The sequence below is a fragment of the Malus sylvestris genome, chromosome 15 (genome assembly GCF_916048215.2).
Source record: "Malus sylvestris chromosome 15, drMalSylv7.2, whole genome shotgun sequence".
In the NCBI taxonomy this organism is placed as follows: Eukaryota; Viridiplantae; Streptophyta; class Magnoliopsida; order Rosales; family Rosaceae; genus Malus; species Malus sylvestris.
Window position 1 is genome coordinate 19,244,991 of NC_062274.1, and position 137,672 is coordinate 19,382,662.

General features: G+C 39.4%; 18 protein-coding genes, 1 long non-coding RNA gene and 1 pseudogene across 25 annotated transcripts; 9 read left to right on the plus strand and 11 right to left on the minus strand.

Moving 5' to 3' along the window:
- Positions 1–10,062: 10,062 nt before the first annotated feature.
- Positions 10,063–11,698, plus strand: LOC126605829 (putative F-box protein At1g65770). Its single transcript, XM_050273278.1, has one exon. The coding sequence runs from the start codon at positions 10,212–10,214 to the stop codon at positions 11,487–11,489; it is 1,278 nt and encodes a 425-aa protein (XP_050129235.1). The 5' UTR covers positions 10,063–10,211; the 3' UTR covers positions 11,490–11,698.
- Positions 11,699–12,145: 447 nt separating this feature from the next.
- Positions 12,146–13,445, minus strand: LOC126601099 (uncharacterized). The gene is made up of 3 exons (XM_050267767.1): positions 13,172–13,445; positions 12,577–12,841; positions 12,146–12,483 (listed from the first exon to the last, which is right to left on the minus strand). The coding sequence occupies exons 1-3, from the start codon at positions 13,293–13,295 to the stop codon at positions 12,264–12,266; spliced, it is 609 nt and encodes a 202-aa protein (XP_050123724.1). The 5' UTR covers positions 13,296–13,445; the 3' UTR covers positions 12,146–12,263.
- A 2,036-nt stretch (positions 13,446–15,481) lies between these two features.
- LOC126602767 (thiol-disulfide oxidoreductase LTO1-like) lies at positions 15,482–20,769 on the minus strand. The gene is made up of 7 exons (XM_050269642.1): positions 20,364–20,769; positions 18,772–19,075; positions 18,566–18,680; positions 17,772–17,854; positions 16,202–16,369; positions 15,851–15,988; positions 15,482–15,709 (listed from the first exon to the last, which is right to left on the minus strand). Exons 1-7 carry the CDS (start codon positions 20,681–20,683, stop codon positions 15,629–15,631), a joined length of 1,209 nt encoding a protein of 402 aa, XP_050125599.1. The 5' UTR covers positions 20,684–20,769; the 3' UTR covers positions 15,482–15,628.
- A 3,121-nt stretch (positions 20,770–23,890) lies between these two features.
- Positions 23,891–27,104, plus strand: LOC126605736 (thiosulfate sulfurtransferase 16, chloroplastic-like). The gene is made up of 6 exons (XM_050273174.1): positions 23,891–24,176; positions 24,459–24,569; positions 24,684–24,757; positions 25,885–25,955; positions 26,069–26,122; positions 26,716–27,104. The coding sequence occupies exons 1-6, from the start codon at positions 24,016–24,018 to the stop codon at positions 26,788–26,790; spliced, it is 546 nt and encodes a 181-aa protein (XP_050129131.1). The 5' UTR covers positions 23,891–24,015; the 3' UTR covers positions 26,791–27,104.
- Positions 27,105–27,532: 428 nt separating this feature from the next.
- LOC126604556 (protein IQ-DOMAIN 20-like) lies at positions 27,533–28,413 on the plus strand. The gene is made up of 2 exons (XM_050271849.1): positions 27,533–27,895; positions 27,995–28,413. The coding sequence occupies exons 1-2, from the start codon at positions 27,641–27,643 to the stop codon at positions 28,157–28,159; spliced, it is 420 nt and encodes a 139-aa protein (XP_050127806.1). The 5' UTR covers positions 27,533–27,640; the 3' UTR covers positions 28,160–28,413.
- On the minus strand, positions 28,353–34,197 carry LOC126604555 (serine/threonine-protein kinase STY17-like). 3 transcript variants are annotated; one of them, XM_050271845.1, is made up of 16 exons: positions 33,753–34,182; positions 33,332–33,446; positions 32,916–33,016; positions 32,669–32,788; positions 32,106–32,160; positions 31,148–31,258; positions 31,012–31,062; positions 30,594–30,769; positions 30,412–30,519; positions 30,248–30,321; positions 29,745–29,920; positions 29,476–29,571; positions 29,173–29,253; positions 28,990–29,043; positions 28,774–28,908; positions 28,353–28,696 (listed from the first exon to the last, which is right to left on the minus strand). In XM_050271845.1, exons 1-16 carry the CDS (start codon positions 33,947–33,949, stop codon positions 28,625–28,627), a joined length of 1,722 nt encoding a protein of 573 aa, XP_050127802.1. In that variant the 5' UTR covers positions 33,950–34,182; the 3' UTR covers positions 28,353–28,624. The 3 variants fall into 3 exon arrangements, with proteins under 3 accessions (XP_050127802.1, XP_050127803.1, XP_050127805.1); XM_050271846.1 differs by lacking the exon at positions 31,148–31,258 and having other exon boundaries at positions 33,753–34,183; XM_050271848.1 differs by lacking the exons at positions 28,353–28,696; positions 28,774–28,908; positions 28,990–29,043 and having other exon boundaries at positions 29,173–29,279; positions 33,753–34,197.
- Positions 34,198–44,707: 10,510 nt separating this feature from the next.
- On the plus strand, positions 44,708–47,736 carry LOC126602769 (ammonium transporter 2 member 3-like; annotated as a pseudogene).
- A 238-nt stretch (positions 47,737–47,974) lies between these two features.
- On the minus strand, positions 47,975–50,633 carry LOC126603228 (bifunctional nuclease 2-like). Its single transcript, XM_050270007.1, has 9 exons — positions 50,297–50,633; positions 49,829–50,041; positions 49,680–49,732; positions 49,544–49,600; positions 49,131–49,196; positions 48,968–49,039; positions 48,702–48,811; positions 48,528–48,619; positions 47,975–48,376 (listed from the first exon to the last, which is right to left on the minus strand). The coding sequence occupies exons 1-9, from the start codon at positions 50,553–50,555 to the stop codon at positions 48,324–48,326; spliced, it is 975 nt and encodes a 324-aa protein (XP_050125964.1). The 5' UTR covers positions 50,556–50,633; the 3' UTR covers positions 47,975–48,323.
- Positions 50,634–51,374: 741 nt separating this feature from the next.
- LOC126603227 (ankyrin repeat domain-containing protein, chloroplastic) lies at positions 51,375–53,920 on the minus strand. Its single transcript, XM_050270006.1, has 7 exons — positions 53,052–53,920; positions 52,744–52,820; positions 52,518–52,616; positions 52,320–52,418; positions 52,129–52,227; positions 51,935–52,033; positions 51,375–51,741 (listed from the first exon to the last, which is right to left on the minus strand). The coding sequence occupies exons 1-7, from the start codon at positions 53,764–53,766 to the stop codon at positions 51,643–51,645; spliced, it is 1,287 nt and encodes a 428-aa protein (XP_050125963.1). The 5' UTR covers positions 53,767–53,920; the 3' UTR covers positions 51,375–51,642.
- Positions 53,921–55,619: 1,699 nt separating this feature from the next.
- LOC126603229 (serine/arginine-rich splicing factor SR45a-like) lies at positions 55,620–58,804 on the minus strand. Of its 2 annotated transcripts, none has more exons than XM_050270008.1 (8): positions 58,669–58,804; positions 58,556–58,575; positions 57,481–57,612; positions 57,328–57,357; positions 57,075–57,174; positions 56,814–56,963; positions 56,148–56,217; positions 55,620–56,054 (listed from the first exon to the last, which is right to left on the minus strand). In XM_050270008.1, exons 1-8 carry the CDS (start codon positions 58,669–58,671, stop codon positions 55,819–55,821), a joined length of 741 nt encoding a protein of 246 aa, XP_050125965.1. In that variant the 5' UTR covers positions 58,672–58,804; the 3' UTR covers positions 55,620–55,818. The 2 variants fall into 2 exon arrangements, with proteins under 2 accessions (XP_050125965.1, XP_050125966.1); XM_050270009.1 differs by having other exon boundaries at positions 57,334–57,357; positions 58,669–58,803.
- Positions 58,805–62,350: 3,546 nt separating this feature from the next.
- LOC126604450 (phospholipase D delta-like) lies at positions 62,351–80,344 on the minus strand. Its single transcript, XM_050271703.1, has 10 exons — positions 79,216–80,344; positions 72,887–73,003; positions 72,392–72,586; positions 71,916–72,218; positions 71,701–71,769; positions 71,447–71,594; positions 70,859–71,007; positions 63,674–63,826; positions 63,208–63,408; positions 62,351–62,911 (listed from the first exon to the last, which is right to left on the minus strand). Exons 1-10 carry the CDS (start codon positions 80,149–80,151, stop codon positions 62,615–62,617), a joined length of 2,568 nt encoding a protein of 855 aa, XP_050127660.1. The 5' UTR covers positions 80,152–80,344; the 3' UTR covers positions 62,351–62,614.
- Positions 80,345–86,227: 5,883 nt separating this feature from the next.
- Positions 86,228–86,686, minus strand: LOC126602770 (uncharacterized protein At1g76070-like). Its single transcript, XM_050269643.1, has one exon. The coding sequence runs from the start codon at positions 86,684–86,686 to the stop codon at positions 86,228–86,230; it is 459 nt and encodes a 152-aa protein (XP_050125600.1).
- Positions 86,687–87,802: 1,116 nt separating this feature from the next.
- On the minus strand, positions 87,803–96,287 carry LOC126604448 (DNA-directed RNA polymerase II subunit RPB1-like). Of its 2 annotated transcripts, XM_050271701.1 has the most exons (16): positions 95,980–96,287; positions 95,573–95,836; positions 94,928–95,227; positions 94,687–94,845; positions 94,379–94,540; positions 94,018–94,238; positions 93,760–93,901; positions 93,339–93,674; positions 92,955–93,241; positions 92,510–92,768; positions 89,966–92,430; positions 89,369–89,923; positions 89,098–89,169; positions 88,896–88,949; positions 88,709–88,780; positions 87,803–88,176 (listed from the first exon to the last, which is right to left on the minus strand). In XM_050271701.1, exons 1-15 carry the CDS (start codon positions 96,061–96,063, stop codon positions 88,720–88,722), a joined length of 5,421 nt encoding a protein of 1,806 aa, XP_050127658.1. In that variant the 5' UTR covers positions 96,064–96,287; the 3' UTR covers positions 87,803–88,176; positions 88,709–88,719. The 2 variants fall into 2 exon arrangements, with proteins under 2 accessions (XP_050127658.1, XP_050127657.1); XM_050271700.1 differs by having other exon boundaries at positions 89,369–92,430.
- A 1,033-nt stretch (positions 96,288–97,320) lies between these two features.
- On the plus strand, positions 97,321–98,157 carry LOC126602771 (uncharacterized). Its single transcript, XM_050269644.1, has 2 exons — positions 97,321–97,862; positions 98,003–98,157. The coding sequence occupies exons 1-2, from the start codon at positions 97,559–97,561 to the stop codon at positions 98,155–98,157; spliced, it is 459 nt and encodes a 152-aa protein (XP_050125601.1). The 5' UTR covers positions 97,321–97,558.
- Positions 98,158–101,450: 3,293 nt separating this feature from the next.
- LOC126604455 (uncharacterized) lies at positions 101,451–102,462 on the plus strand. Its single transcript, XM_050271708.1, has 3 exons — positions 101,451–101,754; positions 101,892–102,007; positions 102,092–102,462. The coding sequence occupies exons 1-3, from the start codon at positions 101,545–101,547 to the stop codon at positions 102,237–102,239; spliced, it is 474 nt and encodes a 157-aa protein (XP_050127665.1). The 5' UTR covers positions 101,451–101,544; the 3' UTR covers positions 102,240–102,462.
- A 1,830-nt stretch (positions 102,463–104,292) lies between these two features.
- Positions 104,293–108,372, minus strand: LOC126604456 (uncharacterized). Of its 3 annotated transcripts, XR_007616614.1 has the most exons (6): positions 108,261–108,372; positions 107,965–108,041; positions 106,113–107,095; positions 105,866–106,018; positions 105,347–105,413; positions 104,293–104,472 (listed from the first exon to the last, which is right to left on the minus strand). It is a non-coding gene; the product is annotated as an uncharacterized LOC126604456 (long non-coding RNA). The 3 variants fall into 3 exon arrangements; XR_007616613.1 differs by having other exon boundaries at positions 105,866–107,095; XR_007616615.1 differs by having other exon boundaries at positions 105,347–105,428; positions 105,866–107,095.
- Positions 108,373–112,609: 4,237 nt separating this feature from the next.
- On the plus strand, positions 112,610–115,209 carry LOC126604453 (probable prolyl 4-hydroxylase 10). The gene is made up of 8 exons (XM_050271705.1): positions 112,610–113,054; positions 113,142–113,223; positions 113,503–113,600; positions 113,734–113,831; positions 114,027–114,156; positions 114,252–114,439; positions 114,683–114,771; positions 114,979–115,209. The coding sequence occupies exons 1-7, from the start codon at positions 112,849–112,851 to the stop codon at positions 114,754–114,756; spliced, it is 876 nt and encodes a 291-aa protein (XP_050127662.1). The 5' UTR covers positions 112,610–112,848; the 3' UTR covers positions 114,757–114,771; positions 114,979–115,209.
- A 541-nt stretch (positions 115,210–115,750) lies between these two features.
- On the plus strand, positions 115,751–117,584 carry LOC126604452 (F-box protein At2g17036-like). The gene has a single exon (XM_050271704.1). The coding sequence runs from the start codon at positions 115,982–115,984 to the stop codon at positions 117,221–117,223; it is 1,242 nt and encodes a 413-aa protein (XP_050127661.1). The 5' UTR covers positions 115,751–115,981; the 3' UTR covers positions 117,224–117,584.
- Positions 117,585–117,645: 61 nt separating this feature from the next.
- On the minus strand, positions 117,646–123,341 carry LOC126604449 (aconitate hydratase 1-like). Its single transcript, XM_050271702.1, has 20 exons — positions 123,124–123,341; positions 122,906–123,010; positions 122,547–122,707; positions 122,360–122,452; positions 122,013–122,198; positions 121,756–121,917; positions 121,432–121,576; positions 121,167–121,309; positions 121,035–121,091; positions 120,858–120,937; positions 120,695–120,770; positions 120,352–120,537; positions 119,904–119,971; positions 119,704–119,822; positions 119,492–119,613; positions 119,248–119,346; positions 118,662–119,141; positions 118,418–118,516; positions 118,077–118,319; positions 117,646–117,983 (listed from the first exon to the last, which is right to left on the minus strand). Exons 1-20 carry the CDS (start codon positions 123,125–123,127, stop codon positions 117,915–117,917), a joined length of 2,697 nt encoding a protein of 898 aa, XP_050127659.1. The 5' UTR covers positions 123,128–123,341; the 3' UTR covers positions 117,646–117,914.
- An 11,706-nt stretch (positions 123,342–135,047) lies between these two features.
- On the plus strand, positions 135,048–136,941 carry LOC126604454 (NEP1-interacting protein-like 1). Its single transcript, XM_050271706.1, has 5 exons — positions 135,048–135,330; positions 135,842–136,020; positions 136,168–136,251; positions 136,365–136,532; positions 136,636–136,941. Exons 1-5 carry the CDS (start codon positions 135,171–135,173, stop codon positions 136,756–136,758), a joined length of 714 nt encoding a protein of 237 aa, XP_050127663.1. The 5' UTR covers positions 135,048–135,170; the 3' UTR covers positions 136,759–136,941.
- The last annotated feature ends 731 nt before the right edge of the window (positions 136,942–137,672 follow it).

Below are 137,672 nucleotides of genomic sequence, written 5' to 3' on the forward strand. Positions count from 1 at the left end.
CTAGAATTTCGGCACTTGATCGCATCAGTGGTCGAGACCGAACTTCCATCTTCAAAAGGCTTGAGACGCCAACACCACAAAGATCTGTCTTTGAAAGGTTATCAAAACCCAAGAAACAAAGCGGCACAGCTAGATCTCCTCCGCAACGGTCGGCTTTGGACAGACTTGAAGAAACTAAGAAGCCTTCTAGAAATAAGAAGACAACGCCAAAGGGAGAAAAGCTCCACAGTTTAGCAGGAAAAGACGATGTTCAAAGGTTGATTCCTTTAAGGATGATGCGCTAAGCAACTTTGGAAGTCGACACAAAAGGACCACTGAAGGTAAGGAGGTGCACCATCATCTACACCGGCCAATCTTCACGGCAACAAACCCAAGAGAACCGCACTGAAGAGTAGGCCCAAGAAGACAAAGAAGACGAAATCTCGGAAGAAGACGTCACTTCCGGCTCTGTCAACTTAAAATCTTCATCTCAATCGCTGGGGGCATGCTCCAAAACCATGCCAGTCAAGCTAAGTGAAGTTGAAGGATGGACTCATGTCACTCCAAAGAAACTGCACAAGAAGCATATGTCTTCTCCACAAGTGCACCAATCGGAAAGGGGGCAAAGCAGCTTTCGCCAACCTCCAAAGCGATGTGAAAGTGTTGAAGATAAGGAAATTTCGACACAAAGATCGACCATGCGCAATCTCTTCTTCCTCAGAAAATTATTCAGCTACTCGGTCAAGGCTCATTGCTATAAAGATTGCGATGAACGCCTCTCCAGGCAGCAACTATCTCTTCCACAAGTTCACCAATGGGAAAGGGGGCAAAGCAGCTCCTGTCAACCTCCAGAACAATGTGAAAGTGTTGGAGATAATGAAACTCTGACACAAAGATCATCCATCCCCATCACGATGCATGACATCTTCCCAGAAGACTTCTTCAACTACTTAGTCAAGGCTCCTTGCTATGAAGATTGAGAGGAACGACTCTCCCGGATCGCTTGACGAACCAACAAAGCTCTTCGACTACACGAGTTTAAACTACACGACACCACGCTCCTAGTTTGCACGAGCATAAAAGGCAACACCAAAGCTCTTAGTCTGCACGAGCATAAAAGGCAACACCAAAACGCTCCTGGTTTACACGAGCATAAAAGGCAACACCAACGCTCCTGGCCCGCAAAAGCATAAACTGTGTACGACAAAATCATCATCAAAATCACCATTAAAACCATCCCAAAAAAATATCCATCGCTCATTTGAACTACGTTATGACTTGATCTTTTCATTGGAAGGGTACGTAGGCATCTCGAACATTCAACTTCGAGTTCAGTCACATCAAAATAAAGAATAAGAATTTTTTTATGTTATTACAATTTCTTTGTACAAAATTAAATTACAGTTTCTTCGAAAAAAAAATGAATACATATGTTATTATGTATTTACAAAAAAAAAAAAAAAAAAGAAATAATATATATGTATGAGTGTCTCGGCCCAGCAGTAACAAAAGGTTCAAGCCACAAGCCGCAAGCCCAATTTGGTTCTTCATATGAGAAGAAGCCCAAACCAAGACCTCTTCAAAGCTGCGGATACGATCACCGGTGCTAGCCCGAGTCCGAGCCCACAGTGAAAATGGAAGTTTTTTCAGAGGTTGTTGCCGGCAATTCCGTCGGAAACTTCAACGCCGCAATCTCCTACAGAGTTCCTCTGTCCAATCCCTGGCTCTCTGATAACTCCCGTGGCCTATACTCGACTCCAAGCTGGTCCAACCCAAAGCTTCCTCGAGTCCTACAAGCCATTGCGTGTTCAACAGCCTCAACTCGCCGTTCGATCCGCGGACCCGACCCGAAATGGAGAGAAGCACTCCGGTGAGGAAACCCTACACACCCATTGTCGATCTGCTAACCTAGTCCGAGACTTCACTCATCTTCATCTCCAGTCAGTGCGGCGGACTCTCTCCTCCTCACCAACCTCAGCGCCGACGCCATATACGACACCTGCCGCAAGTCCCTCGTCACCATAAAGCTCCTCCCTTTCCGTCTGCTATTTTCTCCCGATTTGACTCGGTCACGAAGCTCGCACTTTGATACGATCTCAAATCGATCAGCCTGGAACGCCACCGAGAATCTCTACTCCTACTTCGTTCGGTTCCTGAAGGCCACAACAATTTCCTCTTCTTCTTTGAGACCACTATGCTTGCCTTTGAAAATCAACGCGGCGCCTCTCTGCGAGCTTAACATGCTCAAGAACCTTACTGGGTCTGAAATGGCTAGAGCTCTCGGTGGCTTCAATACACATGCCAGCGACATCGTCTCTGCAATCTACATCGCCGCCTACCAAAACCCAGCTCAGAATATGGAGAGATCTCATTGCACTACAATGATGGAACCCATCAACGGTAGATAAGACCGTCACGTGTCTGTCACCATACCTTCCATTGAGGTTGGTACGGTTGGGGGTGGGACACAGCTTGAATCGTTGTTAGCTTCCTTGAACCTGCTCGGAGTGAAGGGTGCTAACAGAGAGGCATCAGGATCTCAGCCATCAGCGCCGCCATCGAAGCCATCGGCTCTGGTAGCTCCACTAGGTGGTCGGGACTTACGCCAGCTCACTCGTCCTCCTCTACGAGCCTCATTTTCTTTCACCAACAAACCCAACAGCTTCCACCACAATTCGACCTCCCCATTTCTTCCACCTGCCGTGAGGTCCGCGAGCTCGACCGCGAGTCTGTACAGTACGAGACCAAACTCCAAATGCTCAAGGTCATCAGATCCATCCTCGACTCCAACGGCAACAGCAAAGTCTCCGACATCAAGGTTCTCAGCCTTCACGTCCTCCTCGTCTGCCTTGCCCCGAGCTTAACCATGCTTGAGGTACTGGACATCATGTGCCTCCTTGCTCCGCTCCCTGCAAATTCCTCTACCCATCACCCAAATTTATACATAAGAAATATATAAAAAAAAAATGAATGGTGGATCAGCACCACCGAAAACAAAGAAAAAAAAAGTACAATAATAATGTAAAAGAGTGATGGTGCATCTGGCACCATGTGCAAAAAAAAAAAAAGGAAAAGAAAGGAAAATATATAAAAAAAAATGGATGGTGCATCTGGCACCATGTGCAAAAAAGATAAAAAATAAAAAAAATGAAAAAAAAAGAAGAAAAACAAATGCATTAAGAGAAATAAAAGTCCATTTTATTTATTTTTTCTGGAAATTTTACATAAATTTGCATTATACATACCTAAAAAAAAGTCAAATCAAATTTACAAGAGAGGATCTTCAAGGATGATCAGGTGGCGCCTCATCACTCGACGGAACTCCAGGAAGAAGAGGAGCCAGAGGTTGATCATCTGGAGCTTCATTACGCGGTACAGCCCTAGAAGACGAAGACAACTGTTTTTGGAACAAACCCACAAACCTTTAATGATCAAGTAAAATCTGACCATCAGATTCCTGCATCTGGTCAATCTTCCTCTTCATGTTTGTAGCATAGTTATGTGCGAGCCTGTGCAACTGTTTATTCTCATGCTTGAGCCCTCTAATCTCATGTTTGAGACTCATCACTTCAGCCACCAATGATTCAACTTGACGGGTTCGAGCAAATAGACGTTGGGCCATATTAGACACAGAACCTGCACACTGCACACTGAGAGCCAGAGAATCCTTAACAACCAACTTATCAGACCGTTTAGAAAGTAGTCTATTATCTTTGGGAGTGACAAGGTTCCTGGCTACCACTGCAGCGGTCATATCATTCTTCATCATCGAATCCCCAACGGTAAGAGGACCAGTAGGGGATATAAAGATGGGCGCCCTATGTTGTCTGGAGAAGGCGGGACTGCCTTTTCACCAAGGTTCAAGTCAAAACGACGGTCGGAGGGTCCAGACATTTTCAAAAGTGTTGAAGAAAGAAGAGGTCAGATAAATCAAGATCTTAGAAGTGCGAGAAGGGAGTTTCTACAAGCGAAAATTCAAGTGTTCTTTGAAATGAACTGTGTGCCTTTATAAAAATGAGCACTCGACGGGATTTCAGAGATCAAAGAGGCGAGCTCAGAATTCGAAAAGGTCAATTCAAAAAATCAAAGAGGTGCTAGCTTTCTCAAAAGCTGAGCTTGCTCAGAAACCACGGGTCAATCTTCCTTTCCAGACTTGTCCGCACTTGTCACATGCAACCTCTGCACTCGACGGAGCTCAGAAATTGAAAAGGCCAATTTAAAAATCGAAGAGGCAAGCTCAGAAGTCGGAGAGGCATCTTGCTTTTCCAAACGCGTCAGCACCCGTCACACGTAAACTTAGTTTTGCAGAAATCACGGGCAATTTGTCGAAGCGCCGATCCCAGATATCGAAGAAGTGCCAGTCTTTTTCAGCCTCGTCAACACCTGTCACGTGCACACTCAGCTTAGCGGAAATTATGGACAATTTGTCAAAGATTTCTGATGAAGAAGAAAGCACGTGAAGCCATACTGATCAATCACTTAAAGGTTGCCGACACGAGTGAAAGAATAGTACCTCTACAGGTACTAAAGAACTTCCTATAACTGTCCACCTTCACCCTCCATAGCAAGGCAGACATACATAACCTTTCTTCATCTCCGAGAATGCCTTCCCAACGAAGCCTCTCGAGTCACTCAGTGTTCCTTATTCCTTGGGGTACCTCTGCAAACAAATGACACTAAAGCAAAAGTATCTTATATCACCAGGGTAGAAAGCAAGAGTATCTCATATCATGTTTTCTCCCTGTCATTTCCTTTGTCTTTGTTCTTACCTGCAAAGACAAGGATAAAGAAAGCAATATGCCGGAACCTCCACTCAAACTCAGGTAAGGAATTGACTACCTGGAACCTTTGCCTAGTTGCTTACCTGGCATTGTTCTCGAGTACCCGTCTTCAGCTGTTGATGTACTTCCAAAGAAGATGCCACATTTGCCTGGAGAACAGATAAGGCAAGTGAAAATGATATCTTGCAACATGTGGAGACAACATGTAGAAGAAATAAGCAGAGAAGAATGCAGCATGCACAGTTAACTCAGCAGAAGGAGTCTGAGTTGAGGAACTCAAGAAGCTGCCACATTTGCCTGGAGAACAAATAAGGAAATGCAGCATGCACAATTAACTCAGCAGAAGGAGTCCAAGTTGAAAAAAAATTAGAGAGAAGAAGGGGTCTGAGTTGAATCGAAGAGCTCGAGAAGCTTCAACAACATATTGACAGCACCATTGCCGAAGAACAAAGCCTCGCTATGCAACGTTGTTAAATCGCCACCACTTCTTCGAAAGCAAGAGTATTTCATATCATGCTTTCTCCCTGTCCTTTTCTTTGTCCTTGTTCTTACCTACGGGACAAGGAGAAAGAAAGCAATCAGCCAGCACTTAGTGTCAATCTTCCGATCTGGAACCGACTGCTTGGAACCCTTCCATGATTGCTTACCTAGCACTGCTCTCGAGTACTCGTCTTCCACTGCTGTTGTACTTCCAAAGAAGTTGCCATATCTACCTGGAGAACAGATAAGGCAAGTGAAAATGATACCTTGCAGCATGTGGAGACAACGTGCAGAAGAAACAAGCAGAGAAGAATGCAGCCTGCACAGTCAACTCAGCAGAAGGAGTCTGAGCTGAGGAACTCGAGACGATGCCACATTCTGCCAGAAGAATAGATAAGGCAAGGGAAAATGATACATTGAAGCATGTGGAGACAAGCACAACAAAGCACGTGTCGATTCATCCACTACTTCTTCAAAATTAAAAGTATCTCATATCATCAGGGTTGCAATCACTCTGGATGGATGACTCGTTTTGACCCTCAAATTCTTGGGTCGACTCGCTAGGCGTTGTGGGCTGCACGTGCCAATTCACCACCCTTGAATCAAATCCTTAAAGATCAAGTCACCAACTGGAAGAAGAGTCCATCAATCTTGAAGATCATACTGTTGACCAAACTGCTCAGGTGTGAATTAGAAAGATTGAACAAAGCAACAAGTCATCACCTTCACCTCGTGCCTGTTTGCCATGTGTTCGAGTCAACCTTCAAGAATCAAGCCTCAACGGCCCTTGAAGAAGCTTCCTGCCAAATTCAAGATCAAGCCTCGACGGCCCTTGAGGAAATCACAAGTCCGATTCAAGATCAAGCGTCCACCACCCTTGAATCAAATCCAGTTCAAGAATAAGCTGTGGAAAGTTAACAATTGGAGGAATCCAGAAAATACTCCAACCCAGTTCAAGATCAAAGCTGTGGAAAGTCAACAAGCGCAAAAACAAATACGTGCCAATTCATCCACTACCAAAGCCAAAGATCATCTACCACATGAAGCTCCATTTCAACCTTCAAGATCAAGCCTCGACGGCCCTTGAAGAAATTTCAAACAAAGTTCAAGAACAAGCCTCAACGGCCCTTGAAGAAACTTTCAGCCCAATTCAAGATCAAGCCTCAACGGCCCTTGAAGAAATCTTCAGCCCAATTCAAGATCAAGCCTCGATGGCCCTTGGATCGACATCTACATTAAAGGACTTCAAAACGCATCTTCTACACGTGACAAGCACATGTATATGGCGTGCCTTGAAGTGGGGGCATTTGTAGACATCGAAATTTCAGTGAAATAAATGTTGATCAATAATTAAAATTTCAACGTTCACGTGTCACATAAATTTTACACATAACAGGTGACTCGACGAAAAATCGAGAATCATCAGAAAAGTCATCAAACAGGACACGTGTCAACACCTGGCAGAAACGATTTATTTCATTTAAATAATATATTCAAAATTAGGCTTTGGAAAATTCTATAAAAAGAAGCCATTTCATTCATTTTAGGGGGGAATTCAGAACAAAGGGAATTGATAATCAATTCATAATCCATTCACCTCACACCAAAACCTTGAAGCTTTGAAACTTCAAAGCTCCCAAGCAAATCCCGAAGGATCAAGAAAGCTCTCTTCGTTCTTCGTCAACCCAACCTTCAAGATCAAGCCCCAACGACCATTTGAAGGAACTTCCACCAATTCAAGATCAAGCCCCGACGGCCCTTGAAGAAAGCGTTTATCGTTCATCATTCATCATTCGTTCATCCTAAGATCAAGCCCCAACTGCTCTTTGGATCAACAACATCAACAAATCCACACATCCAACCGTTCTTCAAGATAAAGCCCAAAAGCCCTTGAAGATCCATTCGTCAATTGTTCATCAAGATCAATCCCCAAATGCCCTTGAAGATCCGTTCATCAACAGTTCTTCAAGATCAAGCCCAAAAGCCCTTAAAGATCCATCCATCAACTGTTCATCAAGATCAAGCCCCAAAGGCCCTTGAAGATCCGTTCATCAACAGTTCTTCAAGATCAAGCCTAAAAGCCCTTGAAGATCCATCCATCAACTGTTCATCAAGATCAAGCCTCAAAAGCCCCTTGAAGATCCGTTCATCAACAGTTCTTCAAGATCAAGCCCAAAAGCCCTTGAAGATCCATCCATCAACTGTTCATTAAGATCAAGCCTCAAAAGCCCCTTGAAGATCCGTTCATCAATAGTTCTTCAAGAACAAGCCCAAAACCCCTTGAAGATCCGTTCATCCATTAACCTTTCAAGATCAAGCCCAAAAGGGCCCTTGAAGAAACTTCCAACCGTTCATCCAAGATCAAGCCTCAACGGCCCTTGGTTCAGCATCACAATCCACAAATCAACACCTTACAGAGATCAAATCAGAGGATCAAGTTATAAAGAGATTGTAACCCCTAAATCATTAATATAAATATTATTTTGTACATGTTTGTTCTTGTCTCGTTCGTTTCAGGAATTTCCGTGTTTACATATTCAGTCACGGACTTAAAGTCCTAGAAGCGAAGATGTTGCCAGTCGTGTCTTGCTTCAGGCAATGAGATGTCTTTCTGGTGATCGAAACGGTCGGCCAAAGCAAGCTAGAGGGTGCGTGGGTCCTCTTCAGCGAAATATTCAGTCTACAGTGCATCATGGATATGCCTTCGAATGAAAATCATTGTAGTAGCCTTCTGAGCTTCGTCAACAGGTTTGTTGGCGATATGTGTCTTGATGGTGGCTCTAATGCCCTTTGCAGTTAGATGGAGCTTCACATCTTGAACCTACTTCAGATAGTTTCTTCCATAGACTTCTAGAGCGGAGAAATCAAGCTTGTTCAAGTTCAACATGTCCCTAAAACGGAGGGGGAAAAACGTGATTAGTCATATGGAAGCCATAGACATATATCGTAGAACATACAAGTTCTATAGACATTTATTGGTTTAATTTATACAACTACAGGTTTCATGTGGTATGTTTTGAATGAAAACTTCAAGTTTCAAAGGCATTAAATTTGAAACTACATGTTCAATTTAGTTTTATGAACAATTAGTTCATAATGAGAGGTTCCTGCAAGAAGAATGCAATATACAAATTTGAATATACTGGATTTGAGGTTCTTCAAGAACTTAAGTGTGAGAGCTTCGTTACTACGAAAGTATGTTACAGTTCAAAGTATAAAAATAAATTATTTAATCGTTAATGTCCAAAAGTGATCTTCAGGTCAATAATTTTGGATTCATTATCAGACTAATAGACTGCAGAACACTTTTAATTAATTCAATAAATTGGGTCATACGGGGTATATTGTAGAAGCTAAATAATATTAAAATAATATTATCGGGTTGAAAATATGGCATAGCCCAAAGAAGAGCTAGGTGCCGTGAGCAAAAGGGCTAGGGTTGGCTACTAAAAACAGCCCTTAGGGTAGCTGCAGGCCATGGGTCCAGGGGGTAAGCCTAAAGGCTTACGGGAGTTGAAGAAAAACCCCAGCCATAGCTGGGTTTCATGTCTGGGCCGATGGGGCACGGTTCAGGTCCAGCGAAAGCTGGCTTGTGGGTTTGGGTGTGTGAGGGCTAAGCCTAGCCTTGTGGGCTAGTTGGTGTGGGTCATGGGAAAAATCCCAGCCAACTGGGTTGGATTGGATGGCTGTAGGCCGGGGCAACACAAGGCCCAACAAGCACATGAGTTTGCTGGCGGGCGGGCCAAGACAGCATGATTGGACTCGGGCCTTCAGGCTTTGTCGAGGTTGATTCCAGGTCGAGGTCTAGTTGTTGCTTGCACAGTGATGGTGTGGTGGTGCATCGCACCATGTCCAATTCCCCCTTTGTTTTCGAAATCCCTTAGGGTTTAGGAAACCCTAAATTTGCTTCTAATTTAATTTTATATATTGACTCACATATTCCACATAACAATTTAATTGTGCGATGCATGAAACATATATATATATATATATATATATATATATATATATATATATATCGTAAGGAAAAATATAAACAGGGAGGGGTTCATCCATCATGGGGAATATTTTCATGCTTCGTGAACGTTTCAAATATCTTCTTTTATTTTAAGCATACCTGATTAGCAAAAAACGAATATAAGCCTTTGAATTTGGTGGATGATAGCCTCTTCCTTCGATGCGTCAATTCCTCAGCTTCTGGCAAGTGCGTGCTGATAACGTGTTGTATGCCTATTTGATTGAATGATCTAGGGTTGAGAGAGAGAGAGAGAGGGGGCCGGCCATAATTAGAGAGAAGAGAGTGATTTAATTGTGAGATGTGTTTGATTCACCTCATTGTGCCTTTATTTATAACAGTAGGATAGGTAAAAACATATGCCTTTAGGATTACAACATTTAATAGGTAATCAACTCCTAATAGGAATATAAGATACATTATCATATTTACTAAGATTTTCACAATCACATTCATATTCTAAATATGACTGTAACATAATCAACTATTTAAAGGAGTGAAAATAAAATAACAATAATAAAGTAAAAATTAAATAAATCTGACAAACTCACCTAATCATTGTTATATAGGTTGATCCTCCATTCGCCCAAGTCAATCAAGATGGAGACGAAGGAGTGGTCGGATCTTCCAAAGTAGCTATGGTCGGCAATCAGTAACATAATTAACTATTTAAAAAGTGAAAATAAAATAACAATAATAAAGTAAAAATTAAATAAATCTGACAAACTCACCCAATCATTGTTAAATAGGTCATTCGTCCAAGTCAATCAAGATGGAGACGAAGAAGGAGTGGTTGGATCTTCCAAATGAGTTATGGTCGGCAATCGATAACATAATCAAGTATTTAAAGGAGTGAAAATAAATTAACAATAATAAAGTAAAAATTAAATAAATCTGACAAACTCACCCAATCATTGTTAAATAGGTTGATCCTCCATTCGCCCACGTCAATCAAGATGGAGACGCAGTGGTCGGATCTTCCAAAGGAGCTATGGTCGGCAATCGGAAATCGCCTCGACAACCGCCTCGACGTTCTCCGATTTCGCAGCGTCTGCAATACATGGCGCTCCTCCGTCTCCCCTTTTCAACAACCCGTTACCCTTCCTCTGCCCCTCAGCTTCTCTTCCCCTCCAGCCGCCGAGGATGGCGGAGCTCTGCAGACTCAACCCAAAGCCCTGCTCCTTCAAATCAAAGTCTATCGGATGGAATCGCTTGTCGGCGAAAAACCCAATTCGTCAAAACCCTGGGTGGTGAAGTTTGAGGAGTCGAGTTCCGGGAACCTGCGATTGCTGCATCCAATCAGTAATAAGCCACTCAGGTTTTCGCCTGCATCTAACTCTTTAAAGGAATTCAATTTGTTGGACTTTAAGATGGTCGAATTGCGAAAATCGTACAGTCTGCAGTTCAGGAATAGTCTCAATGTTGTTACGGCTTGTGTGAACAAAGTGGTAGTCATGGATGCAAAGAAGTTGAATGATTGTGGTATTTTTATGATTTGCAATGGCGGAAAGTTGGGTTTCTTGAGATTCGGGGATGAGAAATGGACCCATGTGGATGAACAAAACTCACATTATGATGATCTTATTGTGTATAAGGGTCAATGCTATGTTGTTGATAGATGGGGAACAGTTTCATGGGTCAATTCGGATTTGAATGTGATCCAATTTTCGCCTCCGTTATGTGGGTTTGGCGGGCGGAAGCATTTGGTTGAGTCCCTTGGCGATCTCTTCGTTGTTGATCGGTACCTTGACAAGTGTGAAATGGAAAGGTTACCAGAGCACAATGTTGAGAATGAAAATGTTAGTGTTTTTGGCCCTAATTTTCAAGCTCCTCCTCCTCCTTTCGCCGCTTCTGTTGACGGCAAGGCTGTTGATTTTAAAGTTTATAGGCTGGATCAAGAATGGGGTATGTGGGTTCAAATGAAAAACTTGGGAGATCAAGTGTTTATTTTGAGCAATGATGGGTCTTTCGCCGTCTCCACCAGAGACGTTGGTAGAGTGAAGGGAAATTGCATTTTATTCACTGATCAAAAGCTTCCTCATTTACACGGAATTGGGGGATCAAAAAGGCCTAACACTCGCGTGTTCATGCTAAAGGGTGACAGCATCATTCTGGACGGACATGCTTTGTCCGCCTTTAACAAAATGCTCCATCCACCATCCAGTTGGCTCCGCCCTGTTCTTGGTTTCCGTCGGCATCGGCTTGCTGACTGGGATAATGCTGACAGCGAGTGAAGACACACTTTCTGCATCTCTCGGAGGCGGAATATCCACTTTCTCATGAAGAGTGATTTGTAGAATCATCTGCTATGAACTAGTGTAAAATCATCAATCTAGTTTATCCGATGTTATTGTGGATGTATATATGCAGATTATGCAATCCGTTTCTTTGTTGAACTCAAATCTTTACATGTAATTGGTAATGTAATGCGTTTCTTGAATCAGATTCCCCTCCTCACCCACCCCCTTCCACTCTCTCTCGCTTGAACTCGTTGTCATCCTTAACACGCATTAGAAACCATAAAAATTGGTGAAAGAGTTTCGATTGAAGACCGTAATTTTTGGAACTTATCATTTCTAGGTTTTTGTTCTTGAGTTAATAAGAGTCTTATTGTTGGATAAAACTGAATCGAAATGAAGAACACAAAACTTAAATTTCTTGAAACATACGACTTAAATTTCTTGAAACATACGTAATTTCGCACGCTCTCCTTCAACCTTGGTTTCTTTAATTTCGTGACTTCCTTTTGAAATCGTAGCACAAAGGTTGTAAACTACAAACATTCACGACAAAACTCCTTTGATTTTATAAGATTTGCGTGATGATCGATGGACCAATTTGGTTTTAGTTGTTAATTTTTCAATTTTATTATAATTTAACAGACCAAAAATTTCAATTTTTGGATTTATATATATTATCTAAATACAACCACATATATCCTAATCAAACACTAAATTGTAAAAAAGCGAGAAGAACTAAAAAAATAACTTCTCAATTATTACGACTAGCTAAGAGATGCATCTCATGGAGTACGTCGACACAGGCGAATCAACCGCGGGCGCATCGTACACCCTCGGATGATCGCTCTCCAATCCGTAGTCCATCATCGGACGGTGCTCCAAGTCCTCATCATGATCGTACACGAAATCAGGCACCTCAATCTCGCTCCTCCTCACGTGCTCCCACAAATAATCGAGCCTGCTCACGTACCTCAGCTTTCCGTATACCCTGCGCCGCACCACAAGCGCACGTTAGTACAAATGACAGGAAAAATGCTTGCATGCGCCTTTTCCGTTCCAAGTAAATCAATCAATTATTTACCCGTCGGTGAAAAAGAAGCGGCCGAAGGTGGCGAAAAAGAGGCGGGCCTGGAGGCCGGGGTGGAGGAAATACACGGCTTCGAGATTCCGGCGGACGCCGATCGGGATGGCGTCGTAGATTGATCGGACGGCTGAGATTCCGGGGAAGTTCTCGCACCTTTGAGCTCCAGTGTGCACGTACAGCACAGCGAACGGCTTTTTCTCGATCTCTGGGAATATTCTCTCCTCCAAATACTTCCGCAGAGCATCAACGCTCACAATTCGAGCTAAATAATACAAAAAATAAAAAAATAAAAATCAGATAAAAACTAAAATAAATTGAGGATAAATTGTTGATCACGAAGAATGATTAAGAATCTGTTTGGGAATAATCTTTTGAAGTGCTAAAAGCGCTTTGAAATTGACAGAAAACGTTATAGGTCACAAAAGCACTTTCTGGAGAAGCACTGGCTTCTTCAGAAAGCACTTCCAGGATCGCTTGAACTTTTGATAAAAAAAAAAGTCAAAAGTATTTTTAATAAAATCAATTCTAGCACAAGCGCTCTGAAAGAGAAGTGCTTTCTACAAAAAGCAATCTCAGAAGATCCCTAAAATACCTGGAAAGAATTTGCCGATGATGCGAAGGACGGTGCGGCCGCGTTTGTCACGTCCCCTGATCCTGAAGATGTCGAGCTTCTCGATGAGTTCCTGCTGCTCGGAATCGGAGATTTGAGTATGCATTTCTTTCTGTTTACTTTGGATGGCGAGAAAGTGAGGGGAATTGTGATAGAATTTTGAAGCGGGAAGGGAGGATGAGGGGGTCAATGGCGTTGGATGAGAGAGAATTATGTAGCCGACGACAAGCGGTATTATTTCGTGACTGGCTCAGGACTTAAGGGGGCCAATGGAATATTCGGACGGATCTTCCGTTATTGGAGGTATTTGGGTGTCTGATTGCTGAGTTGGCGTTCTGTTGATTAAATTAGGGTTTGGATAGGATGATGGGCAGTTTTAGTGGAGGGTGGGTCCAAAGATCGAAAGAGGTGAGGAGAAAATGTCCTTCGAAGGGTTGAACTAGTAAGAGTGTTTATGGCATGGGCATGTGTTCAAGGCTTAATCTACTTGGCTAATTAAAGAAAAAAAATGCTAATTGGGCAATTGGGATTGTGATATGGCATGCGTGGAGGTTAATTTTAATGGTTGATGCATATGAGGCTTGTAATCATTAATAATCAGATAAAATAAAATTTAATTTGGTGCTACGCGATATTAATGTTGGACACTTTTAGGCCCATCCGAATGTGTCAGCCTAAAAAGAAACCACGAAGAGCCCAAGGCAAAGTCAAAGACCATGGGAGACCAAGAAGCCCAAGGTCCAAAGGGCTTGGAATGGAACACGTCCGACTGCTGAAGGGCTTGTCGAACAGTGATTAACCGACCGACATGGGTATACGAAAGGCTTGTCGACCGTCGAGAGCACGTGGGTAGACTAACAGCTTTATGACATAAATCTCTAAGGGAAGGTCTACTCAAACACCAATCAAGCCACTTAGCGACCCAAATTCAACTGCAGGGACCTAGGATTGAAACAAAAAGTGAGTCGCAATGCGCTTGGAGAGGTTGAGTTCGACAATCGAGGTAGATCGGAGGCTCAATTCGCTTTACAATGTGAATGTGTGTTATCTTAACTGGACACTCATCACTTCGTCGTCAAATGTCTAGATGGCAGATGACAAGATGTTAGTAAGCTAGTCTATGTAGGCAGCGCATTGAATGCCAAGTAGGAAAGACCCAAGGCTGAGGGGTTCACTAATGGCCTGTATAAAGGGGTAAAAACCTCCAACAAGGGGGTTAGACCAAAAAGGAGAGAGAGAATTGATGTATTAGTTGAGTGTTGTTTTTTAGTCTTGCAGTTAATAGAATTTGTGCAATGCAGTGGATGTAATCCAATTTTTAGAGGTGAACCACTTGCATCTATGTGTCCATTTCATTACAATCCACATCCCAAGCCCACCAAAGCTTTAGTATGTAGTTTGTTAACTTGCAAATTTTGAGCGTTAACACGCGAATAAGACACATGCAAGTAATTATTGATGCATGCGAGACATTTCAACATTAATAATCATGATGAAAGAATGCTTAATTGACAATTTGAGTAGCATTAACATCAATATGACAAGCAACAGACTAGTCGTTGATGCATCTAACAGTCAAGATCAATTTACACGTGTAAAAGTGACCATAACATTTGTTTAGTAACTCAAATTTTTTTTTACAGAGGTTTGGTAGCTTCCGAAGCATACATGATCTCATCCAATGGGATTTCTCTCTTTCTATTTGTTCATTGACTGATAAAAGTTAAAAGTTAACTCAACATTTTGGAAAGGAGCAGGATTCTCTCACCTCTTAATTTCTTTCTCCTTCTATCCCTTCTTATTTAAACAGTTAAAATTAAACCACGTCAATATCTTATATTGATTTTTTTTATTTTTGTATAAAGGTAAAGAAAAAAAGGAAAGTTCGAGGGAGGGATAAAAGGAGAGAGGATTAGGAAGGAAGAGAACCTAATCTTTTTTAGAAAGTCCATGCCATAGCTCTTTGTCCGATTAGGTTTAGCTTTTAGCTGGTAGTGTTGTACTGCCCTACATGTGTTGTTGTGATCCTATCGTTCGTATTAAACTGGGCTTGATTTTATGGCCCATTTTCAATACCAAGCCCACTTTCAAATTAGGCGGCCCAAAGATGGCATGTCTCATCTAACCCTACTCTGTTATTGTCGAGAATTTCTGCTCTGCCACCCGGTGTATACACTCGGTGTGACACAAGATCTTTCCGTTCTTTGGGGGGAGTTTCGGTAAGCATATAGAACGGTAGGAGACAGCTAATTTTGGGGAAGAATATATTTGAAGAGTCTTGAAACTTGCAAATTAGAAAAAACCAGCTTCTTTGGTCTACTAATCATAATCAATACAGGCAACAATTGTACAAGATATATACGATCGGGGTATGTAAATAATACCAGAATTTTTCTATCATCTTTACGTGTGATGCCACGCAAAACGCCATGGCTGAATCTACGGAGGCTGACTGAAGTCTTTCAAATCAAACCCAGATTCCTGCGCAAGCTCCGTCAACTCTTTTTCTCCACTCAAAACCTGTAAGAAGCGCCAAACTTTATGAGAACCAAGTAAATCTTCATAGATGGGATGAGTATTGCAATTACAGCACGGTTCGCATGACAGTTTATATTTGAGGATGACCGAAAGTATGGAGTGATCTATGATGGTATTTCTCACCTGCCCATTAATCACCCATGTAGGAAAACCTTCAATTTCGACATCAAAGCATTCCTTTTGCATTATAGTTCCTTTCCTAAATCCACCAGGGAAGCACTCTACATAATTCAACAGCTTCGCTGCCTCACTTCCAAACATCTACACGATGCACAAAGCAAACAGGATACATTAAAAGTCCTAACACATAGAAGATAACGCTTTATTTTTCAAAATGTTTATCATGAAGTATGGAATGATTATTATGGATAACATTATTCTTCCGAAGAACCTTGGGAGAAATCTGAAAGAGATGATAGAAAGAAAAGCTTCATGAGTGAATCAAATTTAATTAGAACTTTAAGATCTAAGTACCTGTTTTTGTTCAACACAGTGTGAACACCAGAAAGCCCCATACATTTTGGCACCGATAGCGCTCAGATGCTTTGCAATAGATAGAGCAAAAGGACTTGATGGTGTTGTTATCTCAGTTGAAAAATATGGAAGATTGATGATATGAGTAGATTTTATATTATATATTTTACCCTAATCTTAGTATATTTTGGTTAATATTTTGGAAGAATTTTGAACTTTGAATTGTATTTTCAATATAGAACTTTCGACTTCCTCTGGAGCAAAACATGACCAAATGGACGAATTTTGAAGTAATTCCAGTTGGAGGACGTTCGTGAGTCACTTAGCTTGATCGTATCAAAATTTGGGATTTTTCCACCAAGCGGTTATTTTCTGGCGATAAAATAAAGGAGCGATACGCGGTGCTGGAAAATGACGTTTCTCGGATTAAATTGTGTTTTTGGAGCCCAAGATGACCTCGGATGGGTTCGTGGCCTTCTGGAAAAGTGTTCAAAATATTCCAAACATTAGATCCAGCAATATTGGGCCAGTTTTGGAGCAGCTTATGGGTCCAAAACGTGACTGTTCAGATTTTAGATGAATTTTACCATTTAATTAAGGATTATGTTTCCTATTTTATTTAATTATTATTTTTAGTTTCCTAGTGGAAATAAAGGATCTGTTTTTAGGGTTTGTGTTGGGGGGGGGGGGGCTTAGCAAATATATTGCTTGGCCGTCTATAGTTTTTTTTTGGACCCTTCCTTTTATGCAACTTTGGAGACAGAGAGAATTGCTAGGATTTTGGAGATTTTCTACTTGAGGGTGTTTTCAATCATTTTCTTAATAATATTTTCTATAATTTCAATTATGAATATGTGTAACTAATTCATTTTGCTAGGGCGAAACCTTGAGCCTTAGTATGAATATGTGATTTTTATTTAATTGCTTATGATTGATTGCATTCATACTTTGAATTGTTAATTACCGAGATAAAAACTATCTAATTGTCTTAATGCCTGATCACCATTAGGATCTTTAAAAAAATAATTTGATGCAATTTTGGTCGGAAGGTTCCTTGAAATTGACGCTGGCTTCTTGTGATTAATAATTGTAATTTCACTTAGGATGAACACCACGTCTTAAGAGTTGCATAGTTTTTCAAAGGGTTTTCATAAAGCATAATGAGTCTTTCATGTTCAGATTTGATCCAAACGTCCAAACGGGTTGCAAGTTTGATATACGTTCTATATTGGAGGTTCCAAGTAGAATATAAATTAGGAAAACCTAACCTTCAAAGTGGCATGTATAGATCATTAAGTAATTGGTAAAAGTTCATAGAATTGCTAGGTGATAGTGGAACCTAGTGCTTTCTTAATTTGATTTCTCCCAAAACTGTTTTCTTTTCCCTGTAGTTTTAATATTGTAGAGTGTCTTATTTTTATTAATTAAATTCGTTTTTAATTTAAGTAGGTTATAAAATCAATCATCTCAATTTCTACTTTACAATAATTAATTGGAATTTGGTTTGTTTCGAATTATTTAATAACCCTGTGGAGAACGACCTTGCGAGATCCGTTTATACTACAACAACCTTGTGATTCTTGCAAGTATAATAGGAGTTTTTTAGCCCGTTCACATGTGTAGTAAAATCCCTATCAATCAATTTCAGACGGGCTGTTAACATAAAAAATGTAACAAGGAAATATATGAGGACAATAAGCACAGAAAACTGATAAAAAAGGTAACCAGCAGGCAGAATCTACCAAGAAGAAATTTGTGAGCATTCCAATTCGTTAAATATTGACTAGGCAATTCATATCGAGCAAAAAACTATGGGAAAGGCTTTGGGATTTAAAGATAAAGGTGATAAGGTCAATACACAGAAAACAGATATTAATTTCATCTACATAAATAGTCAAGTTGGCAACATCTTTAGACTCAACACAATAGACTACACAGTGAAAGAATGATCTATTCATATTTCATATCAATGACCATTGAATTCCCATTACGGTGAATTCCTTAAACAAAAAGTAACAAAGGTGAAGAAAATAGAATATAAAGGAAACCACAGCTACCTTGATGCTGTGAGCATCAAACCTACCATACATTATTTATGATTTACTCTTTACTGTTATGAAAATCATAGTAACACTTAAGTTTATCCGTCTCCAATGTTTCCTACCACTCTGACTGCCGTTCATATTAACATATATTTCTATTTCCTCCTCTATCAAATTAGTTATACAGGCAGCCTCATAATACAAGAAGATTGAGCTTCAAAGCAGAATACAAGTTCCGTTAATCACCCATGAATGGCTTGACAAACTAACACATCCATGAAACGAAAAGCAAAAGAATAAAAATATGAGTTAGGTTAATCACCTTGAGGGGGCACAGGTGGAAGAGCACTAAATGACCTGTTGAAAGTCACAACCACCAAGCTTGCTATACAAAACAGCAAACCCACTTCCTTCGGTACTTTTTCCAACCCAAAATCCTAAATTTCAATAAACCCAAATGCTAAATCACTGCCATTAACATCAAATCAAAGAGAACAGAAAAGAACAACATCCAAAAGCTCACCTTTAAAGTAATGAAAACAAGGTGAAAGAGAGCAAAGCGGATAACAAGCAATACGAGCAAGAAGCTCCTGAAAACTTTGTGCCAAGAATGTACAAAAAGCAAGCGCTAGCCGCTGCCATGGAAGTTGAAGTCCCAAGCAATACTAAGCGAGCATTCGATTCATCAATTCCAAAAGGCAACTTCTTTGCAGTCAAAAGCTGCACACCCAGAGTAGCAACTAACCCATAAGCAACTATTCCGATAAGCGGAAGAGGAACACCTGGGAAAGCAAAAGGGATTTTTATCAAACACCTTGCGTGCAATGCAATTCATTTCCAATCCACAAAAACCCAATCGAAATTTTCACTTTTTCTTGTTTTGGGCAAGGTCTTAAATGCCGATATTATCGGTTTTTCGCGTTATTAATATTTTAATGGTTATCCAATTAGTTTTCGTCAAAATATCGCGATATTTTCGATAATATCGCTGCAAAAAAAACTCAACCTACAAAACCCGGCAACCAAAAATGGCGTCGGTGGCAGGAGCAGCAGCAGCGCTAGCTTCTCTCTCTTCTTCCCTCTTCTCCAAACCCTTCATCTCTCTCATCCCCATCCGCACACTCCCCCGCCTCACCTGCTCCCTCGCCACTTCCTCCTCTTCTCAGAAGTTCAACATCACATTCGCGCCACCAAAGCCCAAGCCCAAACCTGACTCCACCGAGCTCGACCCGGATGCCCTCGCCGGCATGCTCGTCATCCCCTGGATCGTTCGCGGCGAGGACGGCAACCTCAAGCTCCAGTCTCACCCTCCCGCGCGGGTAGGGTGGATGTGGACGGGGCGGAGCTGGCTGATTTCGGTGACGACGGTGACGAAGCCGGAGGGGGAAGAAGAGGAGGGGAGACGGCGGATGGAAAAGGAGTAGGAGGAAACGAAGAGGGTTTTGCAGGGCCTTGATGCGGTGGCGGAGATGGCGAAGAGGGAGAGGGTGAAGAGAGCGATGAGGAGAAGGAAGGTTCGTTGACTCGTTGACGCCATTGATTTACCGGCACAGAGGAAAAGGGAGAGCCTCTCGTTCTTTCAAGTTTCAATTGGCAATTTAGGGATTTTGAACAAGTCTCTGGCCCCAAATTACCTTACTTTTATTGCCCTCAACCAGTCCAAATAATTACATCATATTAAAATTTGTTTAATTTTTTTTCAGTTACATCATAGGAACTCTATGTGATACTAAGTCACTCATGTATTTTATCATGCAATGTATAAAGTATAAAATATTGTAATAATTCAATATATATAAATGATTATGGTGTGTTTAAACTTCTTTCATTAATTACTACATACTTTTTACATTCACAATGTTTGTCAACTCGTTATATAATCAACTTAAATCAGTTAAATCCATCATGCAATGCATTTCCTTCCAATTTTTTGTGATAAACTAATAGATAATTAACTAAATAAACATCATGCAAAGTTTCAATAAAAATTTCCAAGTTTTTCTTACAATTTCTGTGGTTTTTATTCAATTTTTATCGATATCGATAATATCCTGATATTTTCATCGATATTTCCGTGTTTTTGAACTACCGATATTTCCGATATCATCGATATTTTATACCTTGGGCAGAATGCATTGGAATTTGTGAGCTTAAGATAAGTCAAGTACGTCGTCTCGAGAAACCCAATGCCTCTGAGCCCTGCGTAGAGTTTGTAGGTCAAGTCACTCGAAGAAGACGGAGTCAACGACGCCGTTTCGAATTCCGAGTCGTTGGCGTTTTGATTTGGTTCTGTAGACGAGCATGTTATGGGAAGAAGCAGAGATCTCTGACCCCAATTCAGAGATTTATGGAGGAGCGGGAATCTTCCGTGGGTCGACGGAGACCGGCGCAACGACGAGAACGGAGGAGATGTTGGGCTCGCGAACGCCAAAGTCGCCATTTCTGCTCTCACATTCCACCTGAAAAATCAACAGAGATTCGCGGTGATTAATATGGGCTGGCTGGGCCCAAGTAACTTCTCTATGGCCCAACCCAAATTTCCCAACGGTCTATTTTGGCTGGTGATGAAACGGTTTTGGGGTTTACTGTTTATATTTATGGGAAGCCTTTAGTCCCAAATTAAAATATAAAAGAAAGAAATTAGTCGTTAGATCCACATCACATCAAACTTTAATGATTCAAACAGTCTATTTTTCAAAATCATGTTATTTTCATCATAGAAGAAGATTTCTCGAGATAATAAGGAACAAAGGTACGGAATTACTATTTGTACGTTTGTCTATCTCTATCTCTCACTAATTAACCTAATTACGTGATGAGAGAATAAAGAGAATGAATACAGTGTTGGCTATCCAAGAATCTCCTCACCACAGAATTTACATTTTAAAAATGCTTTTTGTAGACAATCAAAACATGTGAACTATCTAGTTAGGCAAAAGAAAATGATAACTAAATACTTCTATTTAATTATGATCATCATATTGAATAAATCCAATAAAAAAACGGAGATAATTAAATAAGAGTGTATGTGATTCTCATGCTTCTTATGATATTGAAATTTGTACGTAAAATGTTACGGATTCATAAAACGTATATTGCCACACTGTGAATAAGTTCGTCTATCAGCCACCTCTTAGTTTTATAATATCTCTCTTTCCAATGTTACAAGAAGTCATAGATGTGTATTCTTAGATTTTTATACAAAATTTTAATAGTCAATCAATTTAAAACTTTTATAATGCACCAGATTATAGTGGATGCCTGAATTTACATACTTGAATTTCGAAAGTCAAAATTTAGTCTTTAAAATGCCAGTGCACCAAATTTGCAAATTAAGAGCAGCTACTAGACTGGGCTCCAGGGGATCCGGACATCCCCACCAGGCCCGAATCACCTGGCCCAGTGCGTAGATGGTATGACATCAAGATGACATCAGCCATGATTAATAATACCAAAAAAAAAAAAATCTAACTCATTTTTCTACAAATACTCAACCATGTTCGTCCACCTTACACCACATTTCAATATTCTCAATTACTTTCAACCAATCTTTTATTATTATTTGAAATTACAAATATAATTATCCTTTATTATTTTATAAAAAAATTAATAATAATATTTTAATACCAATAGTCTAGGTTATTCAGTTTAAGTGTAAAAATGCACTTGAGCAGTTAGTGTTTACTTTAGGGTAGGGATGGGTAACGGTTATGGCGGGCAGGTAACCACGGTTATTTACTTATAATCGTTTAAGCTCTTACCCGCATAACCGTTTACCCGTTGGGTATTTACATAAACGGGTATACCCATACCCATAGCCGTTTATAAACGGTTAATCATACCCATAACCGCATACCCGTTTATTCGTTTTTAACCCGTTTACTCTTTTTTTACCTGTCTACGTTTTTTTAACAACTTGAAAATTAAAAAGAAATTTGTCATAATTTTCTTTTTCTAACAATTAAATACCGTTATAAGTATATTTAACATGTATTTTTGTATTAACGGCAATATTATTTATGAATATATGTGATGTCTCCCAATTATTTGAAGGTCAATCTATTACAAAAATCATGCATGGTTGTAGGTTAATTAATATTCTTGTGTATATATATATATGTGTGTGTGTGTGTGTATGTCTGTATGTAAGTACCCAATTTTAGCCAAGAATGCAAAGTTGAAACATTGTAAGTCCTTGTGTGTGTGTGTATGTATGTATGTCTGTATGTAAGTACCCAATTTTAGCCAAGAATGCAAAGTTGAAACATTGTAAGTCCTTGAACCCCAATTAGCCCCCCGCCTTACTCTTCTTCAATTTTTCCCATGCAATCCAAGGCATTCCAACATTTTTTATTTCCCCTCCACCAGAATCTCACTATGTCCCGCTCCATCTCTTTGCACGTACTCACTGGAAGCTTAAAACAAGACATCGCATAGCTTGGCATAGCCATTGCAACTGCCTTAATTAACACCTCCTTACCCGCTTGCGACAAATATTGCTCTGCCCATCCATTAAACCGTGCATCCATACCCTTCCGAACTTCTTCGAACACCAAATGCTTGGAATGCCCAAAATCCGCAAGCAATCCCAAGTACTTCCCAAAACCATCCCTATCTTGAGTATTAGTACATTGCCCAATTGTCTTCCTTTGCCATGTAGAACAATTAGCTCCAAAAAAATAAGGAGCTTTTCTCCCGATTAATAAATTGCCCGGAACCATCCACATAACAATCAAACACCTCTAGTACTCTCCGAATCCTGTACTCTCGACAAAAAATCACCGAATCATCCGCAAAAAATAGATGTGAGATAGACACACCCCCCAGGGCAACCTGCATACCGTGGAGCACTCCAATTTCTTCGGGATACTAAACTTAGCTAGAAACTTTTTTTTTCTTAGGTTTACATATATTAAAATAAACGGTTAAATGGGTACCCGTTTATAACCACGGGTAATACCCATAACCGTCTATTTAAATTTCACGGGTAAACGGTTATACCCATAACCGTTTATTTATTTAAACGGTGATCCATAACCGTAACCGTGAAATTTAAATGAGCGGGTAACCGCAATTATCCATAACCAATGGGTATTTGCCCATCCCTACTTTAGGGAAACTTTTAGGGGTGGACTTGCCTATAGCCTAGGGGGACTTTTAGGGGTAGAGTTGCTCTAAATGATGTGTCACTGATAAGAAATAAGCACGTTAATCAACACTTGATAATCCAATCATCAACTTCCATATCATTTAGTTTAAAAAAACCTGGTTTACAAATTTAGTCTAACATTAGCTGGGAATAATCTCAAGGGTAATGCTAGGGTAACCAAAATTATAAACCAAATTTGGAAATCAAATGATATGTCACTAATAGGAAATAAACACATTAATCAACGCTTAAGTAATAATTCAATCATCGATAACCACATCATTTAGTTTAAAAGATTTGATCTCTCTAGTATTATCCTAATAACTCCCAAAACACAGAATCTTGTCAGCAGTCTCATCCACCACCAGGTGTACATACATGTAAAAACGAGCAAAGGTTGAAACTTATCCATGCAAAAGTATGTGTGCCTCATTTTTGAGTCTATCTGAATACCAAAACAACAGCTAAGACTTCAATAATTAGAAATATGATGGCGATTTCTCTGACATGACACCCCCATTAATCCTCCCTCACAACCATTTTCCAAAATTGCTCTGATAAAACTGCAAAGCTGCATTGCAATCTGCAAATCTCAGATACCAAAAACCTAAATAATTAGAAATATGATGGCGGTTTCGTCTATGTCATCCTCCTCTTGCTTTACTAGCTCTGCTGCAATTCGATATCCTTCACTTCTTTCTCACAAAAATCTCATCCACAAATCTTCATTTTCTCTAAACGGGAAGAGACTTGGCACTGGATTCCAAAACAACTTCAACTTCTGGTAAGTAGAAGAAAAAAAAAACCCAACAAAACTAGAAAAATAAAATTATTTTTAATTATGTAAGTATAATATTGTTAGGTAACAAATTTCAGACTTGTGCTTTCTCGCACCCCTCGCCTTTTGTTAATGTCTCTTGATTCTTCTTTGATTATTCGATCCAAATGCGAGAAAAAAATGGATGGCGCGAGTGCATGGGGAGAAAAATGGGAGTAGGAAAATCATTACTTCCAGATTGTTATTGTGGTTTTTCACTAACTGGATCTTATTTGGTAACTGGGAAAGTGTTAAAGTTTCTCAGAAGAGGAATTTGGAGGCCGTTGGAGTTCCAACTTCGGTGCCAGTTCGTGTGGCTCACGAGCTTCTTCAAGCTGGACACAAATATTTGGATGTCAGGTAACTTCTCTGTTTTCTTTTTAAGCCTATTTAATTTTTTTGTATTAAGTTAAGCACTTTGTTAATCTTTGATTAACATTTTGTTTAACTGTTCTTTTTTTTATTTTTGTGTAGGACTCCTGGGGAGTTTAGTGCAGGGCATGCACCTGGGGCTGTTAACATCCCTTACTTGTACAAAGTTGGCTCAGGTTCAGTATTTTCTCCACTCTCCACCCCTTTTTCCTCCACTATTTTGTTAAATTATTTTTCAGAATTATAATCACCAAAAAGAGTGGCTCAAGAACCACATTTTATTAAACAACTGCAGAAAAATTAATTAATTAACATTGTTTTTTCTTGCCCTAGTTGAGTAACATTGAAAATTTGCAATCTTCGTTGCAAAAAAAAAAAAAAAAAAAAAGAAAAAAAAAAAAAGGAATCTGAATTGTGCTTTGGAATCCTTTAGACCGTCATATATGACTGTTGCATCCATAACATTTACATCTAGCCGTAATTTTAACAATGTATTTAGTAGAAAAATTCACAGTTTTTGTGTCTTTTTTACAATGTATTAAAAGCGTGAGGCGTGGGCGAGGCGTTCGAGGGATAGCTTCGCCTCACGGGACATAAATTTTTTAATATATACACTGAGCGTACACATATATTACATTAAAAAAAATTATTAATCAATAATCACCTTGAGCACACACATATATTATAAATACATATACACACATATATATACATATATTATATTATATATATATATATATTATATAATAGAGGATGAAAAGCACAATGAGCACACATATAACAATGCACGTAGACAACACACACATCCATTATATAAAAAAATAAAAATCAGAAGAAAAGGCAGAGAGATGATAGTGCAAGGAAGAGGTATGAGGCAGTTAAAACCCTACCTAAACTTTGGGTTTGGGAGTAAAAAGAAAAAAAAAAAAAAAAAACTCCCCTGAGGTGTGCCTAGGCAGCTCCAGTGACACCTTATGTTGCCTTCCGCCCACTCCCTCAAAACAGAGGCGGCAACCCTCAAGCCTAGCCTCACAGGGTGCCTAGGCAAGCCCTGAGGCGAGCCTTTTAAAACATTGCTTTTTTATTATAGTTTGAAATTGAACCATAGGGGTCATCTCCCATATTTAGGCAAAAATTTTGGTCCTACTAGAAATTGTAGTGACATTATGGTGAGAAAAGTTTATTTTTATTTTTCGAACTCGAACGATCAGGGAATTCGAATAAAGATGTTGTTTGACAAGGTTTGGCATGTTTTGTGTTATAATGGTATAGTAAAACATTTTGGCAATGTTGTTCTATGCAGGGATGTCAAAGAACCCAGAATTTCTAAAAGAAGTGTCATCACGTTTCAGAAAACATGATGAGATTATAGTTGTGAGTCCAATTACTCAAAATGTTTTACTCCTAATTTCTTCTTCTTTTTTCTTTCAATAGTTTTTTTGTAAATTTCTGTCGTGGTTAAGCTTTGATCTTATGCCTTTCCACAGGGATGCCAGCTTGGGAAAAGGTCGATGATGGCTGCAACTGATCTTGTAGCCGCTGTAAGCACATTACCCTTACTTACCTTTCACTGCTTTTTTACTTTATCTCTAAGTAAGTGGTTGATGAAGATGAAAAATGTGCATCGCATTTTGGTTGAACGTCATTGTCAAATAGGTTGCATAACTTGTATTGCCGATTAAAATTCCGAAAAGAATTTATCCAAAGCCAGAATGTGTGTTTTAGACATGTTTTGTTTCAGTAATCGGTACTTAACGTTAGTAAGAAACACTTCGAGGATCCAATTATAGAAAGAGAAAGAAAAACTCTTACCTATCAATTATTAACGTCGGTGAAATAATAGTGTAGTGAAATAACAGCTCGATCCAATTGTTAATGTTGGTGAAAAAATAGCTCAAGAATAAAGTTAGAAGACAAAATCCCTCAACTAACAATTAAACTAATGATCGGTGCAATCTTTGTTCGGGCAACCAGGTCCTTTTCCTTATTCAGAACGGTGCTTCAAGTGTTTTTGGCTAATTAAGGGAGTTACAAGGGACTTATCTGCGAAGAGTCCCCTTGGAATTGGTATCCTTGCAATCAAAGAATTGATAAAAACTGACCAGAGCTTTGTTCTTTGATCTTCTTTTTGCAGGGTTTCACTGGCATTACAGATATAGCTGGTGGGTATGCTGTTTGGACACAGACTGGACTTCCAACAGAGATATGAAATGTGATTGTTTCTTGCCAAAGGGAGAGAGAGAGAGAGAGAGAGAGAGAGAGAGAGAGAGGACTTTGGAACCAAAGGTTATGGTGCAGGAAAAATAAAAACTCAGATAAAGTGGCAGTAGAGCCCTGCGGAAGCATAGAAACTTGGTTCCAAAGAATATTATTGTAAAAAAGTGGCAACAGGAAAAAATCATGTAAAAGCAAAATTAGTAAATAAATTAAGCTATCACAACCACAAAGTTGGCATCCAATATTATAGTCGCTTACTAATCGACGCTCTATTAAATTGAAACTATTTTAGTTCTTGACTTTTAAGAGCGTTGTTTGTTATAATTTATATTTAAATTATTCTAATTCTTGACTTTTAGTTTTACCTATTTATATTGCATATGAAATAAAAAAATATATACTCATGTCACGTTAAAATCAATAATCTAACAAAAAAAAAAGCGGAAACTGTTTGTTGTTCATCTGATTCTCATCCTCTTAATCCTTCACTATTTATGATTTCCCCCTGTTTCGTTTAAGTAAACATGTCATAAAACTCGAACCAATCAATCTCGAAGCTTGAAAAACCGACATGTCGTTTTCTAATTGAAAAAAGATGGAGGTTGTATTTTAGTAGTTTTCAACCTATTATTTATGTGTGAGACTCTGGGTTGGTTTGAGACTTCAGCGTAGGATTCATCCCACCACGTTCTCCGTCTCAGACAAGCAGAAATCATCTCTCTCTCAACATGGTGGCCACATCTCCTTCCTTTACGTCACCGTTTCAATTTGCTTTTAAGTGGAAAATGCCCCAACAGAACTCTCATACTTGTTAGATATCACACGCAAAACTATACAAGAACATGGGAACTACTCGCAAGTGGTTCAGAACAATCCGAAGAAAGTTAGTCGGATCATCCAACAGAGATATCGTCGTCGTCCACACCAACACCACCCCGAGCACTCACGATGAATCAGCCCGGTACGAAAAAATCGACGGCATTGCTTCGTCATCATCGTCGTTCGTTGCTTCGTCACCTTCGGCATTCGAAAGGAGAATTTTCACCAAGGAAGACATTGCAGCCATCAGACTCCAAGCCTTTTTCAGGGGACACCTTGTACATTACCCCAACTTGTTCTTTTTTTTTTTTTTTTTTTATATACGCCAAGTTTTGCTTTGATGGATGATAATTGTGATGATTTGAACAATTTGACAGGCCAGGCAAGCGTTTCGAGCACTGAGGAGCCTGGTGAAGCTGCAGGCGTTGGTTCGTGGGGTGTGTGTGCGGAAACAGGCACGTATAGCTCTGTATTGCATGCACTCGATGGTCCGGTTGCAGGTCAAGGTTCGTGCACGGCAGCTCCTCAGCGGGGTCTACTGACGGCAGATCCGTCGCAAGTTAACCAGTGTTTGCTGAACAAGTCTAGTGATGTATGATTTTAAGAATTTGTAACAACGATTTGGTAAGTGAATTTCCTAGTAAATGGATGTGTAATTTTAAGTTCAAACTCTCCGGCTAACCGGAAAGATAATTCACCCGGAAAGTTCCTGCAGTTCAATGTCAATAAATAATATTTCAATGTCAAACAACAAATATAATACCATACCATATGGGTAGTTAACATTATCTGTCAACGACAGGCTCATTAATATTTACCGTTAACCAGCCGGCCGGACTGAACCAGTAGATGCAAATTCAAGTCTCTGAAGAGAAGACCACTAGGAAAACACAAACAAACTACAATAGAACAACTGTGTGCTTGGAAAAATCTGTACAATGCAAAAAGTATGTGCAATGAAAATGGTCATGTGCAAGATCAGATTTCTCTCATCAACTGTTCTCTTCTCAGTGATTGCCCCATCTAAGTGCCGAGAAAAAACCACCAGATCTGCGTCGATCTTCTCCCTCATTTCCAACCTGTGTTGAGATTATAGGATTTAATCATTTGAATATGTTTAACGGCCCACAAGCTTTATGGTTGGGCAAGAAAGTACCTCTTTGGCCAAATTCTGTAGGATTTCTACAATATCGGAGAAGGGGGGCCTTTGAGTCGGGTCTTGTTGCCAGCATCTCTCAAGCAGTTCGGCGAATCTTGGGTGAGTGGTCTTGGGAATTGTAGGTCGTAGGCTCTGAATGCCGTGCCAAATAAAAGTTAATCCATAAGAATATCATGTGGTAGAGTTATGCCAAATTAGAAATTGGGTAAGTACCTTTTGCACCACACCTACTGCTGCTTGTAATGGTGTCAAGGATGAGTAGGGGAGCTGGTAAATACACCATAAAGATGACCGTGAGTTTTGAAATTAATGCCATCATCAACTGACGCGCTGAATAGCAAAGGCAGAAGCAAGCATAGCAACATAAACTTCTTGCAAAGTTAAGTAAGCACTTACTTGTCCAGTTAGAAGCTCCCACAGAACTATTCCAAAACTGAAAACATCTGCCTTGTGATCATATGGTTTGTGTTCGATGACCTTCACAAGACCATGGTAAAAAGAAGCTGAGAGATAGGTTATGTTAAATGAAGTCAGCACAAACTACCAACTTAATTATTGTTGAACCTGATGATAGCAGGCCAAAAAAGCCCCATGATAGCTCTAACTACCCTTGAGTTGAACCCCATGAATATTTAAAATATGAATTGTATCACTTCAAACAAAGTAGGATTTAAAGTAGATGTCCAAGGAGATTACTACCTCAGGAGCCATCCAGCGGTATGTACCAGTTTCAGCTGTCATCACTCCAGATTGAGTCTGCACTCTGGCAACCCCAAAATCAGCAACCTTAACAACCTGCACAGGAAGGATATACGATTCCAAACATTAAAAATCCGCAAACATGTTAAGAAAGAATAGTTAATTGAGAAACAAAATTTTGTTTGAATTTTGATCTATATAAATGCAAAGGGAAAACATATGTGGCTGACAAATGAATTTTTGATTGAATAGTCATGAATTCCACTTACTTCATGTTCATCCATAAGAAGATTGGCAGTCTTAAGATCCCTGTGGATTATATTATTTTGGTGCAAATAGTTCATTCCCTTGGAAACGTCAATTGCTACTTTGAGTAGAGATGGAAGCTTAAACACACCCTTGTGCTTATGCAGAAAATCGTACACACTTCCTTTGGACATAAACTCTGATAAGCAGGAACATGAGCATCAAAAGGTGGTCATCAGTGAATTCAAAATGCACTATATTTCACAAAATAAAAATTCATAACTGTTGACAATCAATGACACTATTTTCTTCTAGTTGTAACCAATTAGACATGGTATAACAAGGATGAAAGTATGGCAGCCATCCATAGCAAAAACGACTACTCAAGAAATAAGATAGATGCACCCATGAGAATCATTAATATATATATACACACACAACATTATACATACATACATATATGTATACATACATACATATATATATATATGTGTGTGTGTGTGTGTGTGTACAATCTAAGATATACCTGTCACAATGCATAGGTTTGGAGGTCGTGTACATGCACCGATAAATTGCACAACATTCTTGTGCCGAATCTTCCTGCCAAATCTCATGATATCAAGAAGCTTACAAAGCTGCACTGAAAATGACAACTGCCATCAACAAGTATAAGCAGGTATATGAGTGAACCTCAATATGTAAACTTCCTGTGAAAAATCCCTCAGCATCTCTGCATTGACACGCTCAGGTTTGAGAACTTTTATGGCAACTTCCTGAGTACAATATGTGCCTCTGTACCTGAAAGAAGTTGGAAACAGCATGTCAAATGAGAACCTGCATAAAATACAACACAGATTCAAAATGTAACTTACAGATCACCGAAAGACCCAGATCCAACTTTGTTCTCAAATTTCAGCTGCCTTGTATCAATCTCCCAGACATCTGTTCCATCAGTTGGTATTTCTATGCTACTGGGGAAGGATTCATTCCTTGTTTGATTGTCCTCACCAATAGCAGCGATTGGATGTTGTTTTGACCAAGATTGATCCTAAAATACGAAATCACAGTAAATTGTGTGATCAGATGGGAGCAATGAACCCAAATTTTCTGCATGATGGTAGGTGGTTTCCAGTTTTCATGAGACAAAAACATAGATTCACCAGATTTTAAGAAACCAGCCCAAGTATTCCCATACCACACTAGTCTGAGTCTATTCAAAGAATGAGACATTTTAAATTTTGTTCTACAAGATACAGCCATAAAATTAAGCAAGTCAAGGAGAAAACTTACCTTAAATTTTGAAATTTCCTTTTCTAGCACACTTTTGAGCTCCTCGGTTTCCTAAGTTTTACATGCAAGAACATTTTGTTCAATGAACAAGAAGCATGTGAATCAAATATCCATGAAGAAACATACAAACTCGTACCTCATATTTCCACCCATCAACCACAAAAACATCAAGAGAAAATCCATCAACAGTGGAGAAAGCATGAGCTTCTTGAATATTCAGTCCAATATCAGCAAGTAATGAAGTTAACTGGAAAATTAATCACTAATATGTATCATTTAGTAAGTGAGTAGGCCAAAAACTCACAGAAAGATAACACAAAATTTGCCATAGAAGTGTTGAATCTTAAGACAATACACAATTTAATGTTAACAACCTAGAAACTGCTCCACCAAGCATATCTCATGAAAAAAGATGAGTAACTCTTGACCTACAGAATTCCAAAATTTAATAGCTACAGGGTTAAAAATACAGAAATCAAGACTTGAGCCCCACTAGTCAGGTCATCCTATTACAGGATAATCTTCTAACAAAATAAAAAGCCTTTCTATAAAAGTAAACAAAGATCGATATGAATTGTCTCTAGAAATAATCTCAGTTGAAGCACAAATTGCCAGTTGCAGACAATGGCAATTGATAAAAGAATGTTAATTTCAGAATCCATCCATCAGTAACCAGTCACAGCGGAGACAGGATGAGTATGAAAACAAAGAATATGTTACTGCTTAAGATATTCTTTAAAACATGGAACAAGGTTGAGATAAATATTACGTCAAGCTTGATCTAAAATGTGGAAGGTACAAAATGTGTAACAACAGCCACCTAATAGGATAAACGGTTTCTGTATCTAAACAGAGTTTTCATTGTATGTCTAGTCCATCCAAAGGATCCAACTGTAATGCATTGGTTCCAAGTCAGGTACGAAATAAATATATAAATTATAAGGGACATTCTGAAACGAAAGTTCAAACATACCAAAATGTCCATAGATATGAACGAACCTATGAACAGAATCAGATGTGCACAGCATTGAATAAAAGTTGGTAGAAATAAAAGGTCAATGGCATGCATGTGGATATATACAGATGAGGACTACCTGACTAAGAAGTTTGGGCTTGTCAACTGTTGAAAACGTGATCTCATGCATAGGCCTACACAATTAACAACAATAATTAACAGTGACATTTACAAACAGCCAACGCAATAAATTACTACCAATATTGTGTCTGTATCCATGTTAAACAACATCAAACACTTTACTTTGTCATATAGAAGCATCTTGAGTGTAAGCCTAAAGTATGTAGCCCCAGACTTCACAAGTATAAAACACTATAAACTACGAAAAGTCGACAACCAGATGGAGAGAGAAAAACCCGGAACAAACTAAACTGTAAAAGAAGTATATAGCATAGAATATTTGTAACATAATGTTAACTAAAATTCCTATTGAGCGTCAAACATATTCCACGGCACATGGGAAACTTCTCAGATTTATCATGAAGTTAAGTGGAGAAACCTTATCTCTTTCTGTCTCTATGTATTTTCATAATTTGAAAGAGCAACAAAGTAGCAGACACCTTATCACCTCTACAAAATTAAGAAATCCGTTTCTCCGTGGATGAGTAACTACTTAAGATTGGGTTCAATGTCATTTCTTACCGCGAAAAGACTGGTGTTGCACTCATGGCACTACCTCCATCTTCAACATGGTATCTATTGGCTTGAAGTGCAAGTGCGTCAAGAGTAGGAGATGAACCAAAGGTGGGAGGTGCATGAATCCTGTTGACCGACAATTCTATGATTAGCACATATAAGAGTAAAGTACAAAATGCAGAGTGAGGTAATTGAATGAAAACAAGGATGGAGAATACAAGTAACTGATATAAAACTATACAATGTGACATACCCTTGTCTATTAGAATAATTGAAAGTGCTTTGTGCATCTTCTTTCATCGAAGAATCTGAATGGACAGAATCAACAGAATTTCCATTGAAGACAGGACAAACCTGCATAAAAAAAAACGATTTTCATGATTAGCAAGTAGTCATCATGCATCATAGCCTAAGGTAATTACTTTGATTTTAATAGGTACTTCTAAGTCTTCAACTCAAGACTAGATAACTATATTCAAGCAAGAAAAGTTGGTCGAACGGTTTCCACTAGAAAAGAATGCGGACCACAGTCAAACCATTATACATACACGCATAATGCAAGGATAAGGAGATGCATGAAGCTACACACAAAGACGGATGGCATTAGGCATCAACAGAGTTACAGCTAGCTAATATTCAAATTATTCCAAGAAAGGCATAGGTGTTCACCTGCACAGAGCGAACTTCAAAGGCGGGTTGGTTAGCAGGGTCTTCTGCAAATTGCAGCAATCTCTTATGTGTTATAACATCTTCTGCCCTCTCCACATTCACATCCAATGCATAACTACATAGAACCAGCAACAACAATTACACAATTATACAAACTTAACTTCCAAGACTTCAAGATTAATAAACCGCGCCAATTCGGTCTCTTTTTCTCCTATTATCACTATTTCCAGCAATACGAATTGAAAAATCTAAAAATATGAAACAAGTAATCATCTGATATTTTATATAGATTCCAACTTTTTATTTTCTTTAAACTTCCCATACTTTCTCAACAATCAAACAAGCAATGCCAAACCCCAAAAAGCTAATTACCGAACATACAAATCGAAATTACAAAATTCTAGGGTTAAGAGAGGAGTACCGAGCAGGTAACCGATTGAAGTGAAGCCAAAGCTGATCATCAAATCCAGGAAGATTAGCCTCCTCAAAATTATAATCTTGTATTCGTCGGAGCACCTCGTTGTACACTTCCAACTTTTGGCGGTGGTGGCGGGGCTGCGCCTGCGACGACAGAGCCGCTCTGCTGCCGCAGCTCTCCACGTCTTCGTCTATAGCCATTGGAGAAGCTCGGGGGAAAAGCTTGCGAGAAGTGAATCAAATCAGGCTGTGGAATTATAGATTAGAGGAGAGGAATATGCAGGGGAAGAGTGAGACGGAGATTTTATAGAGAGGAGAGAGGAGAGAGGGGAGAGGAGAGAGGGGAGAGAGAGCTTGAACTGGAAAAAGGAAAAGAGTGATAACGAGAGATTCGTTCTGGCTTTCTACTGCAGTTGGATACATCCAACTGTTTCGGTCATGGCATTTAGACTTTAGCGACTGGGATCCACCACCTTCTGACTCATCGGCGACTTATCTGTCACTGCCGGTCTGCCACTAGGTATTTAGTACTAAATATATGATTATGGATTTCATTTAGAATTGTGGTATCACTTCTTCATTAGCACCCCACAAATTATTAACTAAATTCTGTACTAAACACATTCCACACTTACTTTTTAAAAGAAAAATTGTCTTAATACACCCATATTAACTTCCTAAAATACCCTCATACTCCACTCACCCATAAATATGAAAAATAAAAATAAAAAATTTCTCTAAGACGCCGCAACCTGCAGAACTGCCACAACCCTTGTTTCCACGACTCTGCTTCAAAACTGTAGTAGTGGATATAAGTACATATCTATGATCATTCATATATAAGAGTAAAAGTCCTAGGAAAAGTCCGGCCCCATAAATCTGGCATGAATACATTTTATCTTTCTCTAATGAGCAGATATTTTGCATTGGATGTGGCAAAACATTTACCCGATCAAACTTTCAATTGTTAATATTTACATGGTAGTAATTGGTAATCCTAGCACCAAGTTTAGTGTTTCGTGTCAAACTGGAATCAGTTATAGTTATTAAAAAAAAAAAAAAAAAAGTCTGAGAGTAAAGTTAATTTGAGAGCTCCAAGAAAAATATTTTTGGGGTGTAAGTTTAATCTCACGTTGGATTTGTGGGTTTTATTAAGAAATCAAAGCCTTACATTTTAGGCCTAAATAGTCATTTCATTATAACATTTTATTAATTCAGTATTAAAATTTTAAATGGGGTGTAATCAACAATTTATGAGGTGTCAATAAAAAAAACCCTTACGGTATTGTTTGGGACCAAAAATATTGGTTTGGGCCGAATTTAGAATTGTTCTTGGCCCAGAGGCTGTGTTTAGGAGTCGTTGGGGGTTATCCAGCTCATGGGCCGCGTAGTAAAGGCTGGCCGTATCCCATTGGGAATCTATGGGATGTGGGTGAGTCCTATTACGGGAAGGAGTTTCGACATGATAAGGATGTTGGAGTTTGAGATTGAATGCGGCCTGATAACGAGTTGAGTTCAAAATCCTAGTAGGAGTAGGACTGACCGAGATAAGGTTGGATTGGGGAAAGAAGTTCTAATCCGAGAATGATTGTGATTCAATGCAAGTTGGCTACTATAAATAGAAGAGGAAGAACATCGATAAACCCCCATCCAATTTAACACACAAACTGCCCTGTGTAAACTTTCGCTCTACGCGAAACCTTTCAACAACCTTGAGATTTTTATTTTCTTTTTCACCAACACATCTTCAGTTTGGATAAACAGCACTGTGAAGGCAACCAGTGAACATCTTCAGTTTGGATAAACAGCATTGTTGCTGTAAAATCAATCGACCGTGAAGCACCTTCAGTTTGGATAAACAGCACTGCGACAGGGCCGACTGGTTATTTATCCAAGTCTCGATCGAGAGGGATTTTCGAATCCTTATTGGCAAAGGTCATCTCATTAGCTTTCTCGGTGAAGTGAGGTGTTACAAGTTACTACATTCGGCACATTGAAAGCATAATTTGATATTGAACTTCGCAAAACTAGCAGCCTTGTCTTCAGGCTCTAGAACCAAAAGGCCGAGACGTGTTTCTTCCTCGGCCGCAGTCGCAAGATCAAGAAGTCAGCCACGCGCTTAACGCAACATGAACTCATTTTACTCACCGGCCGAGCTCGGCTGTCGAGTTGGCATGCCCCGCACACAAGCGAATGACATAGTTAACTTATTAGTTACTCGGCCTACGAGCCACGTAGGCTTGGTAGTTTTTAGGGTCAACATTTTGGCATGCCCAGTGGGACCTGGTGCTAAAAGTACGAAGTTTATGACCATCAAGACACGATCAGTAAAAAAGAAAACAACCATGGGAAAATCAGCGACCGATCTGCCGATTCAAAGTCCTGGACAAGAGGTGTCACATGCGCGAAATCCTATCGTTGTTGTGACCCCTGAGGCTGCAAGTGTGACACACTGAGAAAATGAAGTGTGCCTCGGTACCCAGCCTCGAAACACATAAGTACCCAACCGAACCACATGCGTTTTCATTGAAGGAATAGTGGATGACTGTGATGATGACGGTGGTGAAGGCTTTGACCCTCCAACTAGGTCGTTTCTTCGAAGACGACTTGATGAGCAATCTCAACAAGTTGAACTGACAGTTGGTCAAAAAATGAACAATTTGCTCGAAGTGATAAGAAGCAATGGTGAGACCCACACCAGATTGCTCGAACCATTAGTTAGCAAAGTCTTCAAATGATGACCTATTGATCAAGCTCGGCAACTTCCACTTAAAGGTAATCCGCTACAGGCCGAAGTGGTGTCTACTCGGCCCAAAACGATTGACTTAGAAAAAAATAGAGGATCAAGTATTAGGTCAAATGGATTCGACTAGAAAATGGAAACAGCATCCGTCGATATGATCGAGGTCCAACGGATGGTCGATTTGGCCATGAAAAAAGGGCCGAAGTTCCCGAAATTCATCCACCCATATCCAACTTATGTGGGAAAGTTCGAATATCCTAAAGGTTTCAATATTCCAAATTTCAGCCTTTTTGCTGAAGAATCGTCTTTATCCTCGTTAGATCATGTGGCCCGTTTCACTACGTAATACGGAGATGTCAATAGTGATTTCCATAAGCTACGATTGTTTAACTTTTTGTTGACAGGCTCAGCATTCGCATGGTCCTACCGAATTCCATCCAAAGTTGGGAAGAGCTGGTCGAGAAGTTTCACAAACAATTCTATCAGTCGGGGATGGAAATGTCAGTTTTTTCATTGGCTAGGATGGCTCAAGTTTCTGATGAGTCGCCAATGGATTATCTTACAAGGTTTAAATCGGCCAGGAATTGGTGTCGAGTACCTTTGCCCGAAGTTAAATTTGTTAGGCTTGCTCTGAACAAGCTCGACGTGGAGTACAAAAAGAAATTCCTAGGGGCAACCTTTTAAGATATGTATGAATTAGCCCAACATGTCGAGCAATATGATTATCTGCTCTGAGAGGAAAATATCTCAAAGTCCCAATCTTGAGGAACAATTTACAAAAATCCCACAGTCAGCTACGCATCGGTCGAAGGCGAAGAATCCCAATACGTCAGTGTGGACGCGGCCGAGATAGTCATAGACAAACCATATGTTTGCAAGGCATTGACTTAAATTAATTCCAAGGATGCCAAAACACGCTCGACCATTGAGGAAACAACTAAAACATCGAAGGTTTACACTTTTGATATCACAAAGGCCGAGGTAATTTTTGACCAATTGTTGTCGGCAAAGATTATTAAACTTCGACCATGACATAACATTCCCAAGGCTGAAGAGCATAAAGGGAAGACATATTGCAAGTATCATAACTCGACTAAGCACGCCACGAACAATTGTGTCGTATTCCGTGATGATATCCAGAACTGGATTGACAAAGGCAAGCTCAAGTTTCCCTAGAAACGAATGACGCTGATCCATTCCCTTCGGTAACAGTTAGCATGGTGGACGCCCGTCTGCCCAAGAGCAAAGGGAAAGGGAATGCCGAGTTTGTCCCAACACAACACGTCCCAAAGAAAAACTCCCAGCCACGACTCAAGATTAACCTATTTTCCAATGAACCACCCACCGAGTTTTTGGGACCAGCCGTAGTCGAATCCATGTCAGATTCCAGTGCAGAAGACAGTGACGGGCCGATAGTTTTATGCAGCAATTGTAGGGCACGTGTCGTACTAATTGAACCCAAGAAGAAACCTCCTCAAACTCAGACTCCAACATCACGGCAACCATCTACGACCTCGGCGACACTTCTAAGGAAACTTAGTGAAGGCCAACGCCATCAAGTGTTCGATAGGCTTGGCCCCTAGAAACCAACGGATGGCTCTACATCGGTCAGACGGCGTCTTGATTTTGGCGCGCCGTTTTATAATGAGGATTATTATTCACGTAATTCCAGTAGCTCAAGCTCATTAGTAAATCCAAAAACTTTCAGGTCGCCTGAACCACGCGACCAACGTTAGTACAATTACAATTCTCCCACCGGCATGTATATTGCGCTATCCAAATCCTAGAAATGTCGACATCAACGTATAGACTGCATGGCTCAACGGCAGGCGGCCCAGACTGTTTCGACCACTAAATGGCTGCCGAAAAATGCGGTAGGGAGCACAGATGACCGGCCAACCCCAAAAACCAAAAGCCAACTTTACACGTTACCTCTGAAATAGCCGCTAATAAGAGTTCAGCAGAATCTACACCCTTCATTCCTCGGCAAATCCTTGGAATACATGAAAGAGATTCACAAGAAACACTCTGCCAACGATTTGTATGGTTCACCCAAGGCGTGTCAATAAGCTCTCGACCTGGCACTAACTTGCCCCGATGTTGAATAAATCATCCAAAAAACCACTGATCCAACGATGAAAGCTAGATTCCAGCACATATGAGAGGCTAAGGTTCTTGGCTTCTGGGTTGACCCATGCACGGATATTGATATAGCCGAACTCCCATTTTCTCTCGAAAACCTTCAACATCTACGATATCACTTTGAAATCTTCTTAGCCGTATCCTTATTCGATCTAACGACCGATGAGAAAGATCGGGTGGCACGTTTGGACGCCTACCTAGACACAAGGGACCCTCGGATCACCTATGAGGAATGAGCTAGTAAGGCACTGCAGGGGCAAAATCAGACACCAGATGCAAGTGAGCCCGACTACAACAGTTAAAAGGAAATAAGGTCGGATTACATGGCACAAGAGCAAGAACGTGTTAAGACACCTAATAATCAGGCCGAGAATGTTCTAACAAATGATGTTACAGTCCTTGATAACCTGGAAGATAACGACCATGATCCAATGGGCGCTTTAGTCTTTGAGAACATGGAAATTAGTATGGTCCATGTTCTACCTGCTGAATTTCAGCCAACTACACACCAGCCAAATTTCTTGGATGAAGATGTATTGGCGGATGAAGCAACACAAGTTAATTTCATCATGAACATCGAAGAAGAGCAAACAAATAACGACGACAAACTTAAAACAACCCTGGCCATGTTGTTTCCCCACTCATCCTCAGTTAATCTTTAACATTTAAAGTCGTTGTATGTCACAACCCACTTTGAAGGTTACCCAATCTCTAAAATTTTCGTCGACTGCGGGGCGACAGTCAATATCATGCCCTTAACTGTTATGAAAGCATTATGACGAACTCATCCCCTCAGGGATAACCATGAGCAGCTTCGTCGGTGATAAATCTCAAACAAAAGGAGTGTTCCCTTTAAAGGTAAACATTGTAGGTCGCAATCACATGACCGCATTCTTTATTATCGACTCCAAGACTGAGTATAATGCTCTGCTCAATTAGGATTGGATTCATTAAACAAATTGATTCCCTCTTCCTTATACCAAGTTCTTATTTTTTTTTTTATGGCAAATCGGTTGTGGTCCACCCAGCCGACAATCAGCCATTCGAAACCAACATTTTTTCAGGCCCGCTATTATGATGATCACGTCAGCTACATTACCCTACAAGGTTTTAATGAAGATGGACGGCCGACTCAGATCTCAATCCAGAAAGCCATCGAGGTAGGCATCGAGACTATCCACCAGGATTCGGCAAGACTCGGCTTGGCCAACTTGATTCTTAACACTAATGACTGACGCAAAAAATGAGAGGCGTCGGGCCGCGGTTTCATCCACGATGGAATGTCTGTTGGCCCATTGGTATGCTATTTCCAAGTACCCACGTTCGGGTATCAACTTAAGCGAATTTTTGGCTGAGAAAGATAATGGCCCAGTCCTATCGTTAGACAAAGTTCAGGCCGCACCGGCTGATCTCGAAGATAATCGACCCCAGGTTAAGGACCCCTTAGAAGAAATAAATGTCAGAACAATTGATGACCCTCGACCGTTATTTATTAGTGCATTGCTACCCCATTCCATGAAAGTCGAACTCTGTCAATTACTTAACGAGTTTAAAGATTGTTTTGCTTGGAGTTATCATGAGATGCCGGGCCTTGATCGGACCCTTTTTGAACATGAATTACGCATTAAAGTTGGTTATAAGCCTTTCCGCCAGCCCCCTCGTCGATTCTCGATCGAAGTACAGCTCGGCATAAAAGATGAACTAGTTCGACTTTTAAAAGCTGGGTTTATTCGGACCGCTCGATACATCGAGTGGTTGGCCAATATCATCCCAATGCTAAAGAAAAATGGTGCCCTACGCATCTATATCGATTTTCGTAATCTGAACCTGGCAACGCCCAAAGATGAGTACCCGATGCTGATCTCCGACTTGTTAATTGACGCCGCAGCACATCATGAGATCTTATCCTTTATGGATGGGCATGCCGGTTATAACCAAATTTTCATCGCCGAAGCTGATGTTTATAAGATCGCTTTTCGGTGCCCTGGGGCACTCGGCACATACGAATGGGTAGTCATGCCTTTCGGCCTCAAGAACGCCGATTCCACATACCAACGAGCTATGAACACCATTTTCCATGATTTAATTGGTACCATCGTCGAAGTTTACATCGACGATGTGGTCATCAAATCAGCCCGACAGAAGACGCATTTGGATGACCTCCGTCAGGCGTTCCTACGCATGCGCCAGCACAATCTGAAGATGAATCTTGCCAAATGTGCTTTCGGCGTATCAGCTGGAAATTTTTTAGTCTTCTTCGTACATCATCGTGGTATTGAGGTGGACGACAAGAAGGCTCGCGCAATCATTAATGCTCCACCCCGACGACTAAGAAACAATTATAGTTGTTACTCGGCAAGATCAACTTTCTCTGACGATTTATTGCTAATTCGGCTGGGAAAATGAAAGCCTTTTCCACACTTTTGAAACTTAAAGACTCTGACACCTTTGCATGGTGTGCCGAGCACCAAGAGGCATTCACGCAGATCAAGGTCTCTTTAACGACTCTACATATCCTCGTCTCACCACGACGGGGCCGACCTCTTAAACTATATATCTCGGTGACCGAAGAATCAATCGGTTGCCTTCTTGCACAAGACAATGACGCCGGGCGAGAACATGCTATTTTTTACCTTAGCTGAAACCTCAACCCACCAGAGATTAATTACTCTGCTGTCGAGAAGCTATATCTTGCCCTATCAAAACCAAGACATTACATGATCCCGTCAGTTACTCAGGTCATCGCCCAGACCGATGTCATTCGTTACATGCTCACGCGGCCAATCGTAAAGGGCCGAATTGGCAAGTGGATGATGGCCCTTTTTGAAATCAGCTTGCAATATGTACCCCAAAAAGCTGTCAAAGGTCAAGCTTTAGCCGATTTTTTGGCCCAACACCCTTCCCTGTATAAATTCACGGGCAATGACGTTGACATCGGCCTGATATAAACACGTGATAATTACTGGACGATGTACTTTGATGGTTCCAGTACTTCAGTCTCGGCTGACATTGGGATCGTTATTTAATCCCCCACTCATAATCGTTGGTTATTTTTTTCTCAAGCTCGATTTCGATTGTACGAATAATCAGGCTAAATACGAAGCCCTTGTTATTGGCCTCAGCGTGCTACACGATTTGCAGGCAACTCGTGTCCTTGTTCTTGGTGACTTCAAACTTATCATTAATCAACTCAACGGGACTTTTCGTTGCATGAGTTGTACTCTGGCACCTTACCACATGGTTGCCAGCTATTTGGCTGAATTTTTCGACGACGTAACTTTCAAACACATTTCATGAGTTTATAACACTGACGCTAACGAATTGGCTCAAATTACATCCGGAGCCTAACACATATAGGGCAAATTAGGCTGAGAAGTACCTGTGTCACGACAAGCACTTTCAGCCTTGATTAATCAGCAAATTCTCCAACGTGATTGCTTGATCCATACACGGGTTATGTCCTTGCCTTTGTTGTTAGAACAGAAGGACACTATTGAGGTTTGTGCGGTCGAGGCATTTCCAGACGATTGAAGAAGGACGATTATGCGATATATTGATAACCCTATTGGTACCACACATATTAGGCCTCAGACCTTGACACATTGGGCCTCAACATTTGGGCCTCATTACCGAGCCCATAATTATGTAAAAATAGGAGCCTCTTATTCTATAAAAGAGGACTCATCCCCCCTCACAAATCGGACTCGGTGAACCCAACAGAGGGCAATACCCTCACAAGAATGTTGTTGTGTTTGTGAGGGTATTGCCATCTGTTGGGTTCACCGAGTCCGATTTGTGAAGGGGGAGGAGTCCCCTTTTATAAAATAAGAGGCTATTCTTTTTACATAATTATGGGCTCGGTAATGAGGCCCAAATGTTGAGGCCCAATGTGTCAAGGTCTGAGGCCCAATATGTGTGGAACCAACAGTAGTCTCCCAAGTCTTCAGTCAAGATAGTCTTTTGGCTGGAGACTTGAAATTTCAGTCCATGTGTGGACCGAAGTAACTAGATGTCATCTAGAACTAATACTCGATATGAGGCGGTGCTCAATATGAAATAATGCTCAACTAGAAGTAGCACATGTTGTGAGGCTGCTCGGCTTGTAGCTTATGTTGCCTTGGTTGGCTTGGCTTGCGGCGTTGAAAGTGAGGGAGTCCCTTTTATAGAATAAGGGCTCGCTCCTCAATACATAAATGATGGGCTAGAGTTGATGCTCGCGGCGAGGCGGTTGCTCAGCAGGCGGCGATGCTCTTTAATGATGGTGAGGGAGTCCCTTTTATAGAATAAGGGCTCGTTCCTCAATACATAAGTGATGGGCTAGAGTTGATGTTTGCGGCGAGGTGGTTGCTCGGCAGGCGGCGATGCTCTCTAATGATGGTGAGGGAGTCCCTTTTATAGAATAAGGGATCGCTCCTTAATACATGAATAATGGGTGCTCTCTAATGAAAGTAAGAGAGTCTCTTTTATAAAATAAGAGCTCGCTCCTCAATACATAATTAATGGGTGCTTTCTAATGAAAGTGAGGGAGTATCTTTTATAAAATAAGGGTTCACTCCTCAGTACATAAATAATGGGCTAAGTCCCCCAAGTATTTTTCATGAGGCCTAGTTGCGGAAGCCCAATATATGGTACATAGTATAGTCCCCCAAGTCTTCAGTCAATAAAGTCTGTTGGTTGGAGACTTCAAATTTAATCCATGTATGGGTCGAAGTGGCGGTTGTTCAGAGGTGGTCTTTGTAGACCATGCACTAAAGCTTTGTAGGTGAAGCTTTGAAAGTGAAGCTTTGAAAGTGAAGCTTTGAAGCTGGAGCTTTTGTAAATGAAGCTTTGAAGCTAGAGCTCTGTAAATGAAGCTTTCAAAGCTAAAACTCTGTAAATGAAGCTTTCGAAGCTGATTGACATGAGTGATGCTCATGAATGTTTATGTTGATTGACATAAGTGATGCTCATGAATGTTGACATGAGTGATGCTCATAAATGTTGTGAAGAGGGATGCTCATGAATGTTTATGTATGATTGACATGAGTGATGCTCACGTATGATTTTTTGGAGTACTGGACGTACTTTTGATCACCTGGTTGGTGATAATAATAGCAGGCTGCCGAATAATTTTGGAGTACTGGACGTACTTTTGATCACCTGGTTGGTGATAATAGCGGCAGGTTGTTGAATAATTTTTTAGTACTGGACGTACTTTTGATCACCTGGTTGGTGATAATAGAGGGTGAACTTTAAGTGGATGGATGAATATTGGAGTTTGAAGCCATAGGGCCTGGCTCTTTTAGGCATATGATCATTCGCCCTCCACATAACATTCCAGCCCATTATATTAGGCTTGCCGTCTTTTTTTTGGCGTGCTGCCTTCTTTCTTTATTTATGATTACCCTCTGGTGGGGTTATACAGATGTCTTCAAAATATAAGAAAAGTAAATCACATCATTAAAAAAAATTGTTGAATGTGGGTATGGCAAATGGTGGGATAGTGGGATAGCATGTGCAGCTGGCAGTTGCCCGGGGGGGGGGGGGAGGGGAGGGTCTGCTTAATGGGTCATGCCCATAATTCCCTTCTCTACAATCATGCCATCACCCCGCAATTATCTCTGCTTTTTCCTTCTTTTTATCTTATTCGTTTTTTTCTACTTTTGCTTTCTGTTTTTGCTTTTGTTTCCCCTATCTTGAGATGATGTGCCACGAAGGCCGGTAGCTGTTATCGTCAGTATTTTGGTTATGGAGAAGATATAAAATAAAAGTATTTGGTGTTCGGTTAAAAACCCTGATCAAAAGAGTCATCCCCAATAGACGATGACAAGAAACAAAATCCCACTAGAGACTGTCCGTAACCTGAATAATCATACCCTAACAAGTTGACTCGGAGGTGGAGACTCAGCTCACTGAACAACTCGTACATCTGACCTAGATCAGCTGCGTTCCCATGCGAATGCAGAACAGTGAGCTTCGCCGACGGATTCCTTATGTACGCCGCCACGACGTCGTTCCCTCTCTTGGTCCGCAGCTTCAAGACATCGACATTTTCCCTCGTCCCCACCCTGATCATATTCACGGTCGTTACTCGAATGTCTTCCGAAAGAGTTTCTCCCTCTTCTTGTCAGCCTTCAACTGCCGGAAAACCCGCTGGGAACCCTATCCGGCAATGGTTTAAAGATCTTGTGGCGGTTCTCGATAAGGAGTCGATGACTTCTTTGGCAGTGAACATGGGTCAGGTCGACCCTTCCTTTAAACCTCGAGTGAAGAGGATAAGGGGAGGAATAGTGTGCCTAGGACGCGTTTGTTAAAATGTGTGTGTTGTTTGTTGCGTGCGGCTGAGCTCACGGTAGAGAGATCCATTGTTGAGCTGCTTGGAGCAGCGTATACACTTCAGCATCAGAGCGTCTGTGCCAGGTGTGGCGAAGCTAGTCCCCGCTTAGCAATCACCGTCATAGCCAACCCAGTAAGCTGAAGATCTTGTTCTCAGATAACCTCGACATGGAAGTTTCGTGATGAATATGATCGTACGGCTTGTGATGATTGGGCATGGAGAACAGCGTGGAGAATGAGGAGTTGGATTGGGTGTTGTGAAGGACACTGCACGAGCATAGACCACCGACCATGTTGCCACCATATGAAGAGCCACCACTGCACCTATGCATGATTTCTGTTTCTTTCTATTTCTCTTCCTTATTCTTCAAAAGATTCGAGTAAAAGTTTTGAACTTTCAAATAGGTTTTCTGAAATCTGGAATGGGTTTTGCTTAAAATTGAAGAGAAATGATTGGAGTGGGAGTGAGAGATGTGGTGGGTTTATAGTTAAGAGAGTAAAGAGAGTGAGAGACGAGGTGGCTCCGTGGGTTTTCTGGGAAAGCTTTAGGTTGTTGGGTTTTTTCCAGATTCACGGTGGAGGTGAAAAATTGAGAGAGAACTGACATAGCTTTTCGTGTCGATTCCTACAGACGGCGCCAAATGTTGATGCACAAAATCGGAGGGGTCTTGGAACAACGTAAATCCGACCATGAATATGTAAGAAAGTAAATAACACAAGATGTATTGTGGTTCACCCCAATGTTTGGGTTACGTCCACACTGATGTTGATTGTGTTTCTCTGTAACTGTATGTATGTATTACAAGCTCAAGGGGAGTCCCCCTGAGGAAGAGAGTGTTGTTGTGTTTGTGAGGGTATTTTGTGGCTTGGATGGACAGGATTCAATGGAGGATCTCCATTTGCAGCAAACGTGATCGCATCTTTGGCCTACACCCATATTTGCACCGCCGCCAGCCTTATGGTGTGGGTTTTCCTTGACATGTTGGTGTACCGGAAAAGCTCTTCATCGGTGCGGTCCAGGGGATGATCACCGGCCTCGTCTGCATCACACCTGGTGCAGGTAAACTACTCATTGCTCAATTGACCTAACCAATGAAAACATCCTCTTACACGAATGCATGACATGTTATGTTATTATACTATCAATTAATCGTATATTTTGTTTTGAAGTGTAGCGTAAGATACTTTAATATAACATGTCACATATCAAATGATGCTTATCAATATATGTGAACTAGGTTTTGATTAACATTAATTGATATAACTAGGGGTGCAAAATGGATTGAAAATTCTAATTCAAATCGAAAATTTTCATTCCAAATTTGAAAATTTTCCGATTCTGAAAATTTTTGAAAAATTTGGATGGCAATTGGAATGTACCTATCCAAACCGAAATTCCTAAATTCCAATACTATAAAAATAAAAATAAAACCATGGATAATCTTATTTTATCAAGTTTATTGTTGTATTTAGATATGTCTTATTTCGGATTTTGTGTATTTAATAATACTATTATACTTTATAGATGGACAATATTATATCTTGTCAAATATGATTTTATGTCAAACACAAATGTAACGGTCTACAAATATTGTAAAAATTTAGAAATTGAATTGAATGGCAGACATATAAAAGTTTGAAAATTTTCAAAATCTTGCAAAATGTAGGAGGTCCGAATTAAGTTCTGAACATTACGAGATAAAACCGATTCCGAAATTTCTGATAAATTTTGATAATCCAAAATTGCGAGATTGGAACTAATATTGATTCCGAAATTTTTGGATTGGCATTGGGAACGCTTGTTTCCAATCCGACCGAAAATCACTCCTAGATATAACAAATACAAATGCTCTCGTATAATAAAATACACGACATGTTAAATTATCAGACTGTCACTCTTCGCTAATTGATCAAGTGGATTGTTGTTTTAAAATCCATCATCAAATAGTCTGACAACATAATGTGTCACTTATCTAACAATTAAACATAATGTAATCATTGCTTTCATAAAACAAGAACATGATGGTTAGGAATGTTTATGAACTTGGCTTTGATTCATTTAAGAAAGTAAAAACAAGCAATTTTGCAGCATTCCACCAATAATATGAACATGATCGAGCAGGGATTGTGGAGCCATGGGGAGCACTAATAATGGGAGCAATGTCTGGCTCAATACCTTGGTACACGATGATGATGTTGCACAGAAGATCGGCCTTCTTCCAAAGCGTCGACGACACGTTGGGGGTCTTCCACACGCACGCAGTAGCCGGCCTCTTGGGGGGACTCCTCTCGGGCTTCTTTGGCCGATCCGACCTTCTCCGAATGATGCACCCCCACTAAACCTACGGTCCTGGCTTAATGTACTGCATCCTTGAAGGGAAAACAAAAGTTGGCCTCCAACAAATGGGGTACCAGACCGGCGGAGCACTTTTCATCATCTGGTGGAACGCCGTTGTCAGGAGCTTGATTTGCATTTTGATCAACCGCATAGTTGATCTTCGAATGAACGAAGAGGACCTCGACATTGGTGATGATGCTGCGCACGGAGAAGAAGCGTATGCCCTGTGGGGAGACGGTGAGAAGACGTCTACACAGATTCGATGGCAGAATCCACGGATTCCTTCCATTTGCAGATGCGAGGAGCATAGTTTTGTAGCGGAAATGTAGTAGGTTTTGCAGTACTTTCCCCCGGTTTTTATCGTTCAAAGAATGCGTGGAACTAGTTCAATCCATAATTTTGTTCTCGTCTGTAAAGCGTACATGTTCATACCGGTGAAGAATGTAGCTACTGGAGTACAAGTTGTGACATGTAATTTATGTTCGTGTCACAATGTTTTATGTAATTTGGTGAAGAAAAAATAACAACATACTGCAATAATCCAATTTTATCGCGTTATGGTTCGAATTACAACTACTGTTGGAACACAATCGAAATGCTATCGCTGTCAAGGATTCATACACGCAAGCTTTAGAAGAAGGTAAATGTAGTAGAAGAATCACTGCACAAATGTAATAAAACATCCATCTTTTGAAACAAGATTTTTTTTCAATTCGTTTACGGGCAAACACAATATGATCATTCTTTTCATACAACATTTTGGTAAGATTTACAAACTCTGGAATTCTGGATATCTCCAAGGAAAACTGACCGTCTTTAGGGTTTGGAAGATCCAACTAAATACACGATTTATATTTACAAATTTGGGGAAAATATACTAGGGTAGCTGTACATTCAATAATTTGGAAGTTCCCTCGTCATTGAGTAACTCGTAAAGGTGTTGCTTGCACCAGAATCTTTGTGATGAAAAGCTACGCCAAAAGCCTCAAAGGCATATTTCTAAGAAACCATTAGAAGAGGATAACCTTCTATAGTGATTAAGGCCCTTGAATTGACTTGCGAAGCTTGAATAGTTCGTCTTTCCACATGGCTGCAGGAACCAGTCGTTAATTTGCAAATGATACGATATATAAAAACATGAATCAGGCAATCAGAAGCAAATCGATGAAAAAAAGGGAAAATGTAACGTGACTTAGTAATTGTATATGTTACAAAAGCAGTGAAAAGTCCTGATAAAATACCTGCATCTTTATATCTTTCCTCTTTGATAGCTAAATCGATATTCTTAACCAAACCAAGTTCTTGAATTAAAGAATCTGGGCCCTCTATAGCACTGAAAAGAATACAACATATGATCATACACACAAAAAAAACTGACGAAACAAAATTGAGACCCCTAAAATACAACTCAGTACCTGTCAAGAGATACGTCGTAACAAGACTTTGTATCGTGCACTCTGCCCATCCCATAACTGATCCTCACAGCATCTGTTAAGACAATCTGTTTGTTTACATATATGGGTGCCTGCACGTGGCAAGTGTCACTAGAACTTAACAGCAATTTCAATGAAACGGTCATGTGTAAGCTTAAGGTTTCTTGCTTGGACATGAAGCAGCAGGAATATTTATGTACATAAAGTCTATGAGTATTTGTGTTGAGGAAGGCAGGAGATGTAGATACCTTGCATCTATGTGCGAAATTTATGGCATCTGACGGGCGTGCATCCACACTAAGAAAGCCATTTTCCCCTGGCTGCAGATAACAGGAACCTCAATGTCATAAGGTTGCTTCATTTTCTTTAAAAGATTAGGACATAACTCATATGGTTTTTAACTTTTACCACCTTGCTAAAGTACAATCTGGCAAAGTAAGTATTCCGCACTCTTTCCGTAATTCTCACCATATTCACCTGGAATTGAAGTGGTGACAAAAATAAGACAATGACCAGAATGGTATTACCTCCCACCTTGTACTTGGAAAACTAATATTGTACAATCAAAGTGCAATGCTACCATTAGGGATCTAAAGACTATCAATGTCTTCTTCCGTCGGACGAATTATATACTTGCGATCCCTTCTCAACACTCACTTTTTTTCTACATTCTAGTTATTGGTATCGTTAGATTTCTTATGAACATGCAATAAACATAGAGTGAGACTAGTGAGTAGCTAAAGCAGGAAAAGGACAAACGACAAAAGCCTTCTCTTCGACCCTTCAGAAAGTAAACTTAAAACACACACAAATTAGCTCCATACTTGATAGCCGAGTTTGTCAACAAGGTTTCTTAAGAACTGGAAATGATCTGGGGAGTCCTGCAGCAAGACCATTTACGGGATCAAAATACATTACATAAGAAAGAACCAACTTAATTAACAGAGCTCAAACAGTTACCCCATTCTCATCTCCCCACTGGGCATCTATGAGATTTTCTATCGCAAATTCGCCTGAAAACAAAAATCAGATAACGACATTAATAACCGAGGACGAACACTCCAAATCACATTCACAATCATTCATATGACACACATAACTTCACATACCTACAACAATTGGCAGCAAAAAGTCTCCATCACAAGAAATCTTAAGAAAAATCGTGGGAGTTTGGAAACGCTGGACAAAGTTTCGGCCTAATGTATCAAGAATGTTTTGTTGTCGGCTGGCGTGGACCGAAAAGGGCCGCAATTTACCAGATAACTGCCATTTCGATTCTTCTTGAAACCCTCGCCTCTGCATACGGTAGTGCGATATAGTTTCTGCACTAATTAAACAGAAATAAACAACTTCAAAGACCTAATCACACTCAATTAGCAACAAATTACTCCACTTTAGGTCAAAATTGCTGAATTTAGGCAACAAAGACCATCCTTTGAACGAAATAGTAAGAAACAGAATCAAAATCAATTCAATAATCACAAATACATAGAAACGTACGTATTTGTATATGTATATAAACATGTATGCGATCACAGAGAGAGAGAGAGAGAGAGAGAGAGAGAGAGAGATGGGACCTGAGAGGAGGAGGGAAGCTTGAATGTGGTCGAAATCGTGATGATCGTCGGCATTGCTGGATCTAGAGCGAGAGGAAGAGCTGTTGCAGGTAATGCGGAGAGATTTGAGCCCACGACACCGTTTTGATGGTCTGATGAACCCTAATCGAACCGTGAAGACCAAGCGGCGCGAAGAGGAAGAAGAAGGCGAAGTTTTTGGGACCGGACGGATGGCAGCTGAGCGATCCGTCACGTGGAAATGAGCTCCGGCTCCGAGCATTGTTCCAAACCAAAATATCAACGTCTGAGAGAGAGAGGAGAGAGAGTTGATCTTTACTTCGGCTGGCTGCCTTCTTAACTCTTTTTTTAATCAATGTGATTAACGAGTTTAATTAACGATTAATTTTCTATAATTTTGTTCTAATCCTCCCTCTCAGGGATATGTCTCCCCAATTAAAAAAAGGGAATAATGTCAGAAGACCATTAATTTAAATTATATTTTGTAAATCATATGATATGTTTATTGATGATTAAATTATTAGTATTAACGTGCATATTTGTTTTTATTAGTGACACATCACATGATTTACAAATGTAATCTAACATTAGTCATGAAAAAACTCAAACTCGACCAGTTTCTATGGACCGGGGGCAACTCGATCCATTTCGATTGCGCGAATGTGACTCGGTGCTTGCACAAATAAATGTGCGTAACAATAACAAAAAGCAGCATGTCGACATATCATAACGAATTTAATAAAAAATATTTAGCATAGCAATGACATATCAGCATAAGATAGCATAATGACACGTGATGTATCATTTTTTCTTCTGATAATACGATATTTTAAATTACCATAATCAATATAATCTATAAAAGAAAGAATTTTGAATTCGCGTGCACGCTTCACCTAAACCCACATAAAACACGTGATTTTACACGTTAAATGAGTTGTCCTCAAGACTTGATTGATGTAGCACACTTTTGTTTCATGCAAACATCATGTATGTACGTGTCCAGCCCCTTTCAATTGCGTTGAGCACGTGCCGAGCTCGTGCTGACTCGAGCTTCTTTTGTGCCTAACACGAACAGTCCAAATATGTAACGAGATATTCTGCAATTCAATTTCAGTGACTTCAAGTACAAAACATTACAAAGTTGGTACATAGCTAATGATTTTGAGCTTCAAATGTTCCCCTTTCGATATTCCAGTTGGCGTTTTCGCAGTTGTAACAGCATCAGCTCGTGAGTTGGAAAGCTGAATCTTTGATGTAAAGTTATGGCAGATCAAACCCTGGTTTGCCATCAGATCATTTGGCCAGCTGACACACTGATGAGTCGAATATGCGATTAGAATATCCAACTATTAACGCGACTTCGGAAGAAGTTTCAACAACTTAATTAGCTCGTAAGTCCTCGTGTCTTGACCAGAGTAGAGGCAAAGGTCAAGAGGGGTTAAACCATCCTGCAAGAAAGTATAGATGACTTGCAATCATTCATCATAACATTCGCAAATCTTACGGTCCACCCACATCAAGGTGATGAGATGCATACACCGGAAAGTCAATAAGTTGCTTAAACTTGAACAGCGTTATATAAGAGGAGATATTATGGAGAACAGTTCAAGCATGTGCAGAATCCAGAACTACTATGTTTACCTTGTTCTTCAATGTCTTATTCGCTCCTTTAATCAGCAAAAGCCTCACAACATCTGTTCTTCGGCCTTGAACAGCTAGGTGTAACGGCGTCCAACCATCCTATATGGTGAAAGTAACTTTTTTAATTATACTTCTCTGGATTATTATAGATTGAAGTTGCATAATAAAGTGCTAGGGGAAATTAAAATCCGTACGTTGTCCTCAAGGTTTAGATCAACATTATATAACAGAAGAATTTTGATTGCTTGACTGGAAGCTGTTCGAACAGCATAATGCATCAATGTGCCGCCATCCTGGTTTTTACCATAAACATTTAATTAGGACAATAATCTTCACACCAATTCTAAACTGGATACAGTGATACACTAGGTGAATTTGTACTCACTTTATCACGAAAAAATGGATTAGCTGATTCTCTCAAAAGATAGTTCGTGATGGCCTGGTTTTTACCAAGAATTGCTTTGTGGAGAGCACTCCAACCGTGCTGGAGGCGAAATGAACCAAATCTTAAATCAGGTATTGAAAAGCCAAGAAAAATATCCTGCATTCAACATTCTAAGGTAAAAGGCGGCCATTTACGTACCTTATCCACGACATTGATATCAGCATTATGTTTCAATAAAGCATCCATAAGGTAAAATTCTCCCGACGCAGCAAGAGTGTGCAGGGGTAGCCATTTGCTCTGAAAGAGTTTACAAATACTTTACAAACAACTTAATAACTTCAAGTTCATCAAGTTAGAAGTACAAAAACGTGATTATGTTTTATCCTGAACATGTACAAATGATCATAAGAAGGGGGAAGCTTACAGAGGTTGCAGCAGCTATATCAGGTTTTCGCTTATTAAGGAGGGCTTTTTCCTCTTTCGAAAATAACTTTCGGGGTCCTAATCATCCAAGCAACAAACAATGCCTCACATACCTTATGAATTAAACAAAACCCAAAAAACCCAATTCAAGTTCAACCTAAGAAAAGTTATCCATATTGAAAAATTGGTTAAGAAATAGAGTTTGGATACTTGATTATCTAAAGTTCACTAATTTTCCAACAAAATTCAGATCTAATATCCAAAAAATCGCAGTCACATCCGCAAAATTCAGTATAAAAAAGCAACTACCTTCAGATTTCTTAGCACCAGGCTCATAATTCCCACTGTTAAAATAATCTGCAACATCCTCCAATCCCTTCCCATAAACCGCCCACCTCGGATTCTTCGGCGCCACTCTCTCACTCAATTTCCTAGCATCCCCTTCATTCTCCTTCAACTTCTCCGCCGGAGCTAAACCAGAAGCATCATCCAAAACAAGTGGCTTCAATTGGTTCAATTTCGCCTCCCTATACGCCAAGTACTCCTCCAAATTCAAATCCCTAATCGGCTCTAGCCCCTTCTTCTGCTTCTCCACCCTCGTCCCGAACTGCAACTCCTGCGCAATCTCCCGCCGCTCTTTCTTCGTTATGTTAATCTCCGCCTGCACCTCCCGCCACTGGTCCGGAACCAAATTCTCCGACCCGATTTCGGAACCATCTCTTCTGGGTTTCGCTTTCTCGGGTCTGATTCGGTCGGTTTTGGTATCGTTTTGGAGGTAGGGGTCGTCGAACACGCCTTCTTCGAACACGACGCAGTCGCCGATTACATGGTCCTCGTCAAAATGGTCGGTTTGGACGGAGTAGGAAGAGGTGAAAGAGGGAAAGAGGCCATGGAGCTTTCGCGGGAACTTTAGGGTAGCAGGCGCCGAGAGCTTGCGAGGTGTGGTGGGGAGAGAGAGGGGTTTGGCGAGGAGGAGGGTGGATTGGGGGTTTAGAGAGAGTGGCATGGCCTTTGCACTTGCCATGCTTTCCCCAAAAATCAAAGATTTAAAATACCTTACAGCTACAGATTTAAGATTGTACAAGACCAGCAGGGATTTAACTTCGCTGCTGCTTACACGCAATTTTGGTTGGACAAGTATCTGAGTTTTGATTAATAAAAATTTAAAATTTGGAAACTTGTTCAATTGGAATTGGGTGTAAGCTGCTGAATTTGCAGCAGCCAAATTTAGTTCGCTTAGACCATCTTCAAAACTGGGCTAAAAGCCAAATTACCCCCCCCTAAACACTCTCTAACCCATGTTAAAATTTTAGGCTAAATGCCAAATGTTATTTCTGGGCCAAATACCCCCAGCTTTCACTCCGGGCTAAATGCCAAATGTTTATCGAAATTTAAATTTTTTTAGATTAAAATGTTCATAAAATTAATTTACAATAATCTACATATTTATTTATTTTTTTTAAATTGATTTAAGAAAAAAATTAGCCTAAGTTCATTATTTAATAATTCCCTAAAATTTTAGAGCAGAAGGGTTGGAGCAGAAAAGATGTTTCTGGGCTAAAAGCCAAATTTTCCGTGCTAAAAAATTTGGCTTTTAGCCCAAGGTTGGAGATGGTCTTAGCAGGGGTAAAACAAGCAAGCACAATGTGCTTATCAACATTGTTTCAAAGTGTTCTAGGTTTTAGTATAGATTATATTATATTTACAGAGTTTGAACCGAAATTGAAGTAGAACGGGACTAAAGTATCACTATGTTTACTTTTTTGTACTAGTGTCATGAGAAATGAATGTAGAAAGAAAATGTGGGAGGAAATAGAAGTATTACTAAAACAGTAAAAACCAAACTCCTACTATTTAAGTTGTATGCTTTTTACTTCTATTCTTCGACTTCATCCATGGTTATATGTGGTTATTTGCTTTACATAGGCATTGACACCATTTTCGCAACACGTTCATATTTTAAGAAATGTTAAGGAGATTTTCTCAAAATAAGACTCTTCATGAATTCTCCGGCACCTCATCTTTTTGGAACAATAAGATAAGTAACGGATAGTTATTGAAAGTTCTATTTTTGAAAGTCCTCTTAGCATTTCTCTCATATTTTTCTCTCTACAGTTTTTTGCAACTTCATGAACTGTTTAATTAAGGATTTTTGCAAGTCATCAATCAAGTTTCAAGTTTTTACTCTAAGTTTTCTTGCAACTGTGTAAGTGTTTTTACGACTTTATTGTTCAAGTGTTATTTCTAAGTAATTTAAGTGTTACTGCACCTATTTAAGGTTTAAGGTTTAGTTAAGAAAAGTTGAGGCATTCTTAGATATTAACATCTAAGATTTTATAGTGATGCATGTGTGTTAAGAGTGTTTGCAATGGAATATTCGGATTAATATTTAATTTCGTTGAGTATGTTGATTATTACTTGACGCTGCATTAGTAACTGTCTGGCCACGAATATGTCTAGAGTAAAGAAGAGTTGCTATTTTCCACTCATAATCAGTTATGGGGCAACTATTTGAGTCCCTATAGGGTGGGACTACATTTTTGGTCCGTTGGAGGATGATTCCCTATATATAATGGAGAGCATTTTTGCTCACCATCATAAACTATGATGTATACTCACCATACACCTAATCAATTGACACATGTCATTTCACTTAATTCTAGTTAACTTTCACATTAAATGTTAGTTTTTCATAGATAAAGATGATTAGGAGAAAGTTTCAATTTTTGGTGAAGATTTTAACCCTATGTTTTCCAACCATGACATGGGCAAAGGCGATCAGCCAACTCAAGCTGATCATGACAAATTATATTTCATGCCTTAGGTAAGACTTGTTCCCTCAATTATCAAAAAGCAGATGCCAAAAGCAGACCAAAATCGACGAAAAGGAAGCCACGTACATATTTAAACACCATATCCAAGGTCTAAAACCAGCAAGATCCTACAATTAGTTAAAAAAAGCACGAAAAAACGAAACAAGAGGAACAGCAGACTCCGAGACACAGATCGATACACTCCTACATCGTGTTTCCAGATTCGTCACTTTTGACAGACGGGAGATACATCACATATAGACTCATCTAGAGCCACGAGCATACTTTCTTTCCGGGCTTCCATAGGGAGAATAAGACCTCTCTCTTCTTGATCTTCCGCCATATGGTGAGCCGCCCCTTGGAGAATAATTACGGCCACCTCTATAGGGTGAGCGCCTTGGAGACCTCCTATATCCATAGTCATCACGAGCTGATCCCCCACGGTACCTACCACGATCACGATCACGTTCACGATCTCGATCACGATCACCTCGGTAGCCTGTGACCAAGGCAGAGATAAAATATGAGAGAGAGGCAAACAAACCACAGAAAGGCAATAGACCATTTATTATTAAAAGCATATCAAACATACCATAGTCTCTAGTATTTTTCAACCCAAGATAATGCCCAGGTGTTGGCGTTCTTGGTCGCTTCCTCCGAGACTGAAAATAATCATAAATCCTCAATTACTGAAACTTCCGGTACACAATCTCAAAATGAATAAAAAAAGAATCATTAACAAAGTTGTAAAAAACAACAGAAACAGAAATCTCCAAGCGATGTCATTTTTAATAAACTCGGATTCCAGAGTATATATTTTAACAACTTAGAAGAATCTACATAAAGTAGTAAATTTGGACACAGAAACAAGCACAAGATATCTGGGCACCTACGTGATACGATTAATGTCCACAAAATGAATGCCAGTTATGAAATACCATAAAAGCCTGATTAGAAAGTTGTTCGTAATGTCCGTGGATTAGTTGAGGGTTGAAAGTTGAAAGTGAATGCTGAAGTTGTATAGTTGTTGGAATATAGTTGCTATGTTTAGTTGATCAGGCGCATTTGAAATGCTGTTTAAGCTTGCCATTGATCAAGCTGTTTCACTAAAGTTGACATGGATAAACTCATCATCTGTGATTGCTGCCAACATAGCTGACGCAATGACTTCTGAATATAACCAGAAAACTTCCAAGTCAAGAAAAAGTAAACCCAACTAGATGGTTTCAAGTTTATCACCGTATTAAAATCACATTACCCTCTCAACAGTTATGTATCGACCTTCCAGAACTGACTGATTGAGATTTTTAATGCACCGTTCAGCATCTTCAACTGAGTCCATCGTAATGAAGGCAAAACCACGAGAAATCCGAGTCCGAGGCTCCATAACAAGAAAGCATGAAGCTACCTGAGGATGAATGCAAGCAAATATTATAAATGAAAAATTCATCAGTACACCATGTTTCAATAAAAAGTTCTAAAACAATTAACTTTAAAACAAACAATAAAATCGAAGCACCTTTCCCTCCTTCGAAAAGTGCCTTTCAACATCCTTCTCTGAGACCCTTGTAGATAGGCCGGTCACATACAATGTATTTCCAGGATTTATAGCAGCAGCCCTACCACACAAAAAAGACTAAGTTGAGCACTAGCAGCACCATCAGTCCATGTGGCCAGCACAGAAAAATATCAGTGTCATCAATGGGAACAAGGTTTGACAAGATTCAACTTTAGAAACACGTATACTACCCAAAACCAAAACCAAAACTTACACCAACCTCCCAGGACTTCTGGACCTTGATCTGCACCAAAAAATGCCAACCATGTATCAGAAATATAAGTGGTACATGGCCAAAATATTAAAGTTATTAAAGTCAATGAGTAACATAGTGAAAAGTACATATAAGCAAAAAATTAACACCAACCTGCCACGACTTCTAGAGCGAGACCTCTGCCTTGGTGGCCTAGACAATGATCTTGACCTCGACCTTGGCCTAGACCAAGACCTAGACCTGGACCTGGACTGAGCTCTCCAAGGAGAAGGGGATCGTGAATACCTGATTTATCCATACACAATATAAATTTTTTGAACAACTTGAAATAAATAAAAAATAAACATTGATAATCTTATTTGAACTCCGCTGCATAGTGAATATACATAATTAAGACCGCAAACTCAAACCTAATATTCTATCCAAAATAACATTTATCTATAGTGTGAATTTAACAGACCCTAGAATTTTCCAAAATGGAACCATATTAAACCTTGCATAAACATATTAACCTTATTGAGGGATGCTAGAATGTTCCAAATTGGGCATTTCACCCACTATTCAAGTCAAATTTGAAACATTCTTGAAATCGCAATGGAAAAATAAACAAATGCTCAAAGAGCATAAACTTTCAGGTCACTTGATTCTATATTTCTATAACACATTGAACAACTTCAAAGCCTAATAGTAAATTACAAACATCTATGCTACAATTACAGCACTTAAATGGTAAACAAACCCTCTCGCGTAAAAACAGTTGCCACATTATGGTCTCTCCAAGAAACCCTCAAATTTCACATCGGAATATCTTCCATAGACTATGGCGAAGCACATCAAGCACAACCACATGAACCTAACATAACCCACATGCGCTCCAGCATATCTCAACTGTATTTCTAAAACAATTAGCTAATATTGAAAATCCTAAAACAGGGAATTTGTGTGTTGTTCCTTTCCTATAATCACTAAGGGAGGGCCTTAAAGTATCGGTTTCGACACAAAAGTTTACGAAAAATAAGAGATAACCAGAGACAAACATAGCAAAAGAAATGTTCCCAATCCATCGCCCAAAAAACCAGTTAAACACACAGCAAATTATAAACTTCAACAGATCGAAAGCCTGGATACATACATAATGTCAAAGTACAATTCTTTCTTTCAGACAAACATGGTAGGATGCAATTCCAAACCAGAAATTGAAAACAAGAATTGGGATTTTAGGGCTTACTTTTTGCGTAGAGAATCCGCCTGCACAAAAATTGTAAAACAAAAAAGGGATTAAAATTTTGAACCTTTGTCGAGCATGGAACAGCTGCATACGAAGTTCAAGAGAGAAATTACCATTTTCAGAGGGCAAAGGCGAAGGACTCTAGAGAGAGAGAGAAGAATGGAGGTAATTAGGGTTTGGGGTCAATGAGCTTTCTTGGATGGGAAAGCGCTGTTTTGCATCTATTTTCTGCGTAGGACCGGAGAATGACATTCAATATTTGTTCGGGAACGATCCTCTACGGCGAGGCACATTTTTATTAGGTGTAATTTTCTTTTTATTAAAGATTGAAGTTTGAGTGCAATTACAATGTGCTGAAAAGAATTAAAGAAAAATTAAGAAATAAATAGATTAACTAACAGGCGTATGACATTAAAATAAGTTTATAAGTTTGTGTATGACATTGCAAAGTTTTAAAGATGAGGTATGATTTTACAATTGCACCCATATTTAAGGGTGTAAATTGTATTTATCCAAGAATTAAAGACAAACATAATGGCATAGATGAGTCTCTCGTAGTTACATGCCCAAATAAATAATTTATTGAGCTTCCAATTTTAACCAACCGTCAGTATTGGCCGTTTATGTTTTCCGTTTCCATCACGGGTGTTCTTCTCATCTGGAGATTGTCTCCTCTTTCCCTGTCTGCACTCCTCCTCCTCCTCCATGTCTGCCACGACGTCATCTCAATACCTCATAAACCCACCGTCTCTGCAACCACAAAAGCCATCCACGTCTTCCAAAGCGCTCGCATCCACCATCTCCGGCATCCTCAAGATCAAACTCAATTTCCCGATATCCACAAGCTTTCACCTGTCGATGATGGCATTGTATTTCAGATCCCGCAGGATGCTATATTGCTATATGGACGGGTGGACGGATCCATGGTTGAACTAGAACCATGTTTCAAGAAGACCTCGTCAGCTTTAAGAGCACAGCTTGTTTTAGTGATTATTATTATTTCTCTTATATATGTCAATCCACCATCAATATCTAAAGTTCATCAATCATTCCTATGGCCACCAAAATTAATTGAAAATTCAGAAAACCTTATCAACTTTGCCTTTCGTTGTGAACTGTTATCTCAAAATTGCCAAGAGCTATTTGTGTGCGGCACGGCTCTGCATTTTGTTTTTTGTTTATTTTCTCTCTATTTGTGGTCTTTCGAGTTATCGAAAGTGAAGTTTTGAGTTTACATGCATTAGGGTGACAAAGCTTTTGCTTGATTTTATATATTCTGTCAAGCTTGAGTGAAACTTTAACCAAATAAATATTATTCTTTAAGCTTTGGTTTGGATATTGGAGTAGGATTCTCTCGAATCTCTCCCCTCTTTTTTCTCCTCCCCTTCTCTCCCCTCATAATTGAACAATCACGGTTAAGCCAATTCAACATCTTATATTATTTTTTTATAGCAAGAGAAAGACAAAATAAGAGAATGTGAGAGGAGGGGAGAGAATCCTAGTCCTTGGATATTTCTTATTATTTCGATTTTAGACATTCAGTTAAGATCGGTTCGTCTTGCTAATGTCATTGCGTTTAGTAGTATTCATGTTTATTTGTAAGTGAAAATTACGGGCAACAAATATATTATTTTAAAGGTCTCAATGGTGCAATAGATAAAATTATCATGTGTTTATATAGTACAATTTGCCTATTATGTACTTATCAGGTGGTATCACCGATTACAAGATAGTTTTCTTGACTCTTATAATATTTTGGTTGTGAAATTTTTGTTTCTGGTTGTTTGAAGTTTTGGTTGAAGTTGCCAAGAGAGGAATTCATGTTATTATAAACTTTGATTTTTATGTGCATACATTTTATATTGATAGTACCTATATTCAGTTTTAGAAATAGTATATTACTTGAGTTCAGTTTCATAAATAATCGGTTTCCTAAATAGTATAATACCCCTATTTAGTTTCAAAAATAGTGTAGTACCCGCGGTCAGTTTCATAAATAGTCAGATTTATAAATAGTGTGGTACCTGTGTTCAGTTTCATAAATAGTGTGATACTTGTGTTCAATTTCAAAAATAATGTAGTACTCGTGTTCAATTTCAAAAATAGTGTAATATTCGTGTTCAGTTTCATAAATAGTGTGATACTTGTGTTCAGTTTCAAAAATAGTATAGTACTCATGTTCAGTTTCAAAAATAGTGTAATATTCGTGTTCAGTTTCAAAAAGAGTGTACTACCAGTGTTCAATTCAAAAATAGTCAGTTATCAGAAATAGTGTAGTACTCATGTTCAGTTTCATAAATAGTGTAGTACTGTTTCAGTTTTAGAAATAGTGTAATACTTGTTTTCATTTTCAGAAATAGTTAGTGTTCCGTTTAAGAAATAATGACTGGTATTAACTTTTTTTAAACCCACAACAATCTCAAACAGACTATTTGTAAATAACTTAAATGAAATTTATATTAATCTTACTTTGATTCTATTATTTCAATAAGCATTTCAACACGATTTTGATATGGTATTTTAAGGTGGATGCACATATATTTAAAGGCCTCATTATAGTGCTAATAAATTAATAATTAAAATAATAATAACAAACTAATAATTGGGGATGAAGGTTATAATTTTGGAATGAGGATCCTCGCCCGATTAAACTTTCAATAGCAGCATCATATATTTCATTACCATTTAGCACAAAGATAAGGTTAAGGAGTCAGAAGATGAGGTTAAGGGAGTCAAACTCCACAAGTACTTGCTCCCTTCTCAACGTAGGCCCATAAGGCTAAACTGAAGGCTGCCCTCACTCCACCACGACCTCCTCCTAATTGGAACCAACAACTGCTGTTTTTAATCATCCAACCCGTACCACCAATCGTCGTCTCTTATCTCTATGCACCAGCATAATTAACCTTCCACAAACCAAATGCTAGTTTCCTCCACACAACTATCTCCCTCCTTGTATTCTTTTCCAAGGTGACCTGCTCCTCTACACCCTTGCATCCTGACGCAAAATCTACTCCTTCCATGGGAGGTCTAGACTATTGAAAGCTTCAATGGGATAAGTTTCTTGTTTATTAAATTGAATTTGAAAAGTAATATTTTTGGTTTGTGGGAAATGTGGAGAGGAAAAATGGAAGTGGGGATGGTGGACGCGAGAGAGGAAAAATGGAAGTGGAATGACATGGGTTTTAATTGGGAGAATGGTTTGCTGCTGGAAAAAGAATTGAAAATTAAATTAATTTTGGTTTTAGATGACTTTATGGGCTCAATGGTAATTTCGTAAATAATGCAAAGTTGTATTATCAGAAGTGGGTTAACTTCTATCAGGGGCAAAACTGAAAGAAATATTAAATGCTACATGTTGGGTTTTGTTTCAACCCGTGGAATTTAATTGATTTTAGCCAATTTTATGTAACTTTGATCATTTTTCATTAAATTTCAAGTCTTTTTTATTAAGTAAAAGTTGTAGATGATTTTTTATTAAGAAAAGGTTGACTCAAACCTTTTTCATCGCTCCCTAAAAAAAATTCTTAACGGTGGGTAGATAAATAGTTTTTTTGAATCGGGTAAACTTGAAAATATGATTGAAGGATACGTTTTTGTTTAGTGGGATAAAAGTTCAGTATCAGTTAAGTCAATTGGTCATATAATAGTTTAGTACATCGTCAAAAGTAATTTTGAAATTGTAAATTAAAAATACAAAATTAGTCCATTTTCAACTTCAGAAATTACTCCCAGAATAATTTTTTTTTTGAAGTAATGATACTTGTACAGCAAAAAAAGTAAAAAATATCACAGTTATAGAAAAAGAAAAAGATTACTGCTACTTCACTATTCACGTTGTCGAAATTCCTTATACATACAATAAATTGAAAGAAAAAAAAAGACTGCTGCTTCATTTGATACAAATTCACAAAGTGACATCATTTCACAGCACAAATTTACAAATTGAATCAACAACAAACAATGCCCACTATTTTCATCTGGTAACTCGAACACTAAGCAATGTCTGGCCTCAAATTGATTGCACAAATCACGTTTGAACATAAGAATGTCGAGAGATTATGTTGTGAGCATATCAGGAACTGTGGCGGAATGAGCTCCAAGTACTTTACCACCAAGATCAGGGAAGTTTTCATGTCCCGGAAGGGGGCCGACCTTCCCATCAACATCTACCTGTATAGGATACTTCAGAAGGTGACCCTGCAGTAGTGTAAAGTCTGGTGTTGTGAATCTCTTCCAGTTTTCGTCCGCTATCGCATTTACTTTCCTCATACATTCCAAACTCTCAGGCTCTTGGAAGCATGGATCCAACATACCAAGGTGCTCGGCCCAAAGTGACATTCGATATCCAAATATCTGTATAAACGGAAGATTGGAGGTCTCATCAAAGCATGTCGTTCACTATTTCCTTCCGTTGTATACCATCAAAATATTTTAAGACAGAAGATGAAGGAAGGGACATTTCTGATGTTGTCAACAAATTCTAAATTTGTGAGATAATTAGCTTAAAATGCACTTTAACTTGTTCTTTGAAGATAATGGAATAAAGGGGTAAGTAGGAACTGCTACTCTAATAAAGTCTCGTGGACGCTAAAGGTAGTGGGCCACTATAAGTTGCGAAAAGCAAGAGAGAAGTACAGCAAGCTACAGACCTGACCAAACGGATGTTTCTTCCTCGCAGCCCAAGTGTGATGGGGTTGATACGCACCCATAGCTATCTCAGTGTCTTTTGTACCAGCCATTGATCTTTGGTTGATATTGGCAGATCCCAGCATTACATACTCGTCATCTACTACCATACCCTTGGCATGAACATAAATCATGAACCGCTTGTATTTAAATGAATCGGAAACCTGAAAGAAAATAAATTATGAACACCAACATCTGAAGAGTTTCTCGCAGATGATAAATTAAAGCAGATATCTTATCCACTCCAAAATATAGTACAGATCTTGATAATAACCGTCGAACCCAATAAACAAACCATTTTGTTTTTTTTTTGTTATTAGCCATAGAGATCAAGGGCCTACAATTTAACTTAGGTCAACCAAAGAAGTTAGAATTCAATGAGTTAGACTGTTAGAGTGGTGCAGATGACAATTATTTTCAAATAATTACCGAAGATGCATTGTCATTTGCCATATCCTCAGGAGGTATTTCCCGTTTACCAAGGCAATAGAAACTTAGGTAATCTTGAGGATGTGAGTCCTGAAGCTGCGCTGATTTCAGTGCCTGTGCAACGACACCATACATCGCTTGCATTGTCTGGCTCTGCAAAAAGCAAATATACACAAGTCAGAAAGAAACTTTCACGTGTCCTTTCGGTTCTTATTTGTTATGCAGTTTCTCAATTCCCCTTATCCTAGACATCTAAAGATTAGATACCAACATTATGTGCAACATCAAACAAATAATTCTAATACAACAACAACAACAACAACAAAGCCTTTTCCCACTAAGTGGGGTCGGCTATATGAATCCTAGAACGCCATTGCGCTCGGTTTTGTGTCATGTCCTCCGTTAGATCCAAGTACTCTAAGTCTTTTCTTAGAGTCTCTTCCAAAGTTTTCCTAGGTCTTCCTCTACCCCTTCGGCCCTGAACCTCTGTCCCGTAGTCACATCTTCGAACCGGAGCGTCAGTCAGCCTTCTTTGCACATGTCCAAATCACCAGAGCCGATTTTCTCTCATCTTTCCTACAATTTCGGCTACTCCTACTTTACCTCGGATATCCTCATTCCCAATCTTATCCTTTCTCGTGTGCCCACACATCCCACGAAGCATCCTCATCTCCGCTACACCCATTTTGTGTACGTGTTGATGCTTCACCACCCAACATTCTCTGCCATACAACATCGCTGGCCTTATTGCCGTCCTATAAAATTTTCCATTGAGCTTCAGTGGCCTACGACGGTCACACAACACGCCGGATGCACTCTTTCCATCCAGCTCGTATTCTATGGTTGAGATCTCCATCTAATTCTCCGTTCTCTTGCAAGATAGATCCTAGGTAACGAAAACGGTCGCTTTTTGTGATCTTCGCTAGATTGCTCCGGTCATTAGTGTGGATAAGTATATAAATGGATAGAGATAGGAAAGCAAACACAAGATGTACGTGGTTCACCCAGATTGGCTACGTCCACGGAATAGAAGAGTTCTCATTAATTGTGAAGGGTTTACACAAGTACATAGGTTCAAGCTCTCCTTTAGTGAGTACGAGTGAATGATTTAGTACAAATGACATTAGGAAATATTGTGGGAGAATGATCTCGTAATCACGAAACTTCTAAGTATCGGAGTGTGGTGTCGTCTTGACTTGCCTTATCTGTCTCATAGGTAGATGTGGCATCTTCTCTGGAAGTACTCTTCCTCCATCCAGGGGTGGTATCTTTAACTGGTGGAGATGCACAAGGTAATGTATCAATTTCACTTGAAGCTTACTTGTAGTTTCAGGCTTGGTCAAGCGCGATACAAACCATGTAGTAGGAGTCCCCCAAGTCGCCGAGCTAGGGGGTCTGCTGAAAGAGGTGACAGACAAGGTAAGCAATCAGAGCTCCGACTGATTGTTCACCTTCTCCCCATCTTGCAGCAGCATGAAGGATAAAGAGAAGAAAAATGAGAAGAGATGATATGAGATACTTTTGCTTTTGAAGAAGTAACTTTCCACAGGCTTATTCTTGAACTGAGCTGGAGGGTTTTCTGGTTTCCTCCAGAGTATAAGGCCGACTGAAGAATTTGAGGGTCAAAACAAGTCCATCAAATCTAGAGTACGTTCCACCCTGCTGATATGGGATACTTTTGCTTTTGACAGAGTAATGGATGTATCGGCACGTGTGCTGTTACGCTTGTCTCCACATGCTTCCTTGTATCCTTCGCACTTGCCCTATCTGTTCCTCAAGCAGATGCGGAATCTTCCCTGGAAACATAAGATGTTGAAGATGAGTACTCGAGAGCAATGCCAGGTAAGTAATCAGGTAAGGGGTTCCAGGCAGTCAGTTCCTGGCTGGAAGCTTGATTCCAAGTGCTGACTTATTGCTCTCTTTCTCCTTGTCTTGCAGGTAAAAACAAGGCCAAAAGAAAAAACAGGGAAAAAGCATGATATGGGATACTCTTGCTTTTAACCCTGATGATATGAGATATTCTTGCTCTAGTATAGCTTGTTTGCAGAGGTATTATCGGGGGGAAAGAAAGCTGAATATTTCGAAAGGCTTTGTTGGGAGTGCCCTCTCAGATATGATGAAGGGTTGAGCATTTTTGCAGGTCTGCCTGTCCGTTGGGGATGAAGGTCGACATATATAGGAGTCTCCCTAACAACAAGTAGTAATGCTATTCCTTTACCCTGCTTGGTCATAGCACGGTAGTGGGAGCTGCCAGTTTCACATGTTTTAACTCTGTCAGAGCATTTTGAAAAAGTGGTCTGTGGTATCTGGCTCTCGAGATTCGGAGAACGATGCCTCTTCGATTTTTGAGAAAGCAATCATGCTGGGGGTCTGACTCTCGAGATTCGGAGAGCAGTGTCTCTTCGATTTTTGAGGAAGTAATCATGTTGGGAGTCTGGCTCTCGAGATTCGGAGGGCGGTGCCTCTTCGATTTTGGAGCAAGCAATCTTGTTGGGAGTGTGGTCTCGAATGTGAGTAAAGGTTGGACATGTTTGCTAGTCTACCTTGCCACGAAGCACAAAGGTTGACACACAGGGACTTTCCAATTATCCAGCAATGGTACTGTTCCTTTACCCTCTATTCGATTTTGAGAAAGTAGTCATGTTGGGAGTCTGGCTCTCGAGGTTCGAAGGACGGTGCCTCTTCGATTTTGGAGCAAGCAATCTTGTTGGGACTGTTTTCTCGAATGTGAGTAAAGGTTGGGCATGTTTGCTAGTCTACCTTGCCACGAAGCACAGAGGTTGACACACAGGGACTTTCCAATTATCCAGCAGTGGTACTGTTCCTTTACCCTTGTGGGTAATAATATGGTAGCTAGACCTTCAAAATTTATGTGTCTAAACTTTGTTAGTGCTGTTTCTTTGCTATTCTTTTACCTTTCTTGGTCAGAGCGATGTAGTGGGAGCTGCAAGCTTCACGTGCTCAACTTTGGCAGAGAACTTTGGCAGATTCATGTGCTTTCTACTTCACCAGAAATTTTCGACAGAATGCCCATAATTTCTGCAAAGCTGAGTGTGCGTGTGACAGGTGCTGACAAGGCTAGAAAAGTAGGTGCCTCTTCGATTTCTGAGATCGGCCCTCGTGGTCTCTGAGCAGCCCAACTTTTGAGAAAGCGAGTGCCTCTTCGATTGATTCGGAGAACGGTGCCTCACCGATTTTTGAGAAAGCAATCATGCTGGGGGTCTGGCTCTCGAGATTCGGGGAGCAGTGTCTCTTCGATTTTTGAGAAAGTAATCATGTTGGGAGAGTGGCTCTCGAGATTCGGAGGGCGGTGCCTCTTCGATTTTGGAGCAAGCAATCTTGTTGGGACTGTTTTCTCGAATGTGAGTAAAGATTGGGCATGTTTGCTAGTCTACCTTGCCACGAAGCATAGAGGTTGACACACAGGGACTTTCCAATTATCCAGCAATGGTACTGTTCCTTTACCCTCTCTTCGATTTTTAAGAAAGTAGTCATGTTGGGAGTCTAGCTCTTTAGATTCGGAGGACGGTGCCTCTTCGATTTTGGAGCAAGCAATCTTATTGGGAGTGTTTTCTCGAATGTGAGTAAAGGTTGGGCATGTTTGCTAGTCTACCTTGCCACGAAGCACAGAGGTTGACATACATGGACTTTCCAATTATCCAGCAGTGGTACTGTTCCTTTACCCTTGTGGGTAATAATATGGTAGCTAGACCTTCAAAATTTATGGGTCTAAACTTTGTTAGTGCTGTTTCTTTGCTATTCTTTTACCCTTCTTGGTCAAAGCGATGTAGTGGGAGCTGCAAGCTTCACGTGCTCAACTTTGGCAGAGAACTTTGGCAAAGTTATCTGTGGTACCCATGAGCTATTGTTGCGTGTGGGAAGTGGGTGATTGAACAGTAAGATTCATGTGTTTTCTACTTCCCCAGAAGTCTTTGACAGAATGCCCATAATTTCCGCAAAGTTGAGTGTGCGTGTGACAGGTGCTGACAAGGCTGGAAAAGTAGGTGCCTCTTCGATTTCTGAGATCGGCCCTCGTGGTCTCTAGGGAGCCCAGCTTTTGAGAAAGCGAGCGCCTCTTCGATTTCTGAGATCGGCCTTCGTGGTCTTTGAGCAGCCCAACTTTTGAGAAAGCAAACGGCTCTTCGATTTCTGAGATCAACCCTCGTGATCTCTAAGCAGCCCAACTTTTGAGAAAGCAAACGCCTCTTCGATTTCTGAGCAAGCGCCTCTTTGATTTCTGAAGCTCCGTCGAGTGCAGCTTTTTATAGGGGCTGGCATTAAGTTCCAAAGCACACTTGAATCTCCACCAGTAGAAGCTTCATTCTTGCACTTCTAAGATCTTGATTTGTCCGACCTCTTCTCTCTTCAACACCTTTGAAAATGTCTGGCCCCTCCGACCGTCGTTTTGACTTGAACCTTGTTGAAGAGGCAGCCCCGCCTTCTCCAGACAACATATGGCGCCCATCCTTCGTCTCCCCAACTGGTCCTCTTACCGTTGGGGATTCCGTGATGAAGAATGATATGACTGCTGCGGTGGTGGCCAGGAACCTTCTCACTCCCAAAGATAACAGACTACTTTCCAAACGGTCTGATGAGTTAGCTGTTAAGGATTCGCTGGCTCTCAGTGTTCAGTGTGCAGGTTCTGTGTCTAATATGGCCCAACGCCTATTTGCTCGAACTCGCCAAGTTGAATCATTGGCGGCTGAAGTGATGAGTCTCAAACAGGAGATTAGAGGGCTCAAGCATGAGAATAAACAGTTGCACCGGCTCGCACATGACTATGCTACAAACATGAAGAGGAAGCTTGACCACATGAAGGAAACTGATGGTCAGGTTTTACTTGATCATCAGAGATTTGTGGGTTTGTTCCAAAGGCATTTATTGCCTTCGTCTTCTGGGGCTGTACCGCGTAATGAAGCTCCAAATGATCAACCTCTGATGCCTCCTCCTTCTAGGGTTCTGTCCAGTACTGAGGCTCCAAATGATCCCCCTCCGGTGCCTTCTCTTTCTGGGGCTCTACCGACTGCTGAGACTTCTCCTAAGCAACCTTTGTGAAGGCTCCCTCTTGTGTGTTTATTTTGACTCATGTATATGTACATATTTGTAGCTTATCGGGGATATCAATAAATAAGCTTTCCTTCATTTCAACGTATTGTGTTAAATACACCAAAGCCTTCTTCGCTAAGTTCTTTGAATTTTCTTTTGTTGAAGCTTGTATGTTGAAGCTTTCTGAGTGGAGCATGTAGGTTGGGGTAGTGTTCCCTTAATTTCCCGAGTGAGGAAAACTTCTTGGTTGGAGACTTGGAAAATCCAAGTCACTGAGTGGGATCGGCTATATGAATCTTAGAACGCCATTGTGCTCGATCCTGTGTCATGTCCTTCGTTAGATCCAAGTACTCTAAGTCTTTTCTTAGAGTCTCTTCCAAAGTTTTCCTAGGTCTTCCTCTACCCCTTCGGCCCTGAACCTCTGTCCCATAGTCGCATCTTCTAATCGGAGCGTCAGTAGGCCTTCTTTGCACATGTCCAAACCACCGTAACCGATTTTCTCTCATCTTTCCTTCAATTTCGGCTACTCCTACTTTACCCCGGATATCCTCATTCCTAATCTTATCCTTTCTCGTGTGCCCACACATCCAACGAAGCATCCTCATCTCCGCTACACCCATTTTGTGTACGTGTTGATGTTTCACCGCCCAACATTCTGTGCCATACAGCATCGCCGGCCTTATTGCCGTCCTATAAAATTTTCCCTTGAGCTTCAGTGGCATACGGCGGTCACACAACACGCCGGATGCACTCTTCCACTTCATCCATCCAGCTTGTATTCTATGGTTGAGATCTCCATCTAATTCTCCGTTCTTTTGCAAGATAGATCCTAGGTAACGAAAACGGTCGCTCTTTGGTATTTCTTGATCTCCGATCCTCACCCCTAACTCGTTTTGGCCTCCATTTGCACTGAACTTGCACTCCATATATTCTGTCTTTGATCGGCTTAGGCGAAGACCTTTAGATTCCAACACTTCTCTCCAAAGGTTAAGCTTTGCATTTACCCCTTCCTGAGTTTCATCTATCAACACTATATCGTCTGCGAAAAGCATACACCAAGGAATATCATCTTGAATATGTCTTGTTAACTCATCCATTACCAACGCAAAAAGGTAAGGACTTAAGGATGAGCCTTGATGTAATCCTACAGTTATGGGAAAGCTTTCGGTTTGTCCTTCATGAGTTCTTACGGCAGTCTTTGCTCCTTCATACATATCCTTTATAGCTTGGATATATGCTACTCGTACTCCTTTCTTCTCTAAAATCCTCCAAAGAATGTCTCTTGGGACCCTATCATACGCTTTTTCCAAATCTATAAAGACCATGTGTAAATCCTTTTTCCCATCTCTATATCTTTCCATCAATCTTCGTAAGAGATAGATTGCCTCCATGGTTGAGCGCCCTGGCATGAACCCGAATTGGTTGTCCGAAACCCGTGTCTCTTGCCTCAATCTATGCTCAATGACTCTCTCCCAGAGCTTCATTGTATGACTCATTAGCTTAATACCCCTATAGTTCATGCAATTTTGTACGTCGCCCTTATTCTTGTAGATAGGCACCAAAGTGCTCGTTCGCCATTCATTTGGCATCTTCTTCGTTTTCAAAATCCTATTGAAAAGGTCAGTGAGCCATGTTATACCTGTCTCTCCCAAAACTTTCCACACTTCGATTGGTATATCGTCTGGGCCTATTGCTTTTCTATGCTTCATCTTCTTCAAAGCTACAACCACTTCTTCCTTCCGGATTCGACGATAAAAGGAGTAGTTTCTACACTCTTCTGAGTTACTCAACTCCCCTAAAGAAGCACTCCTTTCATGTTCTTCATTGAAAAGATTATGAAAATAACCTCTCCATCTGTCTTTAACCGCGTTCTCTGTAGCAAGAACCTTTCCATCCTCATCCTTGATGCACCTCACTTGGTTTAGGTCCCTTGTCTAATGCTAAGCCAATAATTTCCATGAACAAATTCCTGTTGATTCAGGTATAGTCAAGCTGCTAGCAAAGAGAATCAATCATGTCGAAGCAAAAAGTCCATCACTATTTATCCTAGTCATTGGAAGATCATAACATCCAATTTCGTAGTCCTATTTAACAACCATATGATTTCCGCGTATATTTATATATTAGATAACCACATACCTGCCAGAAGAGAATTTCTTGCATTGCAGCAGTTTTTGGATCACCTTCAGGCCACATAGGTAAAACGACATAGACTGTAAATCTCTCATTAGCTTTAATTTTGCTAACAATCTTTAATGCCAACTCCATTGGGATAAGATTATCAGCTCCTGTACACACCATGAGAGAAAATAATGAGATAAATTTGAATCATAAGAAAGGAGATATCTACTATCAATTAATAACGATGTTTTCTTAAATGTTTGCAAACAGAAGAATTATGAATTTGACATAAGCGAAGTCGTTACTGGTTAGGTGGCAGGTGCAACAATATTGGGTAATTGAGGCTAAAATTTGTGTAAACCCAACAACGAAGAAACAAAACGCAGATGCAAACTTTCAATATTTCTAGACTCATAGTCAATTAAGGATAACATAACAGCAAATTGTGCTGCTTCCCATGTACAAAATGCTTGAACCATAAATTCCAAGTCCAATTATGCACACATGAAATAACAAGCTAATGTACTGTTTTACAAAACTAAAATTTTGCTCCCAAAATACAAACATTAATTCCTAGAAAACAAGCATTAAACATTGTCATCTCACCTGCATTTTCATAATCTGGCCACGCATATGATGAACCAAGAAAATACTGATTTTCAATATATATAAAATGTTGGGCCGATCTGATTGCATGGATGTATGCTGTTTGAATGCTTTTATCTATTACCAGGTTCTTTGAGCAAATAAGATTCTGCAGTTACAATAAAGAGGTATGATCAGATTTAGACCGCACATTTAAAAGTATAAAAATGGAAGACAGATAGAATGGGGGACAAGAGGGGGAATCAAATAAAAACCTGGGCCTCAGCTGCACGGCCAGCTTTGGGAAATCCCTTCAGTGATCCTGAGTCAATGGATCGGAAAATCTACAAGAGAAGGAAGAAATTACCCACTTGATTCTCCTTTTTACTACAGAAACAATATATCGTGTGCGTGTGCATACACACCAATATAAAATTATTAAAAGAAACAGAAAACAACAGAAAGGAGGGCAAGAAAGTTGCATCTCCACCTGAACATGCCAATCTTCAGGATCTTCTTCACGGTTAACCCACAAGGAAGGGTCGTCTTCTGGAATAGTTGTACTATCCTTTGAAACAGATAGGGGAGGACTTAGTATCCAGGAGATGCGGTCAATTTTTATCAAAGCATCATCATGCCAATGTGAAACCTTCTTACGTAGTAGTCCAAACTCCTTCCACTGTGTTGCTTTCCTCCAACGTTGCTCAAAGTTTATAAGAACATCATATGCAGCAGGCCCATCTATTCTACAGTGCAAGTCATGCCATGGTTCTCTTGGAGCCTTGGTTCCAGCCTATTACAATAATACAACATGTACATGCGGAAAGACACGCATTACAGCAGTCTCACAGCAGTCTCATTATATATCATTCTAATTACAGCATAATATACAAAAGAAAAATGGATACAGTATGCTAGAGCATACAAGCAATGCAGATAATAAAACCCCCATCGCCAATTACTTACAGGAAAAGTAGGTTGATGAAAATCACCCTCAAATACAGTGTTAAGATCACGAAACAGTGTGTGCTCGGGTGTGTCATAACGACCATCACAAAGATCAAGACCTCCTAAAAACGCAGTTATCTTCCGATTATTACCATATGCCTGTGTGTCCACAAGAACACATTTTTGATGGTGGGTGAAGAGGGTTCCAACAACCTGTTCAAACCCATACAGTGCTTGTTAAATTCAACATGTTGATCAGCTCAGTAGAAAAGAACGTCAACTAAACCGTAAACTATTCTGAAATAAAACAAAATCTCCGATAAAAGCAATAAGTGGAATGCAATGAAAAAGTTATTCTCAAAACACAGAAGGTTCTGGCCAATTGTACCCAAATGGTCAGTATTCGGGATACATCCATAACTTGGAGATTGCATTAAACAAAAGAGCAAAAGCAAAAGGGATAAAAAAAACAGTGTCAATACCAAACTACAAAATGTCATAACTGAAACCTGCCTGTTGTTTTATGATGCTAAGCTTACTGCTAGCGTAGCGAGTTGCCAGAACACAATTTACAGATGAATGCTTGAAAAACCTCCTTGTTTCTTCATCATGCGTCGCCATCATTCCTGCCTGCATGCAATCCAACTTTCACGTTATGACCCAATTTCCAGACTATTGGAGTTTTCAAGTTGTATATTCATTGTAAGGAAAAAGATTAAAAGACCTAATCAATATATGTATATCGAAGAGAAGGAACAAGCCCCCTATCCCTCCTTGATTTAAGCCTAAAAGCTAACAACCAAAAGTAAACAACTACTAGATACACATCCCTTGAATTAAGGGGATTGACAACAAGAAACACTATTGGTGACAACAATGTACAAGAGGGCAGAAAACAGCCCACTCTACACGGTACATCAACCCACCCCCCTAAAACTAGGTTAACAACAAGTACACTTCATCTAATACTCCCCCTCAAGTTGGATCAAATGGGTCAATTGATCCAAGCTTGAACCAAAGACGCTGAAAAACAGCAGACGTCAATCCTTTTGTGAAAATATCTACTAGTTGATCATGACTGCGTGTGTAGTGAGTTTGAATCACCTTTGACTGAACTTGATTGCGAACGTAGTGGCAGTCAACCTCGATATGTTTAGTTCTTTAATGGAATACCGGATTCAATGCAATGTGTATCCCAGCCTAGTTATCACAGTGCAGGGACATCAATTGCTGATGAGAAAAACCTAAGTCCAACAGAAGGTGTTTGAGCCAAATTAGTTCACACACAGTGGATGCCTTAGCACGATATTCAGCCTCGGCGCTGGAGCGTGCAACAACACTCTGTTTCTTGCTTTTCCAGGTAACTAGGTTGCCTCCTACAAAGGTACAAAAACCTGTGGTAGACTTGTGATCGAGAGATTTGCCCACCCAGTCAGAATCTGTATAACCAGAGATGCAAGTGTGACCATTGTTGCGCATAATATTCCTCTACCAACAGAACCCTTGAGATAACAAAGCACACGGTGAACAATCTTCAAATGATCCATGGTTGGAGAGTGCATAAACTGGCTAACAAGACTGACAAGATGTGATATATCAGGGCGTGTGATAGTCAGATGAATGAGTTTGCCAACCATCCTTTGATAGTAAAGTATGTTTGGAATGACATCGCCGTGAGTTTTCAGCTTCAAGTTGCTATCCAAGGGAGTGCGAGCAGGCTTGGAATCTGTCATATTTGCTTCATGAAGAAGGTCAATAACATACTTGCGTTGGTTGAGAAAGAAGCCTTTGTGAGAGTGCCATCTTGATTCCCAAAAAATATTTTAGAGTGCCAAGATCTTTGATTGCAAACTTCTTGTTGAGATACTGTTTAAGAGCATTGATCTCTGACATATTATCACCTGTCACACTTAGATCGTCAATATATATTAGCACAATGAGTTTACCCACTGAGCTAGAACGAATAAATAGAGAGGAATCCGCAGTGCTTTGACGAAAACCAACTCTTTCTAGAACATGACTTAGCTTGGCATACCATGCACGTGGACTTTGCTTGAGACCATAAATGGATTTATGAAGTTTGCACACCATTTCTGGGTTATTTGATTGAGGGTGACCTGGGGGAAGCTTCATGTAAACCTCTTCTTCAAGTTCACCATGCAGAAAAGCATTTTTTAACATCCATTTGAAAGAGAGGCCATGCATTGTTGATTGGAACTAACAACAACACCCTAACAGTGTTCATTTTTGCCACGGGAGCGAATGTCTCCTTATAGTTGGCCCCATAGGTTTGTGTAAATCCTCGAGCAACCAAGCAAGCCTTATCTCTTTCAACCGTGCCATCTGAATGGAACTTGGTTTTGTACACCCATCGGCTCCCCACTGCCTTTTTCCCTTTTGGCAATTTCACTATGGTCCATGTGTGATTTTCATGAAGAGCTTGAAGCTCTTCTGCCATGGCAGTTCTCCACTCATTATGAAGATTAGCTTCTTGAAAACTTTGTGGTTCACGAGCTTCATTAATAGCACTTAAGAACGCAGCAAAACATGGTGAGACATTGCTATAATCAATAACATCAGTCAAAGGATACCTGGTAGTGTATGTCACATAGTCATGTAACTTGGAGGGAAGTTTCCTCTCACAAGCAGGATTGCGACGAACTGGAGGAGAGTGGACTGCAGGCAATTGAGTAATGTCATTGTTGGAAGGAGTCTCTGAAGGATGAGACTCTGAAGGAGTAGAGAACTCCTCTTCAGGATGTGTCACGGAGTGAAGGTTGCAACCATCTAGTTCATGCTCACTAGAAATGCATGTTGCATCTTCTTCATATGGAGTTGGAAATAAATCCAGTAAATGCTCCCCCTGTCTAGAATCATCCAATGGTCTTGAGAAGTAAGGAACTTTTTCTTCAAATCTAACATCTCTTGATACAATCATTTTTCTAGTTGTTGGATTGTAACACTTGTAACCTTTTTGGGTGGATGAATAACCTAGAAAGACACATTTGGCAACCCTTAGGTCTAGCTTGTCACAATTTTGTGCTTGAATGTGAACAAAGCATGTACACCCAAAGACTCTCAAATGTGATAAATTGATCTTTCTGTCTTTCAAGACCTCATAAGGTGATTTAAAGTTCAACACCTTACTAGGTAATCTATTAATGAGATATGTTGCAGTGAGAACTCCTCGAGACCAAAATTTCTTAGGCACATTCATGTGAAACATAAGAGCTCTAGTCTTCCCAAGTAGATCTCTATTCATCCTCTAGGCTACACCATTTTGTTGGGGTGTTCCAACACAACTTGTTTGGTGTAGTATACCATGCATGCTCAAATATTATGACATGTAATGAGACATATATTCAGTGCCATTATCTAATCGTAAAACATGAATTTTTGAAGTAAATTGTGTGATCACAAATCTATGAATCTTGAAAAACATTCATCACTTCATTTTTAAATTTCAATAGGTACAACCAAGTGATCCTTGTGAAACATCCACAAAAGTTACAAGGTATTTGTATCCATCAAAAGAACTCTAGAATTGGTCCCCAAACATCGGAATGCACGATTTCAAAAGGATTACTAGCCCTAGACAAAGAGGAGGTAAATGGTAGTCTAGTAAACTTAGAGAAGTGACACACGTCACAAGAGCTTGTAATTTTGCAAAAGTTTGGGAATAAAGTGGATAGGACTTTTTCAGAATGATGTGCTAGTCGTTGATGCCAAAGTTGTTGTTCTTGAGCTAAGCTTGAAGTGACTTGAAAAACCTTGGGAACTTGAGTATGCTTGGAAAGGTAGTAGAGACCATTTAAGAAAAATCTCTCACTAATCGTCTTCTTGGTGACTAAATCCTAAAAAATCACATTTTTTTATAGAGAAAATGGCAAGACAATTTAATGAGTTTGTGATCTTACCAACAGATAAAAGTTGAAAAAGGGAATGAAGGAACATAAAGAGCCTCAGACTCGACATCACTGGAGATTAAGTGTGTTTTTCCTTTTCCCACAACCATAGCACCCTTTCCATTAGTAATTGACACTTGAGATGGAGTTGAAAGTTTTTCAAAGTTATGCAAGTTTGTAGACTTGTTAGTCATATGATCAATGGCTCCTGAATCTATAATCCAATAATCATGCACATTACCTACTTTGAGAGCAGTTGAGAAAGAGTGTAAGATACCTGAGATATCTTGTTGTATCACACCTTCATTTTCAGCCAGAAAACCAGCAAACTGTCCTAGTAAGGTAGTTTGATTGTTGTCACATTGATTCGTTGGTCCTTCACTATCTCCATGACCTTGCTTCTTGTGAAGGAAGGCATCAAATTCATTGATTAAAGTGGCTGGATTGGAGGTGAACTTCAATGCTCCCTCGGATGAAGTAGTGGCAACATGATTTGCCTTGTAAGAAGAGTTGTGTGAGCCCTTAAAAGAACCTTTGTTGTTGTCCCTAGGGAACTTTGGCCTTAGCTCTGGATGAAGAATCCAGCAATGATCTCTTGAATGCCCACCAACATCATAGTGACTACATTTCAAACCAGTTCTTCTTCCTTTGTAGCCCTTCTCCTCACCAGGTTTGTGGTTAGAAAAATATACCCTAGCTTTTGGTATATTTGCCTTAACTTCCACGGTCATGACTTTTTTGCAAACTTCTTCCCTTTGAATCGTGGCACACACACTTGAGAAAGAAGGCAGGTCTGGATTCATGAGGATGTGGCTTCGTATTTAGGACTCAGGCTTGCTAGAAACTGGAAGATCTTGTCCTCCTCAGCTCTCTTAGTTAACACTGCAGCATTGATGGTGTGTGGTCGGTACACATTCAACTCATTCCACATGGTGGTCAACTTTCCAAGGTGTTGCACAAATGAATTTCCTTCTTGTTGCAGGCTAGCAATATCATTCTTTAACTGAAACACTCGAACTACATTATTTTGATTCCCATACATTTCCTTGAGATCTTTCCAAAGAGTCAAGGAGGATTCAGCATAACTGAAAATTTCTGTAATCTTACAATCCATAGAGTTGAGTAGCCACGACATGACCAACTGGTCTTTGCACAACCAAGCATCGTAATTTGGTGAGCACCATTAACATAGCCAAGCTTTGATCGTCCTCCCAAGGCAAGAGTGACTGCTCTCTCCCAGGGCAGATAGTTAAACTCATTTAGTAAGACAGAACTAAGACGTTGATTTGGGTTGACATCAATGCTTGAGCGAGGTGATGATCGAGCAGCATGAGAGCTGTCTCCTTCGCCATTAACTGAACTTTCTTCAGCCATGTTTGAAGAACAAAAACAAAAACAAAAACAAAAAAAAGCTCAAAAAAATCCCTCAAGAGAGTACACAGAGACAGGCTGGTTAGGGTCACTGCTCTGATACCATATTGGAGTTTTCAAGTTGTATATTCATTGTAAGGAAAAAGATTACAAGACCTAACCAATATATGTATATCGAAGAGAAGGAACAAGCCCCTTTACCCTCCTTGATTTCAGCCTAAAAGCTAACAACCAAAAGTAAACAACTACTAGATACACATCCCTTGAATTAAGAGCAGTTCCACCAGAGGTGGAATAGCCCAACACCCTGTCAATCTGCTCCAGCCCGCAAAACAGCCTGGCACCCAACCCATGCTGGTCTCTGGGCCAGCCCAAAACAGACTGACCAAGAAGCCGGGCAGTTTGCTGGCGCATGCATGTCATGAGGCCAGTGGCGCGAGTGCCCGACAACATTTCAGATGCGGGGCCCGCGCGCAGGCGCACTCAGACCACAACCCGAGTAGGCGACGTGGCCCACTTTTAGCCGTTGGATTTCCAACGGCTATTTTTTGTAGACCGTTGGATTTCCAACTATAAAAAAATTTTAAATTTGACTTTTAAAATGGACCGTCCGATCACAGATCCAACGGTCCAGATTAATTAACTAAATTAAAATTTATTAAAAATACAAAAAAATTTAAAAAATATTAATTTTTTTTCTATAAATACCTAACCCTCATCTTCCACCTTACATCACATTTCAATATTTCCTACACTTTCTACCAAAGCTTTCATATACTTTTTGTGTGAAAAAAAATACCAAAAAGCTCATCCTTAATTTTTTTGTCCATATAAACCATACATCCCTACATCCATCTTCATCGTGTATTTGAAGAATAAAGTTTGTGGTTGAAGAATAAAGTGTATTTGATGAGTTTATGTAATTTCATTTTAGTGTGTTTTTTTTTATAGTTTATGTAATTTTATTTTAGTGTGTATTTTTTTTAAGTTTATTTGAAATTTTATCCGAAATTGGTTAAAAATCTTATCTGAAATAAACTTAAAAAAAAAACACACCAAATAAATGCGCTGGGTGCCAGCGCATTTTTTTTAGGAGGGAAGATGTCTTGGTCTATTATTGTTCACTCCAGTCTATTACTATTCACTTGAGTGGATAAATACGCTGAGTGCTGACGCAAAGTCCTTAGGGGTGGACTTGCTCTAAGGGGATTGACAACAAGAAACACTAGTGGTGACAACAATGTACAAGAGGATAGAAAACAGCCCACTCTACACGGTACATCAACCCAACCCTCTAAAACTAGGTTAACAACAAGTACACTTCCTCTTATACTGACCGTCCTATTTAAACCAACTCAAGCATTACACAAACTACACAATGCAGTTTATTAGTCTAGAAATGATGGCATACTTCAAAGTCTATGCAAGTTTCAAAAGTGTTTTTTTTTTTCTATTTTTTTTTATTTTTATATATAACAAACAATATTATCTACAGCAAAGCTAGTACCGACATGCCATATCAAGAAAAAGTAAATCAAAACGACAATGCAGGTTTAGAAATGTCACCGTTTTGAAGCAGAACTTGTCGTGCGAGGTCTTATCGTCCCACACCAACAGCAACACCCTCACGCCCTCCTCCGACTTGTACTTCAGCAAATCGCCGAGCGTCAAATTTCCGCCGCGCGGCAGCGGCCGGCTCGGCTCCCGAATCAGCCGCACCTTGTGAAACACCGACCAACCCACAATGTAAATCAAGTGGTGCGCCTCCGAAATCGCATAGCAAATGTCCTCCCACGTATTCTCCTGCTTATACACCTTCCCGCCGTCCAACTGAATCTCCGGCAGCAGCCCCTCCGGGCAGTGCGCGTCTTGGTACAATCGCACGGAGCTTCCCTTCCGGAGCGGGAAATACGTGTGCGGCACGCCCTTGTGTTCCGGATCCCCCGCTATGCCTCGCTTGTACAATGGGTTTTTCTCGAACGGCGTGAACTGCAGTTCGACCCGGATCGCCGAGGCGGGTTTCGGGGGCTTCCCTGAAGGTCCGATAATCGGGAACCACCCGGAGATGGGCTCTCCGGTGGCGATTTTCTCGGCTGGGATCTTGGCGGTTCCGATGATCTCGGCGCCGAAGACGTCGTTATCTTTGACCTGAAACTCGAGGTTAGTCACGGGGTGAGCCAGCGGGATAAAGAAGTGCTCCTTCCACTGCGGGTTCTGGGAGTTCTTCATGACACGTGTCCGGGCGACGGTGGTCTGGGGGACCACAACGGTGACGTAGGGGTCGCTGGTTATGATCTTGCGGTGGGGTCCGTGGGGCTTGCGGTCTCGGCCGTCGTCTTCGGCGGAGCGGTTGCAGGATATGTTGATGGTGTCGCAGGCGGTGAAGCAGCGGCGGAAGCGCTCGGAGACTATGTCCATGTTGGGGAGGTGGCGGGCTTCGATGATTGTGAGGTCGAGGTCGCCGTGCAGGTAGGTCACCCGCTCCGACGTCTTTTCGGCCATTTCCGGAGGTCAGTGTACAAAACCGTAATTTCGCGTACCAGATTTGCTGGGTTTGCGGTGGGTGTGAATAGTGACAAAGCTGGGTTTATGGGGGGTTTGGCGTTGCTTATAGGCAGAGAAGGTGGGGGTTGCAACTTGCAAAGGGACCTGATGGCGCCTCGGAGGGATTTGGGGGATTTTTAAAAAATCCCGTGAAAACAGAGTGTGAGTGGGGCCAGGAAGTTACTGTCCGTTACCAAAAAAAATTAAAATAAAATTGGGTTTATATTTCGGGAAAGTTCGAGCAATGACATGAATCTTGAGAGGGAGAGGTGTCAATTTTTTTCCGTATTTTCGACATTCCTTTTTTTTCCTTTTTTCTTTTTTTCTTTTTTTCGTTTTTTTTTATGATAAAAATTTTCCACATTCCTTTGGTCTCGGTCTATTTACACATAATGAATAAAAAAAGTACAATTTTTTACTTAAAAGCCGTACTAGTATGCTATGATTTCATTTCCTTCTCCTATTTTTAATTTTTGATTCTTTTTTTTTCTTCATTTTTGTTAAGTAAACATGCTCTAAAATGTGTATGCAAAATTATTTTCCATTTAGTTATGAGGATGGTGCAAGTAAATGTATTGGAGAATTTAAGCATAAGAGATCCCAATAAAAGTTGAGAATTGCGTCAACTAATCTCATAACTTATCAAATTTATGATTATGAATTTGAAAGTGAGATCGTATTTTTATTTTTTATGCATTAGTAAACATGAAAGAAGTTAATAATTTGAATAATCAAATCAAAATTGTATCAGAGACCGATAACAAAAACCTTCAAGAAAAAACTCCAATCCTTAAATGACAAAACCTAGCAGCATACCCTTTGACTATGATCTTCGGATCGGCATCAATTCATCTTTATCTCTTTCCCTTTTTTCTCTATTTATAGAAATTATCACTCTCTCGTTCTTTCAAAAATAGTTATTGTGGTTATAATCGCTCTCTCGCTTGACTCTGTTCTTGATAAAATTTCTTTTGACGGGAAGAAGAATAGGGGATTCCAAAAATGAGTTGGGGTGTTTGGTGTGGAATAATTGGGTAGGACGCATGGAGTGTGGGTGAGACCCATGAAAATAATTGAGCATGTTCACTTCATATTTTAGGTGAGTTGTGGATCCAACTACTTATACCATCAATCAATACCTACCCTTTTTAAAATTAAGCACTAAATCATTGAAAATCTCCGATGATAAATGATGTCAATTCCCAAATGGGAGTCTCCAATGTTTATGATGCCTTGGGAACTACATGTTTTCATAATATTATTAAATGCATAGAATCTATATAGTTTTTATGTGTTACACACAAAGTAAGAGGTTTGCAAATTAGGGGTGGAGAGATTTCTAAGCATTTAATGATTCCTTTTAAATGAGAGAGGTAGAGAAAATAATATAGAGAAACAGTTACTGTCACATCCCGGCCCGGGACGGATCATTTCCCAGGCCCATTCCACCATCGTAGCACGATATTGTCCGCTTTAGGCTTACCATTCCCTCACGGTTTTGTTTTTGGGAACTCACGAGCAACTTCCCAGTGAGTCATCCATCCTCGGAGTGCTTTGGCATCCTTCTCGCTTAACTTCGGAATTCCTACATAACCCGAAGTCAGTGAGCTCCCAAAAGGTCTCGTGCTAGGTAGAGATGAGAATATACATTTAAGGATCACTCCCTGGACGATGTGGGATGTTACAATCCACCCCCCTTAGGGGCCGGACGTCCTCGTCGGCACACTCGCAACCATAGTTTAGGCTCTGATACCATTTGTCACATCCCGGCCCGGGGCGGATCACTTCCCCGGCCCGTTCCACCACCGTAGCACGATATTGTCCGCTTTGGGCTTACCATTCCCTCACGGTTTTGTTTTTGGGAACTCACGAGCAACTTCCCAGTGGGTCACCCATCCTGGGAGTGCTCTGGCCTACTTCTCGCTTAACTTCGGAGTTCCTACAAAACCCGAAGCCAGTGAGCTCCCAAAAGGCCTCGTGCTAGGTAGGGATGAGAATATACATTTAAGGATCACTCCCCTGGGCGATATGGGATGTTACAATGACCCGGGCCGGGATGTGACAAATGGTATCAGAGCCAATCCTTGGCCAGAAGTGTGCCGACGAGGACGTCGGGCCCCTAAGGGGGGTGGATTGTAACATCCCACATCGTCCAGGGGAGTGATTCTTAAATGTATATTCTCATCCCTATTAGCACGAACCCTTTTGGAAGCTCACTGGCTTCGAGTTCCGTAAGAACTCCGAAGTTAAGTGAGAATGAGGCCAGAGCACTCCCAGGATGGGTGACCCACTGGGAAGTTGCTCGTGAGCTCCCAAAAACAAAACCTTGAGGGAATGGTAAGTCCAAAGCGGACAATATCGTGCTACGGTGGTGGAACGGGCTCGAGAAGTGATCTGCCATGGGTCGGGATGTGATAGTTACACTCAAAATTTTATACTAAGAGCGACTATTAAGTTTGCAGCGGATCATCATCTAGTGTTTTTGTCAATGGATGAGTACATTATTATATTAGTCATCTCTAAATTTATTTTCTTATCACGTGACGAAGATAATAGAACACAGTACGCATGCTCGATTGCATGGTAGATTCTCTCCATAGGAGACAGCCATATTTGTGGGGTCATCTCCTAGCAGCTTCCAAGCTAGGTGGTCAGAAATTCAGAATGCAGTCCACAAACTATAGGAGAAGTGTCACATACGCTATTTTAATAACTTGTCCCTCCAAAAGCAGAAGCAGAAAGTGGATTAGGTGCTTATTACTTTTTTGCTTAATCCAACTTCCCTAATCCAAACTTTGACAAAAAAAAAAACTTCCCTAATCCAAACGTGAAAGCATCATTCAAAAGCAGAAAAAAAAAATGCTTATTTTGCTTTACAGCTTCAACCTACCGGCCCACAAATCACAATCAGTCTGGTTGGGAAGTTGTCCCCAGCCTCACACTCGTTATCACACGCTTTCCACATTTAGCTATATGCCAAGTGCCAACTCAAATTATCCATAAACTTTCATGGACCATGATATTGGTATGCTGTCATCGTGTTGTCATGCGTTAATTATACAACACAATACTGTAGCATTTTTTGCCAATTTTACATGTGATATGAATGAAAGAAAACTTCACGATAATTGTATACTCGTGTCGTAGAAGTTACTTTCCCAAATATCGATGGTTCCATCATGTTTTCCAAATTTTAGTTTCCAAATGGAGAGAACCCCACATGATTGTGAAGGACGGCTTGCAGATAGTGCCAAAGGGACTGCAACATAGGGTTTGGATGATTTTGGTATCTTTAAGCCTCTCGAAATACTCAGCTTTCTTTCCCCCCGAGAATACCTCTGCAAACAAGCTACACTAGAGCAAGAATATCTCATATCATCAGAGTTAAAAGCAAGAGTATCTCATATCATGCTTTTTCCCTGTCTTTTCCTTTGACCTTGTTCTTACCTGCAAGACAAGGAGAAAGAGAGCAATCAGTCAACACTTGGAATCAAGCTTCCAGTCCGGAACTGACTGCCTGGAACCCCATTGCTCTCGAGTACTCATCTTCAACATCTTATGCTTCCCGAGAAGATACCACATCTGCCTGAAGAACAAATAGGGCAAGTGAGAAGGATACAAGGAAGCATGTGGAGACAAGCGCAACAGAACACGTGCCGATACATCCACTACTTTGTCAACATCAAAAGTATCCCATATCAGCAGGGTCGAACGTACTCTAGATTTGATGGACTTGTTTTGACCCTCAAATTCTTCAGTCGGCCTTATACTCTGGCGGAAACAAGAAAACCCTCCAGCCCAGTTCAAGAATAAGCCTGTGGAAAGTTACTTCTTCAAAAGCAAAAGTATCTCATATCACATTTTCTCCTTTTCTTCTCTTTATCCTTCATGCTACCTGCAAGATAAGGAGAAGGATAACAATCAGCCGGAACTCGAAATCAAACTTCTGATCTGGGACTGATTGCTTGGAGCTCTGATTGCTTACCTTGTCTGTCACCTCTTTCAGCAGATCCCCTAGCTCGGCGACTTGGGGGACTCCTACTACATGGTTTGTATCGCGCTTCACCAAGCCTGAAACTACAAGTAAGCGTCAAGTGAAATTGATACATTACCTTGTGCATCTCCACCAGTTAAAGATACCACCCCTGGAGGGAGGAAGAGTACTTCCAAAAAAGATGCCACATCTACCTATGAGACAGATAAGGCAAATGAAGACGATACCACACTTCGGTACTTAAAAGTTTCATGATTATGAGATCATTCTTCTACAATATTTCCTAATGTCATTTGTACTAAATCATTCACTTGTACTCACTAAAGGAGAGCTTGAACCTATATACTGTGTAAACCCTTCACAATTAATGAGAACTCCTTTACTCCGTGGACGTAGCCAATCTGGGTGAACCACGTACATCTTGTGTTTGCTTCCTGTCTCTATCCATTTACATACTTATCCATACTAATGACCGAAGCAATCTAGCGAAGATTACAAACTTAATATTTAAGATGATATTCTTTGGTGTATGCTTTTCGTAAACGATATAGTGTTGATAGATGAAACACAGGAAGGGGTAAACGCGAAGCTTATCCTTTGGAGAGAAGTGTTGGAATTTAAAGGTCCTCACCTAAGCCGATCAAAGACAGAATATATGGAGTGCAAGTTCAGTGCAAACGGAGGCCAAAATGAGTTAGGGGTGAGGATCGGAGATCAGGAAATACCAAAGAGCGACCGTTTTCGCTACCTAGGATCTATCTTGCAAAAGAACGGAGAATTTGATGGAGATCTCACCCATAGAATACAAGCTGGATGGATGAAGTGGAAGAGTGCATCCGGCGTGTTGTGTGACCGTCGTAGGCCACTGAAGCTCAAGGAAAAATTTTATAGGACGACAATAAGGCCGGCAATGCTGTATGGCATAGAATGTTGGGCGGTGAAGCATCAACACGTAGGTGTAGTGGAGATGAGGATGCTTCGTTGGATGTGTGGGCACACGAGAAAGGATAAGATTAGGAATGAGGATATCCGAGGTAAAGTAGGAGTAGCCGAAATTGAAGGACAGAGGAGAGAAAATCGGTTACGGTGGTTTGGACATGTGCAAAGAAGGCCTACTGACGCTCCGGTTCAAAGATGTGACCACGGGACAGAGGTTCAGGGCCGAAGGGGTAGATGAAGACCTAGGAAAACTTTGGAAGAGACCCTAAGAAAAGACTTAGAGTACTTGGATCTAACGGAGGACATGACACAAAACTGAGCGCAATGGCGTTCTAGGATTCATATAGCCAACCCCACTTAGTAGGAAAAGGCTTTGTTGTTGTTGTTGTAAGAATGAAGTTTAATTATTGTGGGCTTGAAATGTTTCATAACGGGTCGATTTTGGGCCTAAATGAACCACCAAACTAGTCCTACTAGGGAGCCCAAAATGTAAATCTCCAGCGAAAAGGAACATTCATGTAATGAAAAGCGAGTTAACAAATGTTGGACATGAAAATGCAAGTGATTTTGGGTATGAAAGCACTTGAAAGTGTTTTTTTAGCCTTTTCAATTGCTTCTTTAAAAATCACTCTAAAAAGCATTTGAATTCTTAATGCAAAGTTTAACTTGCTTTTAATTATAAAATCGCTTTCTATAAAAGCGCTTATAAACATAAGTGAATCTCTAATTGGCCATTCCAAAAGCATTCTCAAATTCAACTCATTCAAGTGGTAGTTGTTTGGTTCTCAAGAAAAAAAAAAGCATTCTAGTTAAAAATCTCAATAGTCATGAAATCATGGTAGAACAATTCATATTTACATAAACCTGAATTAAATCCACAGATACTTAATTTCTATTTCGAAACCTAAGTTTCAAAATATAAACAATGATCGATTCGTGCATGTGTTTTACGATTGAAGAGGCAAAGGGTGAGAAGAAAAGGTCCTCCATTTCCTCAAAGCAACAGCTTCCTTCTTCACATCCCTATGATCTTCATCTTCTTCTCCCCTTACCTCATGTGTCACGTCATCCTTCTGATCATCACGAACCTCCAGTAACAAATCAATCCGCCAACGTGCTACGACCACTGGCAAACCTCTTCATCTGACCCAAAGAAGGCACCCTTTCTGGAGCTCCATCACGGTTCCTATTTTCGTTACCTTCTTCCGGGAGGGCTACTTCTTTCGGAACCTTGCTCGAAACCCTAGCCGGCTTGTTCTTCACCTCTTTAGGAATACATGAAACTGGAGCAGAACCAGTACTATTTGATTTGCTTTTGTTCTTCTTCTTGCCATGGACTTGCCCCATGCAGGAGACCTTTGGGGAGGTGGGTTCTTTGGAAGCAAAGGTAATTCCACTCCTGGTTTTCCTTCTGGATTCAGGAGGAAATATCCGTATCATCGGACCGGCTGCTTTTCTAGGGCTCGGAGGTGGGCTGTGGAACGTGATCACTGCCGGCTGTGCAGCTTTAGATAGAAACGTTAAAATCTTGCTTCCCATTCGTTTTAATGGTTTCTCCATCGACTTAATTGTTGTGATTCTTGTCTACTTATATATACATATACAGTATATATATGTGTGTATATTTGTATATATAAATTTATGCACGCAGAAATGCCTTTAGGGGCTTTGGGGGAGCCGGAATGGGAATGAGAATGTTGACCTCTTCACAATATCAGATTGTGTGATGGAAAAGCCAAGGGTTTTCGCCGGCAAAAATAAAAAATTTGGATTGACATTGCATCCTCCACGTGGCAAACAGCAGTGCAATCTCCAAAGTCGAATGTGATTTTTTATTTTGTTATTTTTCAGTTTTCAGTTAGGAGGTTTACATCCGCATGTCAAAAGCTTTTGTTTATGACTTTGGATCAAGAGCAAATATTTTGACACATATTTTAACAATTTTTTTTTTCAAGGGTCATTTAGTAGCTTCGTCAGAGATTATGGGCAATTATTGCTGGTTCACTCTTCCATTCGTGAATGTGTACTTGAATTTGATTCCAACAGGAAAGAGAGTCAAAACCAAAACATGTGATCAATATCCATCGCTTTTGCATGCGAACGTCAATCTAATACCCAATAATGAGGAATTACCATTCTAGCTAAATGGGCCTAGAAGAAGTTAGGAATCACAATAATTTTAATGTTCATTAAATATTAGTTATGTCAGTTAATTAGAGTAGTATGTATGTCATCTTCCATCCAAATTCAATCTCTCTTCATAGCTATTTGAAAATATTTCTTGTAGAAAAGCAAGCATAAATTAAATTAAACCAACAGCATTTTGTGAGCTTTGTGCGTAACCTCTTGAGTAAAAACTTTCTTTTCATCAATTTGCTCATCTAATTAGGCCCTCGAATTTCCGTGAACGGAAGCTTAATTTCAAGACCGCAGAAAAAACAACACTACGGTATAACAACGTATGTTTGTGGACACTCAAGTTGTAAAGCCTTTGACAAGGTTCATTGGATTGTGTAAGCTTGTGAGTGAAGGCCATGCAATTTTTTTTCCAGGAAGGCCATGTAATGAACATTAAACGGTAAAAGAGTAACATCTCTTCATTTATAGTAGAATATCGTTGTATCAGAAGAAAAAAAAATATCGTTAACTTGATTATAAGTTCAAAACAGTACAGGATAGCGACGTAGGCAATTCTATAAATCTATAAATTGGTTACAAGTTCAAAACCAGAATTCTCAAAACACTCGTCATCCTCACGCTGATGAAGAGAGGAAAATATCCGACTAGAATGTAAACTTTCGACACTTACAACACATTTCGAGAGGAAAATATTGGACTGATGCCAAGTTTTAGGGCACCGAAAACAGAGAGTTACACATTCCCCCTGCATATCTGAACTGATTAATAGTAAAAACTAGTCCTGGGCATATCCTCGACTATTAACGGGACTGTAATATGTACGGCAAGCTTACATCCCCCAGCGAAGCGGCCAACTTGAACACGGCTTCTCAGTTCCGATTAGTCCATGTTTTCGGATGGTAACAGGCGAGCTGTAGACTTGGACAAAAGAACCATGAATAAAAGCCGATCAAGTATCATTTTAAATTATTTTCATTCTCTAGCTACCTGGGATTGAATATCGACTTGCTTACATGCTTCGTCTCCCTAACCACAATACATGCAACTTCCTTTTTCCGAAACGAAAACAAAGAGGACCACATACAATCTAACTATAACACTGTACTATGAACAGTAACGGGAGCTTTTCGTTAAAGTTCCCATAAAAAGGAAAATTAATGAAAAGGGCTTGAAAACTTTTGAGTTTTAACGATAAAAACAAAATAAAGGGTAAAATGAATAGTACCAGGATTGACTTTATGCATACAAATGAATGAGATAAACGAATACGAGTGCTCGAGTCAAAAGCTTAAGGAGGCACTGATGTTCAAGAGACGTGGAAATGTAAATAACTGGTGGAATGAAATTAATCCTGATAACCCAAAGATAAAGGCTTGAAAAAGAAACTAAAATCTCCATTTGAATAAATAGGCACCGACAAGATGAAGGATTCAAATAATATACCTCCACATCATCTACTGGCTAGCAGATGATGGCGAGTAACCGGGTTGACTGGGTGAGTATCCAGCACTTGGACTGCATGGAAATAAAAGTGATCAGAAGAAAATTCACAAGCATTATGGCACATTTAGTGCAATGGCGATCAAAACAGAAATATTCGGAGAAAAACAAAGATTGTTTCACAGTTTACCTATACTGAGGGGAACTCGAGCTATAGTCTAGGCTCACTCCAGAAGTCAATGGGCTGAACAAGAATAAATATTAGAAAAAGAAAAAGAAACATTCAACAAACTTACACATCAGTAAAACCAAGCAGAGTCCCAAAAAACTAAACTGGGCAGGAAAATATAGAACGGTGCAGTCAGAGAGGTGACCAAAGAAAGTAAGTTTACCTGCCGGGACTGTATGTGGGGCTTGAGGGAGAGTACGATGGAGATGTGGGGGAATATGATGGTGAGGTTGGGCTGCAAAAGAAAAGAAAACATAATTGGTAGGCTACATGAGATTTCCTCAACACAATAATTATAATAATTGGAAAAGACAGAGGCAGCAAAACAGAGAATTAGAAACTGAAGACTAATCAACTGTGAGAGTAATAATCCTACTCATCAGCCCACATACAGCAATTCTAATACCATAAGTGCAGTTCAAAAGATAGCTCACCTGTAGTTCGGAGAGGTAGGACTGTATGGACTAGATGGTGACAATCTTGGACTGCTTGGAGAGTAAGCTGACGACGGACTGTACTTGGCAGACTGAGGATTATAGCTTGGAGATGTAGGGCTGTAACTGGGCGAGGTTGGACTATAACTAGGCGAGGTTGGGCTGTAACCAGGAGAAGTTGGGCTGTAGGCTGGCGAGGTAGGGCTGTAGGATGGAGATGTTGGACTGTAGGAAGGAGAAGTTGGGCTGTAGGAAGGTGAAGTTGGGCTGTAGGATGGCGAAGTTGGGCTGTAGGAAGGAGACGTGGGACTGTAAGATGGCGAAGTGGGGCTATATGCGGGGGAAGTGGGGCTGTAAGCAGGGGAAGTGGGGCTGTAAGCAGGGGAAGTAGGGCTGTAGCTTGGTGAAGTGGGGCTGTAGCTTGGAGAGGTGGGGCTGTAGCTGGGAGAGGTTGGCGAGTATGATGGACTCGTAGGAGAGTAAGCTGGACTGGTGGGACTATAGCCGGGAGAACTAGGACTATATGTCGGAGAGGTGGGACTGTAGCCAGGAGAAGTGGGGCTATACCCTGGAGAGGTGGGACTGTAGCCAGGAGAGGTGGGGCTGTATCCAGGGGAGGAAGGGCTGTATCCAGGGGATGATGGGCTGTAGCCTGGAGAGGAAGTAGGAGAGAATGCCATTCCTCCAACATAAGGAGAAAACTGAGCATCCGAAATTGGTGACAGCCGAAGATTTGGGCTCAGCAAATAATTAGGGGACATCATGCCCTCGTGATATGGTGTTCCTGACACTGGAGAACGAGATGGTGTCATACCAAAATCAAGACCATCCATGTAACTGGGCAGCTGGAGTTCGATGGCGTTCTTCAGCATCTCATCATTGAGATACAGGGCACAATCTCCCGTCCCAATTGGTGCAAGTTGCCCTAACATTATATTTTCTGTCACGCCTCTTAAATAATCCGTCTCTGCAAACACTGCAGCATCAAGAAGAATATCAACAGTCTCTTCAAAGGAGCACCTCATCATAGGACCAGTGTCATTTCTATTAATGCCATGACGGGTTATTGCCATTAAGTGCCCACGGTATGTCATCGTGTCACAAAGGATAGCGAGATGCCTATAATTAACATAGGACCCATCAAATGATATAACAACCCTCAACTCATCCAACAATGACCGACGAACTGCCTCAATTCCGAGAATTTCCAGAATTTCAATCAAATGATTACTAGTTGTGCGCCTAGCATCAACATCATCATGGCACAGAACAGCCAAGAGATTAACCCCTTCCGTATCCAGCATCCACTCTTGCTCTGCTTTAAACCCTTCATTTGGATCGAACTTATTAACTTTACCATGTTTAATGAACACTTTGTTAATATCTGGGATACCACGAAGAGCCATCTCTGTCAGCATGTTACTCTCAATCTTCTTCAGAAAAACATCATCTTCAGCAGATTCATCAACCATCTCCCCTTTTGGAGCTTCAGCATTCATGATACGGATACGAAGGATCAATTTTTCTGCATTGTCATCATTGAAGATACAAGTTAAATCATCATCAAATTCAAGGTTAATCTTCTCAGCAATGTCAGCCATGCTCAACTTCTTATCCACCATCATTTCGCGATTCAACTCGATGCGAAGCAACCAAGGTGAAATTTTATCAGGATTAACTTCTTCATCTGGCATTTCATAGTAAGCTCTCACAAAATCTATATCCTCATCAATTATTGTGCTTGTGGGTTCTGGATCGTACCATACTTCTGTAGCTTGAGTTACACTTCGCAGAGTGGTGTATTCCAAAGCACACTGCACATTCTTCGCCCTCTCCTTCGTTTTATTAGCTTCAGGCTTTAAGTAGACAGACAGGGATGGCGTTTTGATTCTCTTGGCTACATTAATAATTTCCCTCAACCTGGGGACACCTAGGGTAACATTCTTTGCACTCACACCTGCGTAGTGGAAAGTATTCAGTGTCATCTGAGTGGCAGGTTCTCCAATAGACTGTGCAGCAACGCAGCCAATCATTTCCCCAGGTGCTACAAGCGATTGCAGGAAGCGTGATTCTATCTCCCCAATAACCCATTCAAATGCTTCACGAGTAAGCCTGTACTCATCCAACACCCGTTTGCTTGCAAAAGTGCTGCGAAGTAAAATGTTGAAAAACAATGTTGCGTTCTTCTGCGCTTCGACACTCAACAAGTCATCACCAGGAACAACTTTCAGTCTCTCCTGGAGCTTATCAATAGCTTCCACAATTTCCATCGGGTGCATATCAGAAGTCCTTCGGAAGTCAATCTTAAAGGTTTTTTGTGCATTCCAAATAAGCCTCTTCAAATTAACAGGCAGTGGCCAAGAATTATCACCTGTGACTGCAATCTCTGTTCCAAGTTGTAATCTATCTGTTTCAAGTTTTTGAACTTCTGCATCAAACACATTACGGAACTCTCTAATCGTTTTGAGATCCTCAACATGTTCGTGCAACATGTAGTCGGGATTCCAATATTCATCATCCAACTCATAAGTAAAAGTCTTATCAAATTCTGTTTTCTTCATTTTCAAAGAATCCAGCTTTTGTGATTCTATCCAAACAGCATCCATCCCATCTTCCCCATATAGAAACTGAATGACATCACCCAAAGAATTACGTACTGTGCCATCATATTTCACCATAATATCCTCCATAGCCTTCACCAGTCTCCTTTGGATGTACCCAGTCTCAGAGGTCTTAACAGCAGTATCTATAAGACCTTCCCTACCACCCATAGCATGAAAAAAGAACTCCTGTGGAGTTAGTCCACGCAGGTATGAATTCTCTACAAATCCACGACTTTCTGGTCCATAATCATCTTTAGTAAAGTGGGGCAACGTCCGGTCTATGAACCCGTACGGGATTCGCTTACCCTCAACGTTCTGCTGTCCCACACAAGCAGTCATCTGTGATATGTTGATAAAACTCCCTTTGGACCCTGCTGTAACCATGGCCTTAAGATTGTTGCTCTCATCTAAACTCTTTTGAGCACTACTTCCAGCATCATCGCGAGCCCTATTCAACACCTGGAAAAATCACATACATTATTACTCAACAATATGCAGGCAAAAAAGAATATTGCAGGCAAAAAGCCATGTAGCACACCTGGTTCACTTTGTTTTCAAACGAATCCATCATGGTTCGTCCAGGTTCAGCCTCCAGCTGCTTAGATTGGGCTTTACTTATAAGATCTTTCACCTCATTTTTCGCCTTGGAAATTGTTTCATTGATTTTCTCCATTGTGGCTGCATCAGCAATCGTATCTCCAATTCCAATGCTAAAAGCATTCTGCAGCAGCCAGTAATTCACAAGCCATTGGGTATGACCCAGAAACTTGCGGGCTGCATCTGGACCAACCTCTTCCCTGCCCAACAAGAAGTTTCAATGGATACAACTTCCCTTTTGGTCAAATTATATGTTTGATACTCAGATGGAAGCAAAGGTCGTATTGTATGGTGCATCATAAACTCAGAGTATGAACTTCACCAAGATCATACACACAAATGCATTTCTTAACTTAATAGAGTGAACTGAATAGAGAAAATCATACCATATAACATGAATAAGACTTCCTGTAGAAGTCCCAAGGGCCTTCTTGCACAGAGTTCCAGAAAGCAATTCACCCTTTTCTATTCTAACAAGAGTATCCCCTGGAGTTATGTTCCCACTCTCTGATTCCGAGTGCCATGCAGAAGTTCTTTGGAGATTTATTTGTTTTGGTATTATAAGATTGAACACCTGTTTTCCAGTCCAAAGTGGCCGGGGCTTCAAAATTGCAGGAGCAGGAACTTTTCCATCAAAATCCTCCCACCACATCAAGATATTCATGAAAACATCCTGAAAAGAATTAGTGAGGGTAAGGCTCCTTTTGCGTGAAAAGAGAATATTATCAAAACATGATATTCAAGAGGTAAAATAGGGGTGAATCAGTTACCTTCTCTATGAAGGTATCCCTCTTGGTGATCTTACGACAACCTAAAAGTGTGTCCTGCACAATTCCCATGACAGGTCGATTTGACTGAGGTGAGACGATGCATTTTGGCACCATCATGAGCTCCAATACTTCAGCCCTGGTTTCAAAGGACTGGGGCACATGCATGTTCATTTCATCCCCGTCAAAGTCAGCATTATATGGCGATGTCACAGACAAATTCAATCGAAATGTTGAGTATGGCATGATCTTGATTCTGTGGCCCATGATAGACATTTTATGGAGACTAGGTTGTCGATTGAAGAGGATAAAGTCTCCATCATTCAAATGACGTTCCACCTGAAGCCACAATAGTAGAAGTTCAAAATTTACTCTCAAACAGAAAAGATCCAAATCAAAACTTATCAGAATGAAATAGCAATGCCTTATATCCAAGCTCCAAATGATGATCACTGCTTTTCTTCAAATAACGAAGATCAAGCCTTTGCCCATCATCTCTTATTATATACTTCGCACCAGTTTTACCGGGCGGAGGATGGGGGCCATACTCAACAAGCTCCTTCAACCTGTTTGTTATTGATTGATATTCCATCAGTAGAAATAGAATAAACTAAGGAAGATGAAAAACTGTAGAAAAGAACAAGATCGGAAAATTACAAATAAATACATAAATAAAGTTTACCTTTCAATATTATATGGAGTCACAGTCTCAGGGTATGTGAGATTCAAAGCAATGCTCCATGGCACTCCTAATTGATCAATGTTTATGTTTGGATCGGGAGTAATCACTGTTCGTGCTGAAAAGTCAACACGTTTCCCCATTAAGTTGCCTCTTATACGCCCTTCCTTTGCCTTCAGTCTACTACAAATTGATTTAATGGGCCTCCCTGATCTCTGCGTAGCCTGTTCAGTGTGGAAAAATTTCAGAGTATGCATGAAATGAAGTTCTACTGCTTAACATAAATTTATGTCCACAAACAAAGAAAGACGCAACATAAAAGCATACAGCTACTATGCAGAAATATGTTTCCATGTATGCATACCCTTGGTAGTCCTGGCAACTCATTGTCAAAATAAGTGGCAATGTGGAATTGCAGAAGTTGTGCAAACTCTGAAATGATATGAGCAGGAGAACCGTTTCGTTCCTGCCGCCTCAGATTGTCATTATGACGAATAATCATCGCCAATTGATGAGTCAAATCATCCTGAACTCAGAAAATACATGAAGCCGGTTATCAACTTATCACCAACAACGATAAATAACTAGACTTTCCTTTTAGCTACTAAAATTATCAGCTTGCCACCTGTTCTCTGGAGAGAAAGGAAGAAACACAGCATGAAAGAAGTTTACCTCACTCCTGGATGAGGTGTCCATCATTACAGAGGGTCTCACAGGTTGTGGAGGAATGGGCAGAACTTGTAGAATCATCCAATCAGGCCGAGCATACTTTGGGTTCAACCCCAATATTTGGGAGTCTTCATCACTTATTCTCTTTAAAACACTAAGAACCTAAAACAAATTTAACAATGTTTTAGCACCATGAGAAGTTGGTCTGACAGAAGGAAAATCTGTCTAAATAAAGTACACCAACCCTTTCCGCAGTAAGGGTCTGTTTCCTTTCCACAGGTTCAGGAAGCTGTTCCTGGTCATCATTTTTCTTCCTTTGGGCTTTGTACTCTGCATTCATTTTCATACCCTCAATAGAGAGCTTGGGCTGCTGAGCACCACAGCCACCCCGACTTTTCTTTACAGGCTCTTCAGTATCTTGGCCTTGGACATCAATTTCATCACCACCTTCACATTTGGATTTGTTTTTGCAGGCATCCAAAATCTTTTTCAGCCTGTTTTTCGGATTTTTTATTCTCATAGCTTGCTTAAACTTGTGGTCGTCCTGCAAAATGAAGTCACACAAAATTTGTCGAGGTTAACAATTGTCCGCATACTTGAGTATAAGATCCTTTTTTAAAACAAAATTGACGCTTTTGGCTTCCATGAGGTAACAGACTCATTTTATGCATCGTATTCTTTCAAGCTACCCAAAACATGACCCAACGAGTTTACAATGAGGTATAAAACAGGCTAGGGACATCCAAATGACCTTTCAACCTATCTTACAAGACTAACAAGCTTATCAACTATAATGTTAGTCAACATTACGAAAGCAGTAACTGAAACTCGATCATGTGGATTAGAAAACTATTCTACTGGAAAGTTTAAGGGCAATAATTATAAGTACCTCATCGACTAGAATTTTCGAGCAATTGAAGCAAACGCATCGCATTACAGATAACACAGTCTTTATGAATCCGATGTGAAACATTGGTTTCGCAAGCTCTAGGTGCCCAAAATGGCCGGGGCACTCAGCCATGTTGGCTGTACAAGTCTCACATTTCAACTTCCGGTCAATTGTACCGAGCCGAGGATCACTCAAACCAGCCGTCTTCGGTTTGCCTCCCAACATAGTCTCACTGTGCTCAATCTCCACCACAGACATTTGCCTCTGCAACAAAACACAACAGACTGTTTCAGAACACTCCAATTCACCAAAATACGGCACTCATCAAACCCTAGCATCATCCAATCACTACCAAATCGAACCAACTCAGTAAACAGCTTTCGAACAAAGAGGGAGTGGAAAGTTACGATTTCGTCGGGGCTGAGAATGCCGAACTGCACGCATTTCACCTTCGCCACCTCCGCTGGCGAGAAGGGAAACCGGATATCCATGGCGACGACGACGACAAACCCTAGGGTTTTTTTCCGAGTCAAATTCTCACTGTAACTGGTACTTATTCAGCTCACGGTGTTTGTCGATCAAATAGTTTTCTGATTTTTTTAAAAAAAAATTTCAGATTTTTTTGGGTTTAATTGTTTTTCTGATTGCAGCGAAAACCAGGGATCGACTAGCTCTCGACTTGGGAGGAGAATCTCTCCAACCAAACCGAATGGAAACCGAGGCCTTAAGGCTCCTTTTATAGGCAAAGTGGGTAGAGGCTAGTGGCTACCTACTTGTCTTAAAGACGAAATTGCCCTCTCAGGTTGACGTTTGAGTAATCCATGCGGGTTGTGGGTCGTGAGCTGTGGCAAAGCTAATCGAAATTTGAGGAACTCGTATGACACGGTTAATGGTGAGGTCTAGTGTTATTGGTATATAATATTTCGTGTCAAGAACATGTGGAGAGAAAATAATACATGTTGAGTATTATTAGCACATTATGTCATCATGATAATGTACTAATGTCATACATGTCCTGCTAAAAGTGCATTCAAATAATCACAATGACCTTCATTTGCAATCGAAAAATATAATTAGAAATGTCTTTTGAGTGTGTGACATTATTCAAAAGTGATTCTAAATATGTGTTTACTTAATTATTTTTACAAGAGGCATTAGTTTGTTTAGGAATGCTTATAAAATGACAAAGAATTTTTTGACAGTTAAAAGCGTTTATAAGTGTGTTTGGCAAAAAACTTAAAGTATTCTAATAATCATAGAAGTGCTTCTTATGGATACACATACCAAATGTTTATTTAAGAAGTAATTTCAGCCGTTTTCTATGAAACACTTTAGTTCTAATAAATTTAAACGCATTTATTGTATCACGTTATGTGTTTTTTTCATGATTAAAACCCCAAACTAGCCTTGAAAGTTAAAAGGCACTTTGATTTTTCGCAAATCTTTTGTTGTTCTTAAAAATTTAGAAGCATATTTAACTTGTTTCTTCCAAATATACTGTCAAAATAGCTTTTGAACCTCTCTTTTTTTTTTTTTTCTTTTTTTGACGTAAAGCTTTTGAATCTCTCAAAAGCGCATTAAGCCATGCCATAAGCACTTCCAAACATGCAACTATTGCTTGTCTTGTCTGTAGCGATGGGATGTGGATTGGCATGAGTTATTGGTAGTCAAAAGCATTTAACTTCTTGCATCTGCTTAACTTGTTGAATGTGTATGGTGTATAGGAGGACGACTATACATACCTTTCGACGAGTCCCTGAACGACGATGACAAAGACGGCAAGGACAGCGCCCCCCCCCCCCCCCCGCAGTCCCTAATAACAGCAACGAGAACATGGATGACAATAAAGTTCGCATCGGAATCAAGGTCTGGTTGGTTCATTTTCTCAATCAATCAAATGCTTAGCAAGTTCACTAAGCACCCTACTTGAAGTTCTCAAACAAACATTTTTGCAGGTGGACCAGGAGAAATTTAAGCTAAGTATGCATGCTTGAATCAACCAGCCATAGAATCCTCCATGGACATCCAAAACCACCAGCAATGGCCTCTTCCGATTCGACAATCTATACCTGCACGGAGTGCCGAACCAACCTGAACCTTACCGCTGCGAATCTCTATCCGCCGGACTTCTTCTTCGAGGCCGGAAACAAGGGAACGGTGTCGTTTGCGGCGGTCGACGCAACCAAGTTCCGGTTCGACAAGGAGGACAAGATCAGACCGTTCTTCGAGACTAGAAACTACTGGGGGATCCAATGGACGAGGACGAAGATCAAGTGCAATGGCTGCCAGAATTTTTTTATTGAAACCGTACACCATATATTTTTATAAAAATGATGAAATTTTTAATAATTAAATTATTAATTTGTTAACACACATATCTCATAATTTGTATAGGAATACGCCATCCAAAAATCTTTAACGGTTGCGGACGGCTCGTCGGATACATGTACGGCGATGGGCCGCTCATGATTGACAGTCCCGGTCAGTTTCACATGGGGCCCAGCCAGGTGGTCCCTCGAGCTGCCTGGTATCGATTCAAAACGAAAGCCCTTCGCGTTTCGTCTGGCACTTATGTGGAATTGTAGCGATTGTTTCTGAAATTTTGTATTTTACTGTATACTAAATAATGATATGGGTTGTGACTATAATTTCTTGATCCTATACATTTTGTTGTGATTGAAGATTGTATCGAATTTGTGATTAAATAAGTGAAAATTGAGGTGGGTTTTCTGGGAAATTTGGATAAAAGTCCTCTGTTGCTGTTTCTGTCCGAGCTCTGGAGTTTTTGTTTAGGAATTGATGCTAATTCATATGGCTGCTTTTGGGCAGGGAGCAGATTTTCTCTTCATGTTTGAAGAACATAAATCCAACTACTAAAGAGATCACTAGGAATAGATGAATCATATCATTATTTCTATGTTGCGGTTAAATGCACTGATAAATAAAAATTTGCAATCAAATGCACTTGCGATGATATATTAACAATATATAAACGATATATAAACAACCGTAAGTTGACAATATTAACTGGTGAAATACACGATGGTGGCGAGATGAATGCTACCACGTCTCTGTGAATCTTTCCGGCATTTGGAAGGATGGACTGCTGCACTGACTGATCCTTTTTAATAGAAAAAAAAAGTATATCATTGATATTGATGGAAAGTGATTATCTCCGGATCTCTTCCATCAAATCCATCAATCCGAACCTTTGAAATTTGATCCAACAGTTAAAGTTATTATAACTTTTAAAGCAAACCCTTATTTTTAACCGTTGGATTAAATTTTAAGAGTCTGAATTGATGAATTTGGTGGAAGGGATCCAGATAAGATCTGATGAGTAGATTTTATATTATATATTTTACCCTAATTTTAGTATATTTTGGTTAATATTGTGGAAGAATTTTGATACTTTAAATTGTATTTCCAATATAGGACTTTCGACTTCCTCTGGAGCAAAATAGAATCAAATGGACGAATTTTGGAGTAATTCTAGTTGGAGGACGTTCGTGAGTCACTTAGCTTGATCGTATCAAAATCTGGGGTTTTTCCACCAAGCGGTTATTTTCTGGCGATAAAATAAAGGAGTGATGCGCAATGCTGGAAAATGACGTTTTTGGGCTTAAATTGCATTTTTGGAGCCCAAGATGATCTCGGATGAGTTCGTGGCCATCTGGAAAAGTGTTCAGAATATTCCAAACATTAAATCCAGCTATATTGGGCCAGTTTTGGAGCAGCTTATAGGTCCAAAACGTGGCTGTTCAAATTTTAGGCGAATTTATCATTTAATTAGGGTTATGTTTCCTATTTTATTTTATTATTAATTTTAGTTTCCTAGGTGGAATAAAGGACCTGTTTTTAGGGTTTGTGTGGGGCTTAGCAAATATATTGCTTGGCCATCTACAGTTTTTCTCTACACTTTCTTTTATGCAATTTTGGAGACAAAGAGAATTGTTAGGGTTTTGGAGACTTTTTACTTGAAGGTGCTTTCAATCATTTTTTTAATAATATTTTCTATGATTTCAATTATGAATATGCGTAACTAATTCCTTTTGCTAGAGCGAAACCTTGAGCCTTAGCATGAATATGTGATTTTTATTTAATTGCTTATGGTTGATTGCATGCATACTTTGAATTGTTAATCACCAGGATAAAAACTATCTAATTGTCTTAATGCATGATCACCATTAAGATCTTTAGAAAAGTAATTTGATGCAATTTTGGTCGGAAGGTTCCATAAAATTGACGCTGGTTTCTTGTGATCAATAATTGTAATTTCACTTAGGATGAACACCACGTCTTAAGGGTTGCATGGTTTTTCAAAGGATTTTCATAAAGCATAATGAGTATTTCATGTTCAGATTTGATCCGAACGTCCGGACGGATTGCATGTTAAATATACGTTCTATATTGGAGGTTCCAAGTAGAATATGAATTAGGAAAATCTAACATTCAAAGTGGTATGTGTAGATCATAACTAATTGGTAAAAGTTCATAGGATTGCTAGGTGACGGTGGAACCATAGTGATTTCTTAATTTGATTCTTCCAAAACTGTTTTCTTTTTCCCCCTGTTCTAATATTGCAGATTGTTTATTTTAATTAATTAATTTCGTTTTTAATTTAAGTAGGTTATAAAATCAATCACCTCAATTTCTATTTTACAATAATTAATTGGAATTTGGTTAGTTTCAAATTATTTAATAATACCTGTGGAGAACGACCTTACAAGATTCGTTTATACTACAACAACCTTGTGTTTCTTACAAGTATAATAGGAGTTTTTAGCTTGTTCACATGAGTAGTAAAATCGCTATCAAGATCCCTTTCCGATATTGACTACCGTTGCTATTGATCACATATTGACAAGTACAACATTAAAAAATCTTATAAATACATATGAAGACCTGTTAGCTACTGGAGGTTTTTAGATGGTTGGCTTTTGCTACGGCTGCTAAATTTTAAATTATGACTTTGGAGACTAGTTGAACGGCAGTTTTCAGTGTGACAATATCATTTCTTGCGGTACGGTGTTACTTTAGTGTTTGGTTAAGATTCTCTTATTTTTATTTATCTTGAAGTGAAATTCATTAAATAAAGGCTAATACAAGGTTACAAAAGTCTGTAAACAAACCAAAACAACCAAGTAAGCAAAAGTACAACCAAATAAAATACAGGAAAAGACCAACAGAACAACCATTGGAGTGGAAGAAAGCATGAATCCCGGATATGAGATGAGAATCGCCATAAATTGATAACAAGCCCAGGAAACTTGACACAGAGCCAAAGAAACAGAGACTGAGCTCAGATAACAAAATCACCAGATACAACGATCAAAAGCAAAGCAAGAAAAGTAAGGATAGTTGAAAGTTGCAGGAAAAGTAAATTTAAGGGTTGCCACCGACCCCAACCAAGGGAGGGGCCAGCAGCTGGGAACAAAGTTAATAAAACGCGTTTAGATATGTGGTGTTCCCACCATGATCTCTAGTATAGTGTTACTAAATTCATGAGACATATGGTGTTCCCACCATGGTATGGTGTTACTAAATTCATAAAATGTTGACTCTGTCCACCTTATTAAGATAATAACACCGATAAAGGATGTCACCATCACACAAATTTTTTTCTTCGTTAGATGCCTCAGTTCCATGTACTATCTGCCAAATATTTCTTGTTGAAAGTTGCGGCAATCCCAAGTTCTCAACTCTTAACGGGAAATTTCAGGTTGCAACTACCAGTCAATTTTCCTTTGTATTATAAAGCCTGACTGGGAAATGTGCCTGGAGAACCAAATCCATCGGTCACATTTGAAAGTTAGGTTGGAGTAGTAGCTACCTCCAGAGGGTTGGTACTTGAAAGTCCATGTCCAAGACTAGCAATTATTTTATTTCTTCCACCACATTCCAATCTTAATCTTGTACTGTTAGAACTTCGACAAAATAAATTGATCGATTCGATTTGTCGAAAAGAATTGATGAAGATGAAGCAAATAGAGCAGGGGAGTTCACTGCTGCCGCCACCTCCACCGCCTCCACTTCCAAGGTTCTGGGCTAATAAGGCTGTTACGGAGAGCGTGACAAAGCGAGAAATTGCGAGGTTCTGGTATCGGAAGCGTATTGAGGAAGAGGAGCATCTCCTCGCCGCTATCAAGGCTGCAGCACGTATTCGAGCCTGCAAGCTCTCGGTAAAATTCTATCTCAATCATCACGTGCCACGCACTATCTAGCTGAGACATGATCAGAAACATGTGCAAAAGAGCAGTTAGTAGCCATTTTTATTTGCTTACATTTTCTTAACTAGTTGAAGGTGTATGGTATACAGGAGGAAGATTACAGACGTTTCGAGGAGTCCTTGAACGACGATGACAAAGATGAGAACGACAGATCTTCTGCTACTAACGACAGTAACAACGAAATTCGTGTTGGAATCAAGGACTGGTGAGCTAATTTTCTCAATCAATCAAGAAGAAGTTATCAATTTTTTCTTGAACATATATATATTTTTAACAAATATCTGTGCAGGTGGACGAAAAGCAAGTACGCATACTTGAACCAACCCGCCGTGGCGTCCTCCGTGGATCCCCCGAAAAGGCGGACGTCCACATTTGTTCCGAATTGTTTCGCTTATAAGCCGGCGCCGCTCTACCCTACTTCTCTTGGTGTGTTTTAGACCGGACTGGACTGAATATTGTTCGTGAAGTTTTTGTGTTGCCAAATATATAGACGATTTAATTCCATTTGGAATAAGTAAAGGTTAGCAGCCTTTGCAAGCATTAGTTTCTGCACAGAATTAATCATCTGCAGGTCATGTATACGTTTCTGCTTTCTGTTCAGAACGATGAAATGTTTGTATTTCTGAATATTTAATAAATTAATTGGAACAATGGAAAATACTTTCGGTGTGGAGCTGTGATTGCAATATTTAGCACATTTTTTCCCCAAATGACACTGTTAATGGATTAACTTGTTAGTTGTTACAGACAGAAATATTAGTGTGGATCGAAACCGCGCCAATAAAATGTGCTCAAAATATAATTAATATAATTTAAACTTCATATTAATAAAACCCTCTTTGTCAATTGTCAATCAAAAGAGACTGAAAAACTATTTAGTCTTCTATACCATAAAAAATTTAAAAACAGTAATATAACTACATGAAACGAAATTTAGTTGTATGCCTCGCGACAGCTATGAGACCAGAGGTGACCGTTGTATATGCATGACGGCCTAACCACCAAAAACCAAGGAAATTTACGACTCTGTGTGTGTGCAATCAAAATTTATAGCAACGTTATTGACCTTAACTTTTGTGGTCTGGTCTCTCTTTTTGTCATTCTAAATTTCTAATTGCTTCGTATGCCGTTTGCCGGTGAATTGCACTTTAGTCGTATGCCCACACATTATAGGTGTGAATTTAATTTGAGTCTTATTTGTTACAAAAATATTTATGTCACTTTTATTTATTTTTTTAAATCAAGTACGATATTCGTTTCAAAGGGAACAACGTAAAATCAAGTACGATATTTTTTTAAATCAAGTACGATATTCGTTTCAGAAAGAGTGTCCCGCACCAAACTAAATTAAGAATTGAAACCATCCTCCAAAATAAGATCAAAAATTACATCGGATGTCCCTCAAACCAAGAAACTGGAAGTGCCAAAGTGAGACCACGCCGAGCTAACCTGTGAGCCACTGCATTGGCATCACGTCACACAAAATTGGCCTTCCACTGCTGAACAGGTTGTAGCAGCCTCTGTATATCAGTTAATATATGGCCAAAAGGTCCATCATTAACATCCAAGTTAGTCTGAACAACAACAATCACCATCAAAGCATCATCAAAGCATCACCCTCCAATATCACTTTCTGACTATTCCATCGTTGAAGAAGCAGTGCAACCTCACGAGCCGCTGCAATTTCAGCCATTAAAGTCGAAGCAATCCCCTCCAGTTTTAACGCCATGGCAGCAATAAATTCCCTAGTCGCATCTCTGATAATTATTCCTACTCCTCCCCTTTTGTTCTGCTCATCCCATGCCCCATCAAAATTGCACTTAATCCACCCTTACTCCGGCTTCCTCCATTTCTGTACCTCGGCAAGCTTAGTCTTCGGTTGCACCGCATTCCACTTTTTAAATTCCATCAACCAAGTATGTGCTTGAATTTGGATATCCTGTGGTGATAAAACCGAGCCCTTTATTTGTTACAAAAATATTTATATCACTTTAAAAAAAAAAATACATTGAAAATAAAGAAAATAAAATTGAGCTTGTGAAACTTTTGTTGAACAAACGATAATATCAAAGTGAGAAACGTTTAAAAAAAAATTAAGAAAACATTGAAAATAAAGAAAATAAAATTGGGCGTGAGAACTTTTTTTTTGGTTGAACAAACGATAATATCAAAGTGAGAAAAGTGGGGTAGAAAAAAACCTTCTCAATATTTTTATTAAATTTTTAATTTTTAAATAGAGTTTGTTATGTTTACCTAACTGTGAGGTTTGTGTAAAAAAAATAAAAAATTGGTGTTACATGTAATTACCATATTGCCCATGTTTTATTTTTTTTAGTTTTGATGAGTGGGTTAGTGACACATCCCGACCGAGATCGAGGCATGTTGGCCGTCACGTAAGGGTGACGTAGTCATGTGCACAGCGCAGAAGCAGTAAGGATAAGATATATACAAATAAATAAAAATCAAAAGCTACTAAAGTGCACTAATAAACAGGAAGTGTTAGGAGTGAGATACAAAAGTATATACTCCTAATCAGAGCATAGAAAGTCTAGGTGCAGTCCAGTAGGACAAGTACTAATTATACAGTACCATAAGATGTCCTACAATTATTTTAATATGTCAGAACCGCCGAAATCCTCGTACGCCACCAACAATAAGCTTACCTAAAACCTGGAGGGGCGCAAAACAGAAAATGTGAGTAGGCAAAAACAAATGTTTTACAAAACCATTTCATTTCTCAAAAGTTCTAACCTCTCGCCGTAAAACATGTATAATCTTCCCAGAAATAGAATATAAACATATGCATAAATATATATATATATATATATATATATATATATGTAAATATCTCAATTCAAATCATGCTTCACATAATCATATTCATAAGTATGCCATGCCAAAACATAAAAATAACATAAGTAACTCAGGTGAGAGTAAATTCATGGAAAATAACATATTAGCCGAAACCTCTGCATAAGTATGTACGGCTGAATTCATAGCTCATTAATCAATCTAGCCGAAGTCACTACAATGACCTATACGGCACTACACTGCACATAAGTCGGAACCACTAAAAAGGGGTATGTACGACAAGACTGGGTGTAATATAATTATGCTTGATACTACGCTCTCATGATAGCTGGGCGATAAATCGCTAGTCACCTACGAGTCGGAACCACCTATGATGGTCTGTAAGATAAGAGTGTGCACCTAAATTGGATCCAATGTGAGCATATGGTGCAGGAAGTGACATTATAAACAGGTATGTGTTATATTTCTGGCTAAATCACAATCACCCTAGGTGCAGGTTTATGAGCTCAATGTTTCTCAATCACAACTTTAATCACATTCACAATTCATGACTCACCTGGGCTTACCTGAACGTCCACAATACCATAATTATATAATATGCATCATATACCAATTCATATACAGGATATAAATTTATATGCATGGCATTTCAAGGCATACTTTCATTTAAACGCATTCTCTGGGAAAAATATCAAGTATACAAGTATATACTGAAAACCAAAAGCCCACTTACTGGTATGTCAAAGGGTCGTAGCCCCCGAGTCGTCCTTGACTGCGCTCGTCCTCGGGATAAGCCTCCCCTATATGCGAAATAACTATAAAAATGTTATTTAAAGCACATAGACAAAACTAACTAATAACTTCTCATACAATGCTTAAATAGGGTGTTTGAATATACCAACATGATCTACACAACTCCACGAACATCCCTATTTTTTAGAATAATTTTCTGACCACCCATGCACCGACCAAGGCACGGCCAGACGCGCGGCCCACGCACAGGCACGTGTCTGGCACACCAACGGTAACAGTGACACCGTTAGGAATATTTCGTTAAATAGTAACGGAATCCGTTAACCTAACCAATGCCGTTAGGAATATTCCGTCATCCCTAACCTCATAACTTCGGCGACCGTCACCGGCGCCGAAAACTGGGAAATTCTTTGAACCTTCATTTCTCGTCCATTTCTCAGTCAAATTTCACAAATTATATACCAAAATGAAGCTTAAGACAAGTAGAACAAACCCTTACCAGTTTTAGGACCTAAATCCCACGGGATCTCGCCAGAAAAATCCCTGACAATTCGGCCAAACTTAAAACTCGTCGGTCTCGCTATTCCGACGTCCAAAATCTTCCAACAAACTACTACTAGCCTCGTGAGGACCTCCTTAAGCTACCTATAAGCTTGAAATCCCCAAAAACATGAGATTTTACGTTTGCATGAATAGTACCTAAATCAGAGTTCGAGAGAAACTAGGGTTTTCGAAGGAGTTCTTACCTAAAAATGGTACCATTCAACTCTTATGAACCTCAAGGACACGATGGTGTCCTTTAAACCCTTGATCTGTAACTTTTCATTCGTGTTGTTGTTGGTCCGTACGTGAGGGAAGGAAAGAGAGTGAGTAACTTGAGGTGTGAGATTAAGTAAAATAAATAGAACAAAGTGGTTGTTTAAGGATGCAAAACAAATCTCATCTTAAGATTATGTCGACAAAAATTTAAATCCCCCAATTTCCATAAAGTTAAACTACAAAAGTTAATTTAAAGAAATAGAGTTAAAGATCTCATGGTAATACAAACTACAAAAGCGACCTGAACCTTAAAATTCATCGAAAATAGCTCGTTCAACCAAAATGAGTGAAAATTTCCAGATCCAAAGTAGACCCATGAAACTAAGTTGTGTCAAAATTTCATTGATTTTCAAGTTCGGGAAGTATAGGAAAATGTTAAAACTAAAACAGGCATACTGCTGTTTTCCTGTAAAAACAATTTCAGCAGCACCAAATTACTTTGCAAATAAAACTATCTATATTCCAAAGAACAAAAATCTGAATTTTTGCAACATACCACTTAGGTAATAGATACACACCCACAGTTTTAAACATAACCAAGTTCATAGTGGTTCTTCAAGAGCCATTCATAAAACCTTACAGATTAAAATAAGTTCACAAAAGACCTTTAGGGCTTCTAACAAGAAAACATTTTCAGGCCATTTGAGGAAAATGTACATGAGCAAAACTATACAAGCCAAAAGACGAGCAGTTATATATACATGGTTCTCATAGCCAGGTAAGTAGAATCTCCAACCCACCGAGGTCGACATCATTTTAGTCTACTACGCCACAAAATGATCATTTACAAACAGAAACTAACTATACAAACCCTTTGGTAGCTCACCCAAAAGAAGTGTATGCTTGGACTCCCGTCAACTAACCCACACTAGAGCTGCCACTTGAAAATCAGCTAGTCGACTCTACACACCTGAAAGTACATGTTTAGAAAAACGGGGTGAGCATAAAATGCCCAGTAGGGGTAAGTCTGTAGTCATTTAAAATCTCTAGTGCACGCTGAAAGTAATAAGAGTGATTCAAAACCGTTTATTTTCACCACCACGTAATCCAACAATTTGAAATATGCTCAAAAATTTATGGAAAGTAACATATGACAGAAAAACCAAAGGTTTCAGAGCATTAGTAGCTTGATAACAACGGTACAACACACAAGTTCAAAAATCACTTTTTTTGTCATAAGGATAACAAAACCATTATCATTTAAAGAATCACTAGCACACCAAATCACAAAGATCTTCTTTTATCCCAAACAAGTGACAAGCAGATTGGAAAGAACCGTAATATACTTGGCCAATATACATATCACATGTATTTATCACTTTCGTAACTCATTCTCACAGCCCTCACACATGGAGCTTTCCCCAGGAAACCTTGGGTCATTGTGCCCATAATCAAACAACTTCACGGGTCATTGTGCCCATTCATACATTTCTCAACATTCTCAACTGCACAGGTATTACACTACTTTCCATCTACTTTCACAATTTGAACATTCGTATTGAGATGCTTCAGTATTTGATATTGAGTAAAATTAGAGGCATGCACATCAAAACAAAATCTTGAAAAATCATTTCAATCACTTTAAACTCACCAAAGTTGTAGTAACGGAATTTGAATCATTAAGATCAAACCATAGTGAAATATTTTCTTCACTTCTTTCACATAATTGAAAAAGAAAACATTTTAAGTAAGCTTCAAATAATGCTCAAATGCCATCAATCCTTGATCAAGTAAAAATGAAAAACCAAAATATTTTATTTTTGATTAAAACTCCCCTACCTCAACACAATTTCTTGATATTCAACTTCCAGGGTGTTCGTTGACTTGTGTCGTCCCCTTGTCCTTCTCTTCCTTATCTATAAACAAGAAAAATCATTACACACCACTTATACAAATATCTAACAACATACCCTAATTCAAGGTTAATTGGGGACTTAAATCAAACACTTGGTGCTCAACTCTAAAACTATAACATGCACCATGATACCTTCATGTTCTTTTACTCCCACCCAAACTAATTCATGGGTTAACAAACCAAAAAAATCAAATAGATCCCAAAGGTAAGAAATAGATACCTTAAATGGAGACAAAGGAAAGATCATCACTTGTTCTAATCTTCACAAGCAAAGAAAACTAAACTCCTTCTTCCGTAGATTTTCTTTTTGACACGTGAAAAGCTAAAAGGGGTAAACCCCTTTCATTACTTTCGGCTGGAGGGAAAGCAGCTAAATGGAGATTTCTAGAACCCATCCCTTTTTTTTTATATCCTAAACGTCAACTTTACCCTCTTATTTATTTATTTATTTATTTATTTATTATTTTTTAGAACTTTTAATGGCCAAAGGCCAATTGATCTAACCTCGAATAAGGCAAATCAATTTTTGCTAACAAAGACCACAAGTGATTCACTCTTAATCCCCACTTAAAATTTTTGGGATATTACAGAGTCCGAGGAAAAGGGAGCACGGGAGAGAAGAGAGGAAGGGTTTGTGTGTGTGTGAGTGGTCTACGTGGGTCACCAACCAAAACCACAAAAACTAATTTCCAATTTGTTCCCAAAAATTAGGGAAAAATGCAAGTTTGGACCACCATTTACATGCATAATACACCACAATGCTCACATCCAAGGGTAAAATAGTCAATTCACGTCATCGATAATTTATTTCGGGACGGGCTGTGACAGTTAGAATAGTAATTTTCTAGAGTTTTGGTTGACAAATATGATTCTATTAATATGTACTTTAGATAGCATATGCTTACACACTTTTTAGGGAGTTTTAACGAAACACTTCCGGTACTGTTCACTTTTAACAAAAAACCACATTTTTACCTTTCTTTGGTACTATTCATTACACCTTTATTTGTCATTTTTCATTAAAATTAAAGTTTTTTTGGATTTTTCGTTAGTTTTTCTCACTCGTTATATATGTTTTTTAAAATGGGAAGGAGAGGGAGAGAGAGAACTTGGGTGGGAGGATAAAAAACAATAAACTTTGGACCTGTGAAATGACATTATTGCTCTTTTTTTTTGTGATAAAAGACTAAATAGTCTTTTCACTCTTCTTTATTTGACAAAGAGAGTTTAGATAATAGGTAGTTTATGTATCGTTTGGTATGCAGACGGGACGGGATAGGACGGACAAAACGGAAAGGGAGTAAAGATGCATTCGGATGGAAACAAAGAGGAAGAAGAAAGAGATGGAGAGGTTATAATTTTGTGTTCCATGGATGTGGAACGAGTCGTTCCACGGGATGCGGCGGAATGAAAATTCACCAAAAATTCGTCCCGTGAAACAGCACGTTCCACCCGTTTTAGGCGCACCAAACGTGGGACGGAACGCCTCGTCTCACTTCATGTCGTCCCGTCCCACGTACCAAACGGTATCTTAGATATTAATATAATTCTCTTTGTTAACCAAAAGAGAGTGAAAAGACTATTTAGTCTTCTATTACAACAAAAAAAATATTAAGGATAGTAACATAATTTTACGAAATAAAATTTTGTTGTTTTTTGTTTAAACCTCACCTACATGTGAGTTTGACATCTCTAATTTAAAAAAAAAAAATCTCTCTCATGCTCTTCTCACTCCCACGTTCTCTCTCACAATCTTCATCTCTCATTCAATTTTAGAAACAAAAATAAAAAATTTTACACACACAAAAAGTTTGGGCATATACTAGTTAATATTAATCACTCCTGCCAACCCAATTTATTGCATTACGTCACATAAATTACTCTTACCAACCCTATGTCATATTATATGGAGTCAACTTGGACTATAGCATTCAATAAAAATCAATTTATAATAGGTTACAATATTAGTTATCCTATCATCATTTGTTCACACTAAAACAAATCAACGTTTCTAATACAAGTAAAATAAATCAGCTTTCCAATGTTACAAATTGATCGACATACAGCCCGTCCTAAATTTTTTTTATGGCATGAAAGGACTAAAGTACCCTCGAATGTTTTGTGGGGTTGTGGGGCCTAGGCTTAGGATTTGGACCCATTTCTTTTATTCCTAAGTGTTTGGAACTTAAGTTATTTTCTTGTTTTTGGTTGGGGACCAATTCGGACCACACATACACCCACACACACACACCTTGACTCTCTCTCTCTCCTTCCTCTCTCGAACTTCTTTCCATTTCCGTACAATTGTACGGACAACTTCAAACCAACCTTTGCAAGCACGGATCAAGGCTGTGAAGGTGGTCTTTGTGCTCCTTATGAGCTCAGGAGCTCATTCATACCCTTAGTTCGACGTGAGAGCTCGTAAAACCCGAAAACCAGAGAACCCCGATCGTGAGCACTGTTCATACAGTTGTAAATGTGGACATTTCAGTGAATTTTAAGGTTTTAGAAAGCTTTAGGATGTCTTCACGAAGCTCGGGGAAGAAAGTTGGAGTGTTTTGAACGTCGGGAAGTCCCAGTTCGCGAGTTTCAAGTTTTGACCGAATTATCGAGGTTTCTCCGGCGAGATTCCATGGATTTTAGAGCTTAAAATTAGTAAGGTTTCGTTCTACTCGTTATAAGCTTCATTTTGAGACAAATTTCATGAATTTTAGTTAAGAAATGAAGAAGATACGAAGGTTTCAATATTTTTCCAAAAATCGGCGATCGCAGCGGTGCCGGTGAACCAAGGAAGATGAAGGGGAATATTCCATCAAGTTTGACGGAATATTCTAACGGTGTCAGGTAACGCCGTTAAATTTTGTTATGGTTTTAACGGAATATTCCAAATGGCAATTAAGGTTTAGTTAGGGTTTAGCCGCGTGTGGGGGTGCGTCTGGTCGTGCCTTGGTCGGCGTGTGGGTGGTCGGAAAATTTTTCTAAAAATATGAGGATGTTCCTGAGGTTGAGTAGGTCATGATGGTATATTCAAATAACCCATTTGAGCAATGTATGAGAAGTTATTTCCTAATTTTGTATATATGCTTTAAATAACATTTATTTAGTTATTTCGCATATAGGTGAGACTTATCCGAAGGACAAGCGCCATCAATCGAGGCTCAGGGGTTACGACCCTTTGACATACCAGTGAGTGGGCTTTTGGTTTTCCGTATATACCTATATACTTGAGATTTTTCCAGAAAATGAATTTGAATGATTATACGTTTTGAAATGCCATGCCAAGTATCTGCCTATTTTATTTACGCATTAATAGTTGCATATATTTATGATTGGTGCTGCGGACGCACAGGTAAATGTCAGGTAAGTTCATAAATTAAAGATATGAGATTACTTCAGTTATGCGAAATATGATGTGATGCATTGAGAGCTCATAAACCTGCACCCTGGTGCTCCCGCCCAGAGTTAAGGCACAATCCTTCACGTGATGTTCACCTCCCGCACCATATGTTCACCTTGGATCCAAGTTAGGTGCACAGATTTGTGTACAGACCACTTTAGGTGGTTTCGACTTGTGTGCATGATTTGATATGATTGAGACTGGTTATGAGCTATATACTCAGTCGTGTAGGGAACGTTAGGTGGATCCGGCTGATATGATATCTAGCATTGATATATTTTAACTGGATTACATATGGCATTTCATTGAGATACTTTGACATGGTATATTTTTATGGATTTTCATCCTGAGCATGATTTCTGTTATTGCATATATTATATTTCTGGGAAATTATACAGGTTTTACGGCGAGGGGTTAGAATTTTTGAGAAATGAAATGATTTTGAAAAGCTTTGTTTTTGCCCACTCACACTTTCTGTTTTGCGCCCTTCCAGGTTTTAGGTAGAAGTGATTTGGTGGCTCACGGGGATTTCGATGGTGGTTCTGACAGAATATCATAAATGTAGGATCACCTTTGGATGTAGTATAATTAATACTTGTCCAGTCGGACTGCACTTAGGCTATTTATGCTCTAATTGTGTATTTCACAGCTAAATCTCGCACTTGCACCTTAACTTAATTAGTGCTCTAGTTGATTTGATTTTTAGTTATTAGCATTTCCTTATATCATTTTTGCTTCTACACTGTGCACATGGTTACGTTACTTTCACGTGACGGCCAGCACGCCCTGATTTAGATCGGAGTGTGTCAATTTTCATATAATTTATGTCAGTACTAATAACTTTTAACGATTGTTCAATGAATCCTAACATATCAAATTATCTATTGCCGTTAAAATGTTAGAGACCATTTGATATAGAACACCTAACACAATTAATCTTTACCCAACACTATCAAATTATTAATTTTTTTTTTGATAGACATGTAACACCATATATTGAGGCCTAAATGGAAATTTATATAACTAAAAATTCTCTTTTTTAGAATATTAAGTTACCAAAAAAGAAAAAAAGAATTAAATAGCAGTAACAGACTGACACTGCTGATCTCAAATTCCATATTTCCCAAAGCAGAAGACTTTTGAAATTTTTTTATTTTTTTTTGTCATTAGTTAAATTTGGGGGTGGGGAGAATCGAACTGGAGTGAGGTGGGAGTTTTCTTGATTCTAGTGCCACTGCAACTAGGCCCCCATCCTCAGACTTTTGAAAATATTAGAAATTGTAGACTTTTCGATGCTTTAATCGAATCTTTCCTCACGGAGCTCCAGATCTTGCTGTTCCAATTCCCAAATCGAACCAATCGATCTCAAACCCCTAGGGTTTTTTCTCAATTCCTTCGCCCAGAAGCAACTATGGCTTTCAGGCCACGGCACGCGCGCCTCCCGGGCCGCAAAACGTCGTCGCCGTCCACAACGCTGGTCCTGACCTTGCTCGTCATGTTCACCTTCGCCATCCTCATTCTCCTCGCCCTCGGCATCCTCTCCGTTCCCAGCGGCTCCTCCGGCAGCTCCTCCAAGGCCAACGATCTCAGCTCGATCGTACGGCACAGCGTTGAGGGGTGCGCGATGAGTCGGTTTGCATTCTTTGCTTTGATTGATTTGGTTGGCAATTCGGTAATTAAATTGAATTTTGTGGGTTTTGTTAGGAATGTGGAAGATGGGGCAGGGCAGCAGTGGGTCGAAGTCATCTCGTGGGAGCCGAGAGCTTTCGTGTATCACAATTTCTTGGTGAGCTGAGCTGAAAATTTATGATTTTTGGGAAAATTTTGGATTGAATTTTCTTTTATTACCTTTGAAGTTACCGAATTGAACAATCCATTGGAATGCTGGATTTGTTATAATTGTGCCAATGTATCTTGCATTATAGATTGTGCCAATGTATCTTGCATTTGTAATTGGTAATTACATTGCATTCAGTTTTGGAAGGAATTAATGCTTCGTAAGTGCCGGGATTTGATGTAATCTAAAGCCGGGGAAATTCTAACCCTCGTTGGCTAATGTTGGCAGACCAAGGAGGAATGTGACTATCTAATCGATCTTGCCAAGCCGACTATGCACAAGTCAACTGTAGTTGATAGTGAAACCGGAAAGAGCAAAGATAGCAGGTATTCGTTTCTCACTTCATTCTCTGGTGTGATTTTGGTTGAATGACGTGGATGGGAAAACCTGTTGTCTTTGTTTTCATTCCCTTACTTAATCCCCTCATGGCGGTACAATTGTTTTACTTGTTTTATGCAGGGTTCGTACAAGCTCGGGAACATTTTTGGCAAGAGGCCGCGATAAAATTATCAGGAACATTGAGAAAAAAATTGCTAATTTCACCTTTTTACCTGTAGGTATGCTGTTGAGCTCATGTCTGCTCTCTTATTTATTTATTTTCTTGTGCTTTTTAATGATTTTTTTTTTTTTTTTGCCTTCAAAGTTGAAGGTACTACCTTTATGTGGGCTACAATCTTTAGGGTATTCATCTATTAATGGTGTAGCTATGTGTGTTTCGTACAATTGACAAGCTATTTTTAAACCAAATACAGAACACGGGGAGGGACTTCAGGTTCTCCACTATGAAGTTGGACAGAAGTACGAACCTCACTATGACTATTTTCAAGATGATTTTAACACTAAGAACGGAGGCCAACGTATTGGCACAGTTCTTATGTACCTGTAAGTTTCCTAGCATTGCTGCCTAAAATACTCATATTTCTGATCATCGACCCACTTATATGTTCGCAAATGTTTTCTCCTCCCATGTGGTGCAGCTCAGATGTTGAAGAAGGGGGTGAGACTGTGTTCCCTGCTGCCAAAGGGAATATTAGTTCTGTGCCTTGGTGGAATGAGCTATCTGAATGCGGTAAAAAGGGACTGTCGGTTAAACCCAAGATGGGTGATGCATTGCTTTTCTGGAGCATGAGGCCTGATGCAAGTCTAGATCCTTCAAGTTTACATGGTTAGTAGCTCACTTATAATTAGCTTTGCAAAGCATCAATTCAGGTTTCACTGATTCCAAAATGTCCACCATGGAATATGACACTTGTTTATCTTCGCTTTCCTTATCAATTTTGTGCCTATTCAAAATGTAGATACAAGAAAAAATTATTTTTGCATCACAATTTCGTAACTTTTATTACTTATTCCCAAGTGTGCTAACCTTTATCAAGAATGAGTTAACTTACTCCGGTGTTTATTTCAGGCGGATGCCCTGTGATTAAGGGGAATAAGTGGTCAGCTACTAAATGGATCCGTGTCAACGAGTACAATATTTGAACTATTATACAAAAGGTAACTATCTTTATCCAAAGTAGATAACTAACAGTACTTATGGTTGCTACATTCTGTGAAGCTACAAAATTCCGTTTCTCAATTTCCCAAAATATGCCATTGACTTGCTCTATGCTCTTGTTCTTGTATATGTCTTGGTTCGGGTTATGCTGATATACGCTATTTCTACCCGTAAATTATATGTATTATTTTCTCAATGATTGGCAGGTACAAGTTCTTATGTCGGTGTGGTACTTGTCAATATCTCAAGCCAGAGCCTTTGTACTTGTGCTTCAAGTCTCATTTGTAACTTAGTATACGGATCGGTGCCTGCATGCCTTAGATTTTGATGTACCACCGTCTATCTCTACTACTAATTCAATTTTTGTTTGCAGAGCTTCTATATTCTTGTTATCAGAACCCCTCAATGAAATAAGTTCGATTTCGTTTCTTTTTTAATGGAACCTCTTACTGTCAGAAGCTTTTGAACGTTGAGTTGATGAAAAGAAACTGTAAGAGATATTCGCGGAAGATCGAAAGCATTACATGTACTAATCATTTGTTTATTTCTTAGGGATTTCCTGCTGTGGAGCCAATTGCATCTTTTTTATTGAAATTAATCTCTAATATGACTGGGGTTAGTTGCACTATCATTTCACCTATTACTAAGAAGAAAGCGACGTGATTTACTAAGGAGAGGTTTTAGGTTCGACTTCCTTTCGGTTGCCCCTGCAATTGTTGCCTGGGATTGCGGCTTGGGTCGCCGATCTCAACGAAAACATAAGGGTCCACCACGTGCTGCCCACCAAAGCTTGCTTTCTCGCCGTTAAAATAATTAAAAATTATCGAAGGTGCTAGGTGGCACAATTTAGTGCATCTAATTTCAAAAGAAAATTAGAAATTAACCGTCAAAATTAAATTATCAGAGTTACATAAGGAGTTTTTATTTTTAAAGAACAAACTTAACGAGGTATATCCTTTCTCTTCTCAAACGGACGGATTTGTATAAAAGCAATTACTATTTGTAAGGACAATTTTACTGCTGTTGATCTCCTAAAACGAGTGAACTTGATTTAACGACTAATAATTTAACTCAATAATGCTAGTGTTTATTAAAAAAAATCCTAAAAATTAGGAATATCAATTAATTTTAGGATATTTAATTGAAATGTTTACCGATTCTCATTAGGACTGGAGGATATAATCGTATAAAAGTAGAGCTTTCACCACGATGAGCAAAAACCCTAGACTCCAAGTACCCTGTTCCTCTGAAAACACCACGACGTACAAGATAGACAGACTTGACATGGCGAGTGGTGCAGATAATATCCCACACGAACTGTTAGCGAACATCGGAAACCGCCTCAACACTAAAACCGATGTTTCTAGATTCCGTGCGGTCAGTAAGTCATGGCGGTCCTCTATTCCTCCCTTCAAGAACTTGCTCCAGTTACCCTCAGAAGTGTGGTTTGCAGTCGGAGAGGATGGCATAGATAGTTATTGCGTAGGCTTTACCCTCGTCGAGAGCGCAGTCTATCATATCGCACCTCCCACGGATGATGATCCCCGGAAAAGAGGTTGGTTGATTAATGTCAAAGAAGTAGGTACTGATCAGTTGAGTGAACAACCAACTCATCGCATGTTGCATCCGCTCTCCCGCTTATTTGGAGGGCAGCCCAAGTCCTTGCCAAAGGTGTTCAACTTAATGGAATTTAGGGTTTTTGAAGTGGCCAAAATGTATAGTCTAGTATACGATCATGAGATGCCTGATGATCATTTGAAGGTGGCCGCATCCTTGAATCTCGATTTCCCTGCTGTCATGGCGATTGATCCATTCGGAACGTTATATTACGGAGAGCTAGGTGGTGATGTCGTAGAGTGCATCAACTTCCCTTTGAAGTTGGACGACTTATACCCTGGTTTTCAAGATGTTATTTTTTACAAAGGAAGGTTTTGTGCTGTGTGTCGTGACGGGAGATCTGTAGGGGTTGATTCTTGTCTGAATACTGAACTGATTGCATCTCCATTGGCGAATAGCTCTTGCCATGACGACAAGAGGAAGAAGAAGTTGGTGGAGTCGTTGGGAGAGCTGCTTTTAGTCGATATGTATTTGTATGGCAAGCCGTCGGACTTTACGTTCGAGATTTTTAAGCTGGACGCTCACAAGAAGCAATGGGCTAAGCTTGAGGCTCAGGCTTTGGATGATCGAATATTGGTCCTCGGAGATGACGGCTGCTACTCCCTTTCTGCTCGAGATTTCCCGGGAGTCGAGGGGAGATGTATTTATTTCAAAGAGGCGAGTTACAAGTGCAATGAGTTGGAAAACATGTCCGGAGAAATTGCAGTGTACAGCTTGGATTCAGGCCGTGTCTCGCAGATAACTGATTTTCCAGGTTTGAACATATTTTGTCCACCCACAACCTGGAGATGGCACATCATGAACAAGGCAGCAAGGAAGAGAAAGATGTCGTAAGAAGAAACGGACAATGTTCAAGTTCTTGTTCTACTAATGAATCATATGTTCATTGATTCATGTATCTCTTTCTTAACATCCATATTCTTTATGATGGCGAATTCGTTACCAAATTCTTTCTGATGTCAAATTCATTACCAAATTAGGTTGCTTATTGTGTAACTTAGCCGAATTCCCCCCTAATTATTCTACTAGAAAAATACATCCATATTCTTTCTTGATTGCACGTGAAATCTAGTCGTTTAGCGGTCTAATCTAGTCCTCCGTATCAAACATGACCTAATACGATTGTGGTTAATTCCTTAATACGACTTGACAAGAGTTTTACACAACCCTACGATCAACGACTGATTTCCACACGCAGCACAATTGTGTCGAAATTGAAGAATATTGGCCCTAGTACAAGTGCTAGAGACTATAAATTAGAAAATTGAAAATTTATGAGCATGAGTTGCAAAATTGAAAGCAAGGTCGTATTGAATGCACTCCACACCTCCAATAAAAACCAAATTTCACAAAGTTAAAGACTGGAAAATTATGAATATTCCTACCAACATTCCTTTATTTATAATGTTGCTGGGGTCAGCGCTGGGATTGAAACATTGTCCTCTTGTTGCCGAACCGGGTCAATTATTTCAACTTGAGAGGATAGTTTTGGTAGAATGTTGATCAACACCTTATGGTTGTTGATCTAACTTTTGATCAGATTCCTGATGACGTATTGCAAAATGCCCCCGTGGTCGAAATAGGCCAGCTCGACCTGCACGAAAGACGAAACAAGGGAACTCTGAAGCAACACGAACTTGACAGGCAATGAAGATAGAAAGAAGTAAAAGATGATGCAGCATGTTACCTCTGTATCGAAACGTAGCGTACATATGAAGGACTTGCCGTTATCTGTCACCACTGTGATATCCTGACCGGGTCTAATTTCACTAACACTGCTTGGAAGATCGATGGTGTAGCGTTCCTCCCCAGTTAAACCAAGAGAGTCGGCATCCTCCCCAGTCTTGAAACATAGTGGAATGATGCCCATGCCAACAAGATTACTACGGTGAATGCGCTCAAAGCTCTTTGCTATGACCGCCTTCACACCCTGAAAATTATTATGATGCAACACAGACTTCATTAGAAGTACGACAAACATATACTGGAATCGAATGGAGTAAGTAAGATACTGCTAAAGGGTATTACCAGTAGCATGGGACCCTTTGCAGCCCAATCACGAGAACTTCCACTTCCATACTCGGCACCAGCCAAAATAATTGTATCATGTCCTTCGCTTTTGTACCTCTAAAAGTAAAGGAGTCAGTATTACAAATTTACGCCAGGGATGAAAGCATCAATATTAAACATCAAATAAGGAGGAAAACCTTCCCGAGGAACTCAAATGATTTTTCGATAACGTTTAGTAAAAGCTGAGATAGGAGGGCATTACCATAGCAGCATCAAACACGGACAGTTTCTCTCCAGTGGGAATGTGGATTGTTTTGGGACCAACTTCTCCTTTCAAAAACTTATTGACCAGCCGAATATTTGCAAAAGCGCCTCTTGCCATAACCTCATCATTACCACGGCGACTTCCATAGGAGTTAAAGTCTCTTCTATCAACGCCACGTTCCAGTAGGTATTTGGCTGCTGGGCTGTCTTTGTGAATGCTACCAGCTGGTGAGATGTGATCGGTTGTAATACTATCTCCAAAGTTGAGCAAACAGTAAGCATTCTTCACTCCATGAGCGCCCGGGGGAGACATGGTCATATCCTTAAAATACGGCGGTTCATGTATATAAGTTGATTTTGGGTCCCAGGCATAAAGAGTGCCAGATGGAACAGATAACTGATTCCACATTGGATTTCCTTTGGTGATTGCTTCATAGGTGGCCATAAACATATGAGGAAGCACATTTGATTGCACAACCTGAAAACAGTACGACAAGACCAACATGAATTTTCGATCCCTCGACTTAAATAGTAGAAACTATTCTTGTGAAAATCATTCCTTTCAAAAAAAAATTATAACTCACCGTTGCTACTTCTTCATTGGATGGCCAGATGTCCCTGAAAAATATCTTTTTCCCATCTTTTCCCACCCCAATTGGTTCTGTTTCGAAATCAATATCTACCTGCGGAATTGAAATCAAATGAGATATTGCACCAAAACTCAAAAGTTATGAGCATAAAATCAGCTCATGTATAGCATAAAGATGCATACAACATAACATGATACAGAGTGTAACAACTGTCTGTGTAATAGTTTGAGTTCCATACCGTTCCAGCAAGTGCATAGGCAACAACAAGGGGAGGAGAAGCAAGATAATTAGCCCTTGTTAACGGATGCACACGACCCTCAAAATTCCTATTTCCAGATAATACAGCCGCAGCTACAACATCTGTATATGCGCAGAAAAATCAATAACTTAGTGACCGTGCAAGACTCCATAAAGTAGCATTTGTATATGCACAAACTGTAAGAATATTACCATTTTCTGTAATTGCAGCCGCTACTGCATCATCAATATCTCCTGAATTCCCAATGCAAGTGGTGCATCCATACCCAACAATATGAAACCCTAACTGATTCAAATACTTCTGCAACCCACTGCAGAACAATCCATGACTTAGGAATACATCACAAGAGTTGCATTTATTCCAAAGTTGTAGCATATAGTCTTAAAATTACCTCTTTTGCAAGTATTTGGTTACAACCCCAGAACCGGGAGCAAGACTTGTCTTAATCCATGGCTTGACCTAATAAAAGGCACCAAAATAATGCAAAGATAGTTAATAAAAAGATTCACTATGTTGCCCAACGTTATACAATGCAGAAATAAAACTAATCTTTCAGTTATGTGACATCAAAAGTATTCAGTAGACTAAGAAACATGGGGGCAGCAATTTAACCCGCAGAATGCAGGCACACATTTTGTTAATCACATGGAAGGCAAATTGGAAATGGACTCATTCTAAATAGCCCACCGCAAGTTTTTATCTGACACGAAATTCATTATCCATAACATCATTTTATTCTACCCCTATAGACCAATCCTCTTGTAACTTTTTCCCCTTACTATTATCCTAAAATGAATTAAACAAACATGAGAAATGAGCCATAATTAGAGACATCCAACCTCCAATCCTAAATCACAAGCTTTCTTTGCAACCAAAGCAGCTCCAAGCATTACACTAGGATTTGAGGTGTTTGTGCAACTGGTGATAGCTGCAATAACAACATCCCCATGCCTAAGCTGTGCTGGGGATCCTTGAAAATTGAATTCTACAACTTTACTTTGAGATTCCTTTGGCACAGCAAAACCCTGCAATGCATTGCAAGAAACATAAGCTCTTCAAGAAAAGGCTTTCTCATGTGAACATTAAACTATAAAGTAATCAATTACAGAACATCCAAACGACCCCCACAATTTCCAAGCAGTTCTGAATGAAAATTCGTGTCAATTTATGGCACTTTCTCACCTTAAATCCAACTCTATTGTCAAGGCATGCATGCCAATCCACTTTCATTTCTTTCAAAGCAACACGATCATGTGGCCTAGAATACAAATGATTCTCAGTGTCATCACAAAAGATTGAATTCAATGAAGTGGGCAAGTTCGCTTGATTTACCAAGAAATCCTACCTCTTTGGACCTGATATGCATGGTTCCACTTCATTAAGATTTAGCTCAAGATAGGAGGAGTACACTCTCTCGATCTGGGGCTGTGTTGAGAAAAATATTCACTCAGAAGTTCAGAACCCATATTATAGAAGATTTTGAATAGGAAGGTAGCAAAAATAGTGGGTGCACATATCTTACCTCATTGTAGTCAACAAACATCTTATTAGCCCGTAAATAGGATTCTATCAGAGCGACCTGCATGGTAACTTTTATCTCAACATACAAACAAATGAACAAGAAAAATGAAACGGTGTTTAAACAAGAAGTTACCTTGTCATCACTTCTGCCAGTAAGTTTTAGATATTGCAGGGTGACATGATCCACAGGGAAGAAGCCCATGGTTGCACCATACTCAGGAGACATGTTAGCAATAGTGGCACGGTCTGCTAGTGACAATTCACTCATGCCTTCCCCTGCAAAAGAGAGCAAAGGTCAATATCTGATGTGAGAAGAAATGGAAACCAAGCACCAGCCGGAGCATCTATCATCGAAACACCAGTACAACTAGATAATATGATTAAGCATACGGGTTTACCATAGAACTCCACAAACTTGCCAACAACTCCATGCTTCCTCAGCATTTGAGTTACTGTCAGAACCAAGTCGGTAGCTGTCACACCGTCTCTCAGTTTTCCTAATAATTTAAACCCAACAACACCAGGCAGGACCATGCTCATGGGCTGTATAAAAATAAAAGAGAGATGTAAGAAAAAAAGAGTAAATGTATATTTCTGGATAAGAAAGTGTGCTGCAATAAAACTCAAGTTGTACTGTAATACTAGGGTCAACATAATCAAAAGAAGACATCAAGTTATTCATCAAAAAAAGCGGGCAAGGATCCATGGATGCACTTCTTTACCTGGCCAAGCATAGTGGCTTCTGCTTCGATACCACCCACACCCCAGCCAGCGACACCTAATCCGTCTATCATAGTTGTGTGTGAATCTGTCCCAACAACACTATCAGGATAAAGCAAGCCGTCTGTGTTGAACACAACTCGACCAAGGTATTCCAAATTAACCTGCAATTAGCATTTCATTTTGTACATCTCAGGTTAGCATTCTGGAATAATATATTACAGGTTAAAATTTGTGTTCCCCAAATTGATTGAATTACCTGATGAACAATCCCTGATCCAGGAGGAACAACGAGCATGTTATGGAAAGCATTTGATCCCCATTTCAGAAAACCAAACCGTTCTTTGTTTCGCTGGAACTCAAGTTCCATATTTGCCTGCACTGCATTTTCTGATCTCGCAATATCTACTTGAACCGAGTGATCAATGACAAGATCTACCGGGACCTGCATTCATGAGAAGCCAATGTAGATACTCTTTGAAACAGTTAAAAAGAAAGAAAAAAAAATCAAATGGCATGTTTGTAATGCAACCTGAAAGACAGTCCAGTTATTATAAACAAGAAATGCCAGTGTGAAACAACAATGCACGCATATATGTAGCTCACCAACGGGTTAATCTTGTTAGAATCCCCCTTCAGATTGTTCATGGCATCACGCATACAAGCTAGATCAACGACAGCTGGTACTCCAGTAAAGTCCTGAGAAGCAGATGAACAACACATTGATAATCCACGTAACGCTAAACAGCAATGACTTCAAATTTCAAGACTGACAATCCACACAATGATTTACCTGAAGCAGGACTCTAGCAGGTTTGAATGGGATCTCAACCTGCTTGGGAGAAGTGTTCTCCCAATCAATAATTTTCTCAACATCATTACTCTTCACTTGAAACTCATCACAGTTACGAATTGCGGATTCGAGAAGGATCTTAATAGAGAATGGCAGCTTCTCTGCAACACAAAACACCAACACCAAAGTAAATTTCACCACAAATTTTCACTTGCAAGTACAATAAACAAAAGAAACACTCTGTTTCCAAACAGTAATATAAAAACCAACTACTTTACACAGCACAAATCACAAAGGTTCAAACATTCTCCGCAAACAAACAGAAAATACAGCAAAATTAATCAGGGAAACAAACAAACCGATTCTGGGATCGTTCAGAGCCGGCAAGCTGTAGTATTTGCCGAATTCGCCGCCGTCCGGCTTCTCGAGCGCCGTCAGTATCTTCTGAAACGGATTCGCCGCCGCTGAATCCACCCCCAATACATCAAATTAAAATCAAAAGCAAAATAAATAAATAAAAAGCTCCGATCAGGAAAAAACAAATTTAAAAGATCGAGCTGGTGGGTAGTTACAGTACCCATTTAGCGATAAAGATCCGAGCTTTCGGCGATCCGGGTCGATCAGCTTTCAGGGTTTCGATTCAAATCGAATTCGGGCCGACGATTTGAGAGAGTGAAGTGATGAAAGGAGGAGAAAGACTTCACAACGTTATATGAAGTTCTTTTGTTGTTGATGTTTTCGTCCTGTGTTCTTAGTCCGATGAATATCCGATCGTAGTGGAGGAGCAATGATTCGGTGGGGTCGAGCCTAATTTGTGCTGCGATTGTTTTTTTTAAATTTTTTTTTAATTTTTTTTTGTTATGATTTGGAAATTGGACCGTTGATTGGGTGACTTTTGGGTCGCTGATGACATGATAAGGCAAAAGTGGGCCTTTGGATCCTTGGAATTAGAGGCGTGTGGCTTTCACCAGTCACCAATCTTGATTCGTTTTTCTATTTATAGAACAAATTGGGTTGGGGTTGGTTGGATATTAAGCTCTTTTTCTGTGAGGTCTTAATTTTGGCAATACAATATCCCAAAACAAATGTTAGAAAACTCCTATAGTACAAAAAAAAAAAGTTTGAAATTGCTTATGGTTTGTTTTGTGGTGATATGAATGGAAGATAATTGGCTTTTGATATAACAGATAAATCATAATTTGACACATTGATAGATGAGTTATTATTGCATTTACAAAACATAAGAATAATTCTTGTAGACAATAGAGGAGCCAAATGATGCTGAAGTAAGCGAATTTTGAACAAAATATGGTTCATACTCTACTGTTGCCATATGTTTTCCCACTCTTTGTTCCTTATAGAAAAAAAAGAAGTACATCAACCAAATTATATAAGGTTGCATTCAAACAATTAATGACATGTTATCTCAACCATCACCGTCTATCTAATGTGAAAGTGATAATACATTGTAACCGTGATTATCTCTTTGAAATTTATATTTTCCATTAGGGGAAAATCATTGTATAATAAGAGACGTGGAGACAAAGCAAATATCTCTTAAGTTATAAGACATTACGTAAAAAATAAGGGTTGTTGAAATTTTAAAATGGCATGGTCCACACAAGACATGGATGGTTAGAGTCTTCATTTTCACCCTACTATGTCTCCGGTTCAAATCGTCCATCTCTTCTTTATTGTAAATTAATGTAAAATATTGTTTGTACTTAAAAAATAGCACAGTCCCCATAAGGATGAAAAGTGAAGGGTATAGGCATTGATGCACTCACACATAGAGATCAACCCTCTTTCCATGAGACAAAGAGTTTGGCAATAGGACCCCCTTTCTCTCTCGCACAGAACCCCTCCAAAATCCTCTGCTCTTCGCCGCCTACTCCTTTTTGGTTGGGATCGGTAGGCAACCCCCTTGCTCTTCCTCCTTTTTCTTCTCCTCTCTAGTCAATATATGTGTCCTGCCCTTCCGCTACCTATGACTGTTGGATTGTGAGGTTGCGAGTTTATTCTCAGATTCACGTATAACAATATAACATTGTTTGGAGTTGGCTAGATAGAGCAGCATGTAATTTGTCATACTTTGTGAGAAAGTTTAGGACTGTACAAAAAATAATTCTTACTACAAAAAAGTATACTGCATTTCCAATGTGACAATATCTGGTACAAATATAAGTTGAGTAAATTCCTTTTCAAATTTGACTTTGGACCGTAAAAGATCTGGTAGAATTTCAGAGTGATCTGTAGGCCATTTAACTATGTTGTACTTTTACCTAATTACTACACGCATGGATTAGATTACAATATTAACTAACCACGTATCTCTTATGTGGGTTCCAATTAGAAATACTCGTTGTTCTTTATTTCTTTAGTTCCTTAGGTAAACCACATGATATGTTTTATTTCTAAGTGTATTAATAAAAATAATTAATATATTATAATTTGAGTGAAAGAATAACGTTACATGATTATTTGTCAAATACACCGAAAATTTGCTTCAAATTTTAGCCTTAAAAGATGACCAACAATTAAGTGTCCTTGATGTTAACATGCATATATATTCTTTTTTGTTGAGGTTTGCACCTGATTGTAATACAATGTATTGACTAATTGCGTCACAAATTCTTCAACGATCATGACACCATCATTGGTCATTGTTTAGCTTAACCACCAATTAATCAAGTGGAAGAAATAAGATTGAGAAATCGTGAGAGAGCATTTGACACTTAATATATGCATGCATGTATGACTCTCCCTCCAACTGATTAATAGCACGCGGTATAGATAGATTCTAGAACGCTGGATTATAGATCACAAAGGATGTTGATTGTCTGTACTCTTATTTGGATGCCCTTTTCATCTCTTTTTATTTGTGTGGTCACGGTTAAGTCACGTCAACATTTTATTTTAATTTTTTATAAAGATAATAAGACAAAAAGCAATAAGAATATAAAATGTTGACGTGACTTAATCGTGATCACACAAATAAAAAGGAATGAAAATGGCACCCAAACAGGAGGGCAGACAATCTGCCTCCAATCAAAAAATCTATTGGCCAAAAGAAAAAGGTCACAACTTATGATTGGACATCGGTACGTTCCTACAGACATTTGTTTCCGAATCCATGCCGCATTTAAATGAACTTAATATAAATTATCCCATCGTTTACAAAGAAAATAAAAGGTAAATATCAGTTTACTATCATCAAGTTTCGTGGTTTTTAATATTTTGTACATAAAGTTTCTTTCGTCCTAGAGTTATACCTAAAATGTTAATTTTGTCTACAACGACAACGACTTGGTCTTCCAGCGGAGGAAGCAGTGTAGAGTCGACCCAGATGCCGACTCATTGGTCCCAGCTCCATCGTCCTCGTCTGCCGCGGATTTACAGGATGATCCCTAAAAACTCCGGTGAGAGCAGAGGAGGAAGTTTCTTCTCAAACTCAAAGCTAAGTACCAGGCGGAGATCGAGCAGTGGGAACTTTTGTCGAGCACGTTGCACGCACTAGAGGAGAGGGTGCTGTAGCTTCAGCGGAAAAGAGAAGAGGAGCAGCAACATATAGTGGAAGAGCGAGAACGGGAGGATATGACGTCGTTGGATAGGTCTGGGGTGTTAAAGATTCAGGGGACAGAGTCTGGTTGTGGGTCGTTGGTGGATGAGCTTCTCTTGTAGGTGAATTAGGGGTTTCTTTCTTTTCGTTTTGGGATTGTTTGGTTTGTGGCAATTTTTTTGAAAATTGAAAGATTTTGGGGAATAAGGCGATGCAAGGGAGCAAATGGGCCTTCTCGAAAGGGTTAGAAACGAGGTAATGGGAGAATTGAAAGAGAGCGAGTCTGGTTGCCCAGAAACCCGAGTAGGTGTACCGAGTCTTCAACACTGTGGCAACCCGGCAAACGACGCCGTAGTACAGTTTCCGTAGCGACGGAGAAGCGGGGGAAAGGAGATAAGGGTTGGGTGGGTTGGTGCAGAGGAGAGAATTGAGGGATAAGGAAGGAAAGGAAGGTCGGGGGAGGAAGAAGACGATCAAATTTTTTTTTTTTTGAATTTTTAATTTCCACGTGGACCCTTAATGACACGTGGCGTCCAGTCATTGTCCACATTGGTTCCACGTTATCAGTTAACTGGAGACTTAACAGCCAGATTAACGGATGCATGAGATTGTCCCCAAATTAACCATTTAGGTACGACTCTGGGACGCAAAAAAACTTTATGTACCAAATGTTAAAAACCACGAAACTTGAAAGTAGTAAACTAAGATTTACCCAAAATAAAAATATCAATTTATATTTATATTTATATTTTATAATTCACGTTTCAGTCGTTTGACACACTCAAAAATATACGAAGTGAAAATTTTATGTACATTTTCCATCTAGGTAGAAATATATGAGGAATTTTATGTACTTCGCTTGATCCTATCCTGTTTTATAATGTTACTACGAAAATTAATGTAAAATTGTGAGGTGACATAAAATTCATAAAAAATCTCACTTTAAAAGAGATTTCTTAACATTTCTCAATATGTAGAGTAGGTCATTTGGACTTTCTTTTGAGAATGATATAGGAATTAACTAATATAATATATGTATTGCATCAGCTTCTGTACATAGTAATAATTAACTTCTATGATAAAGCTAGACACGAACTTAGTGGATCTTAATAATTTAGTCGTGTGGCGAAAGCAATTTAAACGAAAGGCAAAGAAGAAAAGAAAGTTCTAGCTTCATCAAAGTACATCAAACTTTCTCGACTTCAACGTCAAAACAATTACATGTATATATGCATGCACGTAATTAATATATATAATATATAATAATACGTTCACTTCTCTTAGATGTGTTGTCTCACCTGTGAGACCCAACGGTCACACATGTTCTATGTTTTTCTGTTATGTTGTCACACACTAAGCTTGAAAATTCGTCGCACAGGAGGAGGCGTGTGATCCCACATTGATAGGAAGAAGGACATTGCATGTGCTTATAAATTAATTAAGCTACTTTCCATATTGCCAATTAGTTTTATGGTAAAACCTTAATTTTCTTCAAAACGAAGGTATACAAAATTATAGTATCTAGAACTCTCTTAGTGTCATCATGCATGTAGCATCTACAACTCTCGCCATTGACACTTGACAAAGCCACCCCAACTTCCTCAATCTTTCACGATCACAATATCTCTTTCCTTTTTGGTGAGATTTAATTTCTAGAGGTATGTATTATTGTTGTCTGTTGCCATTGCAAATCTACAAAATTGGACATGACACAGGACTTTTGAATAGTAGTATGCATGCCTCTTCCTTTTAAGATTATAATGGATGATTTACTTTTTTTTCTTTTTGTCAAAGATCATAATGGATATATAATAAGTCGTCTCTAAATGCAATCGTTCACAATTATGCAAGTTACAATATTAGATACTTTACAATATTAAATTAACAGCTAAAAGTCATTCATTCATTCATAACAAATGACGCAGCACAGTCGAACGAGAAAAACAAGTAGCTAGCCTTAACTAGGAGCTTAGAAGGGTGTGAGATGGTCCTCATTGGGAAAAACCATGCATGCCTCGAAGACCAAGACCGAAGCAGTCGCCTTAATTCAGCTGGATACTTTTCCAGAAGATTGGCTTTTCTTCTTCCAACCGCGTATTTTGATTAGATGGTTCTCAGAAGTTCTTTTTTGGTGGTCCAAGACCATCTCCAACCGAATGGTCCAGAGGGTCAGAGGGCCGAAAATAGCCCTAAAATCGTCTCCAATCGAGGGCTAGGCCAGAGGGCTCTGGAATCTGGGAGGGCCCCACGGGATCGGAGAGGGCTGGAGGGCTGGCTATTTTTTTTTTTAATGTTTCCTATTGCTGTCGGTTAAAACCGACAGCATTAAAGAGCTTTTTTTTTTTTAATAGTTCTACTATTAGTGTCGGTTATAACCGACATTAATAGTTTGAAATGTTTTTTAATGTAACGGCTAGCTGAGTCAGCTAGCCGTTGGTTTTTTTTATTTTTTTTTATTTTTTATTTTTTAAATTTATTTTAAACATTTTTTTCTTCTATAAATATGGTGAAGTTCTTTCAATTCTTCACTTCATTTGCAATATTTCCTTCTTCAATATTTTTCAATATTTCCTTCAATATATTTCTCAATATTTCCTTCAATATTTCCTTCAATATATTTTCTAATATTTCCTTCATCTATAATATTTGTTTCAATTTTTCAATATTTCCTTCAATATATTTTCCAATATTTCCTTCATCTATAATATTTGTTTCAATTTTTCAATATTTCCTTCATCTATAATATTTCTTCATTTCATTTGCAATATTTCCTTCAATATTTCCTTCATTTTTTTTCAAAAAAAATGGCCTCATCTGCAATGAAAGGTAGGGCTTGGACCCGAAAAGAAGATGAAGCTCTTTGCAAGGCTTATAGATGGATCTCAGAAGATAGAGTGAGGGGGATTTCTCAAACAAGTGAAGGTGTTTGGACTCGTGTGTCCAAAAAATACTTAGAGTTCTACTAAGGCACCATTCCACCGAATACCCGAAACCACGAAAGTTGTTCTTCAAGATGGAAGAAACATCTTCATCCAAGTTTGAATAAATGGCATCAAGCACTATTAGCAGCAGCAAGTAGACATGAAAGCGGTGCCAATTACTATGACGAAGTTAGTGTTTTTACAGTTTATTTTAAATGTTTAATTATATTACATTAATTTCGTGAATTAATTTCCTAAAATTTTTTTAATTATATTTTCTAGGTATGCCAAGCGGAGGAATTGTATATGGAGGGCAGCTCAAAACCCTTTCAGTTTCACGGTTGTTGGGAAATTTGTAAATGGTGGGTGTTATTTGAAGATCCACCTCGACATAGAGTGGATCCTTTGGAAGCTGCATCCCCATCTGTAGATATGAATGAAGATGGATCTCCTACCATTCAACAAACAAGGGTAGAAAATCCGACTCCGTCCGAAATTTCTTTACCTAGGGCTATGGGACGAAACAAGGCCCAAAGGTTGAGGGAAAAGGGCAAGGCAAATGCTGATTACGCCGCTCAACATGAAGTGGCGGCCTCATTTCGATTACTGGCGGAGCAAAATGCCCGTGAGGCGGAAGAAAGGAAGTGTAGACATGAAGAGCGAGCCAAACAAATACAAGAAGAGATGGATGATAAGAATATGGAAAGGAACACTTCGAATTACACTCCAATGAGTAAGGCCTATTTTGATAGGAAAAAAAAAGAAATTATGGCTCGGCGGCAATTGTTTACCTCTGACTATACTCCTACAATGGCGGATGATGAAGATAATATTGATTATGGATATTAAATTTAAGTCGTTGTAATTTTTAAATTTAAGTTAATGTTGTTTTTAAATTTAATTTGTAGTGTTTAAATATAAGTTGTTGTTTTTAAATTTAAGTTGTTGTAGTTTTTAAATTTAAATAATAAATTATGTTTGGCCCTATAGCCCTTTGGCCCTCGGTTGGAGACGGTTTTTTGTGACAGGGCTAAAACGAGCCCTTTGGCCCTCTGGCCCTCGGTTGGAGACGGAGGCAAATATGGCCCTGTACTGTTCATTAAAATAAGAATATCTTGGGGAATCTTGGAGGGCCAGAAGGCTCAAATGAGCCCTCTGGCCAGCCTTCGGTTGGAGATGGCCTAAGGTCATCTCCAATCGAGGGTTAACGAGATGACTAGTTTTGATTTTCTGGTCCTCTAAAATATTAATATTTTAATAAGCAATACATGGTCATATATGCCTCCATCTCCAACCGAGGTCCAAAGAGCCATATGACTTGTTTTAGCCCTATCACAAAAAACTGTCTCTAACCGAGGACCAAACGGCCAAACGGCCAAACATAATTTATTATTTAAATTTAAAAACTACAACAACTTGAATTTAAAAACAACAACTTAAATTTAAAAACTACAACTTAAATTTAAAAACTACAAATTAAATTTAAGGCTACAAATTAAATTTTGTGAGGAATGGTGAATGAATGATTTAGGTATTTATAGAAAAAAAAAATTAGAATTTTTAAGAATTTAAAAAAAGGCCCAAAAAACCAAAAAAAAAAAAGAAGAAAAAATTTGAATCCAACGGTAACTGGTGTTAGCTAGCCATTGGATTCAAATTTTGTTTAAGCATACCTGTCGGATATAATCGACATGAATAAATTTATATTAAATATATTCATGTCGGTTATATCCGACAGGATTGCTAGAATTTCTGGCCAATCCAGGGCTGGCTAGCTTGCCCTTTAGCCCTTTCAAATTTCATGGAGCCCACGAGCCATCTGGCCTAACCCTCGGTTGGTGACGATTTTCGGGCTATTTTTGACCATCTGGACCATTCGGTTGGAGATGGCCTAAGTATTTACAAAAGCCACGTTGTCAAATGAGACTGCATGCACTGACTGTGTGGTCGTCCTTATTTTTGGAATTGGATCATCTCCGAGGCAAACCCTCGGGATCCTACTGAGCGACAAACACGGGTCGTTGGATTTTGATTCAACGGCTACAATTATTATAACTTTAAGAGGGACCCCCATGTTTGTAGCTGTTGAATCGAAATCCAACGACCTGTATTTGTCGCTCAACAGGATCCTGAGGGTTTGCCTCGGAGAGGATCTAGGTCCCTTGTTTCTAATGCATGCATGCATGCATTCCCCATAAAATATAAAAAAAAAATAGAATTATCTCCCCTCCTATTTTCATCTCCTTCCCTCCCCTCCTTTCACTGTTTCATATATTATTTTTTATCTTATTATTTCTATAAAAAAATCAATATAAGATGTTGACGTGGCTAAATCGTAACCGTTCAAATAGAAATGGATAAAAATAGAAAGAGATTAGGAGGAGAGGGAATCATTCTCCTTATAAAAGTCAGCAAATTACGTAATAAAGTTGCAAAAGTAGAATGTCTCTAGTTGTTGTGGAGCCACTTAGGTATACTGTAGGCGAATTTAGAGAACCAATCCTAGCTTAATTTACTTCCACAAGTTTGATTCATATTTGAATCCGATTGCACTTAGCTCGGATTTTCTTGTTTGATTGTCTCTTTCGCATAAGGTCACTGCCAGAGACTGTTTTGTAGGGTAGTTCAATTGTTTATGAAATATTTTAAAAGACTTCTCAACACTAAGGTTCAAATAACTCCACACAAAAGCTCAATTTATAAGTTTAGTGTATATTTGCATGCATGCAAATTGAGACTAGTGCACCTATATGTTTGTCTCTCTTTACTATACATGTGCATTATGAGAGAAGGTTTAAGTTTGAACATACACTAGGTTTCAAGTTTTGAACTGGGTTCGAACTAGATTGGTTTGAACCCATCAAAGCCAGACCGATTACCAAGGGCAGAGCTACAGTGGGCTTAGGGGGGGCGGATGGCTCCATTGAGATTTTTTTTTAAAGTTTAGAAAAAAATTGTATGCATTCTAATTCCCTATGAGTAACACTGATTAAATAACAATTAAAAAAATGTCTTTTCTGATCAAACTGATCTAGTTCTCCTACGCAGCAGTAGAGCTAGGTTTTATTTATTTTTTATTTTTAAATTCAGACCAAAACGACGTCATTTTGGTTCGTAAAAAAAAAAAAAAAAAAAAGAGTAAACGAAACGGCATCGTTTTGTATATGTTTGAAAAAAAAGAGTATGTATAGTGGGGGACCGCCGGTTCCTTCCCCCCCCCCCCCAAAAAAAAAATCCATCTCTGATTCCTTTTTATTGTGGATATGCATTCTAACATTGAGTTTTCAGGTTTAAAACAGATTGGAGACCTTGCAAAAAAAAAAAAAAAGGTTCAATGCAAAAAACACAAGGTGTATTCGCTGGTTTACTTGCTTGTGACATTAGCACTAACTCTTCTAGTTGCTACTGCAATCGTTGAAAGAGTATTTTCGGCTATGAAATTTCTGAAGAATCGATTGAGAAATTGGATGGGTGATCAATGGATGAATGATAACATGATTATTTTTATAAAGAGAGATATTTGATGATATTGGTAATGATGTTGTCATGCAATGCTTTTAGAACATGAAAATGCGTCAAGGGATATTGTAAGGGAATGTTGTATGAAAACCTTTCTGGATTAATATATAAATATTGTGTTTAGTAAATTCTTGAGCTTTTTAATTATAACTTTATTGTTTGAGGATGCCCCCATTTATATAAATCTTTGGCTTCGTCCATGCTGGTTACCGTTCGCTTGTCGAAAGTTGAACATTTTTAATGACTCGTTGGACTCTTGCATACATTGCGTAACTGTTTTCTTTGAACTAAGTCTTATTATTCACTCCCTTTTTCTTTCCTTGTTACTTTTCTCATTTTATCTAAAGCTAAATCGACTAATGAAAGAATAATTAAGAGGTAAATACAAATAAAGGAGTGCAAAAGGAAAATATGAGTGTAGAAAGAGAAGGGGTATACAAAAATTATTTAAGTAATGACTTTTTTCTGTAAAAAAAGTTATTAGGAAAACATAAATTCTAACGTAAGATCTAAGATGTTAAGATGCATATTTTTTTGAACAAACAATATTATCTACAATAAGGAGAAAGGGGTGGGCTTAGCTTTATAATAGACTAACAATAATATGGTTCAAATTTGCCTTTAACTAGAAGTGGCAAGTTAACACATTAGGCGGTTTACAGATACCCATAAAAACTCATTTAGTTTGATTTCACCTTACATCATCATCATCACTACTAATCTCATCTGTATATTATGGTATTATCAAATTAAACAGGTATTTAATGAATATCATCAACAACCCAATGAGTTGATTTGTCACCAATAGCCTAGCCATGTTAAGGCTACTTGGGTTATAACCCAGGTAGCTTTTCGTAAAAAATTAAAATTTTACATGTAATTTTTATTGGTTTTCGAATGTAACACATCGTATATTTAGTCACTAATCCTAATTCTCTTTGTTTAACAATACAAAATTATATAATATAGTTTACAAACCATCTCTTTTTGTTGCATCCTTTTTCTCATCGTTTCTTGTACATGTACAAGTTTGGATTGTTTGAATTTTAACATATATTTGTCTAATAACGAAAATTCTTGACTCACCTTGTGAAAATTTTCTTAAGCTAGAGGATACTTTGAAAACTACAATACTAAATTTCTTTATTTATAAAAATTTAAATATTTAAGCTAGCCACCGGGTAAAAATTTTCTATCTTTTTCACCTCTACTTTTAACAAATCAAACTATAAACATATTGCATTTTTTTATATAGTTATAGTTGTGTCAACTTTGAACATTTATACCCCCCCTATATCCAATGAGAGAAATCACTCTCCCCCCACCCACCCTAGCTCTTCCCACTTGTATAAAACGAATATAATACATTTAGTTTGAACATTCCTCAATATGCCACGTCTTTTGGTTGTCTCCATGTTGAGGTGGTGGATCCTCTCCAAGGCAAACCTTCGGGATCTTGCTAAGCGACAAACACGGACCGTTAAATTTCAATCCAATGACTATAAATAGAAGGTCTCTTTTAAAGTTATAATAATTGTAACCGTTGAATCAAAATCTAACGATTTCTATTTGTTGCTCAGTAAGATTCCGAGAATTTGCCTCGAAGAGGATCCAGTTCCGTGGCAGGCAGGAATTCTCGACAACATGCCATCCAAGGCAAAACCTATTAACCAAAGCAACCCAATTAATTAAACCTAGATATTCAAAAACATTTAAAGAATATAAAAAATAAAAAATATTGCAAGAAGAAGAAGATATTTTCGTTGCCTTTGCCTACACTGTGGATTTAAACCAACCTCAGCGGTGGCCAACTGTCACCAAAGCATACAAAAAACCAACCCCACACCCTTGACTCTCTCTTTCTCTCTCCTCCCTTTCTCTCTCTTGAGTCTTGGTTGAAAAATGGGTGTTTGAAAATTAAAAATCAATTTGCAGGTGACGGGATTTGTGGGACCATTATTTTTTTTTTGGGTCAATTTTGTGGGACGATTTTACAGCCTGAACAACTTGATCATTTATCAAAGCAGAAGCTTCTTAACATCGGGTCTCTCTCCCTCTCCTCTCTCACATGTATTTTCTGATGGAGGAGGATCTTTTACCCTCCTATTCCCATCTCTTCATTCTCTCATACATTATTTTTTTTATCTTATTATCTTTATAAAATAATCAATATAAGATGTTGACGTGATTTAATATGACCGTTCAAATATGAAAGCATGGAAAGGTAAAGAGATTAGGAGGCAGAGAACCATCCTCCTTTTCTGATACCAAAATTACCAATCTTTTTCTACAAAGCCTATATTTGCTTTTATCCACGAGCAAATATAGCTGTAACGGAAGAAAAACAGAGCTTAATAACCTAGAGAGAGAAAGCGATAGAGAGAGAGAAGCAGAGAGAGATTATGTCAAAGAAGAAAAAGAGCTTTAAATGCGAGTTGGTGATGTGGTTTTCTCTTCTTCATACACCTAGCCATCCATCACTCCTCACTTTATATATATATATATATATTCATGTGCAGGGAGATATTCTTAGTTTAAAAAGGGTTTTAAATTCATATATTTTTGCTTTAAGATCAACTAACATCCAGCTACAAACCCAAAAGCCTTCTTCTTCTATAAACGCAAATGGCAATGGATTTTATTGCGCACCCATCTCGTTTTTCTCCTTCCTATTCGTTTTCGTTGGGGAATTGCATCGAACGGGTCAAGGATTTCTGCAACTTCGCCGTCTCTGCGGTTCTGGGGAACGTTTTCTCTGCGATCTTCACCTTCTTCTTTGCATTAGGTTTGTTTTATTTTCTGTTTTCTGAATTGCGTTCTGCTTGTTCATGGAAGGTTGTTGTCCTTCTTTTGCTATTGCATTAAAGGGTGGAAATTTTGCAATGAATTGGATTTTGGCTCTTGGAATTAATAATTTCTGCAGGAAAGATCATTTGGGTTTCTGTATCTGTGACAGAGGAAATGAATCCAATAATTGCGTGTATTTGGATTCCTGAATTTTGTGGGGAGAATTGAATTGAGTTGAATTTCATATGCCATTGTTTTGTTAAATTCTGGCTCCAATCAAAGTTAATAGCTTTACTGGATGACAAAAGGTTTTTTTTTTTTGGTAAAGTTTGTTCATCAATATGTGTGTATTTGTGTCTGGATCCTTGGAACATAGCGCGTTTTCGAAACTAAGAACTGTATGTTATATTGTCCTTTTGGGAACATGCGATAAAATTGGAACGATACAGAGGAGAATTGTATGTTATGATAAGATTCTCACTCAATGAAATGGTAATTTTTGTGTGCAGTGGGCACCATGTTAGGAGCAATGACTGGAGCTTTGATAGGGCAAGAAACTGAGAGTGGATTTGTGAGAGGAGCTGCAGTTGGAGCAATATCAGGAGCTGTTTTTTCAATTGAAGTGTTTGAATCTTCCCTTATTCTTTGGCAATCAGATGAATCAGGAATTGGGTGTCTTCTGTATTTGGTGAGCAATTAAAAATTTGGGGACCCCATTCTTTATATGGTTAGGTGGTCACTGTTCAAATGCCTCAAATGTTTGGTTTATTAGAATATTAAGTAGCAAATGCCATTATTATGGGTGCCTAATTCGTGTTTCGTGTAATCTATGCAGATTGATGTCATTGCTAGTCTCCTAAGCGGTAGATTAGTCCGCGAGCGGATTGGCCCCGCCATGTTAAGTGCAGTGCAAAGTCAGGTAATTTCAATGCTTAGATGCTAGTCTTATGTGAGGCAACATAAACTCCAAGAGGCTCATTCATGAGCTTGCTAATTACTAAATTATTATTCGTTCTGCTGTGCTTTAACCAGATGGGTGCTGTGGAATCAAGCTTTGACGAGATCCCCAACATCTTCGACACTGGCGGCTCCAAAGGGTTGCCCGGAGATTCAGTTGAAAAGATCCCAAAGATCAAAATTACCTGCCACAACAACGTGGATGCTTCTGGGGAGAAAGTCTCCTGTTCAGTTTGCCTTCAGGTAAAAAAAAATCTTAAAAAACCGTCTTTCGCTCATCAGCGAGAGAATTAGTCTCTGTTTCGAACTTAGCTATTGATGTCGTGAATTTTTTTTACATGATCAGGATTTTCAGCTTGGAGAGACAGTAAGAAGTTTGCCACACTGCCATCACATGTTTCACTTGCCTTGTATAGATAAGTGGCTCCTAAGGCATGGCTCATGCCCTCTCTGCAGAAGGGATCTGTGAATCTGATGATCTTCCTGTAAATTACCAAATGAGTAAAGAGTTGTTTATTGAATTATACAAATTTTGTACCCTTTTCATCTCTACTGTCATTCACCAGGCTGCTCCAGTAGCTTCATGCTACATTGTGAATTCATGTATAAAAATTTTGATTGTGGTACTTATAAACCTTTTCATTGCACAGAATCCCCTCCTTTTAACTGTTTTACAGCACTCCTTTGGCACTGCAAGGACATTGTTGTAATCCTACTTTTTGTACTCGCAAGACAGACATGGGATTTTTACGGTGTCTTTGAGTATGAGATGCTCCTGGTTTTTTAAACGTAAGATCTTGGAAAAAGCTCGGAGAATCCTATGCTCTGGAACGCCATAGAAATTTGGGTTGTGATTTTCACACTTTCTTAACTACTTTTCTCACACCCATCTCTATTTTTTAATAGTTAATTGGTATCCTACATTTAATCTTTCATATATACCCTTCTTACTTTTTTATGGTAATTAATGAAAGATTAAATAGAGGGGTATATATGGAAGATTAAATAGTAGGATACCAATTAAGTACTAAAAATAAGGAGGAGTGTGGAAAAAGTAGTTAAGGGTGTGTGAAAATCACAACCCTATAAATTTTTGCCCATTTATAAGGGTCTATATGAGTTTTAGTTGAATTAGGAATTTTCAATTGCAATGCCAGATTTGTCTGCACAAGTAAAGATGTCAATAACTATTCTAGCATGGTCTCACCTGTTGTGTATGCCACCATGCCTCCCCTTACAAGGAAAAGTCCTTTTTAGGTCAAACAATATCATGCGGGGGGAGATTCGAATATATGATCTCGTGTGCAAAAGAAAACGCTCTTAATTATATGAGTTACAAATTTTTCGCTTTGTAAAGATGATTTAGAAGTTATCTTTTCCATA

Excerpts from the sequence above, each read along its gene's own strand:
- LOC126605736 (XM_050273174.1), top strand. The coding sequence starts at position 24,016 with ATGATGGCGGTTTCGTCTATGTCATCCTCCTCTTGCTTTACTAGCTCT. Across the intron at positions 24,177-24,458 it reads CAAAACAACTTCAACTTCTG|TGTTAAAGTTTCTCAGAAGA; the intron begins GTAAGTAGAAGA and ends TAACTGGGAAAG. Across the intron at positions 24,570-24,683 it reads CACAAATATTTGGATGTCAG|GACTCCTGGGGAGTTTAGTG; the intron begins GTAACTTCTCTG and ends ATTTTTGTGTAG.
- LOC126604450 (XM_050271703.1), bottom strand. The coding sequence starts at position 80,151 with ATGGCCGAAAAGACGTCGGAGCGGGTGACCTACCTGCACGGCGACCTC. Across the intron at positions 71,008-71,446 it reads GCCAGATTATGAAAATGCAG|GAGCTGATAATCTTATCCCA; the intron begins GTGAGATGACAA and ends TGGTGTGTACAG. Across the intron at positions 62,912-63,207 it reads AGAAACATCCGTTTGGTCAG|ATATTTGGATATCGAATGTC; the intron begins GTCTGTAGCTTG and ends CCGTTTATACAG.
- LOC126603229 (XM_050270008.1), bottom strand. Across the intron at positions 57,613-58,555 it reads GCGGATTCTCTACGCAAAAA|GTATTCACGATCCCCTTCTC; the intron begins GTAAGCCCTAAA and ends TGGATAAATCAG. Across the intron at positions 56,218-56,813 it reads GATACATAACTGTTGAGAGG|TCTCGGAGGAAGCGACCAAG; the intron begins GTAATGTGATTT and ends GATTATTTTCAG.
- LOC126602770 (XM_050269643.1), bottom strand. The coding sequence starts at position 86,686 with ATGGAGAAACCATTAAAACGAATGGGAAGCAAGATTTTAACGTTTCTA.
- LOC126604448 (XM_050271700.1), bottom strand. The coding sequence starts at position 96,063 with ATGGATATCCGGTTTCCCTTCTCGCCAGCGGAGGTGGCGAAGGTGAAA. Across the intron at positions 92,769-92,954 it reads AGTCTTATTCATGTTATATG|GGAAGAGGTTGGTCCAGATG; the intron begins GTATGATTTTCT and ends CTTGTTGGGCAG. Across the intron at positions 88,781-88,895 it reads TCGAGTTCCCCTCAGTATAG|TCCAAGTGCTGGATACTCAC; the intron begins GTAAACTGTGAA and ends ATTTCCATGCAG.
- LOC126604452 (XM_050271704.1), top strand. The coding sequence starts at position 115,982 with ATGAGCAAAAACCCTAGACTCCAAGTACCCTGTTCCTCTGAAAACACC.
- LOC126604555 (XM_050271845.1), bottom strand. The coding sequence starts at position 33,949 with ATGGCTATAGACGAAGACGTGGAGAGCTGCGGCAGCAGAGCGGCTCTG. Across the intron at positions 30,322-30,411 it reads CAGGAAGTTTACATATTGAG|GAAGATTCGGCACAAGAATG; the intron begins GTTCACTCATAT and ends GAGATTTGGCAG. Across the intron at positions 28,909-28,989 it reads CAGTAGGTGTGGTGCAAAAG|AGCCTACGACCTACAATTCC; the intron begins GTACTTACCCAA and ends CACGGCATTCAG.
- LOC126604449 (XM_050271702.1), bottom strand. Across the intron at positions 121,310-121,431 it reads CAAGTTTGTGGAGTTCTATG|GGGAAGGCATGAGTGAATTG; the intron begins GTAAACCCGTAT and ends TCTCTTTTGCAG. Across the intron at positions 119,972-120,351 it reads CTTGTGATTTAGGATTGGAG|GTCAAGCCATGGATTAAGAC; the intron begins GTTGGATGTCTC and ends GCCTTTTATTAG.
- LOC126603227 (XM_050270006.1), bottom strand. The coding sequence starts at position 53,766 with ATGGCAAGTGCAAAGGCCATGCCACTCTCTCTAAACCCCCAATCCACC. Across the intron at positions 52,419-52,517 it reads ATATCAATGTCGTGGATAAG|CACGGTTGGAGTGCTCTCCA; the intron begins GTACGTAAATGG and ends TTTCGCCTCCAG. Across the intron at positions 52,228-52,319 it reads ATCCATTTTTTCGTGATAAA|GATGGCGGCACATTGATGCA; the intron begins GTGAGTACAAAT and ends GGTAAAAACCAG.
- LOC126603228 (XM_050270007.1), bottom strand. The coding sequence starts at position 50,555 with ATGCTCGGAGCCGGAGCTCATTTCCACGTGACGGATCGCTCAGCTGCC. Across the intron at positions 50,042-50,296 it reads AGCTTCCCTCCTCCTCTCAG|AAACTATATCGCACTACCGT; the intron begins GTCCCATCTCTC and ends TAATTAGTGCAG. Across the intron at positions 49,733-49,828 it reads TTTGCTGCCAATTGTTGTAG|GCGAATTTGCGATAGAAAAT; the intron begins GTATGTGAAGTT and ends TTTTGTTTTCAG.
- LOC126604454 (XM_050271706.1), top strand. The coding sequence starts at position 135,171 with ATGGCAATGGATTTTATTGCGCACCCATCTCGTTTTTCTCCTTCCTAT. Across the intron at positions 136,021-136,167 it reads TTGGGTGTCTTCTGTATTTG|ATTGATGTCATTGCTAGTCT; the intron begins GTGAGCAATTAA and ends TAATCTATGCAG. Across the intron at positions 136,252-136,364 it reads TAAGTGCAGTGCAAAGTCAG|ATGGGTGCTGTGGAATCAAG; the intron begins GTAATTTCAATG and ends TGCTTTAACCAG.
- LOC126602771 (XM_050269644.1), top strand. The coding sequence starts at position 97,559 with ATGCTTGAATCAACCAGCCATAGAATCCTCCATGGACATCCAAAACCA. Across the intron at positions 97,863-98,002 it reads CAAGTGCAATGGCTGCCAGA|GGCTCGTCGGATACATGTAC; the intron begins ATTTTTTTATTG and ends ACGGTTGCGGAC.
- LOC126604453 (XM_050271705.1), top strand. The coding sequence starts at position 112,849 with ATGGCTTTCAGGCCACGGCACGCGCGCCTCCCGGGCCGCAAAACGTCG. Across the intron at positions 113,055-113,141 it reads GTACGGCACAGCGTTGAGGG|GAATGTGGAAGATGGGGCAG; the intron begins GTGCGCGATGAG and ends GGGTTTTGTTAG. Across the intron at positions 114,440-114,682 it reads AGATCCTTCAAGTTTACATG|GCGGATGCCCTGTGATTAAG; the intron begins GTTAGTAGCTCA and ends TGTTTATTTCAG.
- LOC126604556 (XM_050271849.1), top strand. The coding sequence starts at position 27,641 with ATGGGAACTACTCGCAAGTGGTTCAGAACAATCCGAAGAAAGTTAGTC. Across the intron at positions 27,896-27,994 it reads CCTTTTTCAGGGGACACCTT|GCCAGGCAAGCGTTTCGAGC; the intron begins GTACATTACCCC and ends ACAATTTGACAG.
- LOC126601099 (XM_050267767.1), bottom strand. The coding sequence starts at position 13,295 with ATGCATACTCAAATCTCCGATTCCGAGCAGCAGGAACTCATCGAGAAG. Across the intron at positions 12,842-13,171 it reads CATCGGCAAATTCTTTCCAG|CTCGAATTGTGAGCGTTGAT; the intron begins GTATTTTAGGGA and ends TGTATTATTTAG. Across the intron at positions 12,484-12,576 it reads CGCTTCTTTTTCACCGACGG|GGTATACGGAAAGCTGAGGT; the intron begins GTAAATAATTGA and ends GGTGCGGCGCAG.
- LOC126604455 (XM_050271708.1), top strand. The coding sequence starts at position 101,545 with ATGAAGATGAAGCAAATAGAGCAGGGGAGTTCACTGCTGCCGCCACCT. Across the intron at positions 101,755-101,891 it reads TTCGAGCCTGCAAGCTCTCG|GAGGAAGATTACAGACGTTT; the intron begins GTAAAATTCTAT and ends TATGGTATACAG. Across the intron at positions 102,008-102,091 it reads CGTGTTGGAATCAAGGACTG|GTGGACGAAAAGCAAGTACG; the intron begins GTGAGCTAATTT and ends ATATCTGTGCAG.
- LOC126602767 (XM_050269642.1), bottom strand. The coding sequence starts at position 20,683 with ATGGCGACTTTGGCGTTCGCGAGCCCAACATCTCCTCCGTTCTCGTCG. Across the intron at positions 19,076-20,363 it reads TCCAATGCATTCTGCCCAAG|AATTGCATTGCACGCAAGGT; the intron begins GTATAAAATATC and ends GGATTGGAAATG. Across the intron at positions 16,370-17,771 it reads ATACTTGCAAGAATCACAAG|AAAATATATAATATAAAATC; the intron begins GTTGTTGTAGTA and ends TAAGATTAGGGT.
- LOC126605829 (XM_050273278.1), top strand. The coding sequence starts at position 10,212 with ATGGAGACGCAGTGGTCGGATCTTCCAAAGGAGCTATGGTCGGCAATC.